The 141,878-nt window shown below is 43.2% G+C and overlaps 4 protein-coding genes and 1 long non-coding RNA gene across 7 annotated transcripts in view; all 5 read left to right on the top strand.

Moving 5' to 3' along the window:
* Positions 1–25,812, top strand: part of YWHAZ (tyrosine 3-monooxygenase/tryptophan 5-monooxygenase activation protein zeta) — a 27,010-nt gene extending 1,198 nt beyond the window's left edge. For both annotated transcript variants that reach the window (XM_065668707.1, XM_065668708.1), the window contains exons 2-6: positions 1,382–1,685; positions 17,124–17,247; positions 20,536–20,699; positions 20,785–20,880; positions 24,751–25,812. In XM_065668707.1, coding sequence (XP_065524779.1) covers positions 1,392–1,685; positions 17,124–17,247; positions 20,536–20,699; positions 20,785–20,880; positions 24,751–24,810 — 738 coding nt within the window. In that variant the 5' untranslated portion in view covers positions 1,382–1,391 and the 3' untranslated portion in view covers positions 24,811–25,812. The remainder of the gene's footprint in view (positions 1–1,381; positions 1,686–17,123; positions 17,248–20,535; positions 20,700–20,784; positions 20,881–24,750) is intronic.
* Positions 25,813–43,941: 18,129 nt separating this feature from the next.
* On the top strand, positions 43,942–59,059 carry LOC136008866 (uncharacterized). The gene is made up of 2 exons (XR_010610258.1): positions 43,942–44,060; positions 44,151–59,059. It is a non-coding gene; the product is annotated as an uncharacterized LOC136008866 (long non-coding RNA).
* A 1,392-nt stretch (positions 59,060–60,451) lies between these two features.
* Positions 60,452–76,115, top strand: PABPC1 (poly(A) binding protein cytoplasmic 1). The gene is made up of 15 exons (XM_065668706.1): positions 60,452–61,225; positions 65,939–66,132; positions 66,236–66,351; positions 68,131–68,270; positions 69,146–69,240; positions 70,650–70,787; positions 70,894–70,989; positions 71,443–71,715; positions 71,901–71,994; positions 72,184–72,294; positions 73,128–73,282; positions 73,730–73,814; positions 73,995–74,125; positions 74,420–74,515; positions 75,674–76,115. Exons 1-14 carry the CDS (start codon positions 61,033–61,035, stop codon positions 74,510–74,512), a joined length of 1,914 nt encoding a protein of 637 aa, XP_065524778.1. The 5' UTR covers positions 60,452–61,032; the 3' UTR covers positions 74,513–74,515; positions 75,674–76,115.
* A 6,289-nt stretch (positions 76,116–82,404) lies between these two features.
* SNX31 (sorting nexin 31) lies at positions 82,405–112,786 on the top strand. The gene is made up of 8 exons (XM_065668705.1): positions 82,405–82,532; positions 99,481–99,591; positions 107,089–107,182; positions 107,819–107,974; positions 108,537–108,632; positions 110,478–110,555; positions 111,595–111,654; positions 112,620–112,786. The coding sequence occupies exons 2-8, from the start codon at positions 99,518–99,520 to the stop codon at positions 112,713–112,715; spliced, it is 654 nt and encodes a 217-aa protein (XP_065524777.1). The 5' UTR covers positions 82,405–82,532; positions 99,481–99,517; the 3' UTR covers positions 112,716–112,786.
* A 1,302-nt stretch (positions 112,787–114,088) lies between these two features.
* Positions 114,089–132,846, top strand: ANKRD46 (ankyrin repeat domain 46). 2 transcript variants are annotated; one of them, XM_065668702.1, is made up of 4 exons: positions 114,089–114,207; positions 124,574–124,916; positions 126,224–126,382; positions 130,756–132,846. In XM_065668702.1, the coding sequence occupies exons 2-4, from the start codon at positions 124,606–124,608 to the stop codon at positions 130,970–130,972; spliced, it is 687 nt and encodes a 228-aa protein (XP_065524774.1). In that variant the 5' UTR covers positions 114,089–114,207; positions 124,574–124,605; the 3' UTR covers positions 130,973–132,846. The 2 variants fall into 2 exon arrangements, with proteins under 2 accessions (XP_065524774.1, XP_065524775.1); XM_065668703.1 differs by having other exon boundaries at positions 114,089–114,211.
* The last annotated feature ends 9,032 nt before the right edge of the window (positions 132,847–141,878 follow it).

The following is a 141,878-nucleotide window of genomic DNA, read 5'->3' as shown; positions in this document are numbered from 1 at the left end:
GAACGCGGCGTACGGGCTTCGGGGCTGGAGTTCTAACGACGCTCGTCCTGCGCACTCCCGGTGGTAAATAGCCGTAGCCGAAATCTTGATTTTAAAATGGCTCCTTAACCGCGCTGTTCGTGGTGCGGTCAAGTTTTCAACGCACATTTACAAACGCCGCTGAGTTTTTGCCCCGATGGTGGGGGTAGCAGATAAGAAATCTTTCCCTTTCAGGTGACTGGAATGTTAAATATGGGCTTCATTTATACCGAAATGGAAGGTGGTGCTGCTATTGTTTGTGGTAACTTCATGCAGAATAACAAAAACGTTAGTGGTTAAAGATTAAGCTGCTGGATTATTGTGTATGGAACACACAGAAATCCGTAAAGCATACATGACTAAAATAATTCTTGCTTTAATAATACAATTGAACTTTAAATGGAGATGGTGTATCCCAAAGTGCATTACTGGGGCCTCGAAATGATCAAGTCAAGGTACATAAAAGGATCGGGTATGAGGGAGGAGTAATCTTTGCTGATGTACCAAAGAAAACATAACTGGTACTTACTTTCAGCAGACCCTCTTTTTTTTTTTATTTTTTTGTTGTTTTTAAGTGCTGGTAAGATGCAGGTTCAGAAGCATCTCAGCCTGGTCACACTACCTCAAATATTGAAGAAGTAGTATTTTTGAATAGTAAAATCTCCTTTTGTCTCTGAGAGCATAGCCTCTCAGGTGGAGCAGCAGTACTTGGCTCAGGAGGTCTACCATATCCCATTTTGGGAGAGGAAGTTAATACTTGAAGGGTGTGCACCTTCAAGTTCAGATACTTGGTGCATTTTGGCTTTTTAACAGCTAGTGTGGGATTTGATTTGCACATCCCTATGCCAAGTCCTTTTGCAAGTAACGGTAAGATTCTGATAAGGCATAGAGTTGCCTGGTATTGTTATTGTGCCTGGCCTTTATGTGGTCTTCTGTGAAAAACTTACTAGTAGATGTTTTCTTCATCAGTTTTGTTATATTAATAATTGGATGCAGTTGGTGCTGCAGCTTGAATGTGATGTGATGAGAGTGATGACAAAGAACTGGGATCATTTATGTGCATAAGACAGGAATGATTTGCTTTCAGTTCACCTCTGGATGCTTTTGTTTCCATTTCTTAACATAATGTACTTTCAAAAGTTAACAATTTTTCAGAAGGAAGTGGTGACTTTAACTCTTCATGAATCTGTGTGTTTGAGCATCAAGTGCTTTTACATCTTGTAATGCTTTTACACCTTGTGCTCTGTATTTCAAATGTACGTCTTATAGTTCCATACAACTTAAAGAATGGTTGCTCTGCATATGCAAACACCTTTGTCCTTGATCATTGTCTGAATAATGCCTCACTATTTTTCCTCTTTAGAAATATCAGCATGGATAAAAATGAGCTGGTGCAGAAGGCCAAGCTGGCTGAGCAGGCTGAAAGATATGATGACATGGCAAGTTGCATGAAGTCTGTGACTGAGCAAGGAGCTGAGTTGTCCAACGAAGAGAGGAATCTTCTCTCTGTTGCCTATAAAAATGTTGTAGGAGCTCGTAGGTCATCTTGGAGAGTCGTCTCAAGTATTGAACAAAAGACGGAAGGCGCTGAGAAAAAACAGCAGATGGCTCGAGAATACAGAGAGAAAATTGAGACTGAGCTAAGAGACATCTGCAATGATGTGCTGGTGAGAAATAATGAAACTGTTGATCCATCTTTACTTAGGGTTGCAGGGTAAATGGTGCTGGGCCTTCTGGGACTGCTTCTACTCTGTCAGTAAAGCTGTGCTCTCCTATGCTGTTTCTGAAGGATGGCTTTTAAAGAATGTCTGACTTTTCTCTCTCTGCAATGTATTGATTATTTATATACAAATCATCATAGTATTGAATGCTACAGTATTTGGAGACATGTTGAAATGCTATATAAAGTAATAGTTATGAGAAATCAACATATTTCTTTGAGGCTGAACTACATGCAGGTGTAGTTTGGGGTTTTCTCCTCTGCCCTTCCCCCTCAATGTAGTATTTGTATCTTAAATCACTGATTTCTGCAACTTTAATATGCTGCTCTAGTTGTAAGAGGTAGTTCTTACTCTACGGAAATTGTGCCCCTCCCTGGGCAAGATGATGTAATGTTAGTTATGACTCAGCCATGCAGAAAATTGACTGCAGGAAGAGGCAGTAGAAATGCTGTAATACCTTCTTAAACTTAATTTTTTTAACAGCAAACTAAAAGGATATTCAAGTTGAGCATTTTCTGTGGCTTGTAGTTCTGTCAAAATGTACATGTACCTGGCAGACAACCCTATATTTTCGTTAAGAGTCTGGTTTATGAAAACCGAAGCTTGTTCCAAAAGCTTTTTGAAGATTGTCTGGGTTTTTTCGACAGCATGTGCCTGTGGTGCTTCAGTGAGCCCATGATTAACGGATGCCCAGGCCTGTGACCACCTGTGAGGCAGATGTTGCTGTCAGCAGTAGAGTTGTCCACTGTACTGTGGGCACTGCTGGTGTGTCGTCCCATATGTGACAAGGGATCACATACCTGGAGGTGACAGAATGACATGTGATAGGAGGGAAGTGTTAAATAGCTAAGCATGTGCTTGAAGATCTCATGTCAAACAAAAATTAAGATCAATGAGTAGCATGACTTTTGCTTGCTGTGTAAGATAACTAAATGACAAGTGTGGTGATCACTTGTAGAAGACTCGTTCTCCAAGGGTGTGTAGAAGTCGGTGTGGATAGCTTCAAATCTTGGCTTCCAGTTCAGGCTGGCTTCCATGGTTATTGTGACACACCCAGTTTCATGTTGTGTTATCTTGTGTAAGGATAACTCTTAAACTTCCACTGTGAAAATGGAAATGTTAAACTTGCACATAGGAAAGATGGATTTATTAGTTCTTGGGTTGTGAGTCATTTATTTAAGCCAGGGAAGTAGGGACCCAAATCTGGCATTCTAATTTATTGCCATTTCTTCTTCTTTTTTCTTTTCTTTTTTTTTTTTTTTTTTTTTTTTGATTAATGGGCATTTCCTCAGCGGTGGATGCTTTCAGGTCAAGAGTGATCTGAAATTCTTTTGTAAACTATGGTTGAAAATAATTTTAATGAAGTCATGGGGCTTAGAAACCCCGTTTTAGATGAACTTAGTGTTTGCAATTGAATTTCTTTTGCTGATAATAGAAACCAGATTGAAGTGAAATTTTATTGTACATACTAAATACAAAAACTAAAACAAAACCTGAACTTTTGAGTTTGCTAAAGCACCTGAATTATCTAGGCGGGAGGGAACACGGCTGGGGAATGTTGTTAAGTCTTCCAAATCTCAAAATAGTCTTAAATTTCTTTTTGTGTTAATGAGAGATACATATATAATTCAAATAAATTCTTGTTATTTGCTATGTTACTACTTTTAGGAAGCTGATGTCTTACTAATCTTCAGTGTTGCTAGTCTAGCTGTCCTTAATAGATTAAGGAAAAATTACTGTCCAGAAGAAACAATGCCTTAGGGGTGATTAGCAGTAATAAAACTACTTTTTTAGAGTTGGGTTTAAAAAAAATAATAATAAAAAAATTGTTTTGTTGTTCAAGGGATAGGATTTAAAAATGCTTTCAAATGTCAAGCACTACCTTTGACACTGGTAATTGCATTGAAGAATTAGATTTGTATTTAAAAAATACTTTTGTTTTCTTTGTTGGAACGTCCTGTTTGCATACATTCCTACTCACTTAGAAATGTGACTGACATATTGCTTTATTTGGCATTTTAATAGAGAAAAAAGAATTGTGGTGACATATTTAGTTGTTTTCTGTAAACAGGAATCTTCACAGTGCTGCATGCAAACATGGAACTAGGAGGTGGTTTGGGTTGGGGGGGTTTTTGGTTTGTTTTTTTTTTTTATTCAGGAGCTCCTCCGATCTTTGTACGGCATAATCTAGACTACAGCTGTTCACAGAAGTGAAATACAAGGTTTGCCAATTCTTCATTGGTGCAAAGTATACCCTTAATAAGACCTGAAGTGCTAACAAACCTTCAGAGCTTTTGGTCAAGAGCCTCGGCAGTTACAGTGCAAAAGCAGCTCAAACTTATGTCATTTATTAAGACTGTGAATCTGCTTGAGCTTTTGTTGTGTCTTCACTTGCCTGCTAGGCTCTTAAGTAATATTTAATACTCTGGGGTGTTACATCACAGCTGAGTGTGGAAGTGACTGATGCCCTAACTTTAGTGTTGAAGGGAGGAATCCAATGAAGAGCATGTGTTTGTGACTAGCAGAATGTAGCCAGAGCTGGCTTCTCTGCCGCTCCTTGCTCTCCGCTCGTTTCTTGGAATCAAATTACTAGTGGATTGGAAGAAATAGCTCCTCTAATCCAGTAGATGCGGAGTATATTAAGCTCTGTGTGGGTTCTGTTCCCAGCTCTTCCACTGACTTACAGAGTGAATAAGAGCAATTAGTGCTGGACTTTTTTCTTGCTTCTTAACTATTAGACCGAATGATAAAATTGTAGCAGTAATATGGGTCAGGTCTGACCATTTATTTTTCTCCTTTACACTGACCTTGCAGCAGGAAAAGGCAGCATCCTTGCTGCTTCCTAAATCTTCCCTCACTTGAGCCTGCTGGGGAGTACCTCTATAGCTCTACAAACAGCTGAACCCATCTTTTTGTTTGCTGCGGCCTCAGAGTGCTGCTGTACAAAGAAAGGACACCTAAAATCTCTTGGCTCTGTCAGAGATACACTGGAGGATATTCAGGTGTAATATAACCAACTCTAATTTGGAGTTGGTCTGGTAGTGCTGATAAACTGCAGATAATTGTGATATGTTCTGCATAGTACAAGTTTCTTGCACTGCACAAATAAAGACTGAATTTCCAGATTCTTCAAGACTAATACAGTGTGTGTGGGAAAGTCCAGTGCCATACTTCAGCATCTTAAATGTGCCTGAGTAGTATAGAAACTCTCCAGCCTCAGAAGTTTTGTACTGATACAGGAAATTAAGTTTTTTCAGTACTTTTCCTCATGTGAGCCAAGTGTGTGCTTCACATCATGTTTCACTTTCTGTAGTAGAAGGGAGGATCTGCCTAAAATGACAGTATAACGATCCTTTATTTGTTGTTTCAATAATAAATATTGTTATTAATCTAACAGGTGTAGATTTTCTTCAGAATGCTTTTTGCAGTTAATTGAAAACAGAGCTGTAACTGATGTGGTTCAAATTAGATCTGTAGTAAGATTAAGTTTTCAGCTAATGAGAATTCTGAAATACAGAGAAGAAGGTATGGAGAGGTCTCTAAATGGCTTAACGTCTGATCGTGCTTGTATGTTAGAAGTTCTCAGGAGATTTGAACTGCTAGTAGCTCTCAGGTAGTCTCTGACATGAGCTAAATGTAAACTAATAATTTAAAAACACAACTGGCTTCAGTATGAATGTAATGCTAGACAGTTACACTCTCTTCCCTAGGCTGGTACATACGGCAGTAGTCCCCTGCCCTTCTGTATGTGACAGTTCCCATGTTCTTTCCCCATGCTCAGCCTTCTGGGTGATGTCTCTTTCTCCCACGAGTTCCCCCTGCCCCGAGTCGTACCTTAAGTAAACCTCTTTGCTTACAGTGCCCATGTGCTCTGTTTCACTGTTTCTCTTCCATTTTGGTTGTTCCCTTAAAAGTCTAGAGAGCTTCCTGAAACTTCATCTGCCTTTCAGCCTTCTGAAGTTACTGTTGCATTTAATGCTATACAGCACTTTTTCCCCAGTCCCTGCCAGAGGAGCTGCAGGTTAATGGTGCTGTTCAGGACACTCTTAATAAGATGGAATTGTTTGCTTTATTTGCCGTGTTACTTCTCCCTAACTTCATGCTCAGAAGCCTAAAGTGGTACTCCTTGTGTGCTTCTACTATTTAGATTTCTTTGCGCTTGTTACGGATGTTTTACTTTTTAGAAGTTGTAGTTGTTGGGAGGAGAGAAGGTACAGTAAAACCACAATTAAGTGACTTTTGGCTTGTGATTCTTTAATGTATATATTGCTTATGGGGGAGTAGCAGAATGTTGAGTGACCTGTCATGGAGCTGCAGTTCATTGGGGGAAGGGTGCGTAATTCCATTCAGAATGCATCTAAATGGCTTTTTAAGGAACATGCCACAGAACTAATGCCTGTTTCCATCATACTAAAATCACTGTGGGACTATTTCCTAGTTGCCTGGCAAACATCTAATAGGTTACTATGTTAAGATCTGTAAAACCTGTTTCTGCACTGATTCTCGATTACAGGGTTAGAAAATTAAGTCTTCTCTCCTATACGAAACCATATGCTTTTTGACATGCAGATGTGTGAGGTATTTTTAAAATCAGTTATTGTATGCTTAGTGTGTCCTTCTGATAGTCAAAAAGCACGGCTAGCCTATAGAGTGGTGCTAACATGCTTGAGTAAGTGTACTCTACGACCCTCTATGCTATGAAGATATCTGATACTAGCACAAAAATTAATGTTCTGACTGAAAATTGCTAACTGTAGTTCTGTGACTCCTTCAGGCTTGCTTAGTTTTTCAGTTCTGGCTGCACTTTCTTTGTCTTCGAGATTTGTGTCCTTTATTTGATTTTTTTGGAAAAGAAGGGGAGGCATTTGTAGAAGCTTCTCTTTACAGAATGTTGATCACAGAAGGGGGGTGGTTAATTTGTTGGAATCTAGGAGCTAGGTGGCCAGAACCCTTGTTTCAGAGAACTTGGTTCTTATTATTTTAAGCTGTTTTAGTTGAGTAATTTAGGTTGGAAGGGAGGTCATTTAGGTCACCTCTGCTTAGATACAGTTGGATCACATTGCTTATGGCCTTGTCAGTCAAATTTGGAGTGTCTTCAAGGATGGAGATTTCACAACCTTTCTGGGTCAGCCTGTCAAAGTATGTGGTCATACTTACGGTTAAAAGTTAAAAAGAAAAATCCTTTTATGTAATCAGAACTTCTCATGTTTCAATTTGTCTGCTGCCTGTTGTCATTTTACTGTAGACCTCCAGGAAGAGTCTGGCTCCATCTTCTCTAGGCAGCTGTACAGAGCAGTGAGATCTGCTGCTCTTCTCCAGGCTGAAGAAATCCACCTCTCTCAGCCTTGCCTTGTACACCAGGTACTCCAGCCTCATAATCATGCTGGTGGCCTCCACTGAACTCACTTGAGTATATCCATGTGTCTTTTACCATGGAGCCCAAACCTGGATGCAGAATTCACGATGCTAAAATTTGTATTAAAAGATGGTAACTGGTAATGTGCTAGTGGTGTATGTGAAAATATGTGAGTACCTCTGGTTCACAGATGCTTCTCTGAACTTCTGTATATCACAGAGCAAAATATAGCCAGGGTTTACTAACTTCCCAGGACGGTTATAATTTAAGCTTTTGATTAACTCTCCCAGTCTGGCTTTTTAAGTTAGAGTTTGGCTGGTATAATTGCTCTCATATACTGAAGGTAGGAGGCTGAGGCAATTTGCATCAACCTCATCATTTCACTTTGTTAATCCTTTAATCACTTCCCTGGTTGTGGCTTTACCCCTTCAGGGTTGGCAGCTTTTTTTGGCTGTTGGGTTTTTTCCTCTTTTTTTCCATGCAGTGAAAACACTGCCCAAACTAGAGCAATTTTCTTAATTTTTTTTTTGTTGGGGTTTTTTGTGGGTTTTTTTTGGTTGGTTCGTTCGTTTTGGTTTTGTTTTTACAAATGGTTGTGTTTGGTTTTTTTCCTTAGGCAAATTAAGCTGTTGAAAAATTATTGGATCTTGGAGAATTAAAATATCATTCATGGATCCATTCAAATATGAGATGACTTGGTTTGGTTTTTATTTATTCTACAATGTTCATGTAAATGCATGAAACTTCAGCTCATGTTTGTCATGTTTGACAGGATTTTAAATTCCAGCATATATAGGAAATGCATTGGTGGTTGGGCTGTATGAGCAAAGGAGAGCAAGTACTTACTAATCTTAGCAAGAAGTTCACCTATAGTGTTGATATGTATTTAATACACCTGCTTATCATAAAATCAGCTATGGTGCTCTGCATAAATGCAAAAATAAAATTAAACATGCAGGTACCACTCATACTTTCTTTACCTCTGCACACTTGTGTATGTACACATACATACAGGTATCTACATCCTCTTGCATTTACTGGAAGTCAAAAAATCTTTACTATAGCCTGTAGTCTGCTGTATTGGTTTCGGTTGGCATTAATGTTTAATAATAGGCTTTGATTTAAAAAAAAAAAAGTACATAATACTTATGCTGTTCAAAAGTATCCAAGTAACAATTTGCTTTATCTGACAGCCACCTTTGGTGCTCAGGTACTTTATGCACTTACTGCTGTTCTAAGCAGCGAAATAAATCTGATCAGTTTAGTCGCCTGTGACAGATACTCTCCTTCTTCCAAGCTCTTAGAAGCAAGAACTTCAATGTGTGTACTTGCAATTTTATGACAAAACCAAGTGTGTTTGTTACACTGGATGGTTACTTAGAAGGCTGAGTAAAAGGCTGCATTGTTAAGGTAGCAGCTTTTACTGTGAAAGCTGTGAGTGGTAGAAATATGAAATCTAGGATATGAACAGAATTGGTGCATTATTTCTGTGCATCTGTATAAACAGATGCCACGCTATTACTGGTTTTATCTGCGAACTTTTGTCGTGTTACCATGTTCTTGACAGAAGTGCATGTTTCTGAAACAAGGTCTCAAATGCTTTACTTGATCTTTGCTGTAGGCAGACACAGTGGCTCCTGGCTCCAAACCTGAAGCTGGTTGTGCATTCAGGCAGTAGCTGGCTACCATTTTGCAATAGTTTGAGAAAGCTTCTGCTATTAAAGTTGATTAAAGAGCATTGATTGTGATTATTTCTTAAACTTGTTTTTTGCTGAATGTCAGCTCTTATGTAGTTACTAATTTTTCTTGAAATATGTCAGAAGATTGGCAGTGCCTCTCCTAATGAAAAGTAATAATAAATCATGCTGCTGCTGAGGTGAACAGGGAGTTCGTAATTTTTTGTAATCAGATCTAATGCAGCTCAAATGAGCAGAGAGCAGTTGCGGGTTGGTGGTGGGTTTTGTTGTCTGATTTTTTTCTGGATGTTGCTACCTTTTGTGATTGTGTGGGTAACAAAATATTTACCAGCGGGAATCTGACCTCTGGTTATGTTCTTCTAGTGTAGAGTAGGCTTACATTGAGAAAGTGGTGTTTTTACTAACAAAATGCTTTTATTAGTATTGTACGCTATAATGAACTCCTAGTAAGATACATAGTCTACTTCATGAGATTTCAGATCTGCTCAGAGTGTACGCTGCTAAAGATAAAAGGTTCTTACTTCTGATTCTTATCAAGGATTAAAAGAGTTACATCAAGTTTATGGGGGCGTTCTACTAATATTTCTTCAGAGACCAAAACTATAGAATTGTCTTGAGAGAGCTAGAGCATGCTATGCTTTAGCCACAACAGCTAGCATTTACACCTGTCCAGCAGAAATTCTCATCCAGTTCAGTTGGTTTCCATTCTGTATTATCTCAGGTTTCTCAGAACATGTTCTGTTTCTTCAAAGAATAATGATCCTTGCATTTGGCCACCATTCTGTTTTGTTGCATGGTCCCCAGTACTCAAAAAATAGGTTACTGAGGTGGTGCAAAAAAAAAACCAAACCACAAACCCAGGTAAGAATTGCATAGAATCATAGAATGGTTTTGGTTGGAAGGAACCTTACAGGTCATCTAGTTCCAACCACCAAGCATATTGGCTTTGATCTTCAGTGGAGACTATTTGGTATATTAATGTCTATAGCAATGCCTCAACAAATTAAATACTTTAATACTAATTATTTTTCTATTAAGTGTCTTGCTGGGTGCTGCCTTTTGTATGAGTTTTCTCAAAGTTGGTTACTAAACTGGAGAAGTGGTTTTACCTGTGCTTCAGAATTTGATTCCTTTTCTGTCCATGTGTATGTTAAGTGTACTTCAGTAAAAGCCTGCAGTGATTCGCATGAAGGACCTCAAAAGTCTCTTGAATAATCCTCAAGAGTATATCCTGATTTGCTTCCCTTGCCATAATTGTGAATTAGAAAGCAAAGTGATAGAAGGAACAATCTAGTGAAGGGCATAATAAGTCTTAAGCTGGGGAGGATAAATCTGCAATGAGACACCCATATGACTGTAAAAGTGTAAACTGAGGTGCTGCTCCTCATTGCCTCAGTTCCCATCCTTTTCTTGTTATGCAGACCAGTGGTGTGTCCATCCATTGGTGCCATGTCTTCTGTCTAAGCACCCTGTATTTTAGTGCATACACCTGCTTCTCACTGACTTAGTTCTGTCCCCAGCATACATGTCAGCATGAAGATGATTTTGCAGGGTATCCTACTTACTCCATGTTTCCCCTCGCCTGCCCATATATATGCAACTGCTTTTTTCTAAAGAAGCACTTTAGACCATTCTAGTAGTATTTTCTTGCATAAGCTGAAATTTCTTGCCATTCTTTCTGTTACACAGTACTCCCTCTAAGTCCTTTAGGGTTTTTTTTTTCAGTTGCCGTATTACTACTCGAGCCTCATTTCCTCCATTTTTTTTTTTCCCCTCTTTCTAGATCTTTGGCAGATTGACTGCAGGAAAACTGCTCATCAAGTGTACCTTTTTCCTGTTCTCATGACTCCTGAATGTGCCTGTGCACGTCACATCTCCCACTGTCCCAGTCAGATTCCTCCTTGCCCCCTGAAGGTTCTTTGTCCCAAATTCTGAATTCTTCCCCTGCTGAGGCTCATCATTGTTAGCTCATCTCTTCCAGCCAGCCTTCTCAGCTTTTTCAAACAACTTCTGCTGTCTGTGTGAGTGGGCAGCCAGTTTGATGGGAAGAAAGAATACTGATACTGAGAACAGGCAGCAGGCTTGTTTCCTTCTTCAGCAGACAATGTACCACAGAGATCTCCAGTGCCACAGCATCCATTAGTAGTTGACAGATTTTCTTGTATTCCTGTTCTAGTGAGTAAATGAGAACATAGACATCTGTAGCTGACATCAAACAAGTGGCTTTGTTTTTGGCTGGAGTAGGCTGACAGTGGAACAGTCCTTTTGGTTTTCACCCAAGAGCGTTGGAGGTCACCTGTGATGCAGCAGCTCTTATCCCAAGCTCTGGATAGAACTGTAATCAGAAACAGCATAATGACTGTCTGAAAACAGCCTGGGTTTGGGAAGGTGTTGTCTAAAAATATTCTCTCCAGCAGTTCCTAGAGACATGTGTAAATGAAATTTCTACTGGCTGCAAATGGTTTGGTTAAACCCTTTGTAGTGTGCGTGCCAACCTGTGCAGTGCAGCTAATTGAACGTGTTGCTTCATAACCTGAGTAACTTTCCAAACTGTGGTGCTAAGGCAGAAAACACATGGATGGAAAATCACTCACTAGCTTTTTCTGGGAATGGTAGGTGTCTTGAACTTGTCTGACCCAGGCGGCCTACTTTGATGACTTTGTCACTTTCATAGAGTTCTGTAGAACAGTAGCTTAACAGAAGTGTGCTACACTTGTTGGTTAGTGGTTCCACTTGAAAATGAGATATTATGTAGCTCTTCCGACAAAATACATACCTGGAAACCTGGTCCTAATATGAAAATATTAGGCCATTGTCAATGTGAAAGAGGTTTCAGGTGGAGCTCAAAAAGATACACTTTCAAATGTTACATGAATTAAAAAAGCTATAAAGAGTTCTTCATGTCTTCATCCCTATGCCATGTTCCACAGACGGGTGACCAGTGAATTAAAGTTCAGCTAATATCCTTGTGTAATTTATCTTCACAACCAGAAATAATGTCTTAACTATGTCAGGTGTCTTTTGATACTGCATGAAAACAAAAGGCCTAATGCTTATCAGTGTATTCTTTTGTATTTTTGCCATTCTGCAGCTTGGTTTTTTTTGTGTGCAAGAGCAATATCTTTTTGTTTCACCAGTAGTTCTAGAGTTTTTACATATTTAAAACCAAAGTTCCTTGTTCTCAGTACTTTATGTATTACCTGCTCATTTACAGCTATGTTGTTCTAGAATCTGGTGATTTTAGTCTCCTGTTTGTCAGGAAGGAAATATCTTAAGTAGAAAATTGAGCTGTTGGTGCCATCCTCAAATGCATTAAACTATCTACAGTTCTCAGGCTGTACTGAGATTCAGCCTTTAATAAAGGGAAATACAGAACTACAAGCAACAAGGAAAGACTGAGGCGTTGATTTTAATGCTCTTTTGATGAATTTGGGAATAGTCTTCTGGCCCATAAAAGTAATTTTCCAAAGCTGTAAGCAAATGCTTTGAGAAGAAAGGTAGTTTTAAGCTTCAAGTGTCAGGAAAGGACTGTTCAAGTCTTCATGGGCTTGCTTCCTGTCTTCAACTGCAGTTCTCACCACAACTTGACAAACTGAAGCATGTCTGCTTGCAGTAAGCATCAGGCAGACTTTTTGTAGAGGGTTGGGTGTTGGGTGTTTTTGTTACACAGAATTACTGCCTGTTACATGTCCTTCTTGCTCCTGAGTCTGATAACTCTGTCTATAGGCTTTATGTTGCAAAACCACAGGAACAAGCCCATAGGGCCTTTCATCAAAATGGGCTCATGGTGTATTGTGCTTCATGTTGCCATCTGTTGACTCTGTCCTGCTCTGGCAAAAGAACTTGTGTAAGAATGAAGAAAGTAAGTATCTTTCCAGCTTCGTGCTTAAAATAAGCCAGGATTGAAGTTCACCAGTACAATAATAAAGTTGTATGTGTGCAGCCTCTGTTACGTCTTTGGAGACAAAGACTTTTCTCTGGTGCATGTTTGCTGGAGATGGGGGAATATACCAAATCTGAGATTCCTTATATGTGGTGTATGTTAGCATAGTGTTGCAAAAGCTGATGTCTCCATGGTTCAAATGTGTTGTCTCTCCCAGTCTAAAGTACCAGAAAGCTGTTAACATAGGCGTAATTGCAGATGTGGAGTGGTGAAGCATGATTTTTTTTTTTAATGGCCAGCATACTAGTAAGAGTTGAGATTCAAATTTATTACAGGCATGCTTTGTTTAATTTATTTTTTTTCCCTGTTGTTGGGGGTTTTGGAGTTTTGTTTGGGGTTTTTTTTTAAGCAATAATCTTCTATTAAGTCTTTCTGGAAGGACTTTGTATGACTTTGCTATGAAAAGTATGAGAAGCACTTGTACAAGCTGTTCCAGGTTTTGGCTGAAAAGTGCTCTTAAGATGCTGCTGCATCTGCCTACTTGACTACAGTGCTATGGTTTGTTTCACAGCAGTTACATTCTTGCTATCAAATGAAAAGCTCTGATAATTACAGCTGTGTAGCTGTAAGGTTTGAGGGGCGGGGGGTGGTGTTTTGGTTTTGTTTAAAAAGCTGCTTCTGCCAGATTCTGATGAAGGCACTGTAATGAACTGCCCATCAAGTTGGAGTTAGTGCATATTGATGTATTTCAGAAATGGATGGGAATTTTTCACAATGGCAGCAATGTTATCAGTGAGCATGAGGCCTTAACCACATGCCATGTAGCTGTAATATACCAGTGTTGTGTGGACTTCACTTGTCAGGGTGTTGTGTATATTGCAGTAGTGTGGATTGCCTGACAAACTTAGTCATTACACATCAGCTTATTGGTCTGGTCTTGGTCTAGCTGTTAGCACTTCAGTAGCTGGTATGGGGATCACCTCCATACTGATAAACATTGCCATACCAACTGGTAAAGAAGAGAAGGTAGGCATGTATTGGTGGTACTACTGAAACAGTTCTTGTCTCTGTTTCTTCTGCTTTGGACAAACAGTGGAAGGAAGATAAGCAGTATTCCCCAGTGGGTTAGCAGGTAACAAAGTGTTAGATTGGTTATACCTGTTGCTATGCCTAACTTCATCTCCTGTAGCTGAACTCTAAAAGGTCAGTAGTTTTATGTGTCTCATCTATATGGCTTCTGTAGCCACACCATCTCCATGCAGGCTGAGGCTTTCACAGCCATGCTCTACGATAAATAGGTGTACCCACAATCTTCAGACTGACTTTGAAGGAGCGTTTCATGTCAGTAAAAGAAAGTATATCCTGAAATAAAAAGACTGGTACAGACAGGAAGAACTGAATATATAGTACTAGATAAATAACAGGGGAGAGACCTCCTACTTTTAAATGTTAATCTGCTTTCAGATCTTGTTGATCTTCATGAAGTATTTGGCATAAATAAAATTCTTCAAAAAATATGTTGCCTACCAGTCACTTGTGTCACATAGACAGAATGAAGTCTTTTATCCAGATACCAGCAAGCTACTCTAGAGCAGTCTCAGAGTCAAAGTTTCTTTGCATGGGCTATATTCTATGAATAGCTGATTAGAGGTGTTTAAAGGGATTCTCTTAGTTTGTCAGTCTTTTAAATTTGACGTGGGTTTGGAACTTCTTTTCACTAGAAGATGTATACACCATCCACTGCTGTTGCCCTGTTACCATCTCTCTGATGAGGAAGACTTAGTTGATAGTCTTTCTTTAAAACTTAAACAGGGGAAGTTTAGATTGGATATAAGGAAGAATTTCTTTAAGAGTGGTGAGGCACTGGAATGGGTTGCTTAGGAAGCTGTGAATGCTCCATCCCTGGTGGTGTTCAAGGCCAGGCTGGACGGAGCCTTGGGTGACATTGTTTAGTGTGAGGTGTCCCTGTCCATGGCAGGCGGGTTGGAAGTAGATGATCTTAAGGTCCTTTCCAGCCCTAACTATTCTATGATTCTTCTGTGTGTGTTCATGCCATTCACCCATTCAGTTAGGTGTCTGTAGACAAACTTACCTCATTTGTGACCTAAGTGAGTTTAAATCTGGCAATTTGGTTCCTGCTGTAGGAGTGAGCATAGTTGCGCTTTTTGATTGAGCATTATTCTGTAGGGATGATGAACAATTCCAGTTTCTAGAATCACTGAAATTATTTTGGTCTGACCAATTAATGGAGGGTACAGAAGGAGGGCAGCTCCCCATGGTGCCAGAAGGGTGGGTGCAAACTGATACGCCTGACCTAACTGCGGTCCTAAAGAGGAAATCTAATAAGGAGCCTTATTCTCTGTAGCTAGTAACCTTCAGTTGTCAATGAAGGCAGAGCTTCTTGGCACTCGTGAGAAATGTCATAGCTGTGAATCTTGAAGCTCTCTAATGGTGAGAACAGAGCATGTAAGTAGTTACAGAGAGCTGAAGCACTGACCCATGTACCTCATGGCCTTCTGCTTTGTTCCAGCCATGCTGGGGCAGAGGTGGCTCTGAGGCTTCTCCTCGCACAGTGGTACGCCTTCCAGAAGGGTGCCTTTGGCATGGGGCAGCTCGGAAGTCCATTTGGCTGGCTCCTTAAAAATACTGCTGCCACCAGCTTGCTTGTGTTACGTTCGCTTTGTGCCAGAGGATTGTCTCTGCTGTCATTTGGATGAGAAGCAAGGACACATAGTATTTTTTGATGTCTGTCTGCATGGTAGTAAAATGAAGCTGTATACCAATCCCCACCATACTGGAAATATCTAATATTAAAGGTTGAATAAATACCTTTTGTTATGTTGAAACCAATAAGTAAGTCCACTAACATGTTTAATCTCAATGGAGCATAGGCATAGCTGAATCTTGGCTGACTTTGCTTTCTGTCAGCTGGATTTCTTTATTACCCTGTCTACTAAGATAGAAACGAGGGAGTGCTGCTATAATGGGTCACTTCATTTTGATGGGTTTCACACAAGTTTGAGTCTACCAAGCTAAATATTCACAATTTACATAAATGAATTAGCAGTTCTGTAATGGGGGAGGAGGGGACACAAACAACCCAAACCTAACCAAACTTGTTTACCTGTTCTTTCTGTGAATTAGTCTTCTGTAGCTTTATGTCAGTTAGCGTGTTGAGCAAAGCAGGTACCATGGGTGCCTGTGTCACAGAATGGTGGTTACAACCTACTGTATTCAGGCTGTGCCTGTCCCACAAGTATGTTGTGCAAGATCCTTGCTTAACCCAGAGGGTGCTATCTGGAGGGAAGTACTGTAAAGAGCCATCATTCTGTGGGTTGGAACTAAATTAGAATTGTCCATTTCTGTGGTGTCATTGGAAATATGAGCTAAAAACAGTGAGACAAAACCAAAATATCAGTCATCTAATCTGCAGGGTGAAAAAGACACACAGAATTCTTATTAAAGTATCTTGTAAAGAATCACGTGCTACATAGTCTTAGCAGAGTACACGTAACAGCTTCTGATTTCAAGTGTTCAAGTACTTCTGTACTTTTTCTGGCTTTTAAATAACTAGCTTTTCTTTCAAAGTCTGACTTCTAGTACTCAAGATCAAGAAATTTGACAAGCCTGTGCCTTAATTTGACTAAACATGTTGGAGCTAATGATTTTTTTTTTTCCCTATTTTCTTTTCATCATCATAAAACTTGCTAAACTGTACAACTGCCTGGGCTGGGAACTTACTATGTTAATTTAATAAGCAGTTAGAATAATCCAGAAAAATCTGGTGTTATGTGGCAGCCCTCAGGGAGGATTTGTTGGAGTGACTCCAGAGTGCTGCCTTTGCTTTGGAAGATGTAAGGAACACCTGTTAAGGCAGCACATAAAGTCAAAGAGAGGATCCTTTTCAGTGCTAGAGAGCTGCCTGTCAGATTGTCAGCTGTCTGGAAACGCGAGAATCCAGGTTCATCTTGCAGTACAGTATTCTGGTTAATGGGAGCTAGGTTAATGAGGCTTATTTAGTGCCTGTGTATGTAAAGTACTTGGGTCTCCGATTTGGCAGTTGATACTTCAGATCCTTTTATTCGTGGATGCAGACTTTCTTCCTTAGTATACCCTCTGCCCAGACTTTTTGGATTATGTTCTTTTTATTAAGGTACTGTATAATGGCTTGCAGAAAGCCATCCTTTGGTCACACAGTCCTCATCTGCTACATTAACACAGCCTTCTCCCCATCAAGTCTCAGCATACAGCATTCCTTTTTGTACCTAGAATTGCAATCCAGAACACGTTCTCCGTAGCTGAATTCACTATGTAGGATGCAAAGAAAATAGGCAAAAAGTAAAGCTGTCTTGACTTTGAAATAGATTGTAATATAACTGAATTGTTGGTTCAGCATGTTGCAAAAGTATGTTTGATCAAAACAGTGTGTTCTTTGTTTCTCTTTTTAGTCTCTGTTGGAAAAGTTCTTGATCCCTAATGCTTCGCAAGCAGAAAGCAAAGTTTTCTATTTGAAAATGAAAGGAGACTACTACCGTTACTTGGCTGAGGTTGCTGCTGGAGATGACAAGAAAGGTATTGTATGTCAGCTTGTGGCTGAATCTTGTCAAATTAGATTGCCTTTGGTGGGGTGGTGACATGACTCTAAGAATAATTCTGGTTTGGATGTAAATTTCTTTAGTAACAGGCTTTCTGTTTGCTGAAGAAAAACTGTGCATTGTTGGCTTTCAAATGAGTTCTACAAGTTCCCATGTACCTGCCATTTGAAGCAGGCAACAAATGTTCAGTCATGAAACCTTGAAATCAACCCTAATGCATACATGCATGCCTGCATGTAGGTGTATGCATCTTCAGCCTGGCTGAATATTGGTTTTTACCTCTTTGTAGGGGCTCAGTGTTGTATCTTTTTAAAGCCTTGTTTGTGCCGTATCTCCTGCATCTGTACAGAACACAAAAAGCCTGCATAGGTTCAGGAATCAGAGAGACTAGAAACCACCTGGAGAAAAAAAGGAGCAATAAAACTCATCTTCCTGTTAGGAAAATTTCTTCCATAACTGTGGTAGTTTAACATCCAGATGTTTTTTATTTCCTCAAATTTCTTGTATCTTCATATAAACAGTTTGTAATAGTTGCAGGTAAGTTGTCTCTATCTAAATATAGTTAGAGAAGTTAATACAAGGCACTTAATATATTAGGTGGCTTAACTGCCGTATGTGAAAAAACATCCTAACAACATGTTGACTCCATGCACTGTTCACCTTCCATTCAGAACCATGCATAATGTTTAGATACAGCTTATTGCAAACAGTGCAAATCTGTTTCCTGGAGCCCCTTAAGACTGGTGGCAGCATGTCCTTAAGATCAGCACACTTCAGCACAGATCCCCATCTGGTACCTTCCTCTGGCTGTTTCATGAAGACTCAAGTTAGTCTGCACTCAGGCTGCAGACACGGGATGCTTTGGGATGCGCAATCTCAGTGCATGGACTGGTGTGCTCAGCTGTGTTGCTGATGCTCAGTAGCACTCTGCCCTCCTGTAAGACTTCGCGTGTTCTTTGTCGTGCTGTTGAACATGCGGTGCCCCTGTGAGCTTGTGTAGCTCAAGCTAATAAGCCCTCCCAGTATGATATAGAAAGACATCTGCATGACTTGAGAGAAACAGAGGTGAAACAGGCTTCAAACATGTCTGCTCTAGCTTTGTGGTATATGCATTATTTCCACCTTACAGAAGGTAGCCCGGTTTCCCTGATGCGCTGGATAGTAGGGAGTTACATAAAGATGTTAAGACTTGGCATATCAGAGCTTGATTTGACTTCTAGTGCTTACTGCATGCAAACTGACTCAGTCTTGGTGACTGCAGAATTGCAGGTGTAACCAGTTCTTTATGTCTGTTACTGTACAGAGTTTAATTGTATTTTCTCTTTGGTAATCTGCATTCACACGCATAGAAAGTAAAATATTTTGAGTCCTGGAGGTTTTTATTCTGTTGAGGATTAAGTTGCAGGCTCTAAAATTAGACTGTGAAAACCTTCCTTTAAAGTGGTTTTGAAGTTAATTTTTGTTTAAGCTAGGGTCTTGGCTGAGCAGCTTTTAGTGGGTTTCCAGATGAAGAAAATATTTTTGAAAGCCCATCTAGCTCGTAGTTACTGTGGCTCCTAAAATTAAGGGGTTTTTTTATTCTCTTTCTCCCTCCAAGTGTTTCATGTCACAGGCTTTTTCCTGTTTGCTGTCTGTGACCTTGAAGAGCAGTTGATAATTATTGTTTAGGAAATAATGGCTGTTTGGTTGGACAGTATTCTCTCAGCCTTTTGCAGTAAATACAGCAGCAATATAAAGCTCCTGACTCTAGGAACTGGATTTTTATCTTCATAAACCAGCTTGTTTATGTTATCAAAGAGCAGTGTAGTGGGCAGGAATGTCAAACAGGTACCTCAGCCACCTGTTACAGCCTTGGAAACTGTAGAACACTTTCTAAAGAATTCAAGGTTAAAATCTTGCGACTTTTATATGCTGGGTGACTGATTTAAAACTAACAGAATACATCAATTTTGCACCTTTTTTTTTTTTAAGTTATTTATGTTAAGGAAAAATTATTAAAAAATCTCAGCTTCATTCCTTGAAGTTACTTGGTTTTCATGCTGTGTACAGGTGAACAGATTGCATAGACATCCTGAACATTGGTGTAAGTTATTTTCAGACTTGAAGTACTTGTGACTTAAATACTGATGTATTTTTGAGTCCTTGGCACCTAAAATTCTTTATTTTTGAATACATGTGACTGTTGCTTTTGCAGAGATCATGCTGGATGCATTTCTAGTTTGATCCAGAAATGTCAGGATTGGAGTCCTTTTGCATCTGAATTGAATGACTTCCTGCCCACCTTCTTCTCAGATGCTATTAACAACCCTGGAGAGTGCAGGAACAATGGTCTCTTTGTTTCGGGTGTCTAGCGCCTCTCTTGCCTCCTGCAGTCATCAAGGACATAGTCCAGCTTGTGGGCTGTGCTGGGCCATGATCTCTGACTTGTGCAGGCATAATGTGCTCCTAAGTTCAAGTGCGTTCAGTGAGAAAAGAAACTGTTGAGCTCTTTAATCTTGGTATGCACATTATAGTTGGGTATTTTTCCACCAGGAGTTTAGAACTTGTACAGAAGAACCAATTAAGAGAATGGCAAAAGATTAGTCTCTAAAAAGAGCCCAATTGTTATTTTTTCTCCCTTACTTCAAAGTTTATAGGTACTATAAGTTTAAAGTTAGGTAAAAATGCTTTCTGTATCTACATTGGAAATGGAACTATGTTGTAAACTTTAAAAAAATATATATCTAGTTTGGGTTGAGGTATGCCACACTGTCTTTGCCAAGCAATTTGAATGGAAATTCATAGATGGCTGTTACTGAAAGGCAGTGGTAGGCAAAGGTCATCAGTGTGACTGAAATGTGGATTTGTAATGCTTTGCTGTGTATAAAGACATTGAATATTTGGTACTGTATCAAGCCAGTGTGCAGTTAAAACTTTGATTTTTATACCTTTCATGTAAGTGATGGATTTTATATTCCTCAAATGCTACAGAACTGCTGCAAACACTTGTAAATACAAGTACTTGCAGGGTGGTGGAGTGAGACTCAAACCTGTGATTTGGTCAATGACAACTTCCTTTTCTTTATATATATGTAATTTAAAAATTAAGTATCTGTATAAAAAGTCTGTATAAAATAGCGACTTCTTTGGTGAAATGCTCATTCACAGGCGTTGACTCTTAACACACTTTGTTCATGCAAGCACGAACACAAGTCCTGATTGTATGTCTGAATACAGTATGTGAATTACTTATTGTGGTTTTTGTGTATGTGTTTTCCCCCCAAAGGGATAGTGGAGCAATCGCAACAAGCGTATCAAGAAGCTTTTGAAATCAGTAAAAAGGAGATGCAGCCAACACATCCTATCAGATTAGGTCTGGCTCTGAACTTCTCTGTGTTTTATTATGAGATTCTCAATTCCCCGGAGAAAGCCTGTTCCCTTGCAAAAACGGTAAGTTTAAGGCAGGCAAAAATTCAGTTATTGGTATAACCCTTTGTCACATGGCCAATGGAGTTGTTTGTTTTTGTAACACTAGGCTTTTGATGAAGCAATTGCTGAACTTGATACATTAAGTGAAGAGTCATACAAAGACAGCACGCTAATAATGCAGTTACTGAGAGACAACTTGACAGTGAGTATCATTAAAGTTTACATGTTGTTGGTAACAGGATTGGTCTTTGGGGCACTCGGAGTTCATTCTTGGCTGTGTCTGTCATTTACTTACAAATGAGTTGATGGTACCTCGTGTTTCTGAGCTACATCTTTTTTTCTGCCTTGTCTTTTTTACTCCATGCACTAACATGCAGTTTTCTGACAGATGACAAATTGACCAATTTTTTTTCAGGTTTTCTTTTTTTTTCTTTTTTCTTTTTATTCTTTAAACACAAATCTAAAGCAAATGAAACAGTAAAATAAGCAACCATGCAATAGTGTAATTAATGGCATAGTTCACGCCCTGGTCTTCATGGTGGGAATCGCTGCAAGCAAGAATGCAACAGTAAGAAGCATCTCTTTGTCACCAGCTGTAGCCCCTGTAGTCTGATATCAGCGACATTTACAAAATAGCTGGACTTTTTTTAACCAGAAGTAAAGCTGTACAGCTGCATAACATTGGGGTTGCTGTATTTTCTGGTTTTGTTTCTAGCACTTAATTTCCCTGTTCCTTGGAACCTTTTCCACTATAATAGCAACTTAACACTACTGAAAACACTGTTTGTAAGCAACAGCCGGAACAATCACGAAACAACTGTAAGATATTTCTTAGGCTCTTTACGGGAGACAGATCCAGGGCTGGCATTGCTCTCAGTGTCTGTGTGTACTGTCCCTTTGAGTGAGATTGCTCAAGAGCTATCCTGAATAAGTGGTATTGAAACAGAGAATAGAAGCTGACATTAATTGCTAGTTTCCCAGTAAAAATAATGTAAAGCTTGTCATATGAGTTGGAAAGCAAATTGCTTCATACAAGAGCAGAAGTTGGACTGAACTACCATAGTGTCTGAATTACAGTAGTAGTCCTGATAATTGATGGGAGCTTTCTATTGTAAGGGAGAAAGCTGTAGACAGCTGCAGGATTCCATATTGAATGAATGATATGTCTTCCCTTAAATGCCTAGCGTGACTTGTATGAGTGTGTTGATTCTATGTTTTTCCACAACTATTTAGATGGCTCCTGGTAAACCCGGGACAAATAGTCATAGAATGGTTTGGGTTGGAACGGACCTTAAAGACCATCTGGTTCCAAACCCCTGCCATGGGCAGGGACACCTTCCATTAGACCAGGTTGCTCAAAGTCCTGTCCAGCCTGGCTTTGAGCACTGCCAGGGATGGGGCAGCCACAGCTTCTCCGGGCAACCTGTGCCAGCGCCTCAGCACCTGCAGTAGTGCAGAATTTCTTTTCCTAGTATCTAATCTAAATCTACTATCTTTCAGCTTAAAGGCATTCTCCCTTGTCTTGTCACTAAATGCCCTTGTAAAAAGTCGCTCTCCAGATTTCTTGTCGGCCCTTTTTAGGTACTGGAAGCTGCTGTAGGGCCTCCACTTGAGGTAGAAAACAATTTTTGATGTGTGTGTGGCTGACAAAGACTGCAGTGAATTCCATAAACGTAAGAAAGGGTCTGTTTTGCTAGTTATGCAAATCTGTTACAATCTGTTAGGAAGCTTTTGACAGTGATTCAGCATGTTGATCAGTATGTGCAAGGAGCAGGTTTCCTCAGTTGTCAACTCTTTGTATGTTGTCTTTGAATGGCTGAAGAAGCTGAGTGTGTGCATGCTCAGCAAGGACTGGAGGCAGAGAAGTATTCAGAGGGTTGTTTAACATGCCAAGTCTTAATCTGTTTAACTGGGATTGCTAGATAATTCCTTCTTTGCTCTTGTTACGAAATTCTTTTGTTTTCTTTAATAAAAATAAAAAAAAAGACATCCCTTGCCCCTGAGGGCCTTGTTTTCCCGAGCAGATTTGTTAAACTGTGCTCTCAACTGGTAATCCTCCCCATAGCAGTCAAGCCCATTTTATTTAATGAATAGAGGTATGTATATGTTTAGATTGAGTACTGGGAAAAAATTCCACACCAAAAGGGTTGTCAAGCATTGGCACAGGCTGCCCAGGGAAGCGATGGAGTCGCTGTCTCTGGAGGTATTTAAAAGATGTGCGCTTAGGGACATGGTTTAGTGGTGGACTTGGCAGTACTGGGGTAGTGGTTGGACTTGATCTTAAAGGCCTTTCCAACCGAAATGATTCTGTGAGTCTTTATTCTAGAGGTTAGGATTTAGGGTAGAAGCCTCCAATAAAGCTGTTCTTACTGATTGTTCCTTATAAAAGTAGCACTGAAATTGAGACTAATGCAGTATTATAATAACGTATTATGGAATAGAGTGCAGGGGCTAGAAACAGACTGTTGTCTCCAGTAAAATAATTTGTGCTTAATGCCTTCATCAAGGAATATTGAGCACAGGTATTATGTATGATGTTCAGAGCAAGAGCAAGGTTACTGGTCCTCACAGAATCATAGAATGGTTTGGGTTGGAAGGGACCTTAAAGATAATCTAGTTCCAACTTCCTGCCATGGTCAGGGACATCTTCCACTAGACCGGGTTGCCCAAAGCCCATCCAACCTGACCTTGAACTACCAGGGATGAGGCAGCCACAGCTTCTCTGGCCAACCTGTTCCTGTGTCTCACCACCCTCACAGGGAAGAACTTCTTTGTAGTATCTAATCTAAATCTGCTAGCTTTCACTTAAAAAGCCATTCCCCTTTGCCCTGTCATTAAATGCCCCTGTAAAAAGTCCCTCTCCAGATTTCTTGTAGCCCACTTTAGGCACTGGAAGCTGCCCTAAGGTCCCCCCCCTGAAGCCTTCTCTTCTCCAGGCTGAACAAGCCCGGCTCCCTCAGCCTGTCTCTATAGCAGAGGTGCTCCAGCCCCTCTGGTCATCTTCATGGCCTCCTCGGGACGAGTTCCAATGGGTCCACATCCTTTTGTTGGAGGCCCCAGAGCTGCATGCAGGTTTTTCTGTTGTCTTGTACTCCTGGAAAGGATAAAACGTCTCTGATGATGAAGGGCTGTTGTTTGGGGTATTTTTTTTTAAAGCGTCTTGTAAGACCATAGTGATACTAAGCTGTAGGTAAAGAATTATTCTTAGGTTTTACCACCTTATGCTATAGAGCGTGAAGGATTCGGTTAGTGCTGCTGGAACTCCACAGAGATTGCAAATCATACTGGGCTGGTAATAGTTTGGAAGCATCCACTGTGGCAAAATACTTGGTTCACAAAACAATTTCTTTGCCCTGGGTGTTGGTCTGGAACTGATGCTTAGTTTCCTTAGTTGGTACTTAATCTTGATATATGGCTCCTTAGTATGATTTTATGGAGCTGAAAATGAGATTTTGTGCATACTGCATGTTTACCCTCATTTTCTTCCTCCCCTGCCCTGCTCTTTAAGTTTGGAAGCTCTGTATTCCAGAAGTTGCTAGAGGGACATGACTGACTAAATAGAGCCAAGGGATAGAGATTTAGGTGAAATGCTTTTGGTTTTAAAAGCAAAACAAAAAACTTGAGATGCCTGTTCTGAAGAAAAGGATAATGTTGAATGTGAAGAAAGAGCTTTACTGAAGCTTTTCCCTCAGAAGGATGTACAAAGCTGGCTTGAGGAGAAGGTACAAATCCACAGGAAACAAAGAATTTTTTGTTCCTGATTCTCATGTATCTGTTCTGTAGGTCTGATTCTTGCCTGCTGATACTGTATTTTAGGAGCTTTGTGGATGTGAAACTTTGGTTTTGACTGTTCATGAGCTTCCTCATTAAATGCAGCGAAGGGGCTGGGTCATCTAGGGCTAGATTTCCATTTTGTAATAGCCAGCAATTATATTCATGTTAATGTGCGCTTAGTAGGACCTCTTACAAAATTACCATTTAAGAACTAGGCTTTCTTTCTAATAATTCCTTACTAAATATTAGTCACTGATGTTAGTATCTTACATATTTTACTGTTTTCTTTCTCAAACAGTTGTGGACATCGGATACCCAAGGAGATGAAGCCGAAGCAGGAGAAGGAGGGGAGAATTAACCAGCCTTCCAACTTCCATCTGCCTCATTCTGAAATTTACACAGTAGACCATTTGTCATCCATGCTGTCCCACAAATAGTTTTTGTTTACGATTTGACAGGTTTATGTTACTTCTATTTGGATTTCTATATTTCCCATGTGGTTTTGTTTAATATTAGGGGAATAGAGCCAGTTAACATTTGGGGAATTTATCTGTTTTCATCTGAGGTGGCCAATATAGGGTTGTGACATTTTTATACAAGTTTTACATGTTTGGCATAGTACTTTTGGTACATTGTGGCTTCCCACAAGGCCAGTGTTAAAACAGCTTTCTATGTCAAGCAAAAACGAGTGCTTGCATATTGGTCTGTCATGATGGAAAAAAGGGATAATCAGTTGCAGCCACAGGTGTAGTTAGTATGAGTATTCAAGCTGGAGCACACATGGCTGTGAATCAACTGATGTCCCATAGATATTGCATGTCAAGTAACATGTGAAATCTGTGGAATATACCAATCAAGTGTACATCTCTGATTGCAGCTGAAGTGTTCCTTAAGACAGTTTGCTAACCCAGTCAACTTTCTCTAGAGAAGGACAGAGAAACGGTTCACATTCCATTATTTGTAAAGTTACCTGCTGTTGCTTTCATTATTTTTGCTACACATTTTATTTGTATTTAAATGGTTTAAGCAACCTAAGAACAAATGTACAAGTAAAGATGCAGTAAAAAATGAATTGCTTGATATCCATAATGACACTGTATATCGAGCACAGCAGTACAACAAAAAAACATGTATTTAACTTTTTTAGGTTTTTTGCTTTTGTGATTTTTTTTTTTTTTTGATACTTGCCTAACATGCATGTGCTGTAAAAATAGTTAACAGGGAAATAACTTGAGATGATGGCTAGCTTTGTTTAATGTCTTATGAAATTTTCATGAACAATTCAAACATAACTGTTCAGAACATGTGTATTAAGTTGATGTAAGTGGAATAAAAGTTTTATGAATGGACTTTTCAACTACCTTTGGTGTAGATTTCATGTCATCTGTCTTCCCACACCCTTTGGAGTCATGGCACCAGTATACACAAATCTAGTATGGAAGTTATTTTTGTTATGGAAAAGCTTAATAGACTTCTAGGCATTTAGTTAATTTCGGGGAAGCCAAGATTGAATATTTCATGTCTGACTTTAAGATTGTTGTAATTAATTAGTTTACAATTAGTTTTCAAGATGCCTACAGCTTTCTGACTGTCCAGCTGGACCTCTAGGGATACTTCCCCAAACATACATTCCCCAGACTTAAAGCAAAAGGCATACAAAGTTCTTTAAGAGCTGACCTTCGCGATAGGTTAGTTTCATAGAAAACCCATAGCTTGGTGCTGTCGACTCCTCAAAAGGGGAACTGAGCAGGAGCCTCCACAGAGCTCACAGGGTTCAGGCATTACAGCTCAGTTTGTGGAAAGGCTCCCCAGGGTAATGATGCTCTTCCTTTTCTTGTCCCCAGCAAGGTCTGCACTGGTGGTATTCACAGAATAATTATGGCATTTGTAAATATTTTAATGGAAACTAAAATAATTACAGAGAAATTGAGACTGGTTTTCAAACTGTCACTTTTCTCTTCCAAGAACTGAGAGAACTGGAAAATAATTGAACTGAATCTTGTTGTATTTATGTAGTAAGCATAAGGGAAGCTGACTAAAACTGTTAAAATACATCATTGCATTTGGAATGTGGTGCTCCATTCCTACAAGCTGCTGAGCCCTTTGTTCTGGATTTTAAGGATCAAGAAAAGGTGGGTAGGATAATCTTAAACCTTTAGAAAAGTAGTTAGGAGCACTTTTCACTATTCCTACAATTGAAAGTTAATAATCTGTTACAATAGGTAATAAAAATTAGGAGCTGATTAAGAACAGGAAGCGGGGAAATATATGGAGGGCAAAGGTTAATGAGACTTTCTGGGGAAGAACTTCTATATCCCTCAATTACCACTGAAAAAAAAGCAACAATGACTTCTCTAATACATGAAAGCACTTGTCAAAAGGAAAAAGCAGTCATCAAATACATTTACAAAACAAAGGGCTGAATTCCAGTCTGGAGGTGATGCAACTTGGCAGACCATGACTAAAAACTTCTTTTGGGGGATATTGGATCTACTTTTAGAAGGCAAGGACCATCACTCACTCTATAGCAAATGTGAGCTCTCTTAGGCTTTAATGAAGATGTTCCCTGCTTCCCTTACTGCAAAGATTTGGCTTTCAACTTGCATGATAAACTGCTTTAAACATGTCATTTTAAGCTATGTGAAATAATATGACCTGAAAATGACCTCTTGTTTTTTAACCTTTAACTGTTCAAGAAAGTTGTGAGGTAAGAGGGTTCTGACGAGTTCCTGCATGTGCCTGGTGAAATCAAGGTATGACTGAAAATTTAAAAGCGCATAATCAAATGAGGACCAGTGGAATACAGTAGAAGAGGTATTTTGTGCCTTTAAAGGTAAAACATGATGGTATCTTTACATAGGATTTTTTGCTGTTTCTTGTTTAAGAAAGCTGCCTCTTACTTCCAACACCTAAGATGACCTTTTAAATACTGCAGCAGGTTCACCCCCAAGTCTTCATTCCTCTGTTCCTCCACTAGAGTGATGTACAGTATTTGATCATGGCGGAACCTTCCTGTATTGAATGATCAGCCTCCTCTTGTTAAGAAGACGTGAGAACATGCTTGTAGTTTTTGTTCTGACATTGAAGACTCTGCTAAAACGTGGCAGTGTTGCTTTGAACACGGCATGTCCCATTCTGCAGGGCATCCTCCTGCTTTGTCAAGCAGAAAAGGCTTTCAGGGGCCTGGAATTCTTGCAGCTTTTAGTGCAGCATTAGCACGGCACCCATTTGTGATACAGAATGCTGCTTCTGCTGGAGCTGCATCCTGCTCACAGACTGGATGAGGCAACACAGGCTGAACAGCCCAAACAGTGATAGAGGCTGGGGGTGTTTGTGCAGCCTGTGCACTGAGGGCACCTAGCAACAACCCCCCCCCCACCTACCCCCACAGCCTTGTGCGCCTGGAGGGAGGGCTTACAGAATGCCAGTGGCAGTCTGACAGCCCAGTTAGCACCTGCCCCTTACTCATCTTGCCTTTTGCCTGGGGTCCCTTTGGGAGGCAGGTGGGTAGGTAGGTTAGCTACACCTCGTGCTGGTAAGCTGTACATGTGACTGGGTGTGCTTCCTTATTGCAGTTATGTACATCTCAGGAAGATCCTGGCAGGCTGACACTTCCAGATTCTGAACAGAGGTGGGAAGAAAGGACAGCCCTGTGGATAAGGAAGTGTACTGGAAGTCAAGATTTAGCCTCTATTCCCAACTCCCTCCTGGGATTATTTTGTGGTAAGTATCTTTATTTTCTTCCAAGGTGCAGTTAAAAGTTGCTGGAAGGTACTGAATCCCAGCCATTCTGAAAATAGTCACTTAAAGTACCTTTCAAAGAGGGGAAATCCCTACTGGTGTGGTATTAAGGTGCTTCAAAACTCATGTAAGGAACCTGTGGAAAGTGAGAACTCTTCTAAACAATTGCTGTAGCCTTTGAGCTGTATTCAAAGGCATTGCATTAATCTGGTGAATAATTTTTTGCCTATTTCACCCTCAGAAAAATTAGTATTACCTGTTAGCCGTAGTATAGGAGCTGCTAGTTGTGATGAGTAAGGGCCAAGCATGCTTTTCCACTCTAGTTCACAAATTACACAGTAAAGGTTGCTTGATTTGTTTATTCTTGTGTTTTAACGTAACGAAATCATTTGCCTAAAAGATTCCTTTTTCCCTATCCTCTTGTAGCCTAGTCTGAAATAACAGAAAAAACCCTCATTTTAAACCTGTCGAGTGCTAATTGCCATAACAACTACCTGCTCTTTAAAAAACTCAGAAACATGCATGACAAGAGACAGCTTCAATATGAACCCAGAAAATGAAGCTCAATTCAGTGTTCCTTACATTGTGTCCCACTGTCCCCAAGCTCTGCTTTTGACAGATGAGTGACAGGAAAGTGCAGCAAAGACTTTCTACCCCGTGTAAATCAGTTTCCAGCTGAAAGCAGAAAAGCTGAGGCTGCTCTCCTGCTTTGGGCTCAGGGGAAGAGATTCAGCTCAGGTCAGTGTGGTTTTCCTGGAGTCAGCACTTCGCATTGCCATTGTCATCACATTGAGTTGTGGGTCAGTTTATCTTCTTCCCTCTCCTCAACAAGGCTGATATGGAGCTTTAGTAGAAGCAAAGCAGAGCAGTCTTTAAATAGGTGTTTGAAGCAGAGTCAGCTGTTTCAGAGGTTTGCTTTACAGATGACCAGGGACATCATTAAGGGGTATTAGCACTGGCTTGTGCAGGAGGACTCTTGGATCATGGGTGAGGCTGTAGCTATGCAGTCCTTATCTCCACCACTTAGACAAGGGATACACATCTGCTGGTTTTCAGTGGGCTGACAGTTATTGGCAGTGAAACACGTACAGGGTAGAGCCAAGTCAGTCATGCTACATACCAAATTGCTTTTTTAGAACTAGAAGGAAAATGGCAATTTCAGATTCTGTTCCTAGGCAAAATACAGCAACAATTATGGCTTGGAAGTAGGAGCTTAGAAGGGCTTTGGAGGTTCGCTTTGTGAGGCATGCAGTTTTACTTGGCCGCTCAGGAACCCACATTTGGAACCTCCAAGGTTCCTGCAGTGAGCAGAGCAGTCTTAGACCCCTTTGGAGAACTTTCTGGTAGAGCTGTTCTGCAGAAAAGTGTTTTTTTAAGGAAACATTTCCTAATGCAGCTGCTGAGATGGATGCTCAGCCCTGCTGGCAAAGCCTCAAGGTATTACAGGATTGTGGCTGAAAGTAGCCTTGAAGGAAGCTGGAACATATGGGCCCCCAAACTCAACTGCTAAATGCAGCTCTAGAACGCTGCGGTTGCAGATCCATTATTTGTTATGACTCTTGACTGGGAGGAAGACGGAAAGACAAAAGGTTTCAAGGACAAAACTTCAAATATGTCATCCCCTGGATTACTCATGTGGGGCTTATCTTCAAAAGGGCTTGGAGAAAATAGTTGGAGAAAATAAGTATGTTTAACCATAAGCTACCTTTCTTTTGGGTTTTTTGTTTGGGGGTGTGTGGGTTTTGGTTTTTGTTTGTTTGGGGGTTTTTTAGGGTGAGTGTTTTAGGTTTGGTTTGTGTTATTTTCTTACTAGAGATGTGCTTCCCTGAAGCAACTTAGCGAATGATTTGTGTTGACCAGCCATTTCTTGCCTGGCAAGAAACATTGGTTTTAGTGGGAGGAATTACTTTCCTAGAGTTTCTCTTTGCTCCTTAAAGGCAAGGCTTCTCCTTGCCTTTAATCCTTGTCCATTGTATAAGCTGTGCTGGAGTGCTTTAAAGCTTGGAGCATTTCACAGGGAATTGTGGTGAGCAAAGTGGCATCTGTATATTGGAAATACTTGTTTACAGTGCCATTGCTGTTGGTGATTATTGGCACTTAACAGTGCCATTATTGCTATAGATCAGAGTGCCAGCTATGCAGAATCTAAATATCGCACCCCTGAGCTGCCCTCGCAGCAGACTGTCCCCAAGGACACATGGACCCGGGTGATGTGTAGGGCAAACATAACAGCTTGTCAGCGTGTGAATTTGCAAAGCCAAGTCCAAAGCTGTTGAGTTTAAATTCCTTAAAGAGGAAGGAATTGTTTAGGTATAAATTTTTACCATGGTAAAATATCCGTATTCACGGATGTATGTCTGATTTAATTCCATTGGGTTATTTCTTTACATCTTAATCTGATCATTTTATTTCTTCACATTTCACAAATAATACTTAGAATTGTTCTCATCTGGATTGATGCTTTCTGCTGCTGTATAGCTCCACACCAAGCAGAGAGGAAGACTGGTCCCCAGACTTGTGCCACAGAGCCTAGTGTTTGTCCATTGCACTGAGTTTTTTAAGAGGCTCATAGTTTAGCCCTCTGGGACAGGGTAATTAAGCTGTTTTGCTGTTAATGCTAAACCATTTAGCATCAGCATATCTAATTCCAAGTCCTACTGCCAAAAGGAACTGGAGAACCCTTCCGGGTCAGTGGGGTTTGGATTGCCAGCAGGTGGCATTTCATGGGTGAGAATTTTTTCTGACCAAACATAAGGATGTACCATTGCCCCAGCTGGTTGCTGAATGTGTCCTGGGAGGACGAGAGGTGACAAGCTGTAGGCTTTGTGGAGAAAACACTAAACTTCAGCAACACATCTGTATGTGGTTTGAGACACGACAGTGTTTCTATACTCAGTTTCACAATTCTGTTCTAAGTACAGAAAGGTTGACTCAATGGCTACAGCTGAGATCTCACCTAAGCTAGATGATGTAAGGCATTTCAGTGTGAATCCAGACCATTCACCTCCTACATTCTCATCCTGCCATGTGTCCATGAGCAATAGACGTGAAGGGGTGACAGGCTCTTACACTAGAGCAAAGGATTATTCAGTTACTGAAGCAAAGTGCTTACCTTTTAATAGCAAGAAAACAGAAATGTGAGTCTATTACCAAAAGCAGTGAACATCAGCAGTGAGTGATTTCCTCCAAGACAAAGGACCATCACCTCCAATTTGATGGTCAGTCTACAATGCTAGCATAGCTTGAACTTTAGTCCTGACCTGCCAAGGCGTAAGGATGGGGTTTCCATCCTGCTGCCTGTCAGTAGTATTAAAGAAGTCTAACTTTCATACAGCAGATTTTGTGTACTATCCATCTTTTCCCAGTCTGTTTTGTCAGGCTTGAAATTCATTCAACAAAACAGAAGGTTGCGCAGCTGGGATTTAGAAGTAGCTTACTTTTAAGTATGAGGGAAGATAGGTCTGTAGTGTTATGTATTCTGGAAGATACATAATTTTTACCAAGAATGCAAACAGATACTTTGAGGTGAGCAAAGATGTTAATACCAAGACTGCAACAAAAGGAAATAAGAAGACATGCTGAGAGAGATAGATAGGGAAGTGAGGCAGCAAGAATCTAACCTCAAAGCACACAGGAGATTACATGACCCAACTTCCTAGCCAGCCCTCTGAGCATTTCAGTGAGGACAGTCAATGTTTCGGTGGGACCCTGCCATTTTGTAGGGCTGAGAGGTGTCTGCAAACCATTCACATGTGCCCTTGATAAATTAGGATTTTAGACAGAACATGACCTAAAAAATGGTCTGGACTTTTCCAGAGCGGGGTCAGGTGCATTTAAATGTGACGTTCAGACAGAAGTGGAGCTAGACTTGTTTCTCTTTCTCTTTTTAGCCTACCTTCTTCTGTGTGTGCTCAGGGCTGTGTTACTTACAAAACTGTGATGGCATTTTGATTTAAATTTGGGTTTGGTTGTACTGCTATCCCCAGGAGAAACTCAGGTCAAATTGCGGTCATAGGGGAACCTGTGACATCATTGTCAAAGTGAAGATACCAAGTACCGCACAGATACGGGTTTTAAAGGAGCTGCCTGGTTGATTTTGATTTTTCTCAACTAAAAACCCTGCCAGTGCCTGATGCACACTGGGATGTGTCACCACAGGCTCAACAGTCTCTCCTTTTCCATTACTGCAGCAGCTCAGAGTGATCATTCGGAGGGGTTGGTCACCAAAGGGAGTCTTTGCCTCAGTGGCTGTTACAGTGATATGACAGGAACCAGAAATAATTCTTCCCTGCTCTTGAATCTGCTCTATGTACAAAGCCAAAGGTTTTCCTTTTTGCAAAGTAAAATCAGAATCAGATGTGACATTCCCAGCGACAGCATGTACAAACCAAGAACAATCTCCAGACATCATGCTGGAGCCACCCACCCGGCTCCATCCCTCTGCAGAGCACAGGCAATGCCCTGCCTTTCACAGCTCCTGTTGTCAGGAGCAACTGCCAGGATAGACAGACTGCCTAAGGAGGACCTGCAGCTTCCCGGGGGGTTGAGCAGATTGGGAGAGAGGTGTGGAATTAGGCAGCAGGAAGTGAAAGGACTGATGGGTTTTTCGGTGGGGATGCAGTGGAGAGTTTCTGTGGTGGGGTAAACATAGGAATGATGGGGGGACAAAATCTCCAAAGAAGTCTCTTGTTAAATATGTTGGGTTTACCTCATGCTCCAAACCCATGGAAATGTAAAGGATGGACCCAAGATGCCTGCCAGTCAAAATGGGCTTAATTAGGGATACCACCGGCAAGACAAGGACAAGGAATGGGTGTCTAGGTGAACACTGGTGCTGCAGAAGGTGTTTGTGTGGAGGAGGTGGCTTTCAGTGATCGCAGTAATGCAGTTTGTGAAGAGTTTGCAGCCCCATGAGATTGTGCCTCATACCTCTGAAGAGCCACAGTGAGTCACTTTCTCCTTTATCTATCCTACTAATACTGTGGGACTGGTAACAAAGGGAAGTGAAAAACAAGTTCCTGTGCTGGTTTCTGCCAAGAAGGTTTCTTTAGAAAAAACTTTGACTAAAACGATCTGTATTTTCTGTCTCTGAATCTCAAGATGTTTCTCTCTTTCCTTTTCCGTATCAAATGGATGAAACAAGGTAGCCAATTATTGTCTGTTCACTTTTTTCTGGTAACACTGATACTACGTTGCAAAATGAAAAGACACCTTCTTCAAGGTTGAAAAGGCTGGTGTCTCTGTCTTGTGCTGCCCCTGATTTTCGAGCTGTGCTGCTTTCCTGTCTCTGTGAGCATCTTGACTGGGCAATGCGCATGTTTAGCAACAGCGCTCCAAGGGCTGCATTCCCGCCGGTGACTTGCTGCTCTGAAACTCTGAGCAAGCTTATTTCGGAGACAAAGCCATGGAGACCTCCTCCCTGCTGGCTCATGCAGTGGATGCCCAAGTCATCTTTGCAGATTAGCCAGTTAACATATTATAGAATCATAGAATCATAGAATAGTCAGGGTTGGAAAGGACCTCAAGATCATCAAGTTCCAACCCCCCTGCCATGGGCAGGGACACCTCACACTAAACCATGTCACCCAGGGCTTCATCCAACCTGGCCTTGAACACCACCAGGGATGGAGCATTCACAGCCTCCCTGGGCAACCCATTCCAGTGCCTCACCACCCTCACAGTAAAGAATTTCTTCCTTATATCCAATCTAAACTTCCCCTGCTTAAGTTTTAACCTGTTACCCCTTGCCCTGTCACTACAGTCCCTGATGAAGAGTCCCTCCCCAGCATCCCTATAGCCCCTCTTCATTAAAGCTTTGGAACATGGATATCCCATCTGAGGCTGAAGGTGTGAATGACAAGTCAACCAGCAAAATGCAGAGCCAGCTCTGACTGTATATTTATGGCCATCATCATCATCACTGATGCAATATTCCAAAATGGTACCCAGGAAAAGCAGTTTGTTTGAACCTGAGAAGATGATGTGACCAACCTCCTTCACCTGCCTGCCACCTCCTCCTTGAGAAAGCTGTGCAAGTGATGAACCTCCAATGTGCAGGATGGATTCCCAGATGGCAAAGTTCACCCATCAGAGGCCAACCAGACAGGCCAGCTCTTTATTTGGTGCAATCACAGCATCTGTCATTGGTGCTCTCTAGGTTTGGTGGTACAGTAGGAAATTACATCTTCTTGGAAGCATAATGAGGAAACCCAAACTTCTGTGTCCCTAAGAGCTGTCCCTAAAGGTCAGATCTGAGATATTGGCAGAGAAACTCAAGGTAGCTACCTGCCTTCTCCTGCTCCAATTCCATGGCTAAGGAATGGACTGCAGACTTCAGCCTACAGGGCTGCCAGGTTTGGCTTAAGTTTTTGTAAGAGATCTTTTAATAGAAATGCTTGACTCAAACATTTATTATTCAAACAAGAAAGTTCAAGACGTAATATAAACCTTACCAAAATCAGATATTTTTGAGGACACATAAGCTGACTTTGGAGCAGACTTTGTGCCACACACTGAGCAAAAGCTACATCGCGGTCTCCCTCACAAGGTTCCTGGGACAAATTAAAGAATCAGTGAAGTATCTTTCATGAGGAAATACAATGTCCAAGAGGGGTGAGCCAGGTGACCTTTTCTTGACTCAAGAAATGCCTGTTACACGCTGATGATACTTTTTTCTTCTAGTTGCTAGCTCTACAGAATGGACTCTTATTTTCTGTGGTAGAAAATCCTCTTTAGTTATGTTTCTTCTTTCCTGTGACACGTACTAAGGTTTGCAGTTGTGTCATAGACTTAAACTCCCTGTGCTGAGACCATGTGCAGCTGAAGGTAGAACACAAAAAACCAAACGGATCAACAAGCCATTATCAGATTCTGTGATGCAATTTCAGTGGCATATTCCAGCAAGAAGGAAGATGAAAACGTTGCTTATGCTGTTGAGGGAAGAACCAGTATTTTTGTAGATACTTAAGAACCACTGCTGAAAGGGTCACCTTTAGCTGCATCTCTGATGGAGAGCCTGAGGATACTCTGTAGAAGTCTGGCTATTCTGTAGCTGAGGAAGGAGAACCAAGAGAAGGGTTTTTTGCTTCTTAGAATTGCCAGAAGATGCAGAATTAGCTGAGAGAAGAGGGGAATCTCTAAGGAGATGTTTGTGCTGTTGATAATGGCAGCAAGTCCTGTGCTGGGCTCTACAGAAGCATACGAAACACTTGCCCTGGGTGGGGTTTATGCTCCCTGCTGTTGCTCAGCACATCTGCAGAACTCCAGAGGCTGGACGTGATGCTGAAGTTCACATCTCTGTCTGTGACTGCCTGGCAGCTCCATCTGCTGCATAACCTCAGTGGAGAATTGTCCAGAGACCTAAATACTAAAGCCTTGGAGCTTGCAAGTAAGTGCTGTTGGCAGTCCACACTGAAGCTCCATTTTCTGTAGTAAATAAGGAACTTGAGCTTTCTTAGTAGAGCAGCAGCACGTGTGTTTCCTATCCAGAAGTGCCAGTTATCTTTCTTTTTGCCTAGCTTGTAGGACAGCATCATTATCCATCTTGCAGCAAGTATCTGCTGGGTCATGTAGTAGGAGAAAGATCCCAGGCTCCCCAAATTCAACACTGCATCCAGCCTAATGAAGCATTTTTCAGCACGAAGACCACAGGATAGGTCATCAATGTTTACAAATATGTAAAGGGTAGGTGTCAGGATGATGGAGCTAGGCTTTTTTCAGTGATATCCAGTGATAGGACAAGGGGCAATGGGTGTAAACTGGAGCATAGGAAGTTCCACGTTAACATCAGGAAGAACTTCTTTACTGTAAGAGTGACGGAGCACTGGAACAGGTTGCCCAGGGGGGTTGTGGAGTCTCCTACACTGGAGATATTCAAGGCCCGCCTGGACAAGTTCCTGTGTGATGTACTGTAGGTTACCCTGCTCTTGCAGGGGGGTTGGACTAGATGATCTTTTGAGGTCCCTTCCAACCCTTGGGATTCTGTGATTCTGTGATTCTGTGAAGCCAAGGTGCCAAACTGTGAAGCTTCAGATCCTTGGACTTGGTAGTGTAGATAGAGGCGGCAGACGGAGAGTGCCCCCTCCACCTGCCCCCAGGAGCAGGCTTCACTGTGCAGGGTGTAGTAATCCCTGTGGCCCCTCTAAAGCCAACAGAAAAGAAAGGGGCTCTTCACACAGGTGAATAACCCCCTCTGTAGCAGACACAGGGGAAAGGGGATCCTCTGGAGATGCCTCTGTCTCCTTTGATGGGCAAGTAAGCCCCCATTTTGATGGCTGAAGTCAGAGAAGCTGCCCCTCCATGTCCTGACTCGTGTCTGCTCTGTGTTGGGCATGCAGCCTTGTCCACTGCCCTTTTCCCCACATCAGTGCCTGGCTGCATGTGTTTAGGTCCCGCGGAGCAGGACTCCTGAACTGCCATGCATGAGCAGCTCCCAGAAGGGGCACCGTCTGCATGGCTGCTGATGATGGTGTGAGGAGCAGGGAGATTCTGAACCCTGCTGTTTATAACTGGTTCCTTCACTGCCAAGCAGCAGGCAGCTCCTGCAAAACACTCCAGGTTTCTGGCACTGCTGTGCTCATGTGGCCGGGGCAGGAAGGCAGTGGAGCAAGGCAGCCACCCCTCTGCAAGGCTGGTGCTTCTCCATGGGCCCTGCCTAGAGTGACCCCTGTGCCTGCACCCCATGGTCTTAGGAAGCTATTTCTTGCCAAAATTATGGTCCCCCAAATAAAGAGAGGAGCTGTACAGGTAATAAACCCTTCATGTTTCAACCCGTCATACACATGAAGCAGAACACTAAAGCAAAATGACACACGCAGCTGCTGAGAGTATTCAAGAAGAAAAAGTGTTCAGGAAACCTGCAAATGGGATCTGGACATGTTTTTAATATCATTAATTCAAAGCTGCTGGCAGCTTGTTGATGCTGTCTGCACAGTGGTGCACGCCAGGACACTGACTTCCTCTGTAAAGCAAAGGAAAGGAGCTGTGGTCCCCACACGCAGCCACACATCAGGGCGGGTCCTTGCTGCTGTGCTGCACCCCATACCTGATGGAGAGCTGGCTGTTCCTGACATCAGTGGGGCTCTTGCTTTTTGTCTTTCAGAGAAACTGGCTTGGAGGCTCAGCGAGGCAGAAAGCATGTACTGCAGTTAACCAAACAAAGCACTGTGGCGGAAGTTGTGGTTTACAGTCAGGAGAGATGTGCAGTTCTGTCTCTTTCCCAGGAAGGCTGGGCTGTCCTGTGTCTCTCTTCGTGTGGTTTCACAATTGGAAAACTGATGCAGATAAAAGCTAATCTTTATTTTTGACTGGATGGGCTTCCTGATCGCAAGGGCACAAAGACACCAGTGTCAACACCGGGGGAGCACAGGGACACCCCAGCAGCCTCCCTGGGCTTTCACCGAAGCCTCGGCACACAGAGCATCCTCCCCATGGAAGTCTTGGAGAGGGTCTGGTGGCTGCTGAGAGGAGAGGAGGAGCTGCAGGAGCTGAGTCACCATTTCTGATCACAGCCCATTTGGAAGCTGCAGCCGGCTCATAGAGCTTAATCCTGCAGGCTTGGAAGAGCTGCCTGCACTACTCAGCTTTTCCAGGTGTGGGTTTTTTGAGCATCTATGACCTGAACTGGGCTGATTCATGCACGAGCCCCTCCTTTGTGAGGCAGAAGTCATGCAGTGCCGAATCCTGCATGCTCTCTACTCCTGTGTAAGATATAAATAGTTATTGAGCCTGAAACTGTTTACATTTTTTTCTATACCTGAAAAGAACCTAGGTTAGGCAGTAAAAGAGCACATTGCTTCAACTTTTTTTTCTCCTGAGGGGAGAGGAAGGTGAACTTTGTATTTATAGGCAATACACGTAAAGGTTTTCATCAGTGAGTTTACCTCATCCTCGCGTTGTGTTGTTACTTGGGGGTAAACAATGTGTGGATTGAGATCTCTTTGCCACAAGATTATGGTTTTAGCATGCTGCTAAACCACAGTGAGCTGGAGACAGAAGCCGGGAGGATTGCAGGGAGATACCAACACCTTGTATCACACCAAGTTTTAAATGCTGGGCATGGCCTTTCCCAGTACATTTTCACTTGAGAATCTCTCCATCACACATGGCCAGTAAACGGAGTTTTACAGTTCCTAGCATTTGCTGTCTCCTACCTGCTCAGCTGGAGGAGAAAGGATGGGGAAGGGAGAGCAGGGACTTAATTTGGTTTCCACTGCCCCGTGATGCTTTTTTGTACAACACTTCATACACCACAAGCTCACTGCAGTGCTCAGACTCCAGCAGCACTGTTCCCACTTGCCCTGATCACTCCCAAAGCTCGTGGCGCTGCCAGCGGCTGCCTGCAAGTGGGGGTATTGCTGCTTGTCAAGATGAACCATGGTAACTGGAGAGAAGAAAGTAGTCTCAGGGGATTCTTAATGTTCCAAAATTCCTGAAGTACATGTGCAGTAAGATAAAAAAGGCCTAATTCATTTTGCATTTGAATAAGTCCTTTAGCAAAGAACTTTGATCTCCTAAATCAAGAAGACTGGCGACAACTGCTGAACCAGTGTAAGTACAGCAACATTTAGTGGCCCCACTCAGCTGAGATAAAAAGACGGTCTGAGAAATTGCCTTTGAAAACATGGTGCTGGAGGGAAGGGTACAACTGAGACATGTTTTTCATGCTTGATAAACATGATTCTGTAGCAGCTTCAGCAGTTCATAGAATCAAAGGTCATCCAGTCCAAACACCCTGCAATGAGCAGGGACATCTCCAGCTGTATCAGGTTGCCCAGAACCACATCCAGCCTGGCCTTGAATGTCTCTAGGAACGGTGCATCCGCCACATCTCTGTGCCAGTGTTTTACCACCCTCATTGTAAAGAGTTTCTTCCTCACATCCAGCCTGAATCTCCCCTCTTTCAGTTTAAAACCATCACTGCTCATCCTATCACAACAGGCCCTGCTAAAATGGCTTTCACTATCTTTCTTATAGGCCCCTTTTAAGTACTGAAAGGCCACAATAAGGTCTCCCCAGAGTCTTCTCCAGGCTGAACAAGCACAACTCTCAGCCTTTCCTCATAGCAGAGGTGCTCCATCCCCGTCATCACTTTTGTGGCTGCCTCTGGACCCTCTCCATGTCACAGCTGTTTGGGAGGTGCTGTGCTGAGCTGCTGTGGCTTTGGGCAGGAGCTGCTCTAAGTAGTGCTGTCACAACCAGTGACCACGGGCAGCACGAGGAGGGCCCCTACCTCCCGTCCAGCCATTCGCATGGCAGAGGCGGGTGGCTTGGCTCCTGCAGCCCCTTCTCTCGGGAGCTGTCAGGCCCCAGACCCTGTGCGAGACATGGGTGGGGAGGATGCTCCATGTGCTGAGGCTGCAGAGAGGGCCCGGGGAGGCTGCCAGAGGGCAGAGAGCAGCGTTGTGTTCCTGCACCGAGGTGTGCTGAACTGGACATGTTCATACTGGCATTAAATCCAAAGTGCCTTTTGGGTGTTAGCAATAACTTATATGGCTGAAAAGAGATCATGAGAGCATCTGAAGCTGCTTGTTGAGAGAGTTTAAAACTACATCATTTGGGATGTGATGGACATTCAAGTGACCACTCAGGAGTTTGTATGATGATCATTTACCCTTTTTGTAATTCTAAGGAAGCTTTCAGGTTCATAAAGTGAGCAGCTTCTGTTCCTTTTATCCCAAAGTGGGTACACCTACTGGAGCTCGCTGTGTGTCACTTTGACAAAACACATTTTCTGAGCCTTAACTACATGAAAAAATCCATATTATTATAAATATTTCACATGAAAAGCGCTTTATTTTGCGATCATTTCTTTGTTACTTCTTACTCAGACTTTGCTAGTAAGCTGCTGAGAGGGACACTGGCACCACTGACAGCCTTCCCACCTCCCGCTGCTGAACCAGCGGGGTTTGGGTTTCCATTCCTGCACGGGGCCATCAGGTCACCAGTAACCCATGGACACAAACACACTCAGTTAACACCTCGACTGTCCAAGCTCAGAGCTGCAGCACCAGGAGAGTCAGGGGGTGCTGCAGGATCTGGTGTTCCAGCACTGCTCTGCCCAGGTTTGCCAGTGAGCACTGGGGGAGAAAACACCTTGGTGCTGAGCGCTGTGCTGCTGGGACAGGGCCCAGGCTGAAGCGTGCAGGAAGAGGGGACACCGGAAGCTCCTTTTCAAGGAGGGAGCTTGCTCCAGGCCTAGGAAGGATGAGCTAACACAGCTGCTGGGGCTTCACCTGCAGAGCTGCAGCAAACCGGCACATAGCCATGGCACACAGGTATGGATGCTGCTGAGGGAGAGCAGGGTGGCACCTGGCCTGGCAATGTGATTCCCAATTATCTATGAAGCTTTTTGGCAGCTTCTGCTTACCCTGTCAGTAGTGTGCTTGTTCACAGCTGTATCTCAGTGAAGACCCTGCAGTCACACGGGATGCTGCATACATCAGTTACTAACTTCTGCAGTGCCTGAAATACCAGCCAGCCTCCGGAATGGCTCAGTAAAGAAGTAAACCTGGTTGGGGTGACAGGGAGGACGAGGAACCTCCCCTGAGCAGGGCATGAGGTGCAGGTAGTGATGGAGGCCAAGTGAGAACAGGGTTTACACCTGTCCAGGGCCTGTCAGCAGCAGGAGAAATTAACCCATCCAGCATGTTTTAAGCACAGCTGTTGGTCAGACAGGTCCCTGCATCAATGCGCTGCTTTCCTTCTTTGTGCCCAGTGAACCCCTTTGGCTCCCGCTGCAGTCACCATATGAAGTCTTCAATCCTTTAGGACCCGAGCAAGGCAGGCAGGGCTGCAACCTGCCTGGGCAGGAGCAATGTCAGCCCAGCCCTTCCCTGGGGAGGAGCAGCCAGAGAAGCACAGGGCTCCCACAGCAGCCTTCTGCACTCCTCTACTCCTTCTTTCTTATTGAATTTGGCTTTAAAACACATTGGCTGATGCTCAGCCTTACGGCATGAAGTTGCTGCTGGTGAGCGTGGTCAGTGCTCAGCCTGTGAAAGCAGCAGGACTGGGTGCACCAGGACGTGGGATGACAAGACCTCAACAGCCCACAGAAACTGAGCCAGAGGGTTCTGGATGGCTGTGCCTCACTGCCAGAGGTCATCTGCTCATGCTTGGAGCCTCATGCTGTCCTCGTCCCTGCAGGGTCTGTGTGTGGTCGGGGTGAGTGGATGGGATGGTTTTGCCAGGGGTCCCATCCAGCCCTTGTAGCCCTGTGACAGGCTGCCAAGGTTTCTCCTGGGTGTCTGCAGCATCAGAGACTGACTAATAACTGACTAATCATACAGTGTAATTACTGGGTTACTTTTGCCCTCTAAAATAAAGTGCTACCTCATAATTAAAAATAAAGAGAATTGCAATCCTAATTATTAGGCTTTCATTACGCTGACAGAGGCACACGTGGCACTGCAAGGACTGTTCTCGATCCTTACCCACACCTCCCCGTGCCGCTCCCAGGGAAGCCCAGGGCAACACCTCCCACTGACAACAGGGGCAGATGGTCATCGCCACGTAAACCTCACCAAATGACATGCAGAGCTGAGGAACAAGAGGAGCCTGCCCTTGAGCATCCCTCGAACTTCAGTGCCTACTGCAGCCCAACCAGCAGGCTGCTGCTGGTGCTCAATCTCAGCCACCTTAGCAGCTCATGCACTGCAATTTTAACATAAGAATCACAAATTACACCGTGTTTCACATCCGCATGGGAGATAATCATAGCCTGGTATCTTCACACTGAAAATACTGTGGTAAATACACCGTGGTGTTCTTCCCAGCATCCCTGAGCAGCTGTACCCCAGCACGTGGGGAAGGAAGAGCTGTGTGGGGCCATCTGAGGCTGCCTTTGCTGAGGGGTCGGGTACAGGCAGCTTCTGCTGGAGGCAGGAGGGCTTGAAAGTCTCTCTGAGCTCAAGAGTAAGTCTTGCTCCCACTATTAATGAAGTTGTACCGTGTTGGAAATGCCAGCCCTGGAAGAACAAGAACTAAGCACCACGGCACTGTTTGTAAAGCACTGCAGAAGAGATGCCAAGTTATTCTTTTCCAGCCTTTTTCCCCCCATCTCTAAGACAAGCCAGCTTTGCTTAACCCTTTTTCAGGCTCTGGCCATTGCAGACCATCTCTCATACACCAGAACAGTTGGCCTGGCTCTGGCCAGAGGGGTAAACCAGAAACTCTCCTAGGAACCTGCCTGGAGTGGGACCAGCAGTGACAATGCCCACGTGCCGCTCAGGAGTGATGGCCACGTGCTGCCAAGAGCCTTGAAACCCTCTTCCTGGACCATGTGCCTCACTGACGCCTCTTGTTGCGGTTAGCATGTACCACCCGGGACAGTTTATCCATTGTCCTTGCCCTGGCTGTGAGGATCAGGAGCACAGGAGCAGTGTAGGGAGCAGTGTTCTACCAGAGCTGGAGGGGCCCCTGGGAGGACTGCTGGTTCCCCGGGGAATGGGGCAGGAGCAGGCAGAGGGAAGGTGGAAGGAAGCGGTGGTTTCCAGCAGCAGCAGGAGGGGAACTCCGGCAGGACGCTGCTTCGCCAGTGCCTGCGCCTCCCGGGGCCACTCACCCTGCTGGAAAGGAGCTCATGTGCTGCGGAAGTTAGAAACTGACTGACGGTTATCCAGTCCCTTGGCCAGGAGCTGCAGTGGGATTACGGGTGTGAAGGGGGCAGCCCCGGGCGCCGTGCTGCCTTTGCTCCTCCCAGTGCCACCAGAATGGAGACGGGGGGGATCCCTGGAGACCTCAGCCTGCCCTGGAAAATGAAGTGAGTTCAAGGGGGGCTCCCTTCCTTGCTCCACCCGGGTGCGGGACACGACCATTGGCGGTCAGCAAAAGATCAGCAGCTCTGGACAGAGCCCTGTCCTGCTGTCACCTTCTCTTTAAATCCTCCGAGGGCTGTGAAGCAGCGCGGAGGAAGCCAGGAAAGCAGTGGAGGCTGCTCCTGAGATGTGTGCCACCGAGTCACTGCTGACACAACAGGGATGGCAAGCCACTGGCTGAAAGAGGGGAGCATGAGGGAGAGCTCAAGGGAGGAGCAATCAGCTTTTTCACATCAAACAAGCTGCTCTGGGTTGCTACGTGGTGAGACAGCGTGGGACAGGAATTTGGGAGAGACAATTTTTGGAAGCTCCCTTTGAAGCCGTATATCCCAAATGTGACTTTCCACCCATGCTGTTCTGGAGACAAGAGCTGCCCAAGCCTGCAGGGAGGATTTTGCAGCTTCCAGGAGAAATGATCTCTTGGGATACGGGCTTGTAACCGGCAGCTTGAATTCCGCCTGTCAGATGAACGTGGATTAGATTCAAGTGAAAGTAGCAGTTGTTCAGGTGAAACGAAAGAGGTCTCCAGATCCACACAGCTTGAACGCTGGGGGAAGCTGAGCTCATCCTCACGTGTTCAGTCCTGAGATGCAGCGAAGTAGAGAACAGCAGCAAATCTTGGACGTGAATCAGATGCTTCCAGAAACATCTGTGGTTTCTGACATCCCATCTTCTGGTCCAAGCCCTCCTGTAATTTATAGTTCTGCTTTCCGAAAGAGAAGGCAGTGTTTCGGGGCACAGTGCCAGACTGGCACAGCTTCAGGACGGCAACATGCATGAACTGAGCACAGGCACGTTTCCAGTGACCTCATTTTTCGGAAGTGCTGCCCCTCTCCGTGCCCTCTTGTGAACAGCCCGGGGCTCACTGTCTGCAGCTCTGTCCTTGCGTTTGTTAACCCAAAACACTGGTCAGGACAACACACACACACACACACACACACACACCCCCGCATATTGCTGCCCTTGAAACTGCAGGGGGTGGTAATGAGCTGGAAAGCTCTTGGTGTCATCGGGCTGCAGTTCTCCATTCAGCTCTCCAGGCGGGCTCCTGCAGGTAGGATCTCATTCTCTTCTAGACTGTTACTGGATGTTTCAATCCTTGTTGCTGCCAGAGAAACTAATGGTTAGACTGGTTTACTTGCAGGCTGTCCCCTGTGGTGCGCCCAGTGATCCAGCTGCGGTCCAGCACAGTGGCGATGTGTCCCGTATGAAGCACATGGAGATTCCCACAGAAGTCAGCATAAGGGGCAGCACCCTTGGGATCAGGGCACCAGCAACCCATGAAGGAGGAGCCATCAAGGGGCAAGTACTGCCATCACTGGATGTGGCTCTTCAGAGCAATGGTCAGTCCCGGTCAGTTCCCAGTACTCTGGTCAGTAATAGTGGTTTTCACCACAAACGTTTTCGGTTGCTTCAGTACGTGCCTCACCCTTCTTATTTATAGCAATTAGTGAGGCATTTCGTGGGGAAAAAACCAAAAAGGGCTTCCTATTAAAGCAAGGAAATGATGACAAAGCAAGAGGTGGTGAAAAGAAATAGAGCTTGCCTAGCAGAACAGCTATCCTATTACCTCATCAATGGCACGGAGAGGGGAAAGTATAAATAGCAGCACTGGTAATGCCTGGGAGTTGCATCTTGGCGTCGCTGCCTCTGGCCACCTCCTTCTGGCTCCCGCTCCCAATGGAGTACACGGGCAGGGGCAGGAGCTAGGTGGAAAATGCCCACAGCTCTCTGACTTCCTGCTCCCGCAGGTCAGGCCCAGGGCTGGGCAGGCAGGCAAAGGTACCACTGACACAGCCCCAGCTGAACCAGCACCGCAGAACAAGGCTTTTTTCTTAGGAAACACAGATTTCATCAGTGCAACTTGCCAAAATGAACAAGGGGAAGAGCCCAGAGATGGAGGAGGTAATTGTTCTCAACTGATTGTCCCTGGTCCTTGCAGTGATGGTGTATGATGCAGCCTTGGTGTATGATGCAGCCTTGGCTACAACAATCCCTGTTCACAGCAGAGAGAAAGGCTTTGTGCCATTACTATGACACTGGACTAAAGAAAGGGAGAAGGAGAGCCAGGAGAGCCTCTGTGGCTGGCTCTCACCAAAGCTTGGAACAGAGGGTATCATCTATGAAATTCTACTGGGAGGGCTTCATTAAAGTTTATGGAGGGGAGTAAAGGAAACAGCCTGTGCACCATCCTATTGCTTCCATATTTTTCCAAAGATGTTGGAGACATGGATGTATACAAACACTTCATTGCACAGTTCACGGCCCTGTGATACAGGCCAGACACAGACCCACAAACCCAGCTGGTATTCCAGGGTAGTTGCAATGGGCTCCCACATTCTTTTGGGTTTCAGAGTAGCACACGTCACTGGCAGCATCAGCAGCAAAGACCAAACCTGTGGTTCAGCTGATGCACAGTTGCTTGGGAACTTTGGTAATCCGAAACGTGTTACCTTGTTCAGGGTCAGGCCAACCTCAGCAAATGGGGTGGAACTTAGATGTAAAGAACTTTTTTCACAATGAGCGTGATGAAACACTGGCACAGGTTGCCCAGAGAGGTGGTGGATGCCCCATCCCTGGAAATATTCAAGGTCAAGTGGACAGGGCTCTGACAACCTGCTGTAGTTGAAGAGGTCCCTGCTCATTGCAGGGGGTTGGACTAGACAACCTTTAAAGGTCCCTTCCAACCTAAACTCTTTTATGATTCTGATTTGCTGACTTAACTTGACTGCTTCATACCCTGTGTCCCCCAGATCAGTATTTAGTCAAGACACTCACTGCTGGCTCCACAACCAAGCAAAACTTCCTCCGACCACCTGTGTGAAGGTCACCTGCACAGGGCATAAGGACCTCATCTTGTTGATTGCTGAGCACATCTCCTCCAGCCCACTGCAGCCACGGGTATATGGAGCAGTTGCACATCCCAGGCAGGACTCCAACAGTGTAACCCCACTTGCAGAGGTCTGGCCATCACAGCACTGCCTGGTCACCTGCTGCCCCAGAAAAGAGAAGGTAACTGGGCCAAAAATGCAGCAAACAGCTTATTTCCAGCAGATGCTCATGGTGACATGTTGGTTGTGATGCCTACTGATGTTCACTATGGAAATCATCCTTGGGTGCAGACGCATGGCATGCTCCAGTTCATGGCTAGCACAAGGAGTCAGAGTTTGTCTAGCCCTTTGATGGGATATGGGATGTTCTGCACCAAATGTAAGACCAAGTTCACACCTCTCTGCTCCCATCTTGTCTTCAGAGCCGATTTCCTTAGTGACTGAGCAAGAAATCATGCAGAATCTCCACAATGACAATAAGAAACACCCAACAAACTGAGAGGCTGTGGCTAAAACCCACTGGCCTCATAGCTGCTTGCAGGTGGACGGCTGGGGCACAGGAAGCCATGCCAGGCTCTGAGAGCTGGTGGTTCACGTTCTGCAACCATGTCCTGGCCACAAACCTCTGTGCTAGCAGAGAGTGGAGCAGTGGCCAAGGGGCTCCAAACAGCCTGAGGGAACAGCCAGGGATTGGGCAGGAAGCTGAGAGACAAACCAATAATGAAATGGAAAACAAACAAATATAAAGGGTAACTCAGAGAAGAGGAAGCTCTTGGATGGAGCTTTTCTTCTGACCGCCTTGCAGAGGGGAAAAGGAGGATGAAGAGATCTGCAGATGCCTGTGGGCAGGACAGGGAGCCTGCAGAGACACCCCCCACCAGAAGCAGTGCTGGCAGTGAGCCGAGCAAGGGGGGTCACCCACCAGGGCAGCTGGGCTCAGCTCTCCCCATGCCAAGTACCAAGTACTCTCTGCACACTGCTCGGAGGCGCTCAGGGATGGCCTGAGGCTGCTGCTTTAGCCAGGACTCAGTGTCCTCGGGAAGCCTCCTCCCTACCAGGTTTTCTTCCCTATGGCGCAGATGGGGAAAGCAGCGTGGAAGAAGCGCAGGGTGCTTGGCTGCTCTGGCTTGCACTGTTGAGGGTAACATCAAACTCCTTCCTTCAGGGAAGGGCGCTGCACAACCGGTTGTGTATTCCTGCCTCCTGCGGTTTCTCGCCGTACAGCCCTGCTTTCTGATAAACCAAGCGGTACATGTCAGGGCCCCTGTTTGCTCCCAGCAGCAGGCATTTGTGGGTAAATCCTGGCTATAAAAGAGCTGGCTTTCAATGGGACCTTGCAATAAGAGCAAAGGTGGAAAGGGGTTAGGCAGGAAAGCTGAAGTACTGAGATGAGTGACAGCTGACGATTCAGTGTCAATCCCTTACCAAGATAGCAAAATGTAGCAGAGAAAGTCTTTCATCAGGGTGCTTCAGCCCCGAACAGGCACTGTTTGGCTACAGTGGCAGAAGGCTTCATCTATCACAAAGAACTGAAGGTAGGGCAAATACATAGAATTACACAGAAGATCAGGATAGCCAAAGCTAACTAGCAGCAGAGCTTCCTGTGGAGCAGTCCGTGTTGGGACACTCGTCCCTTACTGGTGTTGGAACCCTTGTGCCTTACTGGAGCTGTCTTTCTGGAGCAGAATACAGCTTGTTTTCACTGTCAAAATTGATAGAATCTCTCAGAAATTGAGACTGAAGAGCCCTGGGAAGACAGCCCTGGGGTTTAGCTCCACATTCCTGTAGCCCAAAGGTAGCTGCGGAGCCATTCTCCTTCGTGTCTGGTGATTTTTGCAATGGCTTCCATCTGCATTTGCGTAGATTTTGGGTTATAATTTGGTAACATTAAAACCTGCTAATCTGGCTGTGCGTCTGTGGAGGAATTGAGCTGTTGAGTCTGAGCTGCCCAGCCGGGCCTTATGAAGATGGGGAGGGGTACTGCTTTTACAACAAGCAGCTAAGCCAGCGATCACTTGTGTTGATCAGTAACCTGGCTGCAGGGGTGCTGCTGCAGGAGGCAGAGGTTGCTGTTACCCCTCATCACTGCAGGGAGGTGTGTTTCTGCCATGCAAAGCCTGCTGCTGCCCTAGGGAGCACAGGGACTGCTGAACAAGACCCAGTGTGAGCCCCACAGGGCAGTGCTGTCAGAGACACGGAGGAGTTCAAGCTTGCCCAGCCCTCCCTCTTCGGCTGTGGTAGCATCAGCACCCTCGGGCTTTGTACTTTGCTAACATGATATGGAAGGTGATTTTGGATCACTGTGCTCACTGTTTACTGCAGATCCCTTGGGAGTCTGCCAGCACACCACAATGATACCTGCTTGTTCATGCCTATGCAGTGTGCACCACAGGCAAAGAGCATGAAAACATAAGCAGCAGAGCTGGAGGTGCACCTGGGTGAAACAGGCATGTTCTTATGGACAGAAATACTGGGCACAAAGACCCCCTAGTGAGGGCACATCTGGAGGACTGTGTCCAGTTCTGGGCTCCTCAGTACAGGAAAGGCAAGGAGCTACCGGAGAGGGTCCATTGGAGGGCCATAAAGGTGAACATGGATCTGGAGCATCTCTCTTATGAGGAGAGATTGCAGGAGCTGTGGCTGTTTAGTCTAGAGAAGAGAAGACTGAGAGGGGATCTCATTGATGCATACAAATATCTCAAAGGTGGGTGCCAGGAGGATGGTGCCAGGCTCTTTTCAGTGATGCCCAGTGACAGGATGAGGAGCAGTGGCCATAAACTAGAACACAAGAAGTTTCACTTCAACATAAGGAAGAGCTGCTTTATGTTGAGGGTGGCAGAGCACTGGAACAGGCTGCCCAGGGGGATTGTGGAGTCTTGGACGTGTTCCTGTGTGACCCTGCCTTGGCAGGGGGCTGGAGTAGATGATCTCCAGAGGTCCCTTCCAACCCAGATCCTTGTGACCATCAAAGCCCTGTTTTTTGCCTTTGCATTTCTGCCTATCCAGATCAAAATGCATGTTCCTAATGACTTCAACACTCAAATCCTCTGAAGTACCTGAGCACCCCTGCTCTCAGCACTGGGGCATCTGCACGCTGTGGTAGGCCTTCACACCTTGCAGGAGGCACAGCCCAGACAGGGAACAGGGGAAGACAGCAACAGATTCCACCTGCACTAGGTGGACACCCCCTCTGGTGCTGCACGTCCAGCTCTGTGTCATGTTCTGCAAAAGCACCGAGTGCCCCTGTGCTAGAATGCATCGAAGTGGCTCTGCCTCTGCCACCCTGTAACAGCCAGAGGCAGCCACCACTTTTCTGAGCCCTGGATTCGTTTTCAGCCTGCATTTCATTAAGGTGAGAGACTTGTATAACCCCAAGGCCTGTCTGCCTGTTTTTTCCCAGTCAGCACAGGTTCATGAAGGGCAGGTCCTGCTTGACCAACCTCATCTCCTTCTACAATAAGGTGACCAGGCTGGCTGATGAGGGAAAGAAAGGCTGTGGACATTGTCTATTTGGGCTTTAGCAAAGCATTTGACACTGTCTCCCACAGTGCTCTCCTGGAGAAATTGGCTGCTCATGGACCTGAATAGGAAGATTCTTCACTGGGCTGGAAACTGGCTACGTGGCGGAGCCCAAAGGGTGGTAGTATATGGTATCACATCTAGTTGGCAACTGGTTGCTAGTGGTGTCCCTCAGGGCTCGGTGTTAGGGCCAGTGCTGTTTAATGTCTTCACTGCTGATCTGGATGAATGGGTTGAGCGCACCCTCAGTAAATTTGTGGATGACACCAAGTTCGGCAGGAATGTTGATCTGCTGGAGGATAGGGAAGCTCTGCACAGGGATCTGGATGGGCTGTGGCCAGTGGTGTGAGGTTCAACACAGCTCAGTGCCAGGTCCTGCACCTCGGTCACAACAACCCCATGCAACACTACAGGTTTGGGGGGAGTGGCTGGAAAGCTGCTTGGCAGAAAAGGACCTGGGGGTGCTGATTGATGGAGCTGAACATGAGTTTGTGCCCAAGCAGCCAAGAAGGCCAGCGGCATCCTGGCCTGTATCAGCAATAGTGTGGCCAGCAGGGTCAGGGCAGTGATCATCCCCCTGTACTCAGCACTGGTGAGGCTGTACCTCAAATCCTGTGTTCAGTTCTGGGTTCCTCACTACAAGAAAGACATTAAAGTGCTGGAGCATGTCCAGAAAGGGGCAATGAAGCTGGTGGAGGGTCTGGAGCACAGGTGTGATGGGGAATGGGGAATGGCTGAGGGAACTGCGCTTGTTTAGTCTGGAGAAGGCTCGGGTGGGACCTTATCACTCTCTACAACTGCCTGACAGGAGGCTGCAGTGAGGTTGGGGTCAGTCTCTTCTCCCAAGTAACAAGTGACAGGACAAGAGGAAATGGCCTCAAGCTGCACCACGGGAGGTTAGGATTGGATATGAGGAAAAATTTCTTCACCAAGGGTGTGCTCAGGCATTGGAACAGGCTGCCCAGGGCAGTGGTCACCATCCCTGCAAGTGTTCAGAAACCATGTAGATGAGGCTCTCAGTGCCATGGTTTAGTGGTGGTCTCGGCACTCCTGGGGTAATGGTTGGACTTGACCTTAAAGGTCTTTTCCAACCTAGCTGATTCTATGATTCCCAGTATCCCCAGATAACCTCACTTCAATTTAGCTGACATGCCTCAGATATGCTGGAGTTCCTCTAAATTTTAGTGACAATCGGTGGCTGGGCAGAGGAGAGAGAGACCAGTATCAGCAACCATGTCCATGGAAAGCTGGTGGGAGCTTGGTTTGATTGCAGATGACATGCCACTGGGCATATGGGCACAGCTGGGGTGGCCTTGCCATTGCCTGCCTCTGGTCCAGCAGCAGCAGGGCTGGCAGCAAGGCTTAGTGGGCCAGCAGCTCGGGGGAGGCTGGGAGCCTGGTTTTGTTCCACCACTCAACAGCTTGCTTCTTGATGCTTTCAAAAAGGGGCAGCTTCAAGTGCACGAAAAGACAGTTCCTGTTCTTATGTTCATATATTTCTTTGGGTTGTCTTTGCAATGACATTTTTAATAGATGTTTCCATTTCATTTTCTTATCCCTTTGGGTTTAATTGCACTCATGCTACTGCAGTTCAGAATCACTGGCCATTTATTGGTTCACCTTTCATTTAATCTGTTACATTTACCATATTGCTTGTCCATAGGACTTTGCCACATCCCTGATGGCTGGCAGCTAACATGCAGTGCTTGTCCAGAGGGCTCTGTCAGTGTTATAGATAGAACAAGTACAGATCTGGGGGAAGCCTGCATGTGAGTGCAGCAGGAACCACAATGGAAGAATTTGCCTAAGATCAGACTATGCTGGCCAAGCAGAGTACCACAGCTGTTTTCAGTCTTTACTCCAAGCTAGACCTGCAGTGCTGGGCCAGATGCAATTCCTTCCACACTCCCTTTCTTCCAGTCCCCTTTCAGATCCCTGATGTCATGTGTTGCCCTCCTCCTCCCCCAAGCCTTTGGTGGAGCAGAGCTCCTGCTGCACCACATCACACCCACAGCACCCAGTCCTGGCCACAGCAAAGAGAGCCCGATGTCGCAACAGACTGCTGGTAATTTGCTTCTCTGTGCCAAGTCACGTCTGTCTGGCTCTCTCGCTGCATTCACCACACACCTAAGCCTGGGGGAGGAAGCCTTCACCAAGCACTCACCAAGGGCCTCTCCAGTGAGCTTGAGCGGGAACAAAACGTCATCACAACTCGGGTTTGGCACTGCCTCACTAGGATGACCGTGAGCTGGGCAGGCACATGGCAGGTATAGATGGACACTGAGGGAGGGATGTTCAGGGCAGGGTGAACATTTCTAGAAAGCAGAAAGCACTGAAACATTCAGATTCCTCTAAGCCACCCACAAGCAGCATCTGCTGCAGGCTCCAGCAGCCAGCACTTTCGCTCCTCTCCTCTGCAGGGATGACTGAGACTGAAACAGTCCCAGTTCAGTACATGCTGGAAAAGAATTCTCTATTTGCTCCAGCTCAAAGTCAGGCAGCAAAGTCACTGTCTTCCCCAGAAAGGGGGGGATTTGCACAGTGTTACCTCTTTGCCAACTTGGGCTTTACCCGCTGGCTGCCCCCTGGGGCTGCATGTGATGGGACAGGTTTGACTCCTGTACCAGGGGAGCAGAGTTCCTCTCTACGGAGAGGAGAAGCTGTTGAGCTGCTAAGGACCATCCTCAGCAGGGCTCCTTGGACCTGCAGCTATCTCAGTGGGCAGGAGAGCTCCTGCTCCATTTCCAACCCAGGTCTTCTCTTCCTCTGCTCACTGACTTTGTTTCCTTGCAGACTCATACAAAGCCCAAGGGGAAAGAAGCTAAACTGGCAATAAGGGACAGAGGCAGCTCTGGGAGTCTAAATAGATACCCTTACAAGACAAAAATCGTAGTGTGTTTATCTAACACTGATACCATGGCAGCATTGGGAGGTGAATTTGGGCTTGCAGGGAGACTGAGGTGCTTAGCCAGAGACCCACCGTCTATTTTCCACACCAGTTGTCCCCTATCCTTCTGTGAGAAGAAAGGGGACAGGAGCCAGACATGTTAGAGATTAAATCCTCCCCATAGCATCTCTTAGCTCTGGAGAAAGGTGTGCTCCCCCTCCTCTGAGCAGTCACTGAAATCTTCTTCCCATCAGATCACTTCCCAGACCCAGGGCCTGAGGTCCCTCTTGACACATCATCTCTCTCTTCAGCCCTTTCATCGACACTCCACTCAGCCCTTGCATCTCTCTCCTTCCCTCCTACTGCCCTCCTTTTTGGGTAAAACAGGCTGACCAAACAATTAGTGCTAATTATTCCTCCAGAATTGCTGCAAAGGACATAGCTTCACAAGAGGCCTTAGGGCAAATTAACATTTTATCAGCACTGAACAGTCTCCTTTTGTCCCTGGGCCACCCACCCTAATGCTTATCTTGTGTCAGCTCTGACTCTGGGAGTGGATTCAAGTCACTAAAACATCCCAAACTGACTTACTGCAAAAAATGCAAGCCAACCTACAACCAACCAGCCCTTAAGAGGGAAGTGGTTGGGACTGTATGGGGTGGAGAAGGGGAGACAGCTGTGAGGAAGAAGGAAGACGGGAGCAGGAAAGGGGAATGTTCAGCTGCTGGCGGAACCACAAACCATCAGTCAGAGCCCTCTAAAGGATGGCCGGGCAGCGCCACGCTCCCAGTCTTCTCCCAGAACACCAGTTTTGGCCATGTTGGGTCCCGACTGTAACCCAAAGTGCACTGGAAGCTACAGACACCGCAAAATGCACCAGAACTGACCAGTTATTGCAGTATGCAACAATGGCAGTAACTACTTCCTGCCTCTTAGGTAAGAGTGTTATTATAAGGCAGTTATTAATTGCCAGTACAATCCCTTTCAACTGAGAGAAAAACTCTGCTGTGGTGTCCATGGTGGAGAGAGGAATGGAGGCAGCTGTGGCCAGGTTGCCCACATCATGCTATGGGCAGGCTGTCTGGCTCCTTCCACAGGCAAGGGCCCCAGTCTGATGATACAACAAATTGAGTTGAAACGTCCTGCCACTGGGTTAAAAGCAGCGTGTCACATGAAGCACTGACTGATACTAACTCCTCGTGGCAGATCACATTTGCCCAAACAACTGTGGTGGTTTTGCTTCATACTAGCAGGGCTTTATGCAGGTTCTGTCATCACGTGTCCAGGCCAGGGTTTCATGGCCCCTCGGAGGTTTTGTCATGTGTTCTTTCTTGCTCTCCACGCATCCCTTTATCCTAGGTGTCACCAGCCTCCTTCAAACGCAGATCCTGTCAATCCTTTGCACATTCTCTCTCCTATATGCACATCCTGCTCCAGATCTCACATTTTGTGCCCAACTCCTCAAGAAGACTTTTGCTCAGACCCTACTGCAACTTATGCAATGGTTTCAAGCCACCCAGGAAAGGTGAGCACAGCACTGAAGTTGTGCTGGCAGTGGGAGAGGGGAGCCTCACAAGTGGATCTGCAAGGTCCTCAGGTGGTACAGCACTGTGGAGCCAGCAGGTATGGACTAAGTTGAGGAATGAGAGGTAAATCAAGCCAGCACAGACTCCGTGGAAACCCATCCAAGTAAGGCCCTCACCATAAGGTCTTGTCACCAGCCACCCCTCACGCTGTGTGTGAGCTGCATCTCCATGCCCTGCACGTGCCTTCCTCAGCAGGCCTCCTTCCCACACCATGCTGCACCTGCAGACCCGCAGGCACCAGGCTGCAGGAGGCACCGTGTGTCCATGCGCACAAGTAAGACCGGACCAGCCCTGCCACCCAGAAGCCACCAGCCTCATTCCGTGCTCTCCCTGAGCCAGTTGTGAATCCCATTCTACTTCAGTTTTGGTTTTCCTCTTTGTACTTACTTCTCAAACTGTCCTTGCACTCCTCTTGCTCACCACGTGAGCTGAGATAACTGCTTACAGGCTGCCAGGGCCTGCAGGGTTGTGCTAGAGGAGCTGCAGGCCAACATTTCAGACCCAGCAGGGGTTCAGCACTGGGTTAGAAGATGCCAGGCTACTGATTCAAAGATGGCAGAACTACAAAAGGTCAAGATCAAAGGGCCTGGGCTGAGACCTGTGAGAAAAGTTTGGGTGAAAGCATCATCCACGGAGTAAGAAAGACAGAAATGCGTCCTGCATACGGGTAATCTCAAGTCACAGTGAACAGCTGAAGCATTTTATGTAGACAAATTGGCCAAAACATCACTTGTGGTCTTTCTGGTTCTCATGGCAAAGGAATGAACTGCAGCTGGTCCACTGGAGGTCCATTTTTCCTCTCAGGCAAGATACTCCTGTGCTGCTACCATCAGCCTTTTGCAAAGGGAATATACACACAAAATCCCCACTGCACAGTAGGGAAAATCAGGAGTGAAGGGAGGGGCGGGGGGGAGGTGTTTTGGTTATATTTATTTCCCCCGAGTAAAACCTGTTTTGCCCATGACAATAACTGCTGAGTGATCTCTCCCTGTCCTTACCTCAACCCACGAGCCTTTTGCTGTATTTTCTCTCCCCTGTCCTGTTGACAGAGCAGCTTTTGTGGCCACCTCGTGTCCAGCCACAGCCAACCCGCTACACATGTACACGTGCTAATTCAGCAGTGCCTATCAGAAACAGGTTACCTATTCACGGCAGAGCTCACTCCAGTCTGACCCGCAAGACCAGTATGAATGCTTTCTAGTACATACCCTGCAAGGGAGACATGGCTTTGTTAGGAGGAAGGAGGGAGGTGGGGATAAAAAAAGTGTTCTGCACTTCCACTGAGGACAGAACGAGAGGGAACTGCAAAAATGGGAACCTGGGTCACACACTGGGAAAATAATTTCCAAGTTACTGAGAGAGGCCCTGGAACAGACTGCCTGAGAGATCACTGCACCGCCGTCCTTGGAGGGCTGCTATGAAAAAGCCTGGAACATCTCAGTGGCAAGGACAGTGTTCTCACTTGGGGAAAGAATGGACTAGGACACCCCTGTGCTTCCTCCCTGTCTCTTCTCCCATCCCTTCCCCAACAATTCTGCACCTTTAATAGCCTACAATCTGCATAATCTAGATGTTTGCATAGAAACATGGCAGTAACTGTCTCCCCAAGCATACACCACTCAACAGTCCCTGTGTGGCATTCCAAGGACACTCAGAACAGCAGCAGCGTAATACTCAAATGTTTTTGCTTCAAGTACTTCAGTTCTTAAAGAAGAAATACTGTGGCTACTGATGAGGGGAGCAAGCCTCAGAGTCAAACAATTCTGACTCTATCTATCTAGTGAAGGGCACAGGGAGAGAGAAAAAAAAACAACACTAATCTGCTTTTCAAAATACCTTAATTTGGTGATTTCTAAGCAAGGGGGATGGATTGTTTCTGGCAGAGGACAGGGAAACACAGCAGAGGATGTGGCTGAGAGGTAGTGTATGAGGGACAGGGGTAAAGCAGGACAGAGCTCCCTCGGGGAAGGCAGGAGAGCCAAGCAGGGGAGCCTGTCCCACAGGGCAGCTAGTAGCAGCCAGGCAGAGCCTCCCCCTGCTCCCACTCCTGCAGACAGAGCCTTTCTGGAGCAGCAGGAGCTATTCCATCCTTTCAGCCCTGACATCACTTCCCAAGGCTTAATACTTAACCAGTTCTTAGAGTGAGGAAGGGAGACAGCGCGTACTCTCGAGGAGATATGAGGGGGAAAATGCAGCAACATTCCTGACCAAACGCAGCTCAGTACCTTCCCGTTCCCTCAGCTGCACTTGGCATTGGAGAAATGCACAAACCTGTTGCTTTGCTCACTTCAGGCACATTATAAAGTAATTAACTATCACCTTTCCCATGTCATGACTGCTTGAGAATGACACTTCTTTCCCTCTTCATTGCCAAAATGACCTCTTCACAAGCTCAGTAAAGGAAACAGACACAGTTCTTCGTATGAGTGAAGAATACTCATTAAATAGCCCAGAAAATGAAAAAGAAAACTGCTTTTGCCCACACTCAAGAAGATTTAAAATACACATCTCTAAGGCTGATGTAGGCTTTCTTTTTATTTTTTATTGGACGTATTTCTCAGAATTTGGGATTGGCTTTTCTCAAAATATCACCCAGCCCTGAAAAGCCCATCTGGACTAAGTAGGCTACCAAAAGCAGTGTTATCAGCAAGGCACTCAGTTCAAAGAAGCGGGCACTCCCCTGCAAAAGGTTCAGGCTCTTCCTTATCTCTTTAACACAGCCCATCAAGGTTTTAGCTTTCACAATGCAGTTTTAGGACATGGCATCGCTCTACAGCTAAACAGAAAACTTTGACATGTGAAAAAGATCATGCAGTTCCCGAAGGCAGAAACACAGTGGGTGTGTTCTGAACAATAAAACCTTATTTTTCTTAAATCAACTATTAGTGGTATTAAATAAAAAAAAAAAAAAAAGAAAAATCTTCAATATTAGCACTTTTCAGCTGCAATTTAAGAATGCCTCCTGTGGCTAACTACAAAGCTGGGTTTGCTTCATTTCCGACAGTTCAGTGCAATCCAGTGTATCAAAAAGTCAGAATTCATAGGCAACAGAGAAGAAAGTTACTGAAGTCTGAACACATTTCAATAACTTCCCTATTTCCCTGACAGCCTGCAATAATATAACAATTGCATTCACAAATCATAATGCCATTGGCACAAAAGAAAAATACCGTATCTGCTTAGAGCTTTCAGTTACAAAGGATCATTATTTAACATTGGTAGAAATTATGTTTGGAAAACATGCAGGAGTGTAGTCTAAAATATTAATCAATTGCTGTTGGTGAAGAATACTGTGCAAACTTCGCTCCTTTTCCCATTTGGTAGCTCAATGAACATTTAGCTGAAAGGGGGCAACACATCCATCAGATAAGCTGTCTTATCTGGATTGCAAAATACTGTAAAGATTTAGAATTAAAGAATTACTGCCTCTCATTCAGTTCCTGTTTGGCTTAGATCCCCTGAGGCTGGCAAGTTACATCCTCCAGCTAAATCTTGAGCCTGGGGCTTGAAAAAAGAGCAGTTTCTGTCGGGAAGGCCAACTTCTAGGCCCAGCCACAGGTGTCGAACACCTGCAGTGACAGTGCATACACAGGGTCTAGACAACAAACCCAGCTGATGAGACAAGCATGATACAGCGACTCTTATCAGGCACCATGTGGAGCGTCAGAGCTCAAATGGATTTTGGAGACACAACGAGAGTATGGGGTAACACCCAACAACAGTTCTCTCACCAGGACCCCTTCTGGACCTCAAACCTCACCTGGGGCTCTGGACTGCAGTTCTCGGTGAGCAATTGGCAGAACGAAGCACGTGAGCATCTAAGTCCTTCACGAAATTTAATCCTGAAAGACTAAAACTTGCCAGCAGCAGAATTCAAAGCTTAATACAGATCTTGTGCCTCAGCCACAGAACTATCCTTTTCACCTCACAACACTTAGGCCACATCTCAAAAAGTAAATGTTATAGGAGGAGGACAAGATAATTGTCTTGGGCACCACCAGCTAACCATACTCACCTCCTACTGTGTACGGGGTTTCTTTGAATTTCCTGTCTAAGACTGTGTGGCTGTATGTGGGTGTGAGGAGACTGACGGCAAAACCTTTACTGACCGTTACATCCCTGCTTCAAGTCAGAGCATAAGGACTGCAATCCATGAAGACAAGCCCCAAGAATATACTATTTTGCTGAAAAAAAGAAATACTAGACTTGTTTAATTAGAAAGCTCCAGTGCTTTTGAACACAACTTGAACTTTTCTGGATACCCATCTAAGGATAGGAGTGTATTTTTACTGTATTAATAGCCATTAGTGCTAGAAAACTCTGAAGCCATGCATTGTTAACAAGGCTAACAGCAAGATCATTGAAAGTTCCTCTCTACTGCACAAAAGTTGAATTTTATTTATATATTTTTTTTCATTAATTTTAAATGCCCTACCATGCTATGGGCAATTTCCTGCCATCACCCAGGAGAGCCAAGGACTGAAATGGGGTGACCTAACTCACATGAAAGAACAAGGACATGACTAGGCGAACAGAATCATGAAAGAATGTGCCCAGGAGCCAGTGACAGAGAAGTATGAAAAGGACAGTCCGGGGAAAGGAGACGTGCTAAAGAACACAACAGAGTAAGGACGGGAGAGAGCGGAAACAGTACATAATACATCCTGGGGAGAGCATTGTAAACTACTAAACTATAGGGTTTGTTTTTTTCCTATAAAAATCATAGTTGAAATTTTAACAAACACATCAAACCTCCCTATAAGATACTGCTGACTCTGGCTGTTTGCCTTCTCATGGGACAGAAGCAACCATTGCTGTGGCAGGGCCCACAGAAGGGGACATGTTCATTTGTCAGCTGCTTCAAATCCCAGCCAGTGCCTCGGTTTAAGCCACCAGTGTGGGGTGGGGGGGTTGAATGAAGATGATGATACTTCAGCATGAAGCAGATGGGGAGATGCCAGTCCCGCCATGGGTTTGGTGACCTCCAACCAGAGGTAGTCAGCAGCTGACAAATACAGGAGGAATCCCCCATACGTGACAGCAAAATTCCACAAGTACTCCCTCCTATAGCTCTGTTGAAAACGGAGATGGTAAATGCCAGTGAAAGGAAAATAAAACATTGAATATAAAACAATAGAACAAGATACAAAAATGTAATTCTTCTGTCTGTTGAAACTATGTAAAACAACGAACCTACTGAACAAATATACAGAATTAAAACTTCACTAAACATGAAAGAGCTGTAATCTCCAAGACTTCTGCAAGTCTAAGACCTGGCTTCTTGCCTTCCACCTGCACTAAATTATTCAGCAGGCACAAAGCGCATTTGATTTCTTTTGTGAGAATATGAAAAATCTAATTAATTGCTAATAAAACCCCACAGAATGTGAAAAGATAGGGAAGTATCTTCCTTTTTTTGTGAAAAGCCTCATTTTTTTAGGACCAAGCCAGATATAAATGAACTGCCTCAGCAGCCCGCCTATCATGGATTTGCCAAGCTCCACAGGACCGCTTCTTCTCTGAAAAACTTAATATGGCAGAAGTAACAAGCCATTTGACAAGTTTGTAACGAAGCATTATAGCCTTACATCACCCCCCAACAATGGCAGATACCTTACACACATATCACAGCTACAAAGAGATGGTCAGCCCATTCCCAACTCAACATATAACCAAAACTTTAATGGTTTAACACAAAATACAGCAACAACAGACATTAAAATTAAGGTACAACCAAAGCAGAACCTAAACGTTGCTTCCACCAAGACGAGCTTTGCCAGTCTGTCCGAGATCCTGGTGATGTAACTTCCGACTTTCCTCCACACTTTTACTGCTTCTTGAACAAAAGCCCCGAAACGACGCGGTGCAGATTTGGTCTGCACGACTCGAGGGAGTAAAGGCACCGCCGGGCTCCTCCCGAGCCAGCAGCGATACCCGCAGAGCTGCCCCACACCGGCGCGGGCACACCAGCCCCACGAGGTGCTGATACCAACGCCCAAGTCACCGCGGTAACTTCGGCACCGAAGGAGGCCCGAGGCTGCGCCCCGGGAGCACGCAGCTCCCGCAGTTACCCGCGCGGGGGCAGCCCCACGTACTACGTCCCCCCCAGCCGAGCCGAGCCAAGGCAAGATGGGTCTCCGAGAGGCACAGGCACCACGGAGCCGACCGCCCAACGCAAACAGCCCCAACCCCGCTGAGGAACCACGTGCCCCGTCCGGGGGCGGAAGCCGCTCTATGCGCACGCGTGGGAGGGCTGCCCGGGCCCCTCCCCTTCCGGCCGGCACGCGACCTTCGTCTCCCGCCCGACCTCTCCCCCCACGGGCGGCACGAGCCGCGGCGCACGCGCACGGCGGTTCCCCCGCGCCCCGCCCCGCCCGGCCGCCGTTCACCCGCTCGGCGCGCACGCGCGTTCCGAGGCCCCCACCCCGTGGGCGCCGCGCACATGTGCTATCTCGCGGGCGCATGCGCCCTGCTGCTGCCCCACCCCCCTCCGCTGACGTCCGGGGGGTGCCGGCGCCCGTTCGTGTCCCCGCCTCCCGGCGCGTGCGTGGTGCGCGCGGCCGGTGCGTGGCGTGCGGCGCGGTGGGGGCGGGTGGGGGCGGGGCGGGTATATATAGCGCGCGGCCGGGGCGGCGGCCTCCCCCTTGTCCCCCGGCCGCCGTCGGAGCTGTGTGCGCAGTGCGTGTGCTCCGGACACCCGGACACGCCGGCCCGGCCCCGCCGCACCATTTATTACTAAAAATATATAAAAAGCCAAAAAAAATCCAAAAATCCTAAAAAATACCTTTAAAAAAAAAAAACCAACCCTCCTTTCTTCCGCCTCCCGACAACCTTCTGCAACCGGCCGGTTTGATATAAAATAACCCGGTGAAGCGAAGCCCCCGGACCCGGCGCAGCCGAGAAGGAGACACCGAGCGAGCCCGACCCCCGCTGAGGCCACAGCAGCCGCCGCCGCCGCCACCTCCGCCAGGCCCGGCACGGAGTGAGCCAGACCCCCCCCGCCCCTTCACCCGCCGCCGCCGCCGCCGCGCAGCCGCCTCCCGCAGCCGTTAAGTTTCGAATCCGCCTCCGGCGTGCCCCCCCTACCCCGTCCCTCGTGCCGCCGCTGCCGGCCCCAGCCCTCACGGACCGCCGGGCCGCCGCGGCCTCCTCGCCTCGTCAGCGCCCTCCCCTTGCCCTCCCGCGCCGGGAGACGGCGGCAGGATGAACCCCAGCGCCCCCAGCTACCCTATGGCCTCCCTCTACGTGGGGGACCTGCACCCCGACGTGACGGAGGCCATGCTCTACGAGAAGTTCAGCCCTGCCGGGCCCATCCTCTCCATTCGCGTCTGCAGGGACATGATCACCCGCCGGTCTCTCGGCTACGCCTATGTCAACTTCCAGCAGCCCGCCGACGGTGAGTACCGGGGGGCCGGGCCGTGGGGCGAGCCGGGGCGGCCGCCGCCGGAGGAGCCATGTTTCTCCCCCGCCCCCACCACGGCTCGGCGCGGTCCCCCTCCCTCCTTCCCCACCCCCCCGGCCGCCGCCGCCGCCCCGCGTCCATTTTCCCATCCCGGCGCTGCCGAAGCGGGCGCGGGCGCTGCCGGGACGGGCAAACTTGCCGCCGCGCGGGGGAAGTTTGCGGCGGGGCCGCTGCTGGCTGACACGCGGCCTCGGGCCGCCCGCGCCTCGTGGCGGGGAGGAGATGGGGGGGAGGCGCTTCCGCCGCCGGGAACCGAAAGCCGGCGACGGGCGGGGAAGGGCCCCCGCATGGCGGAGCTGCCCCGGCCGGGCCGCGGGGAGGGGGGGTGGTGAGCGAGCGTGCGTGTGTGTTGTGTGTGTGTGTACGGGCAGGCGGCTTTTCCACAGGCGGGCACGGCGCGTCCGTGCGCGGCTGCATGAGGAATCTGGGATGAAGGCTAGCTTGAAGAAAGCATCATAGTCATTAGCACCTTTTAATAACTACGCAGGAGCTGGGTGTGTATGCGTGATTAAGAAGCCAAAAAGAAGGAAGCAGGACGTACCAGGATGTAGTTCCACAGATGTCCAGTCAAAGCACAGGCCGAAGCGTAGCATGTTAGGACACCGTGGCATGTCTGTCACATGTAGGGAGGGGATGAAGTCACTTGGGCCTCCTTTGCTTGCTCTTCGTGTGGCAGGCTGTACCCTGATCCATTTCTCTTTACAGTGAACTCTTTATTAAACTTGCTTTTTACCACATGTTGCTGGTTCTTTATATCAGTAGAGAAACTTTCCATGTAGTTCTGGTCATGTTTGTGCTAAGTTGGACAAACAGGCCTGTTCATTTGGGAGGCGCTTCAATAAAAGAACCGAATGTGACTGATTCTAAGTTTTGTGGAGTACAGTTAAAAGGAAGAAAACCCCAAAACAACAGTAAAACCCCCAAGCAACCAGCTAGAACATGTTTGATTTCAAGTACAGTTAAGAACTTTCTATTATAATGGTTTTATTTTCAAGGATAGAAACACGAGGTATTTGAATTACAGGGTTTTCAAGCAGTTAGATTCACTGACTTGCAAAATTTGCTTCAGTATATAGCCATTATCAGATCAGACTTTGGTGTACCAATGATATCTGTATCTAAGTGGTAAAAGTTATTGTCTCATCTTAATTGGCAGATTTTTCACCTGCTATCAGCTCACTCACTTCAGAAAACTTTTATCTAGCCGTTTAGGATGAGACAGTTTAAATGCTTGTTTTAACATACTTTGCTTTCATTTAATAAAAACCTGCAGTACAGTTTACTCAGAAAGAAAAGGGTTAGCACAGTTCAATGATATTATCAGTGCTCTGATAATGTCAAGACAGAAGTTCAAGGTGATTCAAACACTTCTGCTGCTTAGTGATGACAGAATTCTGTAAGGGCAACTTTATATCATTGTCATTAGTTGAGCAACCTGTTCAACCCTAGGTTTTGTGACTTGCTTTGTAACTTGTCAGATACGGGGAGAAAATGCAGCTTATTCACCTGAGCAGTGCTTGCATTCAGAGTTTGAGAATGTGCCTCTTAGAAAAATGCTGTTACTCCAAATGTTGTACATACGTTTCAGACTTCAGGAAGTGCACATGTTTTATTCTACACTTAGTCCAGTTCAGCTAAAAGCATTTCTCATCTGCATCAGACTTGCATCTGGCACATATCTGTAAACGTTTGTTTAAAATATACTTAAATGATATTGTGTGATCGTACTTTTGCAACATGATTTGCTACTCTTGGCAAATACCTAGAAAGCATTTGCTGATTTTTATTTTCTTTTTTTCTTCGTAGATCATTCTATCCATTTACTGAAACCTTGAAGTAAGAGGGAGATTGGTGAAATAGCAGGGTTATTCTTACACTGGCTTTATTTTTATTCCAGAGTAGCTGCCTTTTCTTGTTTTAGCCTAATTCTTAGCTATATCTCCAGCTATGCTTATTAAACAGCCAGTAACAAATAGCTGGGGTTTAGAAAAATGTCTTTGAAGGTGTGTTTGACATCACCAGTTGTCTGTAAACTGGGGATCTCAAAGCTCTCCCAAAACCTCATTAGACCTGATGACACACTGGTGAGGTATGCACACATTTCATAATTGTGACTTTTCAGATTTGAGTCACAGTCTGGAGCAAAAACACAGGCACTCTTGTTTAATCACTAAACTTGAAATATTCTTGAGTAATCTGAAACTGTGCTTCTCCTGTCACATTTTTCGAGTGGTTATGTTTCCAGAGGTTTCTTACTTTACAGCTGTTGCTGTGCATGTTCAGCACAGTTTAGCATTAAGTGTATATTTCCTGTGATTTTTGAAATTTAGTGGACTGTCCAGTTGCTCACAACTGAAAAGGGAACTGGTGACTCATTCAATAAAAGCTCCAGCAGAATCAGCAGAAGTACAGCATGGGGTAGGTGTGTCCACTTGGTAACAAGTTAACTGCTGAATGGAATTGTCTCACCAGCATGCAGCCTTTCCTGGTTGAACTGCAATGAAAGTAAGCCAGTTTTACTAGTTATGAATTTTAGTGAGACTGGCTCCTACCTGTTGTCAGATGTATTCCAGTAATACTTTAAAATCTATAGTGGAATGACAATGTGGTGTTGGCTAAGCAGGAATCTTTAAACTTCTATTTCTGCTCCACAACAGAGGTGAGGAGAGCTGTTAAGAGTTTCCATGCTGTCCTTGTCTTTATGGAGGAATTGCATTGGTCTTGAGTGCATGCTTGCTGCCAGTTAAGAGTGGCAATGCTTGCGAAGGCTGGGAGGGACCAACTTTGAGTCAGATGTTTGGGAAATGTGTCCAGGAACACACATTTTTGAGGGAGTGTTGGGATTATTCTAGAAGCAATTAGAATGAATTAGAAAAGCCTCTTTTCTAGTAAAGGAAGTCCTATTACTGCTTCTGGAAATAATGAACTGTTTGTTGCTGGCACTTTTATAGGTGCTGGCAGTAATAATTCTAATTACTTTCAGGGCAGTAGCAGTGTGTTCAATGTTTTTACTGTAGCCAGCCTGATTATCCACAGTTCTTACTTTTTTGGCCATCTTGTTTGTTTGGATTCCCCCCCCCCCCCCCCCCCCCCCCCCGCCATTTGTAATGTAAAGCCTTCCAGTGCTTTATGTTTCTCATTACTAGTGTCTAGGTTGTCTTTTCCCTCCTGCTTAATTTATGTTAAAGTTTGTGAAAGCTTTGTTAACTTGTTTAAAAGACTGGCAAAGTTTAAATTTTTTTGTGGCTTCAACTTAAAGTTGTTGACTTGCTACTGTTGTGTGAATATGGTAATATTATCAACAGATAATTTTTTCCACAAACAAATGTTAGATGTTTGTTTTGTTAATTTCTACAGGTGTCTTTCAGAGAATGAGCTTCAGGTGCACTTGTAATCTGAAAATGTGGCAGGAAAGGACGTAAAGGGGGATGTGCCACCTGAACCAGAGGCTGATGGCAGATTTTGTTTTACCATGAAGATAAAAGCAGCACTTAAAGATAAAATAGGGGTTTCCACAATGAGATTGGCTCTTGGTCCTTCTAAGAATAGCAATTAATGACATGGTTTTTAAATGAATACTAAACTGATTTCAGTCTTGTTAACATCATATGGCTCTGCTATATGCAAATTGCAGTGAAGTGACTTAGGTGTGACTTCAGGTATTCATTGGGACTTTTTTCAGTGTTCTTCCAGACACACAGGAAGAATGACAAAAAGGAGTTAATGCAGGAGATCATTGCTTAATAGATTGTTGACTTAAAACCTTACAGGCATGTCTTGTTGCTTTGAAAGGGGCATATGAAAACTGAAGAACTCTTGATACTTCTTATCTAAGTACACTGAGATCTTAAATTCAGAATTTGAAAAGTTAGTTACAGAGTTCTACTGTAAAAACTGCTTAATTGGAGTAATGAAACCTGGTTTACCGTTTGCTGTTTTAATGCTTGCTCCCTCACTGAGCTTGTATGTATTTCATCATAACTTTGAATATACGTACAATTTCAGATTTTGAAAATTGAGCTCTTTGAACTGTCCCTTTCCCAGAAATCCATTACAGATCTTTTTTTTTTTTGTCACTAAGGAAGGAGTTGTGTGGAACAGCTGCATGAATCAGGCTTGAACTCCACCTAGCAAAGATACTTTGTCAGTTTAGGGTTATTGGTGATTTAGGAGTTCTTATATTGTTTGCAAAAGACCTCATGTAGGCACCAGCCATACCCCTAAAAGCATTGCTACTGATATGATAACACATCTGTGTGGTGTGGGAGTGGCCAGCTGTTTTTCAGAGATAAATGTTTAAACTTCTTATGGAACCGGTTGTAATTGCCATCACTCAATGCATTATCTCCTGTTACTGTGCTGTCTTTTCATAGTGGAGTCTGATCCTTTGGGCTTACTAGCATTTTTACAGCCTGTTCAGCTGACTTGTGTTCTTTCCTGTCTGGAGTGCAGCTTTTGCTGAGGAGTTTTTGCCAGTTTTTATTTGCTTAAAACAGTGAGTTGTATTTACATTGGAGGGTTTGGATCTAGATGGTGGTGCTTGACTTAAAATAGTGAAAGTTTTCTGAAGAGTTGTACTCAAATGCTATTTGTGTGCTCATTAAGATAAATTTTGTGCTTCCTACTAATTTCATGATGTTTTTCCAGCTGAACGAGCTTTGGATACCATGAACTTTGATGTCATTAAGGGCAAACCGGTGCGCATCATGTGGTCTCAGCGTGATCCATCTCTACGCAAAAGCGGTGTAGGAAACATCTTCATCAAAAACTTGGACAAATCAATTGATAACAAAGCTTTGTATGACACATTTTCTGCTTTTGGAAACATCCTATCTTGTAAGGTGAGTGGAAAATTATTGGTGCGTTTAATGGTTCAACACAAAAAACCTGAAGTTCATGCTGGAAACATTCCATGGGTTTTACAACAGATTTTCCCTTTGATAGGTGGTATGTGATGAAAATGGATCCAAGGGTTATGGATTTGTACATTTTGAGACACAAGAAGCTGCAGAAAGAGCTATTGAAAAAATGAATGGTATGCTGCTTAACGACCGCAAAGTGTAAGTACATATATATGTAGCTGGGGATCAACAGACTGAAATTCGGTTTACAGCAGATAAATGCTTAAAGCTCACCTAGAAAAGACGGGCTGTTCTAGAAATCTTTAATTCTGAAGAGAATCTAGAATTGTAGTGCTAGGAATACTATTAATTGTATCACCTGCCTATTCTAAAGGCAGAATAAGTTCAGAAAAGTCCGATAACTGACTCTAAAGGAAAAAATTGTAGCTCAAGCCAATGCTGTAATGAGGATGTAGGAACTTCTCTGGTTTTCTGATCTTACTGGTCCGAGATAAAATACAATCCATCAGGTATTCTGAATAATGCTTCCTTTATAAGAGTGAGTTAGATACATGATCCATTTTTTTGATGAAACTTAAAGCTCTAGAGTTACTTAGTCCTGAATAGTGGTCAGGTTACACTAATGTATTTATATGCATGCCTGTTAATAGGCATATCTAGGGAACAGGAGTAGAAAATAAACCTTACAGAAACACAATTTTTTTAAACATTGCTGTTCTATACTGAGGGGGAAGGTATTTGCTACTTGGTTAGTGATATCTAGGCTGGGGGATAGGGGGATGAATGTGCCTCACAGCTATGCCTGAGGGATCTTTATGGTATTTGGCACTGTGGCAAAATAGCTCTGTAAATACTTGGGAGGGTTTGGAAAAAGAAAAACAGAAATCAGGATCAGCTTACCATCATGGATTACTTTTACATGTAGAGATGGATAGATCAAGTCACTTACAGGGAGAGCATAGTTATTCCTGCGTATTCTGTGCTTGACTGGCATACTGTGGATGTTTGTACTCAAATTCTATCTTTAAATAGAATTTAAACCTTTTCAGAATAGTAAAAAAAAGAAATCCGCATGTAGTTGTAAAAACACGTGATCTATGTAAACTTTGATAAATTACATCACAAGAGCTGATTTTGCCTTGAATTTCTATTCAGGCTAGGCTTTTAGAAGTATTTCAGTCACAGTCAAAATCTGCACCACATTGCACTATTGTTCTTGCCATCCTTGGTTACTATAAATGGGGCAAAGTTGACAAAGTTTAAGAAAATACTGAGTTGCTGTGTGCTATTTCATTGGATTTGTCATATTTGGAACTGTAAAGTTGGACAGTACAATAAAATTTGAGCAGAAGTCTACTGCAGTCAGAAATGAGTGGTAGCTGTATAACGTCCATACTAGAGGAGTTTGTTGGGTTACAGAGAGCTGGGTTCAGCTTCTGGCTTTCTCTGTGTGAACTGACCTTTGCTGTTCGCAGCCAGTTTGCTATTTACTTGTGCCTATTTAAAAAACAAACCAGCCCCCAGACAAACAAAAGTCTTGTTTTGATAGAGGCTGGAAAGATGTGGAAGGGGTTAGTTAAACATCCTTTGCTTAAAACTGGACTGGTGGATCAGAGAATGGCAACTGCTTTAAGGCTGCCGAGTTTTTAGTATGTCAGAGGCATTATGCTGATACCTAGAATTTCTGTTTAGCCACTTTACCCGCCTCTTGTCCAGCTGTTGTTATCAAAGGCTGTTTTCAATGCCTTGAAAGCATTTTTATGCTAGTAACTATGATATGCACACTGATGTGGCAAAGGATGGTGAAACTGGTTTTCTGATGAAGTTTTATGGTCAATATTTTATCTAAAGTATTTCATGCATATAATGAACAACGAGAGCTTAATTAAGGTTAAAATACTGATGCCATAGAATTAAAGTACATTTTTGAAACTTGACAGACATGCTTTAATCTACACTATTCTGTTCTGCAACCAGATTTGTTGGAAGGTTTAAATCTCGCAAGGAACGTGAGGCAGAGCTTGGAGCCAGAGCAAAGGAGTTCACCAATGTTTACATCAAGAATTTTGGAGAAGACATGGATGATGAAAGACTTAAGGAACTCTTTGGCAAGTTTGGTAATGTCTTAAACCTTAAGTTTATATAAACATGAGTGAACTTCAGCTTCTATTTTATCAGTACAGTGCTTTATAATACAAGGAATCGGCTGGCTGTTGGTACTTAATTCCAATTTCAAAGTGCAGTAATAGCCACTGCAGAATTTTAAATATGCAGAATAGCATATATAATCCTGCCATCAGAATTGTTCCCAGTAATCTGAAAATGATGTCTAGAATATGTCTTTGGGATTTGAGTTTTTATTTTAATGTTGCAAATAGGAGTATTTTCTGGTTTAGTATATATTGATGTTACGAATTCACTACAGGTTATATGACAAATGAGTTTGCAGCGTTTACAGGAAATTCCTTTCCACTATTGAAGTGTCTGTGGTTGGAATGGTAGCAAATTTAGCTGCTAATGTCTGTCACTATTTAGTCTGTGAACTGCAGTTTTTCAACAATTTGGAATTGCTGAACTGGAATGGTCTTTCACCAGCATAAATGGTGAAGCACATACCTGACAGAAAGGCTTCCTCTTCAGCTTTCAGTATCTATTCCAGAGGATGGAAGCATTAATGCTTTTTAAATGTCAGAATTTTTAATGCCAAACCAATTTAATTAATGTAGAGATGAAATTCTGACCCCAGTTTGGTTGAAAACACAGTACGGGAGAAATTCAGCATGGCAGACTTCCCTCATAATGGCTGAAGTTCACCATCAGGGCAAATTAGCAATTTTGTATTGATGGATGCTGTTTGCTAAATACTGTTATTGCTGCAGAAGTACTTTGTAATACAAGTGAAACAAACTAAAGGTGAAGACTTCTAAACAGGCCTTTGTAAAGTGAGAATATACTCTATAGGCAAAGTGTAAGTATTTAATTCTCTTTTTAGGTCCTGCCCTAAGTGTGAAAGTTATGACTGATGAGAGTGGAAAATCCAAAGGCTTTGGCTTTGTTAGTTTTGAAAGACATGAAGATGCCCAAAAAGTAAGCTTTTGGACTTCATTTTAGGAATTCTGTAGCTGAGACCCAAATAATATGTTTCATTGAGTGACCTGAAATCCTGTGAATTCATTAAGGGTTTTTAATTGGTCAAGAACACTGCAGAAAAAGCAGGTGTCAGCTTCCTAAGTAACTTAGCATAGCTTCTGTCATTTCGAATGCTCTCTTAGGAGCAAATGTCAGTTGATTTGAGGAGCCTATTAAGTCAAGATACTCTGTGAGACAGCTAGAACTAGTGTAAAAATGGGGAATCTTGAATAATTTAGTAAGTTATTGTAGTTGCGCTTAAAGGTCTGGGTAAGATTTGCACTCCCTCATGCTGGGCAGCATATAAGCATAATAAATTACTACATCTCTGCAAAACCCAGATGAATCATTGGATCCAATTTGGTTGCACAAAACAAGGCAGAAAGGATTGTGTTTTCAGACTTCAGTACTGCAAAGTCAGCAAGAAAGCTAATAGTTCTATGAAGCGTCTTTAGCACAGCTGTAAGAAAGTAGTCGTGCCCTATGAGATGTTGCTTTTACTGTGAAGAGTAACTTTGAAAGAAGGGTTCTTTTGATTCGTATATATGTCTGTAACATGCCAGTATGCTGTACAACTTAATCCTTCATCAGCTGTTTGCCTTGATGTGTCAGTTGACTGTGGCAGTAGAGAAAAACCCAGCACAGAATGAATTGGGGCAGCAGACGAAATTTGCTTTTCAAAAGGCATTTTGGTGATTTGTCAGTACTGCAAGTGTACAAGCAAGAGATTAGAACAAATCCTTTTTGTCTTCCATCTATGTTGTTCAGTCTTGTTATACATTCATTGATGAATTGTTTCTCTTACAGTAGTCAGAATCACATATTTAATGTTTCAGATAACATAAAATTGTACTATGTTAGTATATATATATTTAGTGGTTTTGATCAGGAAGGTACATAATAAGCTGGTGACTTCTGGTTTTAAATCAATTGAATAAACCTATGCCAGAATTTTCACCTCTTAATAGTTGTAACTCAAAATGACATACGGGGGAGGAAAAATTATTTTTTATACTCTAAGTATTTCCTTAATGAAAGATTAAAAATTAGTTTTAAAAAAAGCCATATATACCATCTGTAGCTTAACATACATTATGTGAGTTGATTATTTTTTTCCCCCATATCAGAATAGTTTTTTGCATCCCTTGTCACTGTAACTGAATGGAAGACCTACTGAAAGCAACTTCCATTTTACTTTATCAAGAAAGTCTTGGGTTATTTTGTTTCAGCTAGTGGTATTTTAAATAGGTTGGCTCTTTTTCTGGAATACTTACATAACTTTTTGTATTGGAGTTACGTAGTTTTTTTATCATGCCTGAAAAACACTGGAATACAAAGCACTGCTAACTTCTTGTTTATTAATGAAGGCTGTGGATGAGATGAATGGGAAAGAGCTTAATGGGAAACAAATCTATGTTGGCCGGGCTCAGAAAAAGGTGGAAAGACAAACGGAGCTGAAGCGCAAGTTCGAACAGATGAAGCAGGACAGGATCACCAGATACCAGGTTCAGTTTTAATTCAAGAGGACTAATTTTATTCTACAGTATTTTTAGCTTTACACAGGTCATTTGCTTTCAAAAATAATTTGCCTTTTTTTTTAATATATTTTAGGGTGTAAACCTTTATGTGAAGAATCTTGATGATGGGATCGATGATGAGCGTCTTCGAAAAGAATTCTCCCCATTTGGTACAATCACTAGTGCAAAGGTAAAGTTCATAGATTGTGTTTATCCTTTCTCTAAAAATGAACAGTTCTCATTTTCCTTCACCAAGGAAGAGTGATTTATTTCACTGACAACAGATGTGACCCAGTCATTTATCACGGCTACTATCCTTTATATATATGTGGACATCTGCTTTCTTGATTATTGTACATCTCAGGTTAAATGCATATGATCATAATTTCTTGAAATAAACTGGGTACTAATATTAATGTGAGAAAATGACACCTCTTCATTGGAGTAATACATTTATCATTACTTCATTGAGATTTTCATCTGTGTTCTGTAAACAGCGATTAGTTAAGCAGTTATATTCCTTTTTATAAATCAATTCAGTAAAAAAATTGTGGCTCACTTCTAGTGACCTGAAGAATGAAAGTCATGCAGGTTGAGTAGATACGACATCCTCTTGTTTTAAAACTAAATTTTGTGCTGACAGGTCATGATGGAAGGTGGCCGCAGCAAAGGATTTGGATTTGTATGCTTTTCATCACCAGAAGAAGCCACCAAAGCTGTCACAGAAATGAATGGTAGAATTGTGGCTACTAAACCATTATATGTAGCTCTAGCCCAGCGTAAAGAAGAGCGTCAAGCTCATCTCACCAACCAGTATATGCAGAGAATGGCAAGCGTAAGAGCAGTACCTAATCCTGTAATCAACCCATACCAACCAGCACCTCCTTCAGGTTACTTCATGGCAGCTATCCCACAGGTACGTGTGGAGATGAGTAACTGAATGTTTTGTTCTGTAGATAAAATCTGTTTAGATTTAACAGTTAATATAACTATTAGCAGGTGTCCAGAATCTCAGCATTCTAATGTCCTAGCAGAAAGGTGGTGGACTGTTCAGTATGCCCTTTAAAGCTAACGTAGTTACACAGTGTTTTTGTTTGACAGACTCAAAACCGTGCTGCATACTACCCTACTAATCAACTTGCTCAACTTGCTAGACCTAGTCCTCGCTGGACTGCTCAGGGTGCCAGACCTCATCGTAAGTCACTTCTTCACCTCTTTCTAGTGACTGTGGTAAACTTCAAAGCATTTATCTTTGAATTTTTAAATACATTTTCACGGCATTATAGTATGAGTCTTCTTTGTCATGATAGTACTATAACTTCTGAACTGTTCTTGACATCCAGTGTTCCAGCATGTAACTTAGTATATTTTTTCTAAAACACAGCATTCCAAAACATGCCTGGTGCTATCCGCCCAGCAGCACCCAGGCCACCATTTAGTGCCATGAGACCAGCTTCTTCACAAGTTCCACGAGTCATGTCAGCACAACGTGTTGGTGAGTTTGATTTATGCAAACTTGAAGTATTAGACTTTTTATTTTGCTCATTCAGAATGATCTCTCAAGAGCATTCATAACTTCAGTATCACAAATGGTAACACTTCCCTCCTCTCTGGCTCTTACTAAATGAGTAAATTAGTAGTTGCTTTAAATATTGTCCCAGCAGAGATGCCTGCTGTAATCCCATCTCTTTGGCAAGAAGCATTTCTTCTTTTAGTATGCACTTCGATAATGCTGTGTGACAGCTGCCATTTCTAAGCATTGTTGTGGCAGTTGTAATAGGTTGCATGTAGAAATAGCGAGATGATATGATTTTAGCTCTTATTATTTTGTCATAGATTACTTTGAGCCAGTACATGCATGCAGAATCTGCACATCACTGAATAAACCAGAATTTATTATAATGGAGTCTTAATTCTCTCAGAATGTATTAGGCAGTAGTATTTTTTAGCTATCTACTTCACAAAAGCATCTTTTTTAGGGTGACTGTTGACATAAATTGCTCAGGAAGTAAAGTGTTGTTTGAGGTTAGAGTGAAATTGAATTAATACTCAACCAATGTGGATGTTGTCTCACAGATCTTCCAATAGCATGAGGGAAAAGCAGTTCATTAGAAAAGTGACTGGAAAGTAACATCCACTAAACTTTGAGGTATACAGATACAGCCACTGATATGACAGTTGACAAAGCTATTGAGATGAATCCATAATGCAGTACGTATATTAGATATTGAGTTTGGGCTGATTTGTTGTTTTGGTTTTTTTTTAACTTGTACAGCGTAGACTAAGTAGAAAAATGAATTATACACAGAATTATGTTACTTTTTTCAGCTAATACAGCAACACAAACCATGGGTCCACGGCCTGCAGCAGCAGCTACTGCAGCTACTCCTGCTGTACGCACAGTACCACAGTACAAATATGCTGCAGGTGTTCGTAATCCTCAGCAGCATCTTAACACGCAGCCACAGGTGGCCATGCAGCAGGTATGTGACTTCAGGAACTGGTCCATGCTTTTGCTGATGCTTTTTGCAAAGGAATATGGTGAGTGGGGGCACTTGTGGTTGAGTTGTCTTTGTTATTCTAGAATTGAAGCTCTGCATTATGGCAGCAGAATTAGAGCCTTGGGGTTTTAAGTATATTTCAAGTTCACCTGGGACAGGATGTGATCCCATGTTGCTTTGTATTTTCCAGTTGCTTGCTGCCTTAGCCTGAATTCTCTTTGTGCTTGCTCCACGGTGAAGAGGTTGATACTAACCTCTAGTATCACTTCGCTCTAACCAGCTGTATTCGATTAAAGTGCTTATTTGTAATTTCTTCAATGTTTCTGACAGTGCAGGCATTGCTTATTTTGAGTTGTGAAACATTGGGCATTTTAAGCTGCGCCTAATTATGAACTAAAATTTAATTTTGAAATGGTGTTAAATTTCCAGCCTGCTGTCCATGTGCAAGGTCAGGAACCCTTGACTGCTTCCATGCTGGCTTCTGCCCCTCCACAAGAACAGAAGCAGATGTTAGGTATGTACACAGTATGTTTCTCTATGCTTTGTAGCAGGGCAGTCAAAGTAGTCTTATCAGTGTTAAAATATGGAATAACTGGTTTTATTAGTAGAACAGGTGTTTGTTTCCCTTTCTCTTAAGCCTAGGCTGTGTTTGTCCGATGAGATTGGTCACTCAGATTAACTTTTATCTCTCTAGGTGAACGCCTCTTTCCTCTCATTCAAAGCATGCACCCTACTTTGGCGGGTAAGATCACTGGGATGTTGTTGGAGATTGACAATTCTGAACTCCTCCACATGCTTGAGTCTCCTGAGTCTCTTCGTTCGAAGGTAGGTGGACTGCCTCACTCTAGTTTTATCAGCAGTTAAGTCTACGCTGATTGAACAGCTGTTTATGCTGGCACAGTAGAGTAGCAGCAACACAGCGGTGGCCCAGGGCAAGAAGTTAGAATATCCTCTTTCAGGGGGTGGCAGTGACTTATATTAGCATGAACTGCAACTGTAATGTTATCCCTTTCTTTTTAACAGTGCAGGCATTGTTTGTATATATAATGTAAACTGTTTCATTATCTTAAATATGCAGAAATGACTAAGCTTCCCTTTATTACTTTTCCTTCTTAACAGGTTGATGAAGCTGTAGCCGTACTACAAGCCCACCAAGCTAAAGAGGCTGCTCAAAAGGCAGTTAATAATCCCACTGGGGTTCCAAGTGTTTAATAAGTAAGTTTTCTGAGCAGTGTGGTTTTATAGGTTGTTTGGGGCAATAGCCCTTAGTCCATGGCCTTCTAAGCAGCATGTTTTCGGTCTCTGGATCATTTGCAGCTACAGCAAGTAGCATCTATGGTCACATTTGTTAACAAATATTGTACTAAATCCTCTTGTCCAGTTCTGTAGCTCGTGGTTAGCAAATGCTACTGGTATGTCTTGCATATTTTGCTGGTATTAGAGTGTTGGTTTTAACAGCGTATTTAGCTGGAATTAATTCTAGGTACGTGTGCAGAAACAAGCAGTTCTGTCAAGTGCTGCTATTCATACTGTTGTTCCAGAGGAACTTGTGAAGTAAGCTTAAAATGGTACTGCAACTTTATTTTTCCTTAGAAATGAAGTATCTTGTTCACACTATAATTTGTACACATTTGCCAAAATCTAAAATTATACAGTAATTAAAACTTCATATTGTCTTGACTTCACATTTTGGTGAATTTAACTTCAATGTCAGTTAAAATTCTGATTCTCTTTACTGCCTCCTGTGGGGTTAGTGTCTTAATTTGCATGACCAGAAGAGGCAAAAGGTAGCATCTTTACAGTGTTGAAAGGGGAAAATGTTGTGGAGTTAAAGATAATACAGGAGTGTATTCTTTGTTCAGTCCAGTTAGGTTTTGCCTATGAATTTACTTTCCATATTTATAGCCATCAATTGAAGATGCCTGCTTTAATATTTGATCACTTAAAATTGCCTTTTTTTTTTTTTTTCTCTTGGTCTTTTCATTTCTGCAAGTTTCCTTTTGGAGGCAGAATTTGAGTTATGTTTTTCCCACACTTCTTGCTTTCTTCACAACACTTTCACACTGCTTTGAGACCAATACTCTATATGCTTCATGATGTTTTAGTAGTTGGAAATTAACACTGCTGATGTAGTTATTTGCTGAGCCTTAGAATGTTGGTGTTAAGGGTGGGTTACTTAGTCAGGTTACTTACAGTAACAAGTTAATTGTGTGTAGTTATTGTGTGAGGCTGTGTGATGGTATCAGTCGCTTTGGTGTGATTGATACTGCGAAACCCCAAAGTGCTGTCAGGCTTAGAGTTGCAGAAGGCATGTCAGGAAAAAATAAGGTGCTGCTTTAATTTACAGCCTAACAGGATTGTCTTTGTTTGCAGAAAGATCCGGGACTACAATCTAGAACTTCGCTTCACCGAAGAAAAAAAAAATCTAAACATGGAAAAACTATTAAATATTGAGAAAAACATTGCAAAATATAAAATAACTAAAAAAAGGAAAGGAAACTTTGAAGCTTATGTACAGAGCAACGCCGGGGCTAGCAAAACAAGTGCTAGTCCTAGATTACTTATTGATTTAAAATCTAAAAAAAAATAGTAAAATAAAAAATACAAATTAATGTTTTATAAACCCGGGGGAAAAGAATTTTCAGCACAGTACAAAAATTTAAAGCATTCCTTTCTTTAATTTTGTAATTCTTTACTGTGGAAAAGCTCAGAATATCACCACTGTTTTAGTTGACAGTGAGAATTGATAGCTGAGCAAAGAAACGTAATTTGGATTATAAAATTCTTGGTTTAATAAAAATTCCTTAAACACTGACTGATTTGTGGCAGTTTCGTTTGTGCAGTGTACTTCTCATAAGATGTTTGTTCAGGGTGCTAAGTTAGAATCCCACTCTGTAGTGTGTTTCTAGAGCTAAGCTTATATTTAGCCATCTGCTACTGATAATATAAACTTAAGCATTTAAGCAAATGAAAAGCTAGATCCATATCTGGGTTTTAAATCCTTAATAGCATGGTATCTGGGCTCCTGTCAAATTTGAAATAGACCTTTAAATGCCCTACTTTTTGATTATTGGTAAGAAGTGTAAAAGGCTTGCGTTGGAGTTGCGTAACACGCAGACACATGATCCCGTTTGGCCATGTGTGCATGGTGTGGGTTTGGGTGGAAGAAACAGTCTGCTTAGGTCTCTGGCTGTGTCTTTAGCTGGCCAGTGAACCACGAGATGGAGGCACAGTCACGTATGGATAGAGGTGAAGGAGCAAGAAGGACTGGCTGCAATAGGCAGGCAGTGTTGCGAAACATCACTATTGTGAGTATAAGAACACAAGTTGTTCCTAGAACAGAAAAGGTGAGGCTTCCAGGTGGCAATATATTGAGAACTGAATGCATAGTAACAAAAATACTGTTACTATACACAGTAAATTCCTCTGTGGACAGGACTGCTTAATCCTCTGAGGAGATTTCTAGTGCTGTGTATCCTAACAAGTGGATGGCTACTGTTAGCTTTTCCTTTTTAATCTGCTAGTGAGAGAGTAATTGGTTTAACTTTGGTACATTTTGTGGTTTTTTTATGTGCTGAACAAATCTTTGTCAGAGGCAACTTCGAAAGTTGTGTCTAGCTCTTTGGTAAGTAAATTACTGAATTATTACTGAAAAAGGATACAGTTGGGGTACTTCAAATCATCAGGTTTGAAACTGTGAAAGAGATCTGAAATTGAATGAGGTTCCTTATTACTTGTCTCTAAAGATCTTGTCCATAACTTTCCAGTTGTAATGTGTCTAAGCTCTGCATACAGTGACCTAATGCAAAACTGGGTGGGTTGGGTGTTGTTTTATTGAATTTTGTGAATGGAGAAATAATTCTGGCAGTTTTAAGTGGCTCCAGGAATCATGTTCCTGCAAAAGATGAGCTCCTGGTTCATCCTTACGTTTGACTGTCATTAAAAAATACAGTTGAAGGGGGATGGAGTCCCTCTTTTAAAAAAACTGCTGCTTGGTCTAAATCTGCTCTAGTGTACAATACCATAGAATCATAGAATGGTTTGGGTTGGAAGGGACCTTAAAGATCATCTTGTTCCACCTCCCTGTTCATGGGCAGGGCCACCTTCCACTAGTCCAGGTTGCTCAAAGCCTCGTCCAACCTGGCCTTGAAATAGTAATTGCCCATACTTTATAATTGAAATATAATTGACCATAGAAATAACCCTCTCTTCACTCGAGGCTGATAGGATCTTCAGGTCAGCTTACGTGTTAGTCACTAAAAGGAACAATGGCAGCAAAAGTGAGCAGAGCCAACACTAGCATGTGAGCTGCTTAATTTGCTACAGGACCTTACTGAGGCTGAGCGCTTTGTAGGCTTAAAACTTAAATGCTTAATCAAGACAGAGTAACAAGCGCTTTTGTTGTAAAATGTGTAAGTTAGCAAATAATGTTGAAGTTGGCCATCTACAGACAGATTATTTTACAGTTGCTGTCTTGCCTCCACCCCCCCCCTTCTTCATGGGAATATGTTCTGCAGATTTGCAGAAATTGAGAGGCATTTTCTACTTAGTTTAGCCCATAATTGGCTCTGTAAGCTCCTTAATCAAAATTGATAATACAGGGGAGAAAGGAAGCAGTGAAGATGGCAAGTTCTCTTACAGACAAGGGAAACCTGGCAGGCTGGCAATGAGAGGAAGGGACAAAGCTGTTGCAGAGGATGGCATGATTTTTATCCATGGCAATCCAATGGGCTCCTGTTAGTGTACATGAAAGTCAGAGTTTCGCAGAATTGCAGGAAAGGGCTAGTGAGTTCTTTCTGGAAGGGTCCCCAAAATCCTTGTCTTACAGGAAAAATGGCAGTGTTCTTTGAACCTGTTGTTGCAGTCTTAAAGCCCTTCAGCATGCTTTCTGAACTGACACAAAACAATTCAAGAGTACCCTTATTTTTCCCCTTGTGTAAAGATTTTTAGACCAGAGTTTTTGGAAGTGAGTTTAAGAAATAATTCTAACATAGATGAAATTGGTGTGGCATAAATGAATCCTATTTAAAATCTCTCACTTCACTACAAAAGCGTTAGGTTAAGCTTGTACAAGCCTTATGTTCAGTTCCATCCTGATGTAGGTAGGCTGGGTTAGCCTTGAATTTGCAGTCCTGAAGTGTATGACTATAATTAAGGTTTCTTTTTAATCGAATGGTAAATCCACAGAGGAGATGGTTCAGACAGATCCATACAGGGTAAGAGGTTGAATGTACAACTGTAATTTCATGTAATTTCAACTGCAAAAACATTGATGCTTTGGAGATAGCTTTAAGCACTAAAATACTTTTATTGCTAAAAGTATTTAGCAATAGAAATGCTGAAGAATCAGATGACATTAAAAGTTTGACAGAAGGTCTAAAGGATGATGTAAAGACCTATTTGCAGGAGTTTCAGGGCCCTACCAGGGAAAGTAAGAGCCCACCTCAGTTCTGCTTGTTTCCCCAGATAAGAGGTAATGTCTTTGGTGAGTGTGCTGGAGTTAACCAAACTAATCTTTGTCTTTTGTAAGAATGAAGTTCTTTAACCTCTTGCATATGTGGAAGCTGAGAAAGGAGGAAAAGAAGGGCTCGTCCAGCTCTGTACCAGGCTTTTGTGGGTGTGTCAAGCAGCAGCATCTGTACCAGCCTGAAATGCTTGGACACGTTTGTGGTGGAACAGCACAGTGAGGCAATTCTGCTGAGGCGATCATGACAGTTTAAGAAAACAAAACCCTGGGTTGGTTGGGTTTATTTCTTCCCACTCTTGCTTAAGCAGTAATTGCCCACTCTATACCACAGGCACCTGTTTAACCAGTGTCTTAAAGGCGGTTTGCTTGTTTGGGGATTTTTTAATCAAGAGATAATGAATGTGTATGTTAGCACCTTTATTGATGTGTCTTTAGAGTACTACTGTAAAACAGTGTACCACAGAGAAAAATCCATTTCCTCAGTAGCAGTAAAGCCCTATTCCCTTGTGTTAAAGGGCAGACTCACTGGCAGTCACTTCCTTCTGCCACATGTGTCAGAGGCTTACACTGATCCTCGACTGCCCTGCAGCCACCCAGCACTAAGCTGATTTTGCTGGCTCCTCTGGTATTTCATTCCTTCAGTTCTTCCCTGCCTTCCACTCTAACCATAGCAAACACTTCAGAGTTTAGCAGCACTGAAAAGCCTGCTCCAGAAGTTAATGGCAATTTGAACTTGCCGTCTGCTTTCCCAAGCAGAATGGCTTTACAGGCAACCAAACCAAAGGTTGGGTGCACAGGTAATCGGGGTTGCATGTGCTCTCTTTGCTGCTCTGCAGAAGGTTAGGAAACCTGGATTTCGCTAGGTCCTGGGGCAGGAGTGACAAGGTAATGGAAATCAAGATGTTCTTGAGTCGAGCGAAGTCAGTACAGGTGCTGGTTTACACTAATGGTTTACATCTTTGAATAAAGGATGTCTTCAGTCCTTTCACCTAAAAGCATTTCCTTCTCAGGAGCACTGTTGATGATTTATGGGTAACTGGATGCTGAAAAACAGACACTTACTGATTTGGATTAGGATTCTTGGCAAAAAGGCTTTCTGAATTCTGCATCTAATGGATGGATTTCTACTTGGGTAGTGTACACTAGCATAGCTGTTTGCATAACTGGTATGTGCTCTGGTTCCAGATTAAGGAGATTTTGTTTGTGTCTTTAAGGAAATTAAGGCCAGGTTGGATGGAGCTTTGAGCAACCTAGCCTAGTGTGAGGTGTCTCTGCCCATGGCAGGGATGCCTGGATGATCTTTAAGGTCCCTTCCAGCCCAAACCATTCTAGGATTCTAGGAATAACTGGAGACACACACACAGAGAAAACTCCACCAAACTCCCCAGATCCAATGAGGAATTGTATTTATTCTCAATAGGCCCAGGAGCTGTGGTCCAAACTGAGAGCAAGTCACAGTCTTGTCCTTGGGACCACAATTCCCTAGGCTTTCACAGTTACGTGTTCCTGGCCATCTCACTTGGGATTCAGTAGGAAACTCCATTTCTGTGGCTTAGCATTCTATTTTCACTCCCTGCAGAAGTAGTTTAAACTACTACCAAGCATTTCATAGCTTTCCACATACATGAGTTGCCCCTGAGAGGTGATTTGAGGTTAGAAATGTCTTCTGAGTAAACCCAGTACAGTCTTGGATTTGCTGGAGCCAGCAGCTACTCTTGAAAAAGGCTCAGTTCTTCTCTCAGGTTATTTTTTGGTGTAAGGATGCACTTTGACTTAAACCACCCTGTTCCTCTTGCCTCTTCAGCTAGTCCTTTCCTTCCAAAGAGAAACACTACATCCTGCTACATCAAGTAGCTGTCTCGTCAATGTTAGGGCAAGCAATACTAAGAGCCTCACACCACCTTTGCAGTGAAAGCCATAGGAGGGCTACAGGGTCTGGCTGGGAGATGCTGTGGGTTGTCTCTGGCTGGGTTTCAAGGCAGCATGCTGACTTGAAGAGGACCTGCAGCTCAACTGCCGGTCCTCAGGAGGAGGTGTCTGGGACCTCCCTGTTCTCATGTGAAGGCCTGAAATCTGGGGAATCCTTGTGCACCTTACTCCTGCTGGGGGGGCATTTCCATCTGGGTTCCTGTCTCTTCCGAGCCACTGCCTCCCCTCCTCAGAGGCTTTCCCTCAACTGATGAACCAGAAGTACACAAAAACCCCACCAAGATATGATTCCTCCACAAGGCAGGCAGACGCCAGCAAACTAAATGTTGTTCCTTAGGCAACTGCGAGTCCTTGTGGTACAACCACCTCTGCCAAGGAAAGCTTTTAGTCCCATTTACCTTCTGTAGAATGCGGTCAGCAATGACAGATAGCAGCTGTACCCACAGGAAGACACAGCTGGCAGGGTTGCAGATCCTTAGGGCATGGCCTTTGAAATGAATACAGATACAAAACACGTATTTTCAGCTGCAGTAAGGCCACAAGGCGCACAGGTAGCTGGACTTGGGCAACAAGGGAAAAATGTTTTCAACAAAATAATCTGAAACTTAGATTTCTCACTTGTATTGGGGTTGAATGTAATCATTAAGAAAGAAGGAAATGACAAGCTGGGCCAACATAGCTGGCCTGTTGCACATTAAGTACTAAAAGCAGTATGTCTGTGCCAAACAGTCTCCTGCTTCCCACATAATCTGCTAAAGGAACATCCCTAATCAAGTCATGTTCCAGCTGGCTATAGCTGTCCAGAGGTATGTACTTTTTTATAGCTCTGAGGACACTTTAAAATGTTCCATGTGATATCTGAGCATCCAGAAAACAAAAATGATGCCCAGGGCATGCTAACTGGTTGTGTCACATTGTGGTAACTGGGACCTTGGGTTACACATGTTCTAGGTTAAACCCGAAGTCAGCAGATGACATAAAACAGGGATTACAGTTCAAAAAGTGCCCCCCCCAACATACCGCATCACCACATCTGTAGGCGGAAGCTTGCTTAATCCTGTCCTTCCACTGTTAGAGGGATTTGCCACAAAAGGGTGCTCATTTCCCCTCCCATAGTTTTCCAGAGGGGAACCAGATTCAGGCAGATGAGACGAGACCACCAACCTAGAATGGCAGCAGAAGTGGAAAATTCCTGCCCGTGTCCCAGGGCAAACGGCTTTCCTCTGTCCGCCTATACCCCCATTTTTTTCCATCAGACTTACTCTGCAGCCACTTTGTTACAAGTAACGATGGGGAATTGCCATGTTCGCCACATCCCAGCCACCAGAGTGGCCTGGGGTGCACACAAGGATGCACACAGCCTTGCTCAGAAGGGGAAGGAAAGTTCTTCCAAAGCTTCTCAGAGCATGGGTGCCTCATCTCCCACTTGCAACAGGGCAGCTGTGGCACGAGGAGCTACAGCATTTGCTCTGTAACAGGGAGGTTACAATGGGTGCTCCGCAGGTCGTCAGACTGGTTATATTTGGCTGCACAGATGAAGAAGAGAAAGAAGTCAAGTTATCAAACATGTTGCACAATGTTATTTCACCGAGTCTCCATTTGCTCGAGAAAGCCCACGGTTCATCCTGTTTCTCGAAAAACACTTCTTGTTCCACGGGGAAGGGTTTTCCCCGGGTCAGTTAGTGAGCCACGGCCTCCTGGAGTGACGGCCTTCCTTCCGGTGAGGGCAGAGCACTGCACTTACACCCCGTCCCAGCCTGCAGCGGAGCCATTTCGGCTGCGTTGCTGCCACGCTGATGAACTCGTTTCGCATCTCCAACAGCTCACACCGCTCGGGTAAGGCTGTGAGAACTTCCACAGTGGTTCCTGCAGCACCTTTCCCTCAGGGGTACCAGAAATACACTGTGAAACACAGCGACTGTAACTCATCTATTGTCTGGCAACTAGTGATGTAGGGAAGCCCCGTGGCAGAGAGGCACCTGCTGTTTTAACTGTGTTTGACCTGCAGTGAGGCACTGCGGGGAAAAATTACTTTATTTTCTTCTAGACCTGCTGCATACCGCTCTCACCAGTTGGTTCCTAGTTCCTGTTCCTTGAAAACCGCCGAGTTACCGTCACTTCATAGTGAATCGTCGCTTGGTAGCCCACTTCCCTGCGCTACTCACACCTCCATCACCGAGCAGTGCCGTCACCCCCGCTGCCCGTCCAGCCCCCTTCCCTGCAGGCCATTCGTTCCCCACCACGGGGCCCTGTCTCGGGGGCTGTTAACCAACCTTCTCCGGAGGGATGGTAATTAAAAGCCGCCGCCGAGGTAGCGCCCCGACGGCTGCTCTGCCGCAGCGCCCGCGCGGTTGCAGCGCCCCCTGGCGCCCGGTGCCTCCCTCAGCCCCGCCGCTGCCGGGTGCGCATGGCCCGGCTGGGCCCCGCCACGGAGCTGCCCGTTAGCACCGCTGCCCCCGAGGAGCGGCGGGAGGGGCGCGGCGAGGGGAGCGGGCGGCGGGGTGCCTGCAGGTGTACTCGGGGTGCCTGCAGGGGTACTCGGTGTGCCTGCAGGTGTACTCGGGGTGCCTGCAGGTGTACTCGGTGTGCCTGCAGGGGTACTCGGGGTGCCTGCAGGGGTACTCGGGGTGCCTGCAGGGGTACTCGGTGTGCCTGCAGGGGTACTCGGGGTGCCTGCAGGTGTACGCGGGGTGCCTGCAGGGGTACTCGGGGTGCCTGCAGGGGTACTCGGGGTGCCTGCAGGTGTACGCGGGGTGCCTGCAGGGGTACTCGGGGTGCCTGCAGGGGTACTCGGGGTGCCTGCAGGTGTACTCGGGGTGCCTGCAGGGGTACTCGGGGTGCCTGAGGGTGTACGTGGGGTGCCTGCAGGTGTACTCGGGGTGCCTGCAGGGGTACTCGGTGTGCTTGCAGGTGTACTCGGTGTGCCTGCAGGGGTACTCAGGGTGCCTGCAGGCGTACGCGGGGTGCCTGCAGGTGTGTTTGGTGTGCCTGCAGGTGTGTTCGGGGTGCCTGCAGGTGTACTCGGGGTGCCTGCAGGTGTACGTGGTGTGCCTGGAGGGCTTCCTGCTCGGCACGGTGCGGTACGGCCAGCTCCACCAGTGGGACGCGCAGGTGAGGCCGGCCCGGGGATGTCAGGGCGAGGGGCACCCAGGAAAGCCTCGGCGGGGCAGCCTGAGGGGGGCCGGAGGTCCCTGCAGCATGCCGGGCCCCGTGAGGGCTGCCGGGCAGGAGGCATTCTCCTGGCCCTCGCCCTTTCGGTATGGGATGAGGACAGTGAGTTGTTTCTGCTCAAATGTGTGTTATTAAGGTCTTTCTGCATGCTGATCTCGCAGGGAGGATGTGCCTGGTCCCCCCAGTGCCGGGCTGTCGAAAGGCAGAGCTTCTGCTTGTGTGGCACCCGTGTTTGCAGGGTGAAATCCAGCAACAAATGAGAGGCAAATCCAAAGAAAGCCAAAAGATGTGACAGAAGGGTATGGTAAGCTGGCTTAGTGGAATGCACTGGCCAAGCTGTGGGCTCCAAATGCCTCTTCTCCTTGGGCTCTGGGAGAGAGGTGGAACTGCACCCCAATAAGAGGTCTTTAATCATAGAATCATAGAATCATAGAATAGTTAGGGTTGGAAAGGACCTCAAGATCATCCAGTTCCAACCCCCCTGCCATGGACTGGGACACCTCTCACTAAACCATCCAACACAAGGCTTCATCCAACCTGGCCTTGAACACCGCCAGGGATGGAGCACTCACAACCTCCCTGGGCAACCCATTCCAGTGCCTCACCACCCTGACAGGAAAGAATTTCCTCCTTATATCCAATCTAAACTTCCCATGTTTAAGTTTTAACCTGTTACCCCTTGTCCTGTCACTACAGTGCCTGACGAAGAGTCCCTCCCCAGCATCCCTATAGGCCCCCTTCAGATACTGGAAGGCTGCTATGAGGTCCCCACGCAGCCTTCTCTTCTCCAGGCTGAACAGCCCCAACTTCCTCAGCCTGTCTTCATACGGGAGGTGCTCCAGTCCCCTGATCATCCTCGTGGCCCTCTTCTGGACTTGTTCCAGCAGTTCCATGTCCTTTTAATCCTGTGAACAAGTCTTAGAAGTGTGTAGAGGTCAGTCCATGCAAGCTGCACAGTCAATGCAGGGTGTTTTGGACAAGGCAGGAGTTAACTGAGTGTTGGATCCTTTGGCCTGAATTGCCTAAGTGAATACCTCAGGAGTGACCCTTTCCCTGAAGGCAATTACAAAACAGCTGGAACACAGGCCTGGAGTATCCAAAGGAACAGTAGGCGTTAGGAAATAATGTGGAGTATTTCAGGGTGAACCTGCCTGTTTATCTCTGCTTTTGTTTTGTTTCTTGTTGAGTTGCCTCTGTCCCTTTCCCCTCTATCCTCTGTTTCATTTTTTTTTAGGATGATAAAAGGGAGCATGTGATTTGAGCTTTTTCATGGAAGCAGAATGGCTGCCAGCCTTCTGTTTGCTAGCCTGAGCTCTCTGGCCTTGGCCAGTCCTTGGCTCCACGCAAGATCTCTCCCAGCTCTTCTGCCAGTGTGGGTCGTCCTTGCTGAGCAGCCTTATTTTACCTTGACAACCCTATTTTAGGCCCCTGTTTGATGAACACTTCTCATGGTAGTGGGTTACGTAGGTGCTCCTCTTGTCAGCCTCCTCTCTGTGCTCCCAGTCGCAATGATAGAACTACTGCGGAGCAGTTCTTGCAGCCAGCCAGGTAACTCCAGATGGAGATGGATCCATCTCTCCCAACTCTGTGTGACGGAACAAGCAGTTGGAGCAGCACAGCTAGAAAACAGCTGAGTCAGCAGCAGGGCTGCCACAGGAAGCTGTGTTTGCTGAGGTGTGCTTTTGTACCCCAAGCTCTGCAATTCTTTTCCTTGTGGGAGCTCTCCCTGTAATATTTTGCTTTGGTTAATGGAGCATTTTGGATAACATATCTGAGCTAATAAACCAGCTTATGTATTTGTATGCTTTTTCTTCAAGGCTTACGGTTTCTTGCTCAAGAGTTTAACTTCATTAACACGCTCAGCAAAATCTTCTCCTTCCCTGCATGCTGTGTTACTAACAGTTTGCCCCTTGCTGGGTTTTACAACTTGTTAGGTGATTTTTATTTTTAATTGCTTCATTCCTGCTGTTGGTAACTGCCATATTCAGTCTTGAAGCTTACAGCTACACTGCTGTCCCTTAATTGCCTTCCCTATCCTTATGTGAGATGCTTGTCTGTAATCATTGCATTCTGTTCTGCTTATTTTGCTTTAAATATTTTGTTAAGGTAGAGAAATGCACACATAAAGAAATCTTAAACTCCAGGATATAGTAATTTAACCCTCCTGATCAGTGTGTCCCACACATGCAGCAGTTCTGTGATGGATAAGAATTAGGAATAAGCTTCCCCTGTGGACAGATTCCTACATAACTGTACTTGACAATAATTTCTTAACACTGCTCTGGACTAATTGTGTTTCTGATCTCCTTCAAGGTGGTGCTATTCCACCTCTACAAGCTCCTCTCCTAACTTGTGATACAAAATCAGGACATGGAATTTTTGTTGTGATGCTGTGCTTTATCTGACCCTTTTCTCTTGCTGCTCCCTGTCAGTTTATATTCTGAGAGAGCTTCTGTTGCTTGACACTTCCAAACTCAGCTCCTTTCTGTCTCCCAGAGTGGTTGCTTCCTACAAAAGGACTGTCTGAAGGGAACAACTGTTCAGAGGCAGTGTGGTGTGATGGAGCATGTGAGGTTTCAGATACACTGTTGAACGAGGAGGTGCAGGTATACTAACTCTGTGCAGCATCTTACTTCTATGTGCCTTATTTCCAAATGGGATTCTCAGCTTTAAGCTGAGCACCTAAAGCAAATAGTGTAGAGGGAAGTGTGAACAATCAAGAATGATATCCTAAAAGACATCTTGCTTAGGAAGAGTTGCTTAGACAGGGCTGGCAGAAAAGCCGGGGAGAGCAGTGCAACTTTAGCCCTTCTGTGGGGACAGGCACTTGACTGTGGATGCCAGAAGGTGCCTGTCTTGATCTAACACTTTCTGTTGGCTGTAAGAGGGTTCAGAGGTGGCTCTACCTTCTCCCCTCCTTTTAGGACCTAGAACATTTGATTGTAGGAAATCCAGTTTCCATTCCTTCTTCTGTCTTGAGCATTTAGGTACTAAGCATTAGCAACAGGAAGAAGAGCTGAAGGATCAGTCTCCCTTTGCTAGGGATGATCACCATAAATGTTGGGCAGCATTCCTTATTGTTTGCACTTGCTGAACTAAGGCTTTTGTAGCCATTCTCTACAAATAGCTGTGAGCAGCTTCAGCAGGAGTGTCAATGGCAAATGGATGTGCTGTGCTTGCAGCTGTATTCTCTGGCTTTAGTTCTGCGGGGACTGCACACTGACCAGAGCACCCCTAGTAATGCTGTGGGTCTTTATTCTGTTTATGGAGAGGTAAGGCTCTCTTGCAAGAATATACAAGTGACAAACTTCTAGAGTGGGTCTGGAGTTTACCTGGACAGTGCTTTGTGCACTAAAAATGTTACTGCATGCCCTCAAAATTGAGCAGCTGCTGAAGACACAGGCTCTCCCTGGTTTCTGCCTTTGAAGTGATTTTTGCATGTGGCTCTTCAGTTTGGCAGCTGCTCTCTAAACAAATGTCATAATAATGGATCTACGTTCTGTTGTAGGACTGAAAGGAACAGATTATTTCTTGCATATTTTTTGAGCATTCTCTGCTGTATTTCAAGGCAGGGAGTACATAGGATGTATCCTTTGTAGGGTTAGGAGTGAAATGCAACACCGATGGCTCTGGATAGCTGCCTGGTCAGGTAGGTCCAGCCAAGAGAAAATGGCAGTGCTCAGGGTACCCTGGCTTGGGGCTGAGATATGTGTTTTCTGTGGGGTGGCTTTAGGTTGCAGAAAGAAACCCGAAGCCTTGAAGGGGGAAAAAGTGGGAAGGTCAGCAGCAGGTTTTGGGTAGGGGATCCATCTCTTATGGTGGCTTTCACGTGGCAGGGCAGCAGGCCCCTGACACCACCAGGTACAGTGTTGATGACTTGCATTTATAATGTAGATTGAGTTTGTGAAGACAAATACTGTCCAGTTTCATTCTGCTAGAATGAAATTCCGTGCTGGTGGCTGATAGTCTGGTGGTCTTTCAGCACTATACACAAATACACACTTTGTTTATGGGTAGTTTTCTTTAATCGGTTAGAGAAGTTTCTCTTCTCTGTAGCCCAAATCCTGGGGATACACAACTGTGGTTCAGGAAACTGAGCAAGCAGCTGTCACTGAGATAAATTCATTTTAGTTTATTTTGCTCTAAGTAGGCCAGAGTCTTAGCTTGTGCAAACAGATGATAACAGATGGTACCACTCTTGTGTAGGTGAGGCATGGCCTGAACACAGAGGGGAGAGAAAGGACCTCCTTGTTGTCAGTGTGGCTCTGCCTTTCTGACTTCTGGCAGGTTTTTTTTGCTGCATCTCCTCAGTTTGCCTGCCTGTAGAGCAGAGATAATATTTTTCAGTCCCTGGGGGAAGATCACATACATGAAGGACTTTGAAGATAAAAAGCCCTCTACACTTAGCTATTACTCTTAGCTTTACACAGAACCAAAGCATGCAGTGCTACCTAACTCTTTTTGCTCCTGTATCTCTTGAGTGATTCATGCATGTCTAATACACAAGAACTCGGAATCGGCAATGTGTGGCCACTGTAGGGAAAATGGATCTGTCGGAATATGCCTTACTCCTGGTTTTAGCCAATGGGCAGGAAAATGTATTGCTAATTTTTGCAGGGGTAAACTTTGTTTTTCCTTCAAGCTTCAGCTGCTGGAGTCATGTGAAAGACAAGGGCAGCTGGGACCAGAGGGAAAATGTCATTTTTCACAGGATTTAATGATGCTAATTGCTGAGTTGAATCCTGGTACTTAAAATTTAATTAGTGGGAATGTCTCAGCATACTACAGGAGTCTCATTTTCCTGATCAGATGCTAAATTGATTTAATTTAGGTGAAGGAATAGCTAATCCTTCTCTTGAGATAATTCGCCTATGGCAGAGAATTTTTAAGCTTCAAAGTGACCAACTACTGCCCAAACCCGTATTATAACTTCTTATGTTAACATAAGGTAATTGTGGTTCTCCAGTCTTTACAGGTGGGGTTATACATGCAGTGGTAGGGTTTATACAGAGACATCATGCTCTTGTTAGCCAGCTAATACAGCTGGAGCAAGAATCAAACTTTCAGATAGTTTGTGTTCCTGAAAGAGTCTCTGTGTTTTGTTTGTTTGGGGGTTTATGCCTATGTGTGGCTTGGTTTTGGTTTGGTTTGTTGTTTTTTTTTTTCTTTGATAGTATTAGATTATCTGATAAAAGTTACTACCTCTCACAGACAAAACAATAAAAGCCTCTGAGGCAGCACTAATCAAGGGCAGAAGTCACCAGCTCTTAAAATGTAGTTTTCTGGATATAGCTCAAAGAAATCCTGTATGGACGTATTGGGAAAAGAAGACATCTCCAACCATACCTTGTTTGTCCATGAGGTGTATAAGACCTAGCTGATAAGGTTAATACAATGCTGCTTTTCTGTCTCGGAGCAGGAGCTCAGAAGTGGTAAGACTGAAAATGAGAAACCTGTCAAAAGAGGCTGCTTGGGCTTCTTCCGGTGGTTGCCCAGGCAAATGCTTTGCCCTTGCTGTGGTCCCTGACGGCCAGGGAGGTGCTGGGTGGCTACCCTGTGCCCTTTGTAGGTCATCGTGTCTCACTGTCGAAACAAGAGAGCATTGAAAGTTCCTTGGAAACGATGAATGTTTCTTCATTGAGCTGTAGCTTTCCTTTGGCTGTTTTGCAGCTGAGGCAGCTTTTTGGGAGTGCTGTGCCTGCTTTTTCTCCAAGGTTTTACCTGGCAATGACCAAGTCAATGGCAGATGAGAGATGGTCTCAGCTGGAGCAGTAGCTTCAGAATGGTAAGCTTGGCTAGAACAACCTGATCACCTTTCATACAGAAGACTAAAACCTTTGAGGATGTGTCTGTAACTGTGACTGCAGGGTGCTTTACCTTCTATGCTCTGCTGAGTAAGGCTGTGTCTAAAAGTCTGGGACTAGCCGTTGCAGCCCTGTCCTGTCTGGTTCACTGCTTATAGAACAGCAGCATGTCTTATTTCTCTTATTTCTGAAGCAGCTGCCTTTCTGCAGCTTTCCCAAAATATAAAGGTGCAGTTTCACACTAAACTTAATTCACTTTAGCCTTCCAGTGGCAGCCTGTGGTCTGGCTTTTCACTGTTCTTCCAGATCAGTGAGCTGAGCTAACCATCTCTGCTGCTTCACGTCTGCCAAAGCTGACATTGGGCTGGGTGTGAGAACTCACGGCTGGTGGGTAAAAGAGGGAGGCGAAAAGGGCAGGCACTTGGGCTGGTGGAAACGTAATACGGAACTGGGCTCTGTATCAGCCTCTTCCCTATAAGAGTTTCCAGGTTGATTTGTCATAATTATAATGAGGTTGTAGAAAAATCTCAGGCAGAATGTGTTGTCTTATAAACTAGGTTTGCAGGCTCTTAGAATGCATCTCGGGAGATTCGTATAAGCCAGGAAATTAAATAAATAAAAATATTCAACTACCTCAAAAGAAAGGTGTGTGAGGGGGTGAGCTTGAAGAGGTTTTGTAGCCTCTGGCCTCAAATACTTTGTGCCAGGACTTACAAAACAAAACCTTAAGATTAGTCTTTAAAACTTGGTGATTATTTGATCTTTCTCACTTAAGTTTTCAACAGTTACTTTTGGCATTAGAGGCCAAGAATGACCATGGATTTATGTGGCCAAGCACCTTCCTGTAGTTTTGCTTTAGGAGAATAGCAGCACTACATGCGTTTTGCACTTATCATAGCTTCAATGATTTAACAGCAGGCTAGTAAAGGTAGCTGTGCCAGAAACCAAAGGATAAGTAGTTTAACCAGCAGTCATGTATACAACTTTTTAGACATTAGCCATCTTTTGGCTAAGTTTGGCTTCCTCCCTCCCTGTTTTCCGTTAGTTTTTCAGTTACTTTGGATTCAAATATTACCAATAGTGATGTCTTCAGAGGTTTCTTTGAAAGCTACAGCAGGTAAGTTTTGAATTTTTCAGCCAAATAGTTTGTTGTATGAAAGAGTTGAAATATCCCACCTCCTGAGTTCAAGGCTTCCTTTGCTCTCTTGCTTTCCTTGTGTTCTCTGTCTTGTAAAGCAGTGAGTTCCAATGACAGAGTGCTCTCTGTGAAGCCTGGGTGGCAATAATAATAGTGGTATTATTGTTTTGTCCATATATGAACTCCTTTCTCACATGGAAAGAAGTTTGCTTTGGTTTTATATCCTGTGGTGTATCTGATGAATCTAAACAGTTCCCAGAAGAGTCTTTGTGAGAGCTCAATAGAAGGATTACACACATGCTTGGATTTTGCAGCTGTAAATGCTTTTTGATAGTGTCAGTGCTTTGGACAGATAAGTGTATTGATGACTGCTGTGAAAATGTCATGTTCTCTTATCTTGCGACTGCAGTGATGGGCAGAATCTGGCATTGTATTTGGGTTGGTGCAACCTAGATAACTCTTGCAAATCCATTTTCATGTGGTCCATGACATGTATGATCCTTGGCAGGCTTGGATAGCTCTTGCTTGTGTCTGACTACTGCAAGGTGCTGTATTTCTCTTTTTCTCCTTTACCACCTCTCCAGCTGCTGTGGTTCTTATGAGGATAGTGGTGGTTTGGAGCAGGTGGGTGCAGTATGACTCCAACAGTATTTTCAGGGATGGGATGCTGCTTACTTTTCTGGGGAGTGCTTGGCATGCTTCTGGTGCTGCTGTAACCCACTTGTGGTGAGTTATTCTGGAGAGAGGAAATGTTTTGAAGGACCATGTAAAGAGGTTTGTGACTTGAGAGCTCTTTGCTTGCTATGTATGATTAAAGGAAGTTCAGAAACGCTGTAGGAAATGAAGAAGTATTCCTACCGAATTCTAGAAAGGTTTTCCTATCTACTTTGTAGATAAAAAGACAGTTTATTTGCAGTCTTTTAAATTCAGACCTGCCAAAATGCTCAAGACACTGAATTAAAAGTCCCTTTCAGATTTCTTTTGTGATTTCTTTTGTGAGGAGTAGTCGCTCTTTAGTTCTAATCCAATGCCAGCTATAGCCCTATGGGTGACTCCCAGCAATTACTGCTGAGTCTTAATTACTTTTGACAAGACTGATAACAAGTCTGCTAAAGACAGTTAAGTCCATCAGGAATGCCTGCAATTTGCCTTCAAACACTGCCAATTGCTTTCTTTTTGGCAACATTCTGGCAGGAAATAACTCCTCAAAATGCATGTTTGCAGTGTTTAAAGATGTCTTTTGGCATGCCAGTAGATTTCTCTCAACACCCCATCAGAAATGATGTTGTATATTTAGGTTTTTCTGTACTACAGGCCCTTTTGGTGAAGAGGGGTGACTTAATAAGTACATGTGTAATACCTGATTTATGGGTTATGTATGTATGTGTTTGTGCTTATTAAGGCATGTGATGACTGTGCTGCCAAAAGCAGTCAGTTATTTTGTAGAGTTCGAGGTAGGCACTAAATTATACCTTAAATGTTAGTGCAAGGTTAGTACATTCTCAAGACATAAAATTACCCCAAATTTCTGTTCTATAATACAATGGAGTTTCATACATGATGTTTAAGCTTACTGCTTGGCAAAGACAGGAATTCTCCAGCTTTTATTTGCTTACAATTTAAACTAAAAATGGTTGTGCATACATAAATTACTGCTTCCTAATACAAATAGCAGTAGTGCTTTATGTGTTCTTTCATTATGGCAAAGAACAAATTTCTAAGAGAGATCAAATAACTGTGAGAGACAGCAGTGCATCCACTGTCATTAGCTGTGCACGGTGCCTTTAATTGGTGTAACTAGTGGTTGAATATTCATTTTGGCTTTTGTATCAATCCGTGTATCATGAAGAATCTCGCTCAGCAAACTGGCTTTGGCGTGCATGTTCCAGTATTTATCAGTATACTGGGACTTGTGAGATGTTTTATGGCAGAGTGATGAAATTTCTGTGCCAGCATTGAAGGTATGGAGTGAAGTTCATCTTTAAAGCACCTTGGTATTGATCTTTCCTTGTTCCTTGTTGAAGATGTCGCAGCAGATGTTGAAGATGTTGAAGACGTGTTGCAGCACTTGGCATCCTATACGTTGCTTACGAGGGTTTCAGTGTTACTGCTACTTAGTGTTGAAACCAGGCATTACCCCAAACTTGCTCTTATGTTACATTGCAAGAGAGATGATTAATGAAAGATTCAAGATGATTAATGAAAGATTCAAGAATAAAGCATCATTAAAGTGATGAAATAGCGTGCTCCTTTTCTGTCAGTGGCATGGACTGGCTTTTATTAGGCAGTCTTGGCTACCTGAAACAAGTTAGTGCACACCTGTACAAGCAACCTGCCAGCTAATGTAGAAGTGACAAAGGAACCACACTGCAGGTGGTGATGAACAGGAAGCAGTCAGCCACTTTTCTGCCACCACAGCTACTTATTGAGCACAGATCTGTCTGAAGGTAAAACCAGCTTTTGTAATAGAAACCTTCAGTTTTAGTAGATTGAGATGGATGTGATTGCTAAGCTAGGGTTTTTTCCTAACAATTCTACTGCTGATTTGTTTTCACCTTCACTTCTATCTTTCATTACGAGAGAGAATAGAGCTGTTCTCTCAGGTAGCCTACTAGTGCTTGCTTTGTTTTCTTGGCTTGTCTTAAAACAAGCAGTATTTAAGCTTCTCACTGAAGAGATTTGTGTATATCACTGACTGAAATAGAAGATGCAAAAGAAAATCAAACTGAATTTGAGACCCTTTTGGTCCTTGTCCTGTGTTTTTCTTCTGAATGTGAAGGCTGTGCAGAGATGAGCACTCCCTGAAGTGGGAAGGCTGTGCAAGGACCATGGCTTTACTGCATCTGCCTGACAGTAGTGAATACGACTCTTTTGTATCCGCCCTCAACATCATGCTAACCAGTTCTATGCCCTGTATCATATCTAACAGGGCAAACTTTTCAAGTGGGGACAAGGCCATGCAGGTTAACCCTGCTTTCCAAGCCCCTCTTTTGGCCTAGCAACACCTATACCTGTTGCATAGGTTGTTATGCTTTGCTCCTTATAACAGGCATGCTCTGGCTGTTTCCTCAGCAACCTAGTCTCATGGGAGGAGTTGTCAGGGGACAGGAGGGCTCCTAACACATGGGAAAGCAGCTTGGCATAATGGATGCTTTGCTCAGAATGTACATTGCTGGAATATTTCCAATGGTATCATGTGCTGGAGTTGTACAACTGAACCCAGAACCTTCCTGCACCTCCACTCTTCCAAACTCTGCAGACTTGGCCAGTGACCAAGCTTCAGTATACGCCCTGTTACCTGCAGCCCCTAAAGACAAATGGCACAGTTCTTGCAAGAAGTTATTAACAAGATGTGACTTTTGTGGCTGTGTTGTGTCTTCTTTTTCGTCAGGAAAAAGACAGTATGAGCAGTTACGTGCAACCCTAACAGTCTCCTTTTAATGGAAGTCAACTATATCCTTGAATGGAATTCAAGATCATGGTATGTCTCTGTATTAGGCACCCATGGAATAAGGTGGTTTATTTGGGATGTAGCTGTGAGGACAGTCAGTCATTATGCATTTATGAATAAAATTGAGACACTTATTCTTGCAGCAGCAGAGGTTTCAAGTTAGTGATGTAGGAGGCTGACCTTTTCCAGTCTCTGATGCTGGTAAACAGCAGCTTTTAGCATGTGCAAAAGGATTCAGGTGTTGGTGAAAGGACATGTGAGAAGTTTCTGAGAACTTGAACAAATAGAGCCAACCATTGCCTGATAACAGGCAAAAAGCAGAGTTCTTATGTAGTCCTTCATCAAAGGACTCTGTAATGTGCTTTTCCTTCTGAAAAGCAAGCCATGAGGTCAAGGACTGAATGAGAGCTGTGGTGTGTGTGCTATTGAAAGTATAGGTAAAATGCAAGCCAGAAATCTGCAGTGTTACCAGGAATCAAAGCCAGTCTGATCATGGATTGCATTTTGTTGGACAGAGACCATGTCTCTGACGATGCAGCCCCTTCTTCCCTGCCCTTGCAACACACTCAGCGTTGTGCAGGTAGTGGAGGAATGCACGTTTAACAATCCTGTAACTCGCAAATGGGTTTGGATGTGTATGTACACGAACAGGAGTCAGGCTGAATAGCTACAATTTAAGCACTGCTCTAAGAATGTTACTGCTTCATATCAAACCAGGTTGGGTTTCTTATTTATAAACTTCTATTTTAAAAGTACAGCTGGCCTGATATCTGAATTTCATGTGCAAAGTTCCCATTTCTTGTGTGCTGGCTGGGGGGAAGGTTTCTGGCATAGAAAACTCTGGAGAATTTTAATTCAAGGATGTCTCGTTTATTTTTCTATGTTAAGATTCAGTTCAGTGCCCTGACCTGCTGTTCTTTTCAACCATGTTGTAATAAGGGCCTTAGTTCTCACCCTGTCTCCTTTTATGGCATATGCTTCTTAGCTGAGCAACAAATCCCTTGAGAGTTTGCTGAGGGTTCAGGTTGGCATTGACTTCTGTTAAAACAAAATCACTTAAGTTTTCTAATGGAAAACTGTGAGGGAAGATGTAGTTGCCAGTGGAGAACTGTATAATAGATACTCCTTTTGGTTCCTTTATTTGCAGTTTTTTTTTAATTCATTTGAGGTTTTTATTGTATTTGTTAAAGGAATTTGTTCTTTTCACCAAAACCAAAACACAGAGGAAACCCCTCACCGCCTCTATATTATTCTGTATTCCTATGTTAAAGACTGAGCTCTGCTTCAAGCTACAGGAGCCAGCAAGTGGGGAGTAGGCAGCAGTTCTGGATGTTACAGGAGATTCTACCCCAGGTAATGGTAGCATCATGAAGGGAAGATCCAAATAAGCAGTGCAAGAAAATGCCCAATTCTAGTTACATGGCAGGTTCCCTGAATTTCAGGAGCAGTAGTATAAGAAACGTGGAAAGTACTGCTGGACATGTTGGCAAAACATGGGGGGAAGATGGTGGTGGTGGTGTGGGAGCTGTGTCGGTGACTGCTTTGAGTAGATGAGGCAGTGACTCTACTACTTTTTCCAAAACTACAACAGCAGCCTGCGAGATCTGAACTTCTCTGACTCACTGCTGCAAACTCCTTTCAAGAGTATTTTTGTGTCTGTGTTGGAAGTGATTGGGATTGCCATGGGCATTTACTAAATGGATTATTGCTAATGCCGATAAATGGTCTTCCCTTTGTATTTCTTATGTATATGTATATGTATATGTATATGTATATGTATATACATATTGTATATACATATGTGTATAAGTATATATTTATGTATAAACTTATGCTGGATTTTCTTGTTTTAGGGACATGTCCATTTGTATTTCTTCACTTAATACTGTCTTCTGCCTTACAGCCTGCACTGTTTCCTCCTTTTGTTTTTCTGTAAGTAAATTTTTGTTGGTCTCAACAATACTTTGCTGATAAGAGGCTAAACACAAATATTTATGACACTGAACAATGTGCGGAGCTTCTGGCATAGACAGTTCTGTCTTCTGTGCAGAAGCATGTGATAAAGTGGGGAGAAAATCCCCAAACCCAACAGTTTAAGTTAATTCTTATTTTTGGTTTGCTGTGTCATAGCCATAGTAAAAGAACAGTGATCAAAAGCTGGAGATAAGAGAGTAGGGAATTTGTCCCCAAGACCATGAAATGAAGCTGTGCCTGTAGTTCAACAGAGTCAAAGAAGATAAAGCATTTTTTTAAAAGACTGTAGAAACCACTGGATTGAGTATTTAACAGTGATATTTAATGAGACCATTGTAGATGGGACTGAGATTTTCTTTTCTCTAATACATTCTTTCTTGTAGATCTTCAAATTAATCTGCCGACTGTTAGGTTGCATGGTGTTTGTGGAGAGCTCAAACTATTAGGAAGTGGCTTGAAAGTGCCCTTTTTCTTCCTCTCATGATTGCTGAACAGTGAGGTGGTCAGTAGGGTAGGATGCTGTGATGAGTGACGCCCTTGGTGCGGCAGAAGGGTAAAGTGACCTTTATGTCTTTTGACTCTGGGCTGCCAGTGAATGAGATGGCCTACACCCAGTCTGTGAAAGCTACAGTAGCAGCAGTGAGGATGTGGCAGAAGCAGGTACATGAAGTCGCCATGTCCTTTCCCTGTGGGAGCTTCAACATTAGCAGCCCACACTCGGAAGTGCTTACTGAGGTGTGTGAGCCTTTGCCCTCACCTTCACCCAGCACTGCTGAGGCCTGGGTAGTAAACTTGCTATATAGTGATCTGCTTGCTCTTTGTCAAGAGTCAGTGATGAGCTACATATCTTTACCTCATTCTGCTGTTTGCATCCCATGTTTGTTCTGAGTTTTACATACATTTTTATTGCATGTGAAATATTTCATGCCAAAATATGTCTGCCAAAGGCATTTGTAAGAAGTGTCTGCTCCTTCCCACTTCAGGAAAGTGGTAAAGTACTCAGGTAAGCACAAGATATGATGATCCTTGATGTGAGAGTGGGGCTTTTATATCTCCACAGAGGCAAAGTAATGCTTATATTAAGAGGAATGATTAAACCTGTCTCCTGGATAAAAAGGAAATTAATTTGAGGATAAAGATTAACTCTGTGTGGAACCCCAGAAAGACTTCAGCCAGGGCATTGGTTAGTGCCTTGAGAAGAGGTTCTCTTTTAATATGTGCAAACAGATGTGTAGGCATGCAGCTAGGTGAAATACTGGTGCCAGGAAAACCTGTGGGAAGTCTGTTTAAATAAAAAAGATAATTGTTTCATTTTTTTCTCAAGACCTTTTTTTCCCTACATATCATTCTACAAACTTTTGACAACATGTTCTTAATTTTTAAATCTTTTGGAGAAACAAGTAATTTAATCCTACCTTGAAGTAAGCCAGAATTACTGGAAAATGTGGTCTTTCCCAGAAAGTTACCAGTATGAGATAAGAGTGATACATCCGACTACATTCTCCGGGGTAGCCAAAGAGGGGCAGTGATGTACCCAGCATAAATGTCAGCCTTGCCACCCTGCTCTTGTTGATGCGGGAGTCAGGAGATGCTCCTGTATACAGGCACCATGAAGACTCTGCAGCAAGATCCTGAGAGTACTTGAAACCTAAGGGCTTCCAGATCTTCTTAAGTACTCCCATATCTTCCACCAGGCTAGGTGGATACAAGGAATTAAAAATTAATGTTGCATGCAGTATGTATAATTGCAGCATTTTCCACCACTATGAGTCTCAAGGGAAGTACCTCTCCTTAATGAATCAAAATGCCAGGAAGATCATTGCTGTCCTCTGGTACAGTGCAGTCAACAGGAAGAGGAGCTGCAGTGATGAGTTTCTGTCACCTTATCCAGAAGCATCCCCAAGGGAATTCTCAAACTAGTCTTGATTCTCTTGAAAAAAGAAACTGATTTTTTATATATAGCAAGGAATGGGGCTTTCTGAATTTGAGTTCAGGAAAATCTTTTACAGAAATACAAAGTCTTGATATAAACCCAGTGGAAAATACCCCATTCCTGTGCACTGCCTCACTGTTAGAAATGCATGCTTTACTTCTAGTCTGACTGCATCTATGATCAGCTGACAGGCCATGGATCTGGCTTCTGTACTTCAGTTTTCCAGACTGCAAATCACCCCTTTATTATGTCTAGACATATGACAGTTCTCTGAGGTCACTTACTTGAGAGCTGTTTCCTCATGACCTAAATGCTTTCAGGTTTCTTCTTATACCCTCTCCATTTGTGGTGGCTTTGAATCTTGGGCACTGGCACTGCACAGCGGCTCTGTTAAGATACCATAGCTTCATTATTCTCACTGGAGGTTTTCCTATTTACAGGTACAGGGGTGCGTTTTTTAGCTTTTGGCAAGATTGTGGCTTTGAATACTCGCATGCAGCTGCTTATCCACCTCCTCTTTTTGGAGTCTCTACTTCCTAGGATAGTGAATGCATCGTTCCTACAGATGCTGAGACACTAACCTGTGCTCGGCTTAACTTCAAAGTGATTTTCCTCTAATTCTGCAGTATCCTCCCAGTTGCGGTTCTGCATATGTTTGGGTGTTTGTGGGTTGGTGTTGGTTTTTTTTTGTCATCTACAAGCTTTAACAGTAATCTTAGTAATTGAAGGAGTCCAGCGCAGAGCCACAAAGATGATTAAGGGAGTGGAACATCTCCCTTATGAGGAGAGGCTGAGGGAGCTGGGTCTCTTTAGCTTGGAGAAGAGGAGACTGAGGGGTAACCTCATCAATGTTTACAAATATGTAAAGGGTAGGTGTCAGGATGATGGAGCTAGGCTTTTTACAGTGATATCCAGTGATAGGACAAGGGGCAATGGGTGTAAACTGGAGCATAGGAAGTTCCACGTTAACATCAGGAAGAACTTCTTTACTGTAAGAGTGACAGAGCACTGGAACAGGTTGCCCAGGGGGGTTGTGGAGTCTCCTACACTGGAGATATTCAAGGCCCGCCTGGACAAGTTCCTGTGTGATGTACTGTAGGTTACCCTGCTCTTGCAGGGGGGTTGGACTAGATGATCTTTTTAGGTCCCTTCCAACCCTTGGGATTCTGTGATTCTGTAATGTACTGTTTACTAAACAGTAATCTGAATTGTTTATTTTACTTCAGGAAATAGGGAAATGGACCATCAGCATCTTCAGAAGAGCTCCAGCAATATGAAAAGCAATAAAACAGTGTTGTGTTTCTACCTAACAGGATACATTTAAGATCCAAACCCAGAGAGCCTTTTTGGATGTTTACCTCGCTGATGGCAGCAATATTAGACTTGAGATCCAGACATCGGACACTGCAGAAAGAACATGAGAGGTAATGAGTTTCTAGAATTATGTTGAAACTTCCATTTCTGAGAAGTGGGGAAAAAAAGCAGATAGTCAGGAAGTTATAAAAGACCCTATTTGAAGACATTCAAAAAAATCTTTTGTGTTTTTTGAGGGGTTTATTGGGGTGGGAGGCATTGCTCATTTTGCACATGAGTGGGTTTGGTTCTTGAACTTGTCCGTAATTTCTTAATGTTACACATGGTATAATGTTACAGTGATGGTCTGATCTTGGCACTTACGTCCTGGCCGGTGCACTGCTGTTAGAATTTGGTGTGCAACTGGTAGATTGTGTTTTTTGCATACTTCTCCTTTACTTATTTTGTGTCACAGAATCATTTTGGTTGGAAAAGATCGAATCCAACTGTTAACCCAGTACTGCCAAGTCTACCACTAGACCACGTCCCTGAAGCACATGTACACATCTTTTTAAATACCTCTAGGGATGGTGACTCCACCACTTCCCTGTGGAGCCTGTTCCAATGCTTGGCAACCCTCCCCCGATGTTTGCTGTGAAACTGTGGGACTTCCTGTTGGTGCAGTTCAAGTACTGTGGCTCTGGGATGTCCGTAACAGCTGTTGTAATACATACAGTAAACAATTGCTAGTTGCATTTTGAAACCAGGAGCAACCAAACATTGTTTACACAACTGATTGGCTTGCATCTGAAACTTTCAGATGGGGCTCCCTTCGTATGCCAGGAGAGGGGGAGCAGTGGTGACTCTGCATGTTTTGTGTATTTGCATGTGTGTGTGCACAAGCAAGGCTGAAGCCTCTGCCTTGGCTGCTTCCATTTCCTGATCTTTACAGCAATAACAAAGCACACACCTGCCAGATGGGAACTCATTTTTTATGGGAATCTGAAACTTCCTCTCATCATGCAGGAAACTGTACTGTATTTCTGCTGTGCCTTTGCACTCTGAGTTTGTGGAGGTAGTTCTCAGCTGGCCATAGGCACAAGCAAGCTGAACATGTATTTGCTCTCCTCCACCAAGCTGACATGGTCTGGCCATGTCAGATACACACGGTATCTGTGCACAGTTACCATGAGTTGGATAACACAAGGGAACCCCTTGCTGGCTTTGTTCTGCCCTGGGGTTTGTACCACCTGAGGCAATGCTAGGACTGGTTCTTCCATGAGAAGGTGTCAGAATTGGCCTTAGACCCTGCAGCAGGAGACTTGTGGTGTGGGAGATGCTGAAGGCAAAAAGTGTTGGGGATTGCAGGAAGATAGGAATTTTGATTTTGGGGGAGAGCAGTATAATAGATTGGAAGAAGTAAGGAGACATTTTAGGTAAGAGACTTGCTTAGGGACCTTGAGTAAGGAAAGGATTTGCTAATATGCTTTAAAAAATAGTAATAATTTGGGCTTGATAAACTTGTTAGCTTGCAGTGGGTCCAGATAACTTCCAAGCCGGGGAGCGGTGTTGTATATTGCTTTGTATATTGCATTTATAGACACCTAATGTTTTTGTGGTACTGTAAAGAAACAATGGCATGTTAAATACTGCAGACACTATTTCTTTTCTTGGGACCTTAAGGCTGAGATAGAACTTCTAAGAACTATTTAACTTCTGTCATTGTATATGTGCTGCTACGTTGACTGTCTTTTTTGCAGTGCAGGTAGATTTTGCAATGGTCACTCCTTAATATCCTGGTGCTCAGGCAGCATATACCAGCTTGTGCTTTGATCTGAGAAATAAAATAAGTCAAAATCCTACTGAATGAAATATGCGTGTTTGACATTCCTGGGAAATGCCATCCAGTATCCTTAGTATTTTGCTACAAAGGGGACTTCTTAGCACAGAGGCAGAAAGAATGGAAGACAGTGCTGCTAATACTTTTATGTCTTTTGTACTTGTTGAACTTCTGTAACTCTCTTCCCATTATATTTGGTGTCTGAACTGAGTGTGAGGCAAGTGATTTTTATGCTCTGCTGCCCTCTCTGGTAACAGCCCGCATATTAACAAGTATAAGGAAAACCTCCTGAATGTGTTCTTCAACTTTAACTTGGAACAGTTCTTCCTAAACTATATTTAGCTCAATGTCTACTTTTTTCCATGAACAAAAAATGCCTGCTTTTTAAACCAGCTGATACAGCTGAAGAAAAGCCTTCTGAACTGTGGAGATGATTGAATTTACAGTGCTACCATTGTGACACAGAGCTAGAAGTGGTTTGGGATGGTCACGCTTTGGAAGAAGACTGAAAACTGGTATTTCCACCTTATGCTCAAAGAAAGTCCAGCTTCTTTGACCACAGCATGACTCCTCCATCAGGTTGCACAATCTGCCAGATGAGCTATGACAGGAGTACTCTCAGGGGTGGAGTGTTCTTACAGTTGCCACACCACTTTCCTGAGAGATCTCAGGAGATTATGGTCACTGCAGGATTTAGGAATGCTCTGACGGCACTGTGCTCTTTTAGGTTATGGCTGCTTTGACTTATGCTTTGATTTTTCAGTATCTAAACCAGAACAAGACAATTGCTCCCATCTGATTCAGCAGTTTCTGTGCTCGCCTCTCCCTGATTTTTCTGTCTCCATTAACCCATTGCGCAGCTGGTACTGCAGAGAAGTTCATCTTCTGTTGGTGCTTCATCTTCTCTGAGAGGGCAGTAGAGGGGCCACAGCAAGCTAAAACAAATCCAGATGTCAAGCTGGATAGGATTTTTCCTCTGTATGCAATAATGAAAGCTCAACAGACCTCAAGTCTGCTCTTGTCAGAAGCCCTCTTGCAGAACTGTAGAACCCTGCAAGTAAGACCAGTGCTTTCAATAAATGGACAGGACTTTTAGATATTTCCTAGAAAAACAGAGGACTGTATCAGCTCAGAAAACGCATCCATCCTGTAAACGTACATATTTGTGATGCTCCGGAGCAACGTTGTTAGCTCATAGCACACAGTGCTCACTGTACAACAGGATGTAAGGATTTAGTAATAAAGATTTGGAGGAACATGGCGGATGCCTTGTGGTAGAGGATACTTAAATGCATAACACAACAGTAAACGTTTTCTGGTTTGTTACATTTTTATGCTCTTTTGAAACTTAGAAACTCCTTTTTTAAGTTTGAAACTCCTCACAAACTCAAATGCTGCAATACAGAAGTGGTTATATTTGCTTCTAAACAGGCAATTATATGGGACATAAGGAAAAAATTGAAAACAATTAAGGAAAAAAATGTTCAATACTTTTTAACATATTCCTGCTAATGGATAGCTAAGTTCCTGATCTTTGTTTTTAAAGGTTACATTATGCAAGATAGGGCTATCAAGAGAATAAATAAAGTATTTAAGCTTATTTTTCTTTCAAGGTCATGACAATGGAGCGCTCTCTGGTAAGATTTACATGGTGCTTAAACCAGCTCTCCCTTAGCTATTTTGTTGTCTGAAGTGACTGAACCTGGAGTCTGAACAGAGCTTGTATGAGCCTGCCCAGGCTGAAAGACCCACCCTGTCTGATAAACCCCCGACATTCCTCTCTCCACATAGCTTGGAAAGAGTGGTAGTGGGGAACCAAGTATGGCAGTACATTGTGTGGTACAGGGGTGACACCTTGCCATGCAAACATCATGTTCCTTTTGCTTTACACAACATGTAGCAACTTTACCACATGGGAACTATTGGGTGTATCTTCTGGGTAGGTATTTAATCAGATGGCCATACCTACATAAAACAGTTCTTAATTTACGGCTCACATGCTGAGTTTAACAATGGGACAGGAAACTCTTTTGTTATATTTATAAACAATGTCTGTGGCTTACTTTCCTTTGTATTATGACATGTTTCCTTTCTTAACTGACAGAAATGTAAGTTTAACCACGAGGGTACTGAGCAAGCTATATCTCAGGGTTGTGAGTCTCCGTGGTCAGTGTGAAGGGGCTTTTCTGTCCTCTTAGGTCTACTGATGTCCTGTTTCCCATGTTGGCAGCTTTGTGGATGAGGCTGGATCCAGACCTGGGATGGGGTAGCCTCGGGTCACATCAGGGAAGTGAACACAGTGTTTGTTACTGACTGGAGAAAAGTTTGGTTTTGCAGCCTCTCTGTGTGGCCTTAACAAGTCATTTAGCCTTTTTTCTTCTCATTGGTATAAAGGTGTTAATGCTCTTCTGAACCTTTTCTAGATGAAGGTCCAGTAGTAAAATCAGGCTTACTCAGTGGCGCAGGAACTCTACTCTTGTGTCTATTTGATATGTTGTTCCCCTGCCCCCTTCTCTCTGTCTGTGAAAGCTATTTCTGAGTATACAGAATCCCTGGCTATTATTGTCTCATGTATCTGGATATAACAAGTTTTATATACTCTCCTGTGGTTGCAGATGGAATTATTTTTGCCTTGCATTGAGATATAATCAGATACACAGCATAAGATACAAGTCTTTCAGTCAATTACATTTCAATGCATCTTCAATATTCCTCGTAAATAGATCAAGTCCAAATGTAACCCACAATTCACTGCCAAAAAATGTTTGCTCACACGCTTAAAATGACATGTTTAGGTGTTCTGCTGAATTGTGGTATTAGCTTAGAAATAAATGGTTACAGGTTTGGGCCTTTAGACCCTTTTAAGTGTGAGGAGGAAAGTAGTGACCTCTGAAGAGTGACATGCTTTTCTTGCTGTACGTTAGTTATACTGCTGTCTGGTGTTCTGGTGTTCAAGAAAAGCACCAGTCCTGGAAGCTTGCATCAACGTCTTTTCAATGCAGAAACATCTATCGTGCTTAGCTGTGTTCTGAGAGAAAGATATTCTGCAAGAGCATAGTCTAAGGGAGCAGAGATATTCTGTAAGTAACAGAGCTATGTAAGTTTACACTGAAGAAGTGAGAAAGATAACTAACCTGTCTCCATGCTTTACCCAGAATTTAAATGTCGAGTTACTTGCTCCTGCAAAAGCACACTGGTAACCAGCACTAACTGATATACGACAGCAGCTGGGCTGTTTCACTGCCTGTCTCTGGTTTTCCTTCTTTTCCCAGTGGTGAAAAAAGTGGCAGAATTTGAACTTCCTTATGTGAGTCTTCAGAGCATGAAGGAGTTGCACTGTAAGCTTGGGATCAGAAAATGGTGAGCAACAAGCTTAAGAGACACTACCAAGATGCGTGATCACTGCTCTGAACAGAGAAAGACATCCCTTGAAAAACTTGGCTACAAAGTCTTTAAGCCTCAGCAACTTCACTATTTTTCTCTGAGGCCAATTTGTTACTGGAATTGGCTGGCCCAGCAGGTTTTATATTTTATCACTGAAAGTGTCCTTTTCTGCAGCTAGTTATTTATTCTCTCTATTCTTTCAGAACCTAGAGAGGTGCTTTGTGGCTGCTTTCCTCTTAATTTTTATACCTGCATAATGCAGTGATCACAAATTGGAGTATACTTGTAAACAATATAGAAAAGAACTGTAAGTTCTGAGTTGCAAGCTGCAACTCTGGGCAGAGAGAGGTTACTTTATATCAGAAGTGCTCATTTCTATATGCTAATACAAAAGATACCCGAGGCCATAGCTTGAGCATTTCTTTTGGTAAGTGGCCTGGCTTAGGCGGCAGTGCACTCTTCCCTTTCATTTGCTCAAACCTCTGGCTCCTCCTTGGTTATGCTGGTAGAATTGTGTGGCAGACATGGCGAGCTGGAGTGGAGAGCTAGCCTGGCCTAAAAACAAGTTGCTGGCTGTTAAATTTATTTGGTTTTGATGGCCTATTTTTGGCCTGGGTCAGTTCCCCAGTCTTGTTTGCTGTGCAGCAAACAGTTGTGCTGACTGGTGGGTGAGGATAAAGCCCAGGGACAGGGAATCTGGTGCCAAAGTCTTGCTTGTCAAATAGTGCCCTGGGGGTGTAGTTAGGCAGTATAGCTGAGCCAGGCTAACGGCTCACAACTGTGATTGTGGCCTGGTCTGCTCTCTACAATGAAGAATTAAAAAAAGAAAAGGTTTTTGCATGCTTAGTGAGTTGTATTGGCTGCATCAAATGAGTGCCAGAGCAACAGCCATGGCTGGGAACAGAAGAGGAAGAACAGACCATATCTTTTGGTGACAGCAAACATCAAACAACAGAAACTTGTTTGATGCTTGTAACTTGTCTGGTTTAGATCTACTGGGCTGGAGCTTGACCTCTGCAAAGCTTTCTCTGTTTCCCTATATGTGCCCTTATAAACTGCAAAAACCTAGCAGCCTAATGAAAGAACTGTGTGGTTCTAAGGCATGACAAAGTGACAGTCTGAGGAGATGACTTCTGCCCTCATGATGACTTCTGAGGAGCCTGACTTCTGCCCTCATGCAGCTGCCAAGCACAGAGGTAGGCAATGGCAGCCTTGGGGTGGTTTGTGTGCTTCAGGAAGTGTATTGCCTGCTCAATGTAATGCAGCTGTCCTGCTGTATTCATTCGGTCACGTAGACTTACCTAAGCTGTCTTCCAGAAAACAGCTCAAGCTAGCTGTTGCAACATGGCACTTGGATAACTATTTGACTTGCTTTGTTGCTGTACTGCAGCAATTCTTCAGTAGCTGGTATTGCAGCTGGCTGGTGTACGGTCTTGTACATCAGCAGTGCAGCATGGCACTGGATGCTCTGAGAGTCTTACCAACTTTAATGTAGACAAACCCTGAGTTGTTTGAGAAAAACAAGAGGAAAATTTTAGTTCTAAACTGCAGCTGTTATGTTTGATACCACCAAAATCAAGGTGGAGAGATTGGATCACCAGACTTCAGTTTATTTCCATTCTGCTACAGTGTATAAAGAATAATCATAGTACACACTTCAGAGGAACAACTAGGTTTTGTTTTGTTAATCTGGTAAGTAATGGGATCTTTCCAGGTTGTGCTCCCATCATATTTAGCTGAAAAATCGCAATGCCATATTTAGAAGCATATCTACATATTTTATTACTTTTCCCATTGGCTTGGAAAAGGTATATGGATCCTTCTCTTGACACACTGCTGATGGATTGTACAGCTTCACTGAATTTGCTATATATGCAGGTAAAGCTGAAAGGTCTTTGTAAATTTGAAAGCTATCTTTCCAATATTAATATTTCTTGAAATGTTTGTAAATGGTTCCTGTTTAGCACTTCTTTGTTGTGCTTTTCTAAGTGCTGGGTGTAGCTGTGGTTGATCATGCTCCTTTTTCCCTCCAAAGTCATGTGCTAGAGAGTCTAACTCATCTATGTTTTGTGCATGGAAAAAGTATTGCATAAAAAGGACATATTTAGGATATTTAGGTATCTGTCTCCTCTGTTTTCAAGTGTATATGGATGTATCTGTATCTGTAATATGTAGGCACTCTGCCGTGCTGTGAGAGCATTTGATTTCTGAACCGTAGGTGTGTTGAGCTGTACTAGCTTTGGAAACTGTTAATTCAGGAGGAAAGAACGGTGTGGAGTGAACTTGACCTAAAATCAAAGGCCTTGTTTAAAAAAAGCTCTCTGTGTGTGTTTCTAAATGTTTGTGTGCAAAAGGAAATACATTTTTGTTGACTTCTTTGGCTATTTTAAAAACCTCTCTTAAGGCAATCCAGGAAGTTGAGAGGAATTGGATTAAACCAACAGAAGAGCAGATGCAGGAACCTGGATTTCTACAAAAAAAAGGCAAACAAAGTAAAGGTAAAATGGTATCTTAAAAATAACATAAACAGATCAAAGGGGTGGTTTTTGAAGCAATGATGTGACTTTAAAAATAGAGCGTGGTTTTGTGGAATGGTTTGAGCTAGAGAGCCAGGTCTCCCATCTCCTGGTTAGATACTGAGCCACCAATAGAAAAGGAGGTTACTATCTCTGCTAGCATTTTAAAATATCCAAACAGAATTCCTTGGATCCTGAAGGTTAGCAGGAAGTTTTTGACTGTGAATGCTATTCTTTATTTGCTGAACTCAGGTGCAAAGGTTTGTCAACCAGATTAGGAGATCAGATGGAAATTCAGAGTGCTAGGACCACTGTTCTCATAGTTCTTACTGGCTGTTTTTTTGTCTTCCTATCATCATATCTCATAAGCATCCAAAAGACTCAGCTTATCATATTCAGTGTGTGTGTGTGTGTGTGTGTGTGTGTGTGTGTGTGTAGAAATGAAGTTTCGAAGTCTGGACTGTGAGTGCTATTCTCTGAATCAAGCACTGACATACTGTGGTGAATCTGGGTCCTCCCAGGAGAAAGTGTTAGGAATCTGAAAGATTTGCCTTTATAAGTCACTAGATTTCACTTGCCTTTACAGCAAATCATTTCAGTTCTGTCTTTTTGGTGCAGTTCCTGGAGCTGATTCAAGAAATGCAGTTCTATGGATACGTACGGATTGATCCCTGCATTTGTGACTATCCAGAAGAAGGCTGCTCAGCTGACATCTTTGTTGGCAATAATGAGATTCACTGCTGCATAAAACTGCCTAATAACCAGACCAAAGAGGTCAGCTTTAAAGTCAACAGGTTAAGAAGCTGGCAGGTTACCTTTCTCATAAGTACTTCACTGATTCTGTGTCTGAATTCATTTTTTCTTCATGAAAACTAAGGTAGTCAGGGAAGGGCAGATCTGGGGAGAAGGGGTGGTCTGTTTTAAATCCCTTTCACTTGCCCATATTCCCCTCCAAACCTGTTCTGGAACATATCCCCTTAGCAGCCTTTACAGCAGTAACCATCTAGCCTTACTCTGCTATATTTCTCCCTTCTGTAGTATTCCATGTAACACTTTACCTGCCACTTTGTTTTCCCGTTGGAGGTAGAGTTGTCAAGCAAGTTTTGCATGGGAGCAGAACAACTGCTTTAGCCATCTTTAGGCTTCTAAATACTCCCTTGTTTTACCTCTCACTTGCACCCTCTCTGAGAAGTGTGCTGGTACAAATTTCAGCTGCTTTATTTATATGCTATATAAAATGAACCTAATTGATTAATTCTGATTTAAGGCTCAACACCTTAATGCTTCTTTTAGTAGTTTCTTCTGTCCATTGGCTGGTTTTTGGGTTGTTTTACAGGGTGCTACAAAGGATGATGAAGAAGACACTCTGGAGCTTAGATTTGAGCACAATGACTCGGGCACATGGCAGTGGATAATTTTGTACACAAACCAGGTTAGTTCCCAGCCCTTTTAGGAAAGGATCAGATTAAAATGTATCTTCAGCCATAAGGAATTTTCAGAAGTGGCTGATCCATCTCTAACGGAGAGCAGTAGTGATGCTTTCAAGCAGGTTAGCCTGGTGACAGAGTTATGTGGGGGAAAGCATCTGAGTTCCTAGTGTAAGGGGAGGAGAATTTGTGTTTTCCACTGAAGAGAAATGTCTAGCAATCAGCAGCAAGCCTGGGATGGGGTGTGGACAGGAGCCATTTATATACTGGTCTCAGTAAGTATCCAAAATCATTAATTGGTCAGACCTACCAATTGGTCAAGGGCTCCCATTTTCCACAAAAATCTTATTGTTCAAATATAAATATGCCATGTTAACACAGGTTAATGGAGGGTGTGAATATGTGACATCGTAAGTATATTTTTTTTGCATATAAATAATTCTTAAATAAGATTTTATAGGGTGCCAGTCCTCCTACTGTTTTTTCAGGCAGCTCTTTAAAGAGAAAGATATCCAGGAATTCAAGTCATCCATCTGTGGTTATGCTGCCTAGCAAATAATCCAGACTCTGCTGTATCAAAGACAGCACCAGTCTCAGTTTAGGTACAGAACGTCTATAAAAAGTGCATAGCCTGCTATTCAAGTAAACTGCTTCTCTTTCTTGCCTCTGAGACCAACCCAGCAGCAGAAAGGATTTTTCAAGTAAAATCAAAATGCTTAATTTATCACACATGACTTCTGAATTCCAGGGTGATGATGTAGTTCACACAGCTATTTAGTAAGTGTTATTTTCCTTCCACACTTAGGTTTTATGAGAACATGAGCCATAAGCAGTAAGCTTTCTAGTTTCTTTGCTGCTGGAGAAAAAAACCAAAAACAAAACCAACTTAATTCAGTAGAAATTCTCTGTGAAATCCATTAGGGTTGTTCTTGATGCACTGACATGTTGATTAGCAACCCTGTGTCCCACTTTGCTCAGAAGTGTGAGGAAGAGCCAAAGGCCAGAAATATGCATCTACGTGGAAGAAACAAGGGTTTGATGCAAGAGCCCACTGCAGAAAACGGCATGACTGGATGATTTGGAGCTTAACCAGAGATGGTTCCTCCCTTCATCACTGATGTTGTAGAATGTTTTGTCTTCAATTCATCTTTTGGTGCTTGACGCCCTACCTGAGACACTGCTTTTTGGAGACTAAACAGTGAGGTGCATCTCCAGGGAGCAATTCAGAACTTAACTTGGGCTGCAGTATCCCAAAGAGTTGTACAGGCTTATCAGACAGCCTAAGGAACTAAGAACACCACCACTCCTCTCTGAGGTGCCTTTGTTAGGTACTCAATATGTCTGATGAGTGCATACTGCTCTGTTCATATTAGATGTGCAAGATGTGACTCTGAGATGGTCTACAAACAGCTGCAGCCATCTCATGTAACCCCAGGCCTTTGATTTTTGACGGTGCCAAGTGCCTGTGAACTCCAGCTTGCTTCATTTGTTGAAGTGGTCTTGATGCTTTTTATTAACCTTACTTAGTCCTTAGTTTAATTAAGCAGCCTTTCAGGTAGGAGCCACAGACAACTAGAGAGAATAACTTGCTTTACAAAGCCAGTCTTAAAAATTCTTATTCTCGACTCTGAGCATTGCTGTGAGGGTTAGTCATGCTGAGGCTGGGCTTTAAGCAACTGCAGCAAATCCGGTGCACTGTGAGGATGCTAAGCACAGAGTAAAATTAACTGATTCAGGGAAGTAATAGTCCAGTATGAGGGACTGCAGTTTTCTGGTGGAGGACAAATGGAAGAGTTGAGTGCATCTTTTAACAGAAGAAATCAGAATGTTCTGTGATTTATCCTCTTTAGGCCTTTTTGCTCAGTAGCTGCTTGAAGAAAACGGTATCAGAGCAGATGATAAAGGCAGCCAAAGAAGGCCAAGAAATGGTGAGCATGTGTGTTTGTTGGTGTCAGAATTTGTATTTAAGAGAAATAAGCCTGCTACTCTAACATTCTTTCAAATGTGCTGAGAGAAGTCCCATTGAGAAAAAGGATCTTACATGTTCCAACATTTCAGTAGAGAATGAATTGACTAAAAAGTACATCTTTGGTCAGTTTTACAGAAATAAACCACCTCTAACATTTAAAATATTATCATCAGAGATTTAATAATCTGTTTCGCCTTCCCTCCTTGACTTAAGTATTTGCTGCATATGATAAAGGATATCTATGGCATAATTTTTGTATGTTCTGCACTACCCTGTTGTATCCATTTCTGGCTTCTGCGTTTCCCCCCACTTCACTTGCTTGCTCCATCTGCTGCAATGTTAGACCAATTTGAGATCTGTGACATTCACACCAAGAAACATTTTGGTTTTAAATAGAAGTGTTAATTAAATGAAATTCAGGTTTGTAGCTAAAATACTTCTGCTATCTTTTGTGTAGCCTTTAAGGATGAAAATGTTTAGATACTTGTTATTTGAAGAAATAATTTCCAGCTTTAATAATGGCTTTGTTTAACCTTGTGCTATCTAAAGATTTTGAATGTCTGCTAACTGAAAACTTCTGAAGAGAAAAAAGGGAAGGAACATGTGTGATCTTCTAGACCCATGCTGATTACAGTGAGTAATGAGGCAGTGAACAGTGTGTTATTTCATAGCTTTAAACTATAAATCATTCAGAAGAAAAGACCAATTTTAATTTTGGAATAGATTTGACCTCTCCGAGTTTATTTGTAGTGGAAGTACAGTAAACATTTAATTATGAAGATGACCATTCATTACTTTAATATTCAGCTGTTGCTAGCATTTCTTGGACTTGATTAGCTTGGACTAAAACAGAATTACAAGAAAGGTAACTGTGCTAGGTCATTTCCTACACTTTCTGCTGGGTTTAACTGAATGCTGCTTTGCTCAGTGTAATTCGTTACAGTAGTTGGGGGAGCATTCAATCTTACTGTAAGTTTAATTTTTTTCAGTCTGTTTAGGAGATGAAGATGCCTGAATCCAAGACAAATAGTAAGAAATCCAGCATCCAACAAAAGCAGGTTAGTGAGTGAGAAATTGTCTCCAAGGTGTAAATACAGTGTGTATTGCTTGCTAGTGCTGTTTAGACCAACCTCTTTTTCTGGTTAGGGAGACTCCTAATAAATTTAATATGAAGTTCTTCAGGCAGGAGAAGGAGCTAAGCTTGAACTTAAGGAGAAAGAAGAGGGCAAGAAACATGCCTGAATAAAAAATTTATTTTGGTTTGGGTTTAATGACAACTTGCTTCATTTTATTGCTGTTTGCAAGTGTTTCTGAATGAGACACTTGAGGTTAAAGAGAGTATATACAGATTGTGTATATCCACATGCAACTCCTGATGTAGTTGACGTACTTGGATTCCACACTGGGATTGTTTATGTATGTGGATTGTTCTTGGTTTTCTTACAAAATCTGACTGCTGCACTGGATTGTCTATTCAAACAATAATTTATCGGCTGTTATGCTGACCTGTTATTATCACTGTACTCCTACAAAGAGGGTAGATTAAATATTAGGAAGAAGTTCTTAAGTGTAAGGATGGTGAGGCATGGGAACAGGCTGTCCAGAGAAGCAGATGATGCCCCATCCCTGGCAGTGTTCAGTGACAGGTTGGACGGGGTTTGGAGCAATCTGGTCTAGTGGAAGGTGTCCAACCCCTTGCAGAGGGGTTAGAATTAGATGATCTTTAAGGTCCCTTCCAACCCAAACCATTCTACAATATGATTCTATGATGTGTTACCACATTTGGAATTGCCATTCAATCTGCACCACACTTAGTACACTGCAATATGCCTTAAGAGCAGAAACAACTGTTCATTTGTCCTACTCCAGCAGGGAAAATAAAATCTGTCCTCTCAAGTTTCTCTTACAGAGATCAACCACTGCTCCTTAACAGTATCATGTCAGATTTTCTAGCTTAATTTTGTATTTGCCTATAATTATTGAAATACATATACTCTTTGAGTGTCTATTTGTTTCACTGCAGGTAGTTCATTTGGGTTTTATATCAAGGAAAACATTTTTGGTTAGGCCAAATGAAGATGACTGTATATTTGAGAAAATAGGAGAAGAGGACCCATAATAATTTATTTTGGATATTTTCTTTCAAAATTAATTGTCTGGGAATAATAAAGCTATTGTTGAAACTTCGAACTATAAGGGCAAAAAAAATTCCCCAATCTTCAGTGTAATTCCTTGCCTTTGCAGAGTCCTTTGCAGTATTTACAACTTTACTGAACCAGTTTGAAAACATGCTGAGAACTTGGAGATGTCTTACATGGATGCTTTTTTGGCTTTTTTCCCCTCCAGACTGAAATTGTTGGGGCAGAAAGGGGTGGGCTAATTAGAAATGGTGCTGTTAGAGGAGGAAACAATATTTACCTATCAGTTATGTTTCTGTGAGTATCGCAGTTAGGGTGATGGCTGAGCAGGCTGTTGCCACCTAGACATTTGTCTGGAAAAGGCATTCCTAGTGAGTGGAAAAGAATTTCCTACAATCATCCCCCTTATCAGGGCCAGTCATTCCTTTCTGGAATGTGGGGCTGATGTGATGCCCTTATTGACCTGTTGAGTCAGTGCTGATTGAGAAGCTGCCACACTTTGGAGAATGAAGGTGTTGACTAAGTGTGGGGAGAGCACCAGTTAACCTGTGTCACTACATCAGGAGTTGTACTGGTTTACACTGATGACACTGGGGAAAGCAAGTACCTGAGGTAGCTGGGTAAAGGTAGGATTGCCATTAGCCGCATGCCATTAGCGACATGCCTAAGTTGGCTGCTACTGCAAGGAGACTAAAAGGCCTAAACCATGATACTCTCCATACCAGAAGGATCTGGGGTTCTTCTTCGTGTTCTCCCTTTGAAAGGCAGGATCAGCTGTGAGAAAAGGGGAAGGAAGGAAGTGAAAATTATAATAATTAAAAAAAACCCAACAAAGCCCAAAGCCCAGTAATGTATTCTGGGGGAAGTCAAATACCTTCAGCCGTTTTGTGTACTCACACTCACAGCACCTTGATGCTGGACACACTCCAAGGGCAGAGGAGCTACACCCTCGCCTGCATTTTCAGCTGTGCAACAGCACACACAGCAGTATAAAAAACACAGCTTCCCTCGAGGGGCAGTTAAACAACTTCGTGGCGTTTCCTTTAACAAAAACAGTCAACTACTCAATTTTTGTCAGGTTTGCTCTTCTATCCCGCAGACCCTCGGGTCGTTCCCTTCGAGCTGTTGCCCCTCCCCTCTCCAGTCGTTTTCTGCCTCTCGCTCTCCGTTCCCTACTCGGACACGGACGTCCCAGGGGAGGGGCCGAGGGTCCCGTTGCAGCCCTCGCTCCCGTTGCACGGTTTATTTCCCGACGCAGCCGGGTAAGCGACCCAGAGCACAACAGCAGCTGTAACCGCACTTTCTTCTCCGGGGCCGCGGTAGCGCTGTGAGGTGCCGTGCGTCCGCGCCGCGCCGCGCCGCGCATAGCGGGTGCCGGGAGCGACCTCCGCCCAGCAGGGGGCGCGCGCGGTCTCCGCCGCGCTTCTCCTTCCCTGCTATCTCGCCTGACCCGCGCTGAGCCGCCGCCGAGGGGTAGGTACGGCGCGGGATGGCCCGCCGGGACAGGGGCGGCCTGCGGGGGGAGCGCCGGTGTGGGCCGGTCTGTCCGGGAGCGGAGCGGAGCGGAGCGGAGCGGAGGGGAGGGGAGGGGAGGGATGGGCGCCACACCCGGGCCCTGTCGAGCACTGAGCGCCGCGGAGCGAAGAGCAGCGGCACGGCCGCCCCGAGGCGGCGGCGCAGTGGCCGCAGCGCTGCCCCAGGCCGCCAGTGAGGGCGGCGGCTCGGCCCGGGGAGCGCGGAGAGGGCCCGGCCGTGACAGGCACGGCGAGCGGCGGCAGGAGCGACACCGGGCCGCGACCTGCTGGGGAGCGGTGTCGGTGCCGCGTCGGTGGGTCGGGAACGGCGAGCGCTGCGGCAGCCACGGCCGCGGGAGGGGGACAGCGGCAGGACCGCGACTGCGTCCTGACAGGGCGTTAGTGAGCGTATTGCTGGGGGGGGAAAGAGGCGATAAAGGAGGCTAAATGGCAGTGCATGTTTTTGCTTCTTAACCTGTCCTCAAAGCTGTCTTTGATAAAGTAATTGCTGTCTTTAAGGGAAATGGAGTAGTTACTTTTTTCCTTAGACAACACTAAAGTTTTTGATCAGCTGCTGCAAAGGGAGTTATTATTGTGCTGAAAAAACAGGGATTGCACCTGAGTGGTAAAGAGGATGGGGAAGTAACTAGAGACGCACTGGTGAGCAGTATGGAAAAGAAGCTCCATCAAGTCTGAGAAGAAAAGATTATAAATTAGTTCTTTGAAGATCTGTCTTGAGACCAATCTTATAAAAATTAAAATAAAGATTGTGATGTAGCAATTAAAACTTCAGTGGTTTAATTTGGTAGTGATGAAGGGTTGGGAGACATTGGCAATACAGAAGAGGGTTACAGTTTGAAATAAGAACAATAACAATTTAAAGAGCATGGGTTTGCAGTTGCAGACTGGTAAGCACACAGTTTACAGATGAAGTTCTTACCCTTTGAAAGCAACACAAACCCAAAGTATGTTTTAGGTAGTCACAGGGTGTATATATAAGCATATGAAATATTTCAGAGGGCGTTGCTTTATACGTGTTATGTGAAATACATGATCCCTGATGCATTCAGCTTTCTGTAGTACAGATGACAGACAGGGTGACAGGCCTGTCTTTGAGTGCATGGGCCTTGTCCCGCAAATTCCAGTCGTGGTGTTTACTGAGATTCTGCTGTCACCTAAGTCAAGACGACAGAGGGCACCATTTTGCTGCTCCAGTTTGGTGTACCCACATCTGGGGAAGCGTGTGTATCTGAAGGATACAGCGGGTCATAGAAGGACAACTGAAAGGGCCAAAGGGATCAGCTGCCTTAAGACGAAGGACTGGAAAGCCAGGTTTGTTCACGTTAGAGAGGAGACGGCTGGGGCATGACCAGGACTTATGAAATGAAGGCAGTGGATAAAATGAACGTTATTCATCCAGTCTTGCAGCACTGGGATGGGGGTTGCTTGCTGGGGTGGCTGGGAGCGCAGTTTCAGATGGCTATAGCAAGGACTTCGGTGGGTGTGATGGGGAGTTGTGGGGGCAATGTGGGCAGGTTCAGCAAGCGATTAGAAAAGCTGGCGGACAGGAAGTCTGTGGAGTGGCTGCTAAAAGGATGAGTCAGGGAGCTGTGGAGTGGCTGCTGGGGTGTGTTTGGGGAATGGGGTGCAGAGAGCAGCCAGGCTCATGTGCTCTCCCAAAGAGGGATCTCTGATTGTTGAAAGCAGAGTGCTGGGCAAGCTGGATCAATCTCATCCAGGACAGCAGTTTCTGTGAGCTTGTGATCAGTCTTTTCAGTGGGAGAATTTTAGTTCTGCAGGGTTCAGGTCTGGGTTCTTAACTGTTAGCATTTCCATGAACAGCCTAGAAAAGGCAGTGAGCAACAAGGTGCTATTGTTGGCTGATGATGGGTAGCAAAGAAGATTTACTATGAAGAGCTGCAGAAGGACCCTGTAACTCTGAGTAACTGATTACTAAATGTAATGGCACATGAATTTAGTATAGGGAGAGTGATCCAGATAGCATAAAAAGAATCCTAACTTCCCATATGAAATACGGGTCTTACAGTAATGAGTAGTATTTTGTAGTTACATTGTATGGTTCCATGAAAATGTAACCACAATAATCAGCAGCAGTCAAAAAGGCAAATCAGATAGTGAATATTACTGGGAAACACATAACAAACAAACCAGAGAATCTTGTTGTGCCACTGTGTTAATCCGTGGTTGACCTCTAATGCCCTGTGTGGTTCCCCCACTCCATCTTCCAGCTCAGAAAGCATATAGTAAAAATTAGCGAGATTAGGAGATGCAAAGCAAGAATGGTCAAAGACACAGACCCACTCCCATATAGAGAGTGGTCAAGAAAGCTAAAACTGTAAAATTCATCCTGATTTCTGAGGAGGATATGATGGCCTGTAGAATCATGAGTGGCAGGGAAAGAACAAGCAGGGGTCAACTGTCCATTCTTCCAGCAGGAGAGCTGGTCCACAAGTGAAGCTAATGAGGCTTTGATTCAGCAAGATCCAAAGATGTGGTTCTTCACAGAGAATTGAGTTGGAGAACTTACCAGAGCATGTTGTGGATATTATATGTGTTGAAGGGGAGAATGGGCAGGTTCACAGGGTGGGCACTGAGGGATGCTAAATGTACAGGAACCCCATTCAGATGAGAAAGGTTTTGAATAGAAAATGCAATGTTACCTACACTTGCCCTATTATTTTTTATTTTTTTTTTTCCCCTGATCTTTGCTTTTAGCCACCTTTTAAAAATAATGCTAGGCTTAAACTGACCTTGGCTGTGATCTCCTGTAGCTACTTTTATATGATCTTCTTATTCACGGGAGTGACAATCGACATGGACTTTCTTCTGTACGGGTTTTTTCCACCCTTTCTCAAATAGGACTGAGTACCACCTGCCAAACCTCTTTAAAGAAACGTGGCTGTTGCTGTTCAGTGTCTGGGCAGCAGCTTTCATGTTGAGTATAAAGTCTTTTTCACATAAGTTACTAGCATTTACTAAGTTACTTGAAGGCAGAAGTTTTCCTTGTACAAGTGATGTTTTCTGTTTCTAGGCTCAGCAGGATCCTTTGATGAAATTGGTAAATACTAGTTGAGCTACTTCATTCTCAGGTGCCATAGTTACAATTTCAAATCTATTTCACATCTTTCCAGTAATTTTCCATTATATTTTTAGTCAATTCCAGCCTTTGTGCACATCAGGAGCTTAAAGATGGCCTCCCTGATTCTCCTTGGACTTGCCAGTTGTCCCTGGAACCTGTAGACTGCTGATTTACCACCTTCAGTCCATTAAGACATAGTGTTGGCAGACAGTACTACTATAGGTTTGCCTACATGGAAAAATATTGAGCCTAAGCATGGTAAAATAACTGTTTATGAAAAATAGCATCAATCTATATTAATTGGAAATATGACCTTGATAGTGTTACCATATCATCTTACATGTCATGTAACGTGAACCAACACGATCCAATTAAATATTTAAAGTCATGCTGTATCGGTAGAGATTTAGAATATTTGCAAGTAGTAATTAACTATTTTGGGTTTGATAAACTGGTTTAATGATTAATGTGAAATAACAAACTCTAATGAACAAGCAGAGTAATATTTTAAAGGTAAAGTCAAAGATACAGTTCTATATAAATGACTTAAAAATTTAGGTGACATCTGCTTTTTAAAATGACCTTTTGTTCACAAGCTGTTGGATTTAGTGTTGCATATGTTACTAAGGTCATGTCATCAAGGTTATGTATGACTAATGACATAAGGTATTATATACATTATAAGAGATAAAGTAAGAAAATATGGACTGTACAGTGACAAGTGGTTTAGTGACAGGTTCTTGGCTGTTAGTTTGCTTTATTGCTGGAATAAAGCTGACTAAGCTCTGACTTCTGCTGATTCCTGCTGGACACTGGGTTTTTCCCATTTTAGTAAACTTGTCATCTCAGAATTAATTACTGTTTGTCTAGGAAGGGTCTGAGATTCTGGGAGGTGTTTTGGGTTTAGTGTTCATGGGTTTTTTTTAAGAAACTGGCATAAATGCATGGATTTTTAAAGGAAATACCTTTGTCTTCAGAGCTCAAGCCACATGCCACAGTCCTCATTGCACAAGTACAGTATCAGAGCTTAAAGGAGGTTGCTCTTTGTACCGCAGGGGAATAGCAGTTCGGGTTCCGGAAGTCTTTTTCATAAGGCTGTATAAAATCTTCCTTTCAGGCCTCCCACCGCTTCCTTCTCAGGAAAACACAACGGGGGCGGGGGGGGCGGTGGGTGGGTTTCGGGCCGCGGTTACTGCTGCCCGGGAGTTGTCCCCCCGCGTGGCGGCAGTGTTCCCCTGCCTGCGTCCCTCGCTGCTCCTCACTCGCCGCTGCCTTCTCTTGCAGACGGCTGCTTCGAGCTCTGCAGCAAGTTTAAATGCAGACACTTCATTAGGAGTGGGACAAATTCTCTCTGGTCTGTTAAAAAACAGATAAACCAACCGCCAAACGATATGCAGTGACCGTTGGTAATTTCCTGACTAGCATATACTAGCACCCTACCTGTTCCCAGCAGAAACAAAGGAGGAATTTGAATGAAGGTCTGTGAAGAGGTTGATAAATATGACCAATGTAAGTGATTCAGTAGCTTCCTATAAAAGCAGGTGTGTGCAAACCGATCACAGTGATCAGGGAAGCACTGCAGTTATTTACTGACTTACCTGAGCTAGTTGTGGGGAGCTGAATTTACAGCTGATTTGAAGAAAACCGTAAATTGCCTTTCTTTCTAAATAGTTCCTTTGTGGAAGATGAAAAATGAGTAAGGTTCAAAAATGCCTAAATGTGTATTGGATAGAAGTTAACTGCACTGAAACATGTGATGCAATTGATTTACCATTTAAATGTAGTAAGGATAAAATGTTTGTGAATCTGAATGTCAATAAAGGTGTTTTAAAAGAATGATCTCTTTCCTATTGTTCCCTTAGTTCGTATACATAAATACACAATGCATGTACTATATTATCTGGGGAAGTATTCTGCAACCCTGGAATGGTATCTGAGATGTTAATTTTGTATCTTGTAATGTTGACATACTGTACATTGATGAGCAAAGCTTCCTGTTTCTCAGTGCCACTGTCTGCTGATCCACAGACGAGCAACAATAGTTATTCTGATTTTTTCATAAAGCACTTTATAGCCTGTACATGCAAAGCACTAGGTATGTGCAGAACACCAGAGTTTCTGCTCACAGGGTGGTCCTGACATCAAGAGAGTATACCTGTGTGTCTCATGTTTGCAGAAGGGAATGACTGAAAACAAATGGTATAAATAATGTTCTTGTATTGCCACTTACCCATGTGTCTGGCTAGGGACAAGAAGGGAGAGGTAGGTCTTATGAGCCTGCTGTTACACTGAATCCAGGAACTGTTGAAAAAATAGCTACAATGCTGCAAAATATAGCTCTGTGTAGAATGGACATTGTGCTGTACTGAATCTGAGATGCTGCTTTTAGCAGCAAATCCTTATTAGTGAAGCAGTAAAACTCTGTTCCTGTTGAATTCATAAGATACAGGTTTTTAATGGAAGATACAGAGCTCTCAGTGAAACTTCATGTAGATAAAGGGGATCTTTCCTAAATAGAAATTATAATCGATCATAAGATATTTTACTCAACATAACATTGACTCAGTTAAATGACTTCTCAGTGACTTGCGCATAAATACATGGGTGCATGAAAATGTGTGCAAGGAATTTCTCCCTCAGCCTACTTAGAATAATATTGTTGGGTTTATATTTCAACAATTGGTCGATGTTCAGAGGAAGCACAAGGTAATGTGGTGGGGTTTTTTTGTTTGTTTGTTTTAAATGACAAGCGTACTTAAAAATTTAATCTTGTATATGCAGATAGAGCTTATGTTCACATAGTGGTTTTAAGGGAACAATCCCATTTGACCAGGAAACATTGCCTTCAGAGATCATGGGCTTTCAGTTTAAGCAAAGGACTAGAATATTTTTCATTCATTTCAAGACTGAAGAAGAGCTTTGCAAACCACTGCCACTGAAGTACTCTCAAAATGCACTCTTTCTTGACTTCTAGTTTCCATTGCTTGGAGGAGGCAGTTTCTCTTGTACTGATGCGTCAGTTCTAGATGTTGAAGTATGTGCTTATATTGAGGAAGTGTCAAGTACTGAGCAGTCTGGTATTGTTCCCTTGTCCTGACTTATTGTTTTAAAATAGGGACAATTACTTCAGTTTATCTGAATGTTCCTGGAAACATCACAGTTTTGCAGAACTGGATATCCCATGTAGTAGTGACTAGCTCATGAATTACAACTTGTCAAGTTCATTCACGTTTTTGCAGTGGAGAGAGGGGTGCCGTTAGTGACTCTGTCTCACAATCTAGCTGTTCTCTCCTTCTTCCAGAGCTATTTGGTAACTTAAACAAAATGAGAAGGCAGAGCAACAGCATATATTTACTGCAAAATAAAACTGTCCATGGGTAGTGCAAATTTAGGACTAGTTTAAAAATTGGCAGAACTTGTATCTAGCTCTGTGGTTTGAATTATTCAAGATCACTCCTGACTTCTGCAGGTGTGAATGTGTTGTACAACAAATCAATGTGTGACACTGCGTTACTGTTGGACGCAGTACCCTCAGAGACAGCTGGCTTCTAGTACAGATAAGTAAATAATTCTCACAGAATCACTTAATATAAGCATTCCTTCTGAGAGGAGAATGTTCAGTTAAATTTTCTTATCCTGTACTAGCGCACATGCTTACGGTTCAGTTAATAACAGTACACTGTGTTAAGGCCGTATCCAAGTTGTATCAATTTAGGGAAAATGTATTCTTATATTATGCCTTTCTAATGGGAATCCTTTTTGGTTGGGAGGACGTCTTTGATTTACTTTTTTTTCACAAAAACTAATTTTCTATCAGAGGACCAAGTTATTAACATCAAAACTTTTTTCTTTTTTTAAACCCTATCATTTAAAAGATATATTTTAATTAGATACTGATCCATTTTTAGAAGCAGTCATTTACTGAACCAAATCAGATATACTTAACTCCAGTAGTAGCAGGAATATGTAGAGATATTAAGAACACTCAGTTTGCAGTACTTTCGTGTCTTGTTCCTAATGCAAGTCTCTTTGTCTTAATATATGCCTTGTGCCATCAGTGCTTAACGTAGGTGTACCAGCTCCTAGGCAGGTTCAGAGTTGTTATCCAACTCATCTTTCAGAAGTGATTTGAAGAGAATGGCCAGTGCTTTGGAATTTTGTTTCTAAATCCATTGCATTAGATACTCATTACAGCAATAAGCTTTTTGATACATACTGTGGTCATGTAACCACAGTTTGTTTATTCAAAAATATCTAATTAAGTTGGCTATTGTAATTTGTTCTGAGTTTTGCTAGACAAGAAATACTGCTAAATTTGGTTAAATTTGAGGAAAGAACGTATCATTTGGAGACTGGCATTTTAAAGATGGTGTATAGTTCAGCTTTGTATGCAGCTCATATCTGGCATTGGTTAGGTAGCCATATGTGAAATAGAATTGTGTTTGTAGGAAAAAATCTTTTTAATCACAAAGATAAATCAAACCAGATGGTCCAGATTTTTTGCCTTGGGAAGAAGGATTTGTTGGGGTTTTGTCTTTCTTTATGTGAAACAGTAAGATTTCACTTTAGCCTTCTACACTTCAGTGATGAATTCTGAAAGATTCTGGTGATAATAAATCCTGAATCAGAATGACTTCCAGTCACACTTTCTGATAACTGCTAATCTTTGTGCTTCCTTTCCTGAGGAGATAAGGTAGTGGCAGCTTTTTTTCTGGTATTATTAGCTAATGTTTCATCAGATTTATATGTAAAGTGACAGGGAATTCTGTAAGGGTTTAGTAGATATACACATCTGGTATGAAAGTAAACATTAGCTTACATTTAACAGAGCTTGCTATACTGTTTCTCAAACAGCATGCATCTCTTCCGGCATAATATCCTGTTGTTGTGTTATGTTAGGCCGTGTTTTATAAAACAGGTCTAAACACTCAAACATCACTTTACAAGTGAGCCACCATCTTTTTGTCAAGTACAGGTAGGGTTTTGTGCTGTTGATATGCTGTTACTATGGCTAATATTCAGAGTTTTTTAAATGATTTATGACCTGGCTTTAAGGAAGATTTAGTTCAGAATGTAAAGGTCACAGTCACACTGTACAGAAACTGTGCCCAGTGTTTTTCTCAGCAAAGAGACTAACAGAGCTGAAGGGAAATTCTTTTATCATTTATGACCTGGGTGGGCAGTAGGCAAGAAAATTGAAATTGCCGTCAGCTGGGAATTCCAGCTTTGCAACACTGAGGGGTTTTGTAACATATTCATTGGAAATACGAGTAAGTACATTTTGCTTTCTTCCTGGGTAGAGTAATAAGAAAGCTGTTAGTGCCCTAAATGACACCAGTCTTGCGTGAAATGTTTTATGGTACATCAGTGAACTGTCTTTTGCTATTGGAAATGACTGTGGAAAAGGGTGGCTGAGCCAGTGATACACCATCACGTGCTTAAAAACATGCTTGCAGCCTAGGGGAATGTACCCTGCTTAAAATCATTCCTCATACAGATACCAGGGTGTAGAAGTTATTCCGATCTCTTTCTCTTCTGCATCCAAGAATGAGAAAACCAGTTGTGCATTCCTGCACTGGGAAGCTAGACAGTGTTGATACATGTAGCAAAATTTGTCCAGATAGGAAATACAATAATGAAGTTTAAATATGATTTATTAACCTCAACAGCCCCAGATGCTGCAGCTGTTAATCAGACCAGCATGTAAACGTTTTGAAATTACTTTTGTAGGTACTTTGATCTGGAATTTGATCTAAAACATGGGGGAAGAGCTGTAGGGTACAGACACTATAAACTCTCGAAAAAAGGAGAGGTTTTAAATCTAATTCGTTGGCTACAGGCCATGTTTCCGTTCTCCTGGCTGAAAGAGTGCACTGGTGTGGAAGGATACCTTATATAGATGAGAAAATGTAAATCTGTGTATAGCAGAATGAACAAGGGCTGTTCAGAACACTGCTACATCATGAGCCCAAAATACAAACCCCAGGGCAAGTGAAATACACTGTTTCAAGTGAAGTTTCAGTTCAGTTTCCATTCAAAGTTTATCTAGTAAAATCACTTTTCCTTCCTGTCACTTGAACAGTGTCATTTCCGTATTGGGATTTCTTATAAGGACTTTTACTGGTTAATATGAGTTTTTCCCTGTTTTGCCTCCTCTCTGAGGCAGTGCAAAGCTGTGCTGTCCAGTCTCCTAGATGTTTTCATTTCTTATCATTGCCTCAGGCATATTTTACCATCCTCTTGCATAGACATTCCCTTTTTTCCTTATTTTTAAGTCACCTTTTCTGTGTCCCATAAGCACACTGTCATCATCACCTCATAATTTGACTCATTCTTAAAATATTATTCTGCGAAATTTAAATCACAGTTTATTAAATACTCTCTATGAAGAAATCCATGGTGAAACATTAATCTTCCTATTTCAGGTCCTGATACAGAAAAGGCCTTAATCCTTTATTTAATAGTAAGTCAGAGAAGCTACATTTGTGTTTCCTTATATAGAGGTTCTAGTTGAACCAACAGTAGCTCTGTACTTGATTTTTACCATTGTCCTTCTTGTACCTACTTCCAGTTTCCACTTTCAGGTGGGTAGTGTCACCTAATACACTCAGTTTTCTATGGTCAGTGTTGCTATTCTTGCTTTTCAGTAGTCTGTATATCTGTGGCACTATAGAAATAATGTTCTGCAAAGAGTATTGAAAAATAATGTTTCTTGCAGAATGAAGGAATTAGTATTTACAGTAGTCACACATTTTCAGCAGCTGACTGTACTTTGTACATCAAATTCAAATTCATATGGTAGAAATCATGCTGAAGCTTTGCTAAGCGCTAGTAAGAACTGTAGTTAGCATCACTGTTGCCTGGATTGTATATAGTTTCCCAATTTATGAAACACGGTTCTTCCTTTCAGTTCTGATCTCCATTGTTTTGCCCTTTAGTACCAGCACCACTACATGTGATCTCTTACTGGTTGAAAGCTAATGGCTTGTCTTGCATTTGTGGCATTGATCTTATCCATTTTCTGTAATAATAAAGCTTTGCTGCTGTTTCCAGAGGTGTAAGACTGAAAGGGGCTCTTTCCATATTACGGGAAGGGGATGCAGCACACAAAGTTAGTATGTACGACATGAAGATTTCAGAGCTGGTTTACTTGGGAAAGCTGAGCACTACCGAATCGTGTTTATTTGCCTGGTTTCACCATAATTTTTTCCCACTTTATTTGCAGGTTAGTCACGTGCTCCAGAGAGAATCAGAACGATGTCCTACGTGTTTGTAAACGACTCTTCCCAGACAAATGTGCCACTGCTGCAAGCTTGCATCGATGGAGATTTTAACTATTCCAAACGACTGCTAGAGAGCGGTTTCGACCCCAATATTCGTGACAGCCGAGGCCGAACGGGCCTTCACCTTGCTGCAGCCAGAGGAAACGTAGACATCTGTCAACTCTTGCATAAATTTGGTGCTGACTTACTAGCCACCGACTACCAAGGTAACACAGCCCTTCATCTGTGTGGGCATGTGGACACCATCCAGTTCCTAGTTTCTAATGGACTTAAAATTGATATTTGGTAAGTCCCTTTTTTTTTTTTTTTTACTTATTTTAAAGTTTAATGTTTTATATGTACAAATTTTGTAACACATTAGTTTTCTCTTGCCAGAGCCTTTTGTATTAATTACTTGCTGAAATGTTGCATGTGGTGCAAATCCACTTTAAGATATCATTTAAAAATCCCATAAAATTAAGAAGGCAGGAAAACAATAAGAGGCCACTTCTGCTCGTCTGTGCAACATGCAAAGCAAATAAACAGAGCAGCTGCTGGAGCGGGCTGCTGGATCTAATCCTGCCTCACCGCTGACATTGCTACCCTGGTTTAGCCAGGCAGCCAGGTGTGGGTGGTTGGCACCAAAGGAAAAATCGCATTGACTGCTTTAAAGGAATTTTCTCCACTCCAGTTCTATTGTTTTAATTGTTGCACTGTATGAGACAAAGGAAATACAGTGTATGTGTGTGTCAGTTCATTCCCATACTCCTTTGGTAACAATGCTTTCTTTCAGTGCTCTCCCCCTCCCTCAAAGTCTGTGACTCAGTTCTTCTTTTAAAGATTGTATAGTCTTTCCTTCTGGCTTCCAGCAGCTGTCAGATGCCAGGGCTCAGATGTAAGCTCTCAAGCTGCGAAATAACTAGCTATTTCATTGCAGTAATGGAATTGTTTTGTTTGTGGCACTTTGTGCATACTTACAACATGTGCAAAACCAGTAGTAACTTCAAAACCTCTCAGTTTTTTAATGTGTTGCTTTTTCACCTGTACCTCATTAATGTTTTCAACTCAGCAAAAGACCAGACTCTTGAAGGGCTGTGGCTTGGGCTTTCTTTGTCCTCGTTTCAAACAACTGGTGAAAACGCTTAGTCTGAAGGCAGCTCTAGTCCTATTCGGTACGATTTTAATAACAGCAGAGGGACCATCTGTATTTTATTTCATTTTTGCCTGATGTCCTAATACTCTCATGGAAAAGGAACGATGAGGAACCAGATTGCACAATTCCTTCTTGAAATTAAGCTTAAATTTGAACACTGCCATAAATCTACTGCTTATTATTTTTGTTCTAACACCCGGAGATTCCAATAGATTACGGTACTAGGAATTTTTATATTATTTAGAAGAGTTGTGCAGTTTCATACCTAAACATACCAATTTTCTTGTATAGTCAATTTTGTTATAACTTGTATAGATGGGAATTTCTTACTGTTTGGTATGACAGAAAATAGTTCTGGGGACTTAATGAATTGTAATGCTTTATACTGAGTTGTCTTGTTACAAAATTTCTATATTAAAAGTTTCTTTTCTTCTCATTTCCTTTTGTGGGGTCATTTTAGCAATCACCAAGGTGCGACACCGCTTGTTCTTGCAAAACGAAGGGGAGTGAATAAAGATGTGATTAGACTGCTGGAATCTTTAGAGGAGCAAGAGGTGAAAGGATTTAACAGAGGAGCTCACTCAAAGCTGGAAACAATGCAAACTGCGGAAAGCGAAAGGTATTTACCAAACAAAAATAATTACTAGGAGAGATAACATTAATGGCTTTTCCATTTCTGCGATTGACTTGATAGTTAAAGGAGAACTGAAGTTTTCAGGAAGACTGCTGACAATTTCAGGGAATGTGTTAGGTAAGAGGGAAGTTACAGGTGAATTCGTAAAGGTCTGATTCTGGGAATGTGCTTATTTAGAATTTGCATAAATTGTACTGGCACAGAAAGTAGTAGCATGTTAGTGGGACTAAGAAGTGAGATACAGGCAACCCAAAGGAAAACTGGGATGGCATAGACAAAAACCTGGGATGACAAGGGAGAGGATAAATTGTGGTTCAGGAGCACAGACTGGAACTTCATTTACCGAAAGCTGTATGCTGTAAAATGGAATTTCGTCATGGGAAAGTGGTCTAAGAGAATAGGCCTGATGTAGTTCATGCGGAAGTAGTGAAGTCAGTTCCAGGAGTTGATGCTACCCTGAAAATGCAGTGAAGTCCTACAAAGCATAAAATGACATATGTCCACTGCGTAAAGCTGCCAGTGCTGTTGTAAAAAGCAGTGTAACGTATGTTGTGTAGTACAGCCTATAATGCTCTTTAGTCCCAGTCGAAATAAGTTTTATCCCTTAAGAAGCGTGGAGAAGCGTTACTTCAGTGCTCAAGGCAACAGTGCATCTCCTTGCGAAAGAAGGCTCTGTGTAGCCTGGCAGAGGGAAGGCTGAGGTGTGTGGCTGCTGACAAGAAATACTGGTTTTGGACAACATAAAGTGACTATTTAAGACAAAAGATGATGATAGCACAGGAGAAAAAAGGCACAGATAAACCACAAATACTTTCCTGATGGAAAATTGGGAGTGGTTTTTTACAGTGAGCTTCCAAGACAGCCTTCTTGTAGGATTCAGATGAGGCAAGAAGCCTTGCATATTTCCAAGGAGGCTGATTCTCTTGCAGAGATCACTGAATTGCCAGTAAACATGACAGAACATGGGTCTCAGATTAATAATGCAAGAGATCTTTCCAGTACTGTTTTGTTGTGTTGTGGGGGTTTGTTTTGTTGTGGGTATTTTGTTTGCTTGTTTGTGGGGGTTTTTTTAATGATACTGGAAACAGAATATCAGTGTTGCTTGGAATAGTTGCTTTTATACTGTATTTATTTTATTGTCTAATAATGAGCATGAACTGTGCCTGCTGGAACACTGTGTCACAGGAGACAAGGAGTTTTGTCACATAATTGTTGTTCAGTTTGTGTCAAAATGTACACAGCTGGTACTGTAAATGAAAATTAAACCCTGTAGATGGAGTTGTTATCTAAGATACTCTCATTGAGCAGATTGGAAGTTCATTCTTATCCATTAGTGACCTCAGTCATCAGAGAGACTGTTTTAAGCCCTGAAATAGAAAATCTAATATTATTCTCAAAATGACATGGGTATAAAAAGAACTCATGCATGTTATCTTAACTACATTTCTCTGAAGGTTGCTTGTCACGCAGAAATGCATTTATGCTGGTTTTGTTTAAACATATGGACCAACAGCTCAGCATCATTTAAATTCCAGTTTTTGATTCGATAGTGTCCCTTTAATGAACATAGCTTCCTTTCTGTTATTTGACCTTCATAAATGTTATATTGTTTGCTTTGGCAAGGAAGTCAGCAACTCTCCCTGGGGAGATGCACAGAGACATAAACAGTGCACTACCCAGCTTGTTTGTGAACGTGTTTAAAATGTCTGAAATACGTTATTTTTAAAATAACAAATAACAGATGCCTACAGCAGCAAGAGAAGTGAGCTTGTCTGCTGTTTGCTTTGTAAATAAATAATGTCTTCATAACGCTTGGCTTTTGAGACCTCCGCAGTTTCGTTCCTCCCTCTTAGTATTATTTTCACATTTTAGAGACATGTAGATGAATGTCATCTGTCCTCTCCCACCGCACCAACTCTCTTACATTATGTATGAACCTATGGAGAAATAATGGTTGCTCTTTCTGAAAACAGTCTCTGACTTAAGTTTTCTGCTCCTTATTACGTGCAGTGCTGCTGCTCTGGAAGCAGAGGCCAGAGCTAGGTTCCCGAGTCAAATTTATTTTCACTTGCTTGGCACTCCTCCCGGTGAGGAGTGGCACCGTGCTCTTTGGAGGCAGAGCTCGCTCTGTCCATCTTCCAGTGCAGACAATCTGTCCATGTACACAGCACAGTGTGACCTGTGGCTGCACCCACAAGTGCATCCAAATGTCAGTTCCACCTTATGTTGGAAACAGAAGAGAACATCTGCCTGCGCTGTGGGGCACAAACTCTTCTGTAGGATGCATTGCTGCATTACCATTACCATCTTAAGCAGCTGTAATTCATAATACAAACGAATGGAGAAGAGAAGGTTCCAGGGAGACCTTAGAGCAGCCTTCCAGTACCTAAAGGGGACCTACAAGAAATCTGAAGTGGGCCTTTTTACAATGGCATGTAGGGATAGGACAAGGGGAAATGGCCTTAAGCTGAAATAGGGAAGATTTACATCAGGTATCAGGAAAAAATTCTTCACTATGAGGGTGCTGAGGCACTGGGACAGGATGCCCAGAGAGCCTGTGGCTGCCCCATCCCTTCCAGTGTTGGACGGGGCTTGGAGCAACCTGATCTGGTGGAAGATGTCCCTGCCTGTGGCAGGACAGGGGAATGACATTGATTTTAATTGGGTTGTAATATAAAATAGGAAAAGTGTTTTCTATGTACCCTTTTCTATCTAATGAGCAAGCATGTGATCTTTACACTTAAATTGCATTGCACCTTTAACCTGTGTGGTTATGTATTAACTAGTTAGTGAGTGAGTAGCTCTGTTCAACACCAATGGCTGTCTTATTAAACCCTTTGTTTCACGTGGGAAACCATAATAAGCAAGGAAGATGACTAAATCTTGCAGCTATGGGCAAGCAAAAAGAGCTTTACAGTGGGTAAATATCTAAAAAACAAAAAAGCCAAGCTGTTTAATAGGCAATTTCTGAAATCTTCTGCTCATGATGCTGCAATACTTGAGCAAGCTATGGGAGTTCAGGCTAATTATTCTTCAGTGGCTGTACTTCCTAAGAAAAAATACCTTATGAATAGTGGGAAGTTTTTCAGTGGTGTAATCTTAGGAGAAATATTTATAAATGAGACCTTTTCCTGATAACAATAATTTGTCAATTTATTATTGTCACCAAGAACAATGGCATTTCTGCAGTTAGTTTTGACACGGAAATTACTTTTCCCTGAAAAAGTAATTTTTCTTTTATTGTTGCTATAAGAGATATATAGGAATGTGGTAACTGAAAGCAATTAGAAGGGGGGAAAAAATGGGTTTTCTGTGCTTACCTTCTGCTATTGACATCATCACGTACGTAGGTGGTTTCACCATTTCTTTTCTGTGCTTGTCAAAGCCTGATCCTGTAAATACCTGTGTGTGTAATTTCACTTAAGTGAGAAGTAACAGGACTGTGCAGATGGCTAAAATTTTACGTAAGTAAAATCAAGTGATGAGAAACTTTCCCTATTCTTTGTGAGGTCTTTCATTCAGCAACAGTTTCCTGTTACCGACTAGTTGTGAACCAGGCAAAATAAAGAGAATGGTCCAAGAAGCCATGCAGTCTTTGAAACAACTTACATTTTTCTGAAGGAGATTCATTGTCAAGATGACAGCTTCTTTCTGATTTTATGTTTCTAATTTAAAAGTGAGAGTTCCAGATTCTAATTTATAGTCTTACAATTTAAGAGGGCCTGATGGGTTGGTAGTGGAATGTTAAACATCAGAGCGGTTGCTGAACACCATATGGTAGAAAACACAGCAATGCCAATTTGTCTTGAAGATCAGAAAGTTTCTGAACTTCTTGTTACCCAAATGTATTGTTTTCTGTGATGTTTTTATGCTAGAGAAGAGCTCCTCTGGAATGAAGAGATTCAGGAGAGTAGTAAAGATCACTACAAATTTCAGAACATAAATTATATTGGTCAAAGTTTCCAGTTTATTAGTCAGAGGTTATTTTTGCATCATAATTTGTTAACAAGAGCTGTGCCCCTTGAGGTTTTAGCTTATGCTTCATTAAAGTTTACTAAGCTGTATTTAGTAGTAATTGTGAGAACTGACTTTTGAAGGCTTCTAGGTGGCAAGCCTACAAACAAATAGCATTCTTTTTACACAGGTTAATAAAACATCCTTTCAACGAAATTAAGTTTAGAGTTAGGAGTCTTTTCCTGATCTGCTTTGTCTTGACTTAGCAGAGGCAATGCCATAAATCTGTAGGTGTAGATGTAGTTTTTAATTTAGAATGTTTCAGTTGCTCTTAGTGGGATTACTGTCATACTTAAAGGTGCATTCTTTTGCTCTGATGTATTTTTAACTTTAATCCTTTGTAGCGCGATGGAAAGCCATTCCCTCCTTAATCCAAACCTACAGCAAGGTGAAGGAGTTCTTTCCAGCTTCCGGACAACATGGCAAGAGTTTGTGGAAGACCTGGGCTTCTGGAGGGTCCTGCTCCTCGTCATTGTCATTGCTCTTCTGTCGCTTGGCATAGCATACTATGTTAGTGGGGTGCTTCCTTTTGTAGAAAACCAGCCTGAACTGGTGCACTGAAGCAAATGTGAAGAAGTGCACCATGGTTTTCCCTGTTCTAATGTTATTTTGAGCTTCTTGGAATAATTCTCTTGGTGCAGGCAGTGGCAGCTGTAGGTACTGTTTGCCTTTTGTACTTATTATTAACCCCTTTGAAAGAGGGATTCATTCATTTCAAGTAAAACACTAAATTCTGAAGCATTCCTAAGCTACCTCTGACTTACCTTGACTTGCAAATAAGATGTGAAGATAACCCTCTCTGTTGATAAAATATTATGATTAGAAAAGGCCTTTCCTAATAAATATTAAATTCCTGGGTGTGAAAAATATATCCTAGTAGAGAATCAAATTTGATTTATTTTTCCTATGAAGAGGTAAACCTGTTGTTGGATTTTTTTGTGTGTGCTCTGGTTGAAAGAAAAATATTGTTTTAGAAGTCCTCCTCAAGAAATCTGGATAATATAATAATGCATACTGATATATAGACAGTAATAAGCTCCAACTTCATAGTTCTTTTAATGCCTCTCCATAGTTTCTATCTGCTAGCTTATGAAAAGGATGAGAAATAGTTTGAGTTTTTCTATGTCTTTAATGAATAAATCACTCCTTTATTTATTAGGTTAATGTAGTGTTTCTTCTCTACATGGATTTAATGTTGTTAATACCTGCCTGAAGTAAATCTTGTAGAACAAAGCTGTTTGTTGTGCTTTGGAAGCAAAGTTGTTTCAGCCTTAGGCTGAAAATTTTGCCTTTTTGTTGCAATGTTACTAAGCAAGCCTTTCTTTGTGAGGGTGATTAAAAAGTGATTTAGGTGTTCTGCTCTGTATATAATAATTCTGTAAGGTCATTGTGAAATATGTCATGAAGGATAACTTCTTATTCCACCCACAGGGACCAGAGTGAACCATACAATTAGTATTGTTTTAGCGTTTGTGGAGAGGACTCGACTGAATAGGATTCCTTTCTAGAATTGTTTTCCATTTCAGTTGTTTTCAGACAACACTTACAGGCTTATGGAGTATTCTCTGAATATGCAGAATGAAAGGATTTAAAATATTACTACTTAGGAACATTGTATGAAATTAAATGAAATCTTGACCCATTCTGTACTTAGCTGTGACATCCTTTGTAAATAGCCTAGGGATATGAATCACTTAGATACTCTTTTATGAAAGCTAGAAAGGTACTATGCAGTAAGTTGGAGGCTTTCAAAGACAGCAGATTCTCTCCTCCCATGCTGATCAGCCAGCTGACTCTCTTGCTTGCTATTGCCTTGAAAATCCCAACCAAAATGAATTCTGCAAACCTAATGAATCTTTGTTTTTTGCCTTAGCCACTCCTGAATTGTGGCTAAATAACAGATAACACTTAAGAAATTTTAAATGACTAAGTACTGGCAGAAGTAACCGACATCTCTCTGTTCTGCTACCACGTGTATTTTTCTTTCTTGTTTCTGGGTTTGAGTAAAGAGGGTTGTTGTCTTTGTTTTGATGTGTGACACGGGCTTCACTGAGCTGGGCCCCATTCTAAATTGCTTCTGAATAATTCTTGATCTCATTTGTTAAGTCAGAGGTTAATGAAACGATGCTTTTCTAGAAGCTGCAGTGTTGCAGGAAGGAAAGCCTCTGAGAAAAAAACCAGCAAACCAAACAAAAAAAAAAGCCCAGTGCATGCTCCTCCTCTGAATATTTCAATTATTATATGTCTGGTCATGAACAGAGAAGTACAAACTCATAGATACCGAAATCACTTTCACTTCTCTCAGTAAGTACATTTCTGTTAATAATACTTTGTATCTCGGATAATCATGTTGTCTCTCAGTGTGTACTATCTCCATAAACTGTAACTGTATTCTCGTGTGGGTGAATGCCACAAATAAATATATGTAGTAAATACGGTGTTGTTTATTATTACATTAGTGCATGGTAATGATGCTCCCCCATCTTACTGAGGTTGGTTGGTTGTTGTGCATTGGTAATGAGCATTTCAGAAGTGTGGAGGTTCCCACCCTGGGAAATGGCAGCCACACTGCCAGTATAAATGAGGTTTTAGAGCATGGTTTCTTTAGATTTGCCTGGTTTATTTTCATTGATGTTACTGAATTGAAGTTGCTGTCTGGCCTGTCTCTCTTACATAAGATTTCAGGTATTGAACATGTGGTATAGAGGCCCTTCGAGGTTTAAGATTATCTATAAAGGGGTACAAAATATAACCAAGAGAACAAAGCTTGAGCCTCAAGTAGCCTTTCCTACTTTGCTGTATTTTGCTTATGCTGTATGCAACAGCTGCTTATGCAGCTTCAGAACTGTGCATTGAAAAGGTCTGAAAAAATTGTGTGTATGTTCCATATTAATGTATTTTCACTTTTTAAACCCAAAGAGATCCAAAGCAGTGTTTGAACTTCACTGTGTAATGACTACTACTCTTTGAAATAAGGGTGTGATAAACATCTGACTACAGGAGGAGTTTGATGTGGATATACCTCTGTTACTGAAAAAGGGCAGCTCTGCCTTTCAATATACCTGTAAACATTAACATCTTCCTTTTCAAAGGTTGATTCTAAAGAATTAATTTACCTCCTTTACACTAGATTCCAAGGAATACAATCTGTCTTTCTTACAGGAACAGACTTTAGCCTGCTTCCCCTTGAAACTGTTGTCATAGGGAGTTTCACTCTTACAGCATAATGACATAGATCAGCTCAGACTGTCTATAGGTCAGTAAGATTTATTAAGTTATTGTTGCAGCCTGCATACCTTGATCCAGGGACTCCATTTTGCTAAAGCACTCTTCAAATCCAAGACAGATTGTTGTTTCAAGCTGTTCTCAAGCTAATGAGCTAAAACAGAGTAAGTAACCAAGAGACGAAACGATCATGGAGGGATGAAGTGATTTTTTCCAGTGTTATAAAACTTGGTGGACAAGATCATGCAAGGTAAACTGAAGTGTAAAATAGATGTATTTAGGTTATTCTGCAGTGGGCTGTCCCTGCGCTTACGTTTATTCCACACCTGTCTTACACTGTAGTAGCTTGTTCATGTACCATGTATTTTTATCTTCAAGGGCTTCTGTTTTCACTCACATTGGTAGTTTGCTTTGTGGAAGGGGATGATCTGTTCTGTGACTGTCATGGTCTCTTTCTGGGTGCAACAATAAGGCAGGTACGTCATTACTGGACATATCTGGCACTGTGAGGAGTATCATCATGGAAAGCTGCTATGAGAGAAAGAACGTGGTTGCACTTTAAATTATTGAAACAGAAGATTTAGTCAGTTTTGGGGTCTGCAGCTAGTCTGAAGATAGATCTTAGCACGAGCCATCTCTCTGTCTGTTTTTAATAACTAAAGTAAGTCAAAATTATCACCTTGCCCATCTATTGTAGATGGGCTAGTTAGCTAGGTAGCTGTGTTTCTAATCAAAATATGTTTGGTTGTAATACTTTAGAGAAATGCAAATTAAGTAATTTATTCAGAAATTCCATAACATCATTTTAAAGTAGTACTAAAACGTGCAAATTGCAATTGAAACTCTCTGCAAACTCAAAGAAAATGGGTAATGTCGTCGCATTCAGAATTTGCAAGTCTAGCATAGGTTTAAATGTTACCTGGAGTTGAATTGTAACAGAACTGATTTCTTCCTCAGCTGACACACAAGTTAACTTGTTTCTCTAAGCCAGTTGGTTTTGAAGTTGTTCCTGTTTCTGAAGCCAGCTCTTTGTTTAACTCAGATTTGCATTGGTGACTAAAATAAGTCTTAAATGACGTGAGAATTACGTCAGAGGGCTTTTTCTTCACTCCGTGTTCATTTCTTACATTTCAGCATTAATCCTTGTGGATTGGTTACTTGGGATACGCTTTCCTAAATCATCCAGAACGATGTAGAAATTGTTGCTGCAAACTGTTGCTGCATTCCTCATCCCTGGTGTTGGGGCTTTCTAGAAGAATTCAAACGTCATTGCGCAGTTTCATAACTCAGTTCTCTGCAAGTGCTGAAACCTGCAGCAAGTTGCTGCAGGTGCAGGTGTTGAATCATGAATCTCAAATCTCTGTTAACATGATGCAATTAATTTCTGGTGGCAGGAGAGATAATTGTGTACCCGACCTCGCAGGGTAGTGTGATTCACCTGTTATCTTGAACTTATTCAAGTGCTTCGGCTGAGTTTTGTGTTGCCTTGTATCTTTGTGCTGCTCTTGCAAATGCTTCAAAGGAGGAACACTTCTAAGATACACAGTATTAGGAGACAAATGCAAGTAATTGGTAGGTTTTTGCGGGAGCTCACTGCCAGGGAGCAGAGTGTTCCCACGGCCACTCTGCCACAGAAATCTGAGATGAAAACTGGAAGTCTCCATCTGACAGTGATGTGGTGCAGCCTGGGCTCTCACGCAAAGCAGAACTGACGCTCTGGTGTTGCAGCTGAAGCAGTCTGTGTGCAGAACCCTGAAAAATGTGTTTCTGCTGTAGGCACTTACAGTTTGTAAATCATTGTAACTAAGCGTTAAGCAACAAGCATTTCCTAATGACTGTGATGAGACAAAACGATTGTTCTTCATTCCTGCCAAGGGAATGGGAGATCTACTGGAAATTGCCCCACCTAAAAATCAACAAATCAGGATTTCTTTCTTCTAAAGTCAAAGTGTGAACAAGTCACAGCTGTGGCTTCAAGTGACACGTTCTTTCTGTCCGTGATTTTAAACTAGCTTCTGGATAAGGGAAAATGGGGAGACGTTTGGAACAGAATTTGTTCTGTGGTGGCTTGCAGAGAATAGGAGGGAAGTGAATGCAGTGAGCCAAGACAGCAGCCAGAGAGGCAGAGCAGTGTGGTACCTTCATGAATCACTGCTTAAAGGCCAGTCCTAATGCCTGTAAGAAGCGTGAGGAGTGACCAGGAACAGCCTGCTAGCAGGAGGAGGATTTCACTGGCTGGTGATGACACCATGGCACAGGGGTGGCCATGCAGCCTGGCAACCTGAGCTGGCCCTTCTTGACTTTCAGCGTCTAGAGCGTTGCTATTTCAGACAACGGCATGTTTGAATGTGTGCCTACATTAACAGCTGCTCTTGTGGAGCCTGAACTGGTTCCTCTCATACAAGAATCCTTTTGCACACAGGTTAGCAAAAGAAGTTCCACTAAATGTGAACAGAAGCTCTTCGTAAAACATTAAATATTTCTGGTGTATGAAATTATGTTTATCTAAATATCAGAAGGCAGGAATCCAAAATGAAGGATCAAGCATATACAGTAGTATCTTTCTTTGCCAAAGAAAAAAAGATAACATTCTCTTAGTGTAAAGCAGTAAGAAAATCATAGTAAATTTGTTTTGAACTGTAGAATATCAATTCATTATTGAGCCAAATTCCTTCGTATGAGGACTTTCTCAAATAACACAGTCTCTGTCAGATAAGTGTTCTGGAGGAAAGGCTGGCAGAGCCTTGCATTGGTGTGAAGCTACGGATGTGTAAAGGTTGTGCTGGCCTAATGAAGTGTGCATACTGAAACAGACTAGTTAATAATTTCTGCTGGGTTTCTGCCAGCAAGTAAGAACTGAAATGCTATATGCTCCTCCTCATACTGCTGTTGTCTCCTTGCAGGCTGAACATCTGGCTTGCTTTGATTTGGTACAGATATTTTCAGACAAAATATGAAGCATGTAGACATCCATAGGTTTAAGCTGGCAACCACCGTTTCTGTAGTGGACATAGAGATTACTAATGAAAGTCATGGCAGCTTCTGTGTGGCCTGGTCAGTCCTGCCAGATGCATTCCTTACAAACCTGTGGGTTTCCGATGTACGGTGCTGGTTTGAGTCCTTGTGTCAGTCCCTGAGCAGTGGTTAACCAGGGCTTGAACTGAAGGCTGTTTTCAAACATTTTAATTAGAACAGAAGGCAAAGCTTTAGTCTTTATTTCAGAGTTCAAGGAACTCTTTTTTTCTCCATCTAATGTTTACTAGAATTACAGCCTGCAAATGTGCGCAGGTAATGAGCGTGTGTGTGTCCTTACCCTGTGCACTCCTATGCCAAAAGGGGGTTTAGGGAAAGCAAACAAGGCCTCTAGTGAGATCAGTTTGAGATAAGGCTGATTTAAGGAATTCTGGGGCTTTTAATCACCAGGTTGGTGTTCAGTATACCACCCGCTCCGGTTTTATTCGTTGCACAGACTTAACGTGTTTTCTTGGTCTCAGCGATACAGTTTGGGAAGCGTAGATCACGTTGCCTACCCCACAAAGGTGTGCTACACCCACCAACGTGCCATTGTGCTGATGGTAAGTGAATTCTTGTTTCCGAGTGTTGTTCAATTCTCTTTGGTTTTCAGAGTTGTGCTGTCTGATTTGCAAAGCGAGCACCTCGACTGCTAGTACGGGACAGTTTGCTTAGTTAAGGCTTGGTTGGTTTGTCCGTTTTTCATGTGGAATGCAGCAATGGTCAGGGGAGCTGTTGGCCCTGGTTTAACCTGGTCCTCCAGAAAGCCTCTGCAGATGGAGCAAACACTTTGGGGATTAAAAGGAATAAAGCTGGAGAGGTGTCCGTAGAGGTGTCTATTCCTTGCGTTTTCACGCTTTTCAGGACCCTGGGCATTTCATATTGGGCATTTGGAGTCACTGCCAGAAGGACGACAGCTTTGTAGAAACTTCTGGCCTTTGTATGTTCCAAAATTCAAAGGTGAACAGTTTTGTGAGCTCTTGTCTTCCTCCAGGCAACAAGCGATGCTCCCGTAGAGCAGTATTTTTAAGCCAAGTAAGCAATCTAGCTGCAAGCCAGTTTGTAAATCTTAACTAACGTAAGGGTACAAGGGCTCAGACTTTACCTCCTGTGGGCGCTCAGGCACCTGCTGTTTCATTCCCAATGTGCTTCCCTGCCCTGGCACTAATGCTAGCACACATCTGACCCAGGGACCTGCACTGGGAAGCTGTGCCAGTTAGTCCTCTACTCCCACTGCGTTCTTCTCTTCTCTGCCCCTCCCTGTCATTTCATCTCCTGCCCTCCAGTCCAGGCCTCTCTCATGCTTCACCTTGGCTTGAGGTTGACACCATTTCTTATGCACCAGGGATTTTGTTCATAAAAGATATTTCTCTCACATAATTTCATCTTGTCATCTTCACTCCTTACAGCATGCCGTAACCCATCTTATTTGAGCCGAGCCTAGCCGAGTCTGCACTGAAAGCTGTTGATGAGGTGGAAGATACCATGTTTTGAAGAGAGGGTATCAGTTTGCTCTAATTCACCAGTCCATTGCTACCAGTAGTAGTCATCTTTTTACCTTCCTGTAATAAAGAAACAAGAAGCTAACACTGTACGAGTCTTGTTTTCAGTTTTTGCTTCCTTTTTCTAACGCTGTAGTTGATTCTGTTGGTACTTTCATTAGATCAAACTAAGTCGTGTGGATAGCTTCATCTTTCAGTAGAAGATGTCTAAAATATGACTTGTGAACAAGCTGAGCTTGGTATGAGGAGTGTGCACCACTTGTGAGACTCTCTGTGTAGTGGGACTAGATGGAGACCAGCCCCTGCTCCACTGAACAGGGTATTGTAGCCTCGGGGCTCCTGTAGTCTACAGAAGCAGTACAGGTCACAAGAGCAGCACTTAGGGATGCCCCGCATTTACCACTCTTCTTTTGGCTATGGCTCCATAATAGACTTATGCTGGTCACATAGAGGATGCTGAAGTGGCTTCTAGAGTGGACGTACGCCACTGGAGACACTCCCCTTCTGTGGCAAGACTTTTTACGTAGGGCAGAGTTAGTCTATGAGGCCAAAAGAGATGTTAAGAGATGAGACCAGTACCGCCACGTATCAGTGATCTGGTATAACCAGCTGCACATGGGCCACGGGTTATGACGGTACCTCGGCTTTTTCAGCTGTGCCCTGTACTGCACAGATGAGATGTGGACGTACATCTGCTGCAGAGGCAGGGAGGAGAGGAAGTGGGGCCTGCGCTGTGCACTCTGTTACCTCTGCAGGGCCAGTTAGCAAGCCGGTTGGCGTTCACCAACCACGTGTGAAAGTCACTGTAGCACAAGAGTGAGCACTGTTTCTCCATAAAATTTTATATGGGTAACTTCCCCAGTTTGGGGGTTTTGGTGGGCAAGCAAGCCTTAGGGTGGGAGGTTCAGTGTGACTTTTAGGCACATGAAGGAAGAATGCTGAAAGTAATGGATCAAAAAGAGTAAGGAAGAAGATTCAGAGAGAGATTAGCAACTTCCTTAGAAACTGCAGATGTTTCCGAGGAAAATTGGGCAGATGCAGACGTGCTCCTGGCGAAGAGAACAGTTTTGGGGAGATCTTTTCATTTTCATTCTTCCAGTTGTAAATATCCAAGTGTCATTTTACCAGAGCTTTCAAAATGAGCAAAACGGTCCCAGTTTTGTAGCGAGAAGCATAAGCAGAATTGGAGTTTTTCCTCTTGACTAAAACTGATAAGATTTTTATTGTGAATTTTATTTGTAACATCATTTAAAGCATTTCTGTATGCTGGGACTCAGAAGGCCATGAAGCTGAAATGGTAATGCATAGCAGGAGCAGTGTCTGGTTCTGACTTACCTGCCCACAGAGTAAGTTTAGAATGCCAGGCTCTAAATTCAGTATCAGAATAAGTGATTTCCCCATCTATTTTCTACATGTGTGTATTGGATCAGGAGCACTTTTGGCTGCATGACTTTAACCAAAGCCAAGTTCAAACAGGGCTGTTCAGTTTATTCTCTACTTTCTGGGGTTTTATTGTTGATACTTTGTCACTCAGATCTCAGCCTCTGCCTCTCAGTGCACAAAAAAAGATTGCTGTAGATACTTAAATCTGAATCTGCCAGCAGCAGGCTGGGATTTATGCTGTGACATAAGTTGCATAAATGAGATGCAGTTGGAAGAGAGTACATGGAGTAGGTAGCTTGCAGCTTGAACTGCTCTGTGCGTTAAGGCCTTTACAGCTCCCATCTGATTACTCAGGGAGCTATGTCAGGTTGGGCATCTCCCTTCTGTTTACCTATAAAAGGGAATGAACTTTTTATGGATGGAGACTCTTAATGGAATGGAAATGAATTCTTTATTCCCACTTCAGAGCCAAATTCCAGACGGTCTCGTTACAGTATTATCACATAATCGGCACTTCCTTTCACACTCATCTTGGTTAATGTCTCACAAAAAGTCTTTGAAATTGCAGGGTCAGTTCCATGTCATTTTCTTAGTTTCCTTAAAATATTTCATCTGTAAGAGGACTAAACTAATATTTCAATTCTTAATTTGTTTAAAAGGGGTTTGGTGGGGTTTTTTAAGTGTTCCAGTACATACAGATAGGTCTGACATTGAGGAGCAGACTTGTATAATGTAGAGTAGAAGCACAGAAATAACAGTCCAGAAACTGGGATAACAGTATCACTGCGGGTTTCTTACAGCCTTGTGGATGCCAGGTCTCCATGGAAGGAAGGAACAGTTGTGGCTTCTCTGGACTTAAAAGCAACCTTGGGGTAAATCTCCATAAACTTCATGTGAAATCTCAGACACGGACTGGATTTTGTTTGTATTGAAATCTCATGACATCAGGCTGTTGTGTCTGACTTTCAGATTTGCTAGAAACACTGTTGGAACACCCTTCCTCCTGTTATTCTAGTGCTCCTGTTCCTGGCTAAGTGCTGGTGAGGTCTGACAAACAGAAGTTGGCTCAGGTTTCTTGAACGGCAGAAAACATTTATGTTTTAGAATTAATGCTTACTTTATCTGTACCTTTTGTTCCTTTTGATTCCTCTTGTCCCTTAATGGTCTGCTGGAAATATGCATTCCACAGTGAGTCAGCATGGCCTGCTGGGCTGAGCAGAAGGCAGACTTGGGAGTTGTAAATCCAAGCACTTGCTGTGTGGCCTTAAAAAACTCACTTAACCTCTGCTTCCCCACCAGCAAAATTGGAATAACTTATAAATCTTTGAGAGATGTTGTCATTAATATGCATAAAAGGACTTTAAAAACAAATGCTGGTACGGAGAGCCTGTAGGCTTTTTTACTCAGAGTGATTGTGTTCATTTCACCCAATATATTCTAAACATAATCTAATGACAAAGGAATAGATAGCCTTTGATATGTCAATTATTAAGCTCATCGTTGTTTCCTGTTGTTTCCCTAGCACCCTTAGGCACACATGGATTGCAGACAAAAGCTCTGATCTCACATCATCACTTTCCAGCTGAGACTGGCACCAGTGTGTGAAGTCCCATTGATTTCAGTGGCTGTGGGCAAGAGCAGTGGGTGTCTAGAGGTGATTTAGACCCAGAATCGTGGCCAAGTATGGAAGACCTGCCTGGTTTTAGCTCGACATAATGAGAATGGAAGGTGACTGAAATACAGAAGCTGAGCCGGGTGTCTGCCATTTCCTGAAGTTCTTAAGAAACCCATTCCCAGGTTCAGCGCCTCTGGCTGCAGTTCAGTGTAGACAGGGTAGGAAGGACTGTGACCAAGGCACTTCCCTTTCTTCTTTCTAGTGGATGTGGGGGCTCTCACATTTCCCTGTTGAGCGGGGGATCAGTTTTCACTCTGGAAACAAGTTTGGCAGCAGGAGGATGTATGAGCTATGGAATCAGAGCTTTGGAAGGTCTTCAGTGACATTTCTCCATTCTTAGCACATCATTCAACGACAGCACTTGATGGCCAGGTCCTAAATCCAGCACCCCGTCTCAGAAGTCAGGCCAGACACTGCATGTTTGTGTGCAGGAAGCTAGGGGAGTGCTCTCCAGCCGTGCCATGGACTCACTGTGGAGCTGCTTTGCTCAGACTTCTCCAATCCCACAGTTACTCAACTTTCCCAGGGTGAAGATGAGTTTCTAATGAGGGGCTGCTCGCTTTCTCATGGCATTTCCAAGTCTTACCTGTTCTGCTTGCTGGGTTGCCAGCCCAGGCACTCACACAGGACCATATCTTAAAGGCCTTATTCAGCTGTCATACAGCCCTTG

This window comes from Lathamus discolor, chromosome 2 (genome assembly GCF_037157495.1).
Source record: "Lathamus discolor isolate bLatDis1 chromosome 2, bLatDis1.hap1, whole genome shotgun sequence".
Taxonomy (NCBI): domain Eukaryota; kingdom Metazoa; phylum Chordata; class Aves; order Psittaciformes; family Psittacidae; genus Lathamus; species Lathamus discolor.
Note: the sequence above shows the minus strand (reverse complement) of the source record. Positions and strands in the feature narration are given on the sequence as shown.

Bases quoted from the DNA above. Each gene is read 5' to 3' on its own strand.
- ANKRD46 (XM_065668702.1), top strand. From the start codon at position 124,606: ATGTCCTACGTGTTTGTAAACGACTCTTCCCAGACAAATGTGCCACTG. The intron at 124,917-126,223 runs GTAAGTCCCTTT...GGGTCATTTTAG, and splicing joins GGACTTAAAATTGATATTTG to CAATCACCAAGGTGCGACAC. The intron at 126,383-130,755 runs GTATTTACCAAA...AATCCTTTGTAG, and splicing joins CAAACTGCGGAAAGCGAAAG to CGCGATGGAAAGCCATTCCC.
- PABPC1 (XM_065668706.1), top strand. From the start codon at position 61,033: ATGAACCCCAGCGCCCCCAGCTACCCTATGGCCTCCCTCTACGTGGGG. The intron at 70,788-70,893 runs GTTCAGTTTTAA...AATATATTTTAG, and splicing joins ACAGGATCACCAGATACCAG to GGTGTAAACCTTTATGTGAA. The intron at 73,283-73,729 runs GTATGTGACTTC...TTAAATTTCCAG, and splicing joins CACAGGTGGCCATGCAGCAG to CCTGCTGTCCATGTGCAAGG.
- SNX31 (XM_065668705.1), top strand. From the start codon at position 99,518: ATGTTTACCTCGCTGATGGCAGCAATATTAGACTTGAGATCCAGACAT. The intron at 99,592-107,088 runs GTAATGAGTTTC...ACCTCTCTTAAG, and splicing joins CTGCAGAAAGAACATGAGAG to GCAATCCAGGAAGTTGAGAG. The intron at 107,183-107,818 runs GTAAAATGGTAT...TTTTTGGTGCAG, and splicing joins AAAAGGCAAACAAAGTAAAG to TTCCTGGAGCTGATTCAAGA.